Source organism: Staurois parvus, unplaced genomic scaffold (genome assembly GCF_062004578.1).
Source record: "Staurois parvus isolate SC_StPar_1 unplaced genomic scaffold, SC_StPar_1.0 ptg000129l, whole genome shotgun sequence".
Taxonomy (NCBI): domain Eukaryota; kingdom Metazoa; phylum Chordata; class Amphibia; order Anura; family Ranidae; genus Staurois; species Staurois parvus.
The window spans coordinates 3,305,139-3,427,034 of NW_028317925.1; the positions used below are offsets into that span (position 1 = coordinate 3,305,139).

Sequence of the window (121,896 nt, forward strand, 5' to 3'; positions counted from 1 at the left end):
GCAGTGGAACGCCTTTAGACTGATATTATAGGGCAAGTGATAGATATTCAGTAAGGGAGAATGTAGGAAGTTATAAGGTTAGAGGTTTAGAAATTTAGTTAAAGTTTTAGGAAGTTTGAAAGGATGGAAGAGTAGTTATTCAGCAGAGATCTTCTTCAGATGTCAGGGTCTTCTTTTGATGAGGTCTCTTCTTGAGCTTTTCTTGATGAGGTTCTTTTTGTTAAAGGTACAAAGGCTTTTATATCCACTAATCCATTGTTCTAAGATACCTTCCCACAAGGCTTCCTGATTGGCTAGTTGAGAAATGTGTGTACATAAGCTATTTCTCACCTGCCCGCCAGGTGGCGGTCATGTATCATAGAACAATTTGAGTATTTGAGATGACTCATACCTTGGGTGGAATCTTAAGGTAATTTCAGGAATCAAATATACGTCTTTTTCCAGATATAAGTGATCATACCTATGATATTCTAAATAGGGACCATGGAATATAGGTGTATATTCAGTTATTCCTTCTTGAAATACCATCCTGTTTGTTTCCTGATAAGACATGTAACTAATGCTAGTTTATAATACATCTTACTTCCCATCATCTCAATACTCAAGTTAGTGATATATAGTTCCCATTTCTGAATATTTAGTGGTGTATAAAATCCATAACATCTCATTTATAATATGTTTTTGTAATATATTTTTGTAATTATATACAGTCAACTTTTAGACTTTATATACAGTCAACTTTTAGACTTAAATGTCCTAAATTTCACCCCTTTGTTTTAGAATCAACATTTTCTCTGTGTAGAAAAAAAAAACTTTCTGTTTGCCTGGCCCTTGTGTTGGACTCATGGTAAACAACTGTTAATGCTTTCACCCTTGGTGAACAATAGTATATTTCAGAGGTCTGTTGGTTCATCACACTCTGCACGTTTTGGTTAAGCTTTCAACCAGTTGAGTTCCCGTCTCATTATTGTTAAAATGTTTGAAAGTCGAAGTCCTATCTGGCTATTTGTTTGACTTTCTGTATCTGCATTCTTCTCAACCTCAATATACAAATAGTCCTTGTTGACAGTTCAAACAGTCTTATTGTCTTGGGAAAAGTCTTGCTTCCCCCATTCTCCATTTCTTAGCTAGAATCCTTGAGGGTTCAACCAAGACAAAATTAACTCTTAGCATCCGGCTATACTGAGCTGTTTGCCATATAATATTATGTCTTGATAAAGTCATATTTTTGAGACATAATTCAAAAGGTCCACAACAAATCCCCCTTTTTTTTGGGGTACAGGCACGTGTAGAGGGGTGTCTGTATCGAAAAACATGAGTGGGACTTTTGGTTAGAGTGGTCGTTCGTCTTCTCCGGTGAAGTGAATGAAATTATAAAAAAAAAATTTTTTTTTTTTTTTTTTTTAATAATAAAATGGCAGCGGTGATGCTGGTTGGTCCTCAACTTGACTCGGCGTCTTTAGATGGACACTTCCGATGACGATCCTGGTCTTGTGATGAGGCCGGCCTGGCCTGGCACATCCACCTTGGGGTCCATGGGTCCTCCGCACGACAGGTCTCTTAGACGGTCTCCTAGGCGGGTCTTTCCCTCTGGACTGGCCCTTAGTGGCCTGGGACATCAGGTTATCGTCTCCGGATCGATCTCTGGCATCTGGTCTTTCCCACAGGACATTATAGCTTCCTTCTAGGGTCCGGTCATTGACACCTCCGATCGCCGGTCTGGTCATAGTCTGGGCCTTCCTTTCTAAATTATTAAAATGAACAGTTTAAGTATTGGATATACATAAAATTATATTACTGGATCCTGTAAGGCAAAAGATGAGTAATATGTTTAAAGGAAATTTAATAATGATCTCAATATCTCCAGATGGAAGACTAACCCACCAGTTCCTAACAACTGCAATTGAGACTTCGGATGGCAAGCACGTAATTGGTTGATGTGCACCCATCTATCACTGATTTCACCATACCGGGTAACCTGCAATTTATATGCGACCGGAGAGATTTTATCAATGATAGAGAACGGACCTTTCCAAGATGGAAGGAATTTCCGTTCCTTGATCTGGTCTCTTGCAAAGTTGTATAGATAGACCTTGTCACCAATCTCATATTCCTTCTTGGAGGTTTTGAGATCATAGTATGTCTTAGCACTAGTTGCAGCTCTTTCCAAATTTCGCTGGGCAAAGGCAAAAGCATATTGCAGATGTTTACGTAAATCCTCTATGTACTGGTGTGTGGTGGTGGCATTGATCAAATTTTGATCTGTAGTGCGATACAATAAGTGCTGGGGCAGTACCATCCGTCTACCTGTCATCAGTTCAAAAGATGACATTTTTGTAACTGTATTCGGAGTAGCCCTCAACGCCATCAGGACCAGTGGAAGTTTGACATCCCAATCTTTGCCTGTTTCCTTAACAAATTTCTTAAGGACATTAACGATGGTCTGATTGTATCGTTCTACACCACCACTAGAGGCTGGCCGATAGGCGATATGCAATTTCCTTTTAACCCCCAAAATTTTCCACAATTTGGCCATCACTTCGCTAGTGAAGTGCGATCCTCTATCAGACTCTATCCTCTGTGGGAGACCAAAACGAGAAAATACATGATTTATTAGCAATGCAGCACATGTCTCGGAGCTATTATTTGGTGCTGGTATACATTCGACATACTTGGTGAATAAACATGTAACTGTTAACATATACCGATTTCCTCGTGAAGATTTTGTTACGGGCCCAATAAAATCCATCTGAAGGTCTGACCAAGGCATACATATCCCCCTCTTCTGGAGAGGTGCTCTGTGAGTTGGCTTGGTAGGTTGAAATTGGGGACATATTAGGCAACCTTGGCAGTACTCCTTCACATCACGTAACATATGAGGCCAGTAGGCATAATCCCGCAGGATCTCATACGTGATCTTCTCTCCACGATGACCGGAAGTGGGAGCATCATGGGCATGCTGTAGCATCAAACCTCTAAATTTAAGTGGGACGACCCATTGTTGTACGCCACCCTTTGAGGTTCGTATCAACAATCCCTGGTATAAAGAGAATTGGGATTTGGATTTCATTAAGATACGTAAATCCTCCTTCCCACTACATACTTCCTTATTTATGGGATTTTGGTTGGGATCTTCTATATGACTATAAAATAGGCCAATTATTGGGTCTTCTTTTTGGGCAGTAATTAAATCCTCACTAGGAGAATCGTGACTCCACTGTAATGCATTCGGATCACCAGCTGTTCTGGCCTGTTGCCTGGTGACAGCTTCAACCTGTACGGTACCTAAAAATTGGTCAATGTCTAACAGTTCACCGGTGATTGCCCCTTCCTTGGCTAGAGAATCGGCCAGATCGTTCCCTTCTTTCTCGGCACCTAGAACCTTGGAGTGGCCTTTGGTCTTCTTGAAGTGCAGGGTGAGATCATTGGACCTTACCAGTTCATCGATGTGACAAAAGAGCTTACCATGTTTCACGGGTTTGTGATTACTCTTGTTCATGTTGTTTCGCTTCCACCTAGGGAAATACTCCACAAAACTATTCCTGACATAATTGGAATCGGTTATGATGGCACACTCTCTGATGTTGAACTCTATAGCCATCTCAACTGCTCTAAGGATTGCAGTAAGTTCAGCAACCTGACTGCTTTTTGGTCCAAGTTTGTATCCCACAGAAATTGGGGTGACACCTTGGGTCCAAACGATTCCAATACCTGCCACTAGTTGGAGCTGTTCCCCATCCTTGTGATGAAAAGCACAACCATCCACATATACACACGGCAGCTGTTTACAGTATTCTTCATCATAAACTTTGTAGGGAGAGAACAGTTGTTCTTCCAGAAAGTCAGTGTCTGGGCCCTCCATAGCAGGCGTAGTTGCGGAACAATCATGGAGCTCGGCTAGGCCCTGGGCTACTGGACTTTCCTTGTTCTGTTTGTACCGAATTTCAAGAGGCCACCCTTGCAAAGACAAAGTCCAAGCAGTGATGCGGCTATTAGACACATTTCCTCCCTTGATACGTTCACTCTTTAAATACTGTAAAGGCTGGTGTGCCGTTTCAACAATGATTCTCTCTCCCTGAATGTAACTGCGGAAATTCTGTAATGCCCACACGGTGGACAATAGAGCTTTTTCACAGTCACTGAACTTTACTTCAACCGGGGACAAAGTTTTACTGGCATAGGCAATCACCTTACTGACATCATCACGTTTCTGGTAAAGAACAGAACTCATACTTACCTGCGTAAACCCTGTCTCTAGATAGAAATTTTTACCCCCTTCGGGATATCCGAGACACGGGGCTTGTGTGAGACGTTCCTTTAATTCCTTCATGGCGTCCTCCTGTTTCTTACCCCACGACCATCCGACATCCTTCTTCAGTAGGTGAAGCAACGGCTTGCTTATCTCGGCGTAGTTATCAATAAATTTACGCGAGTAGTTTACCATACCTAGGAATGATCTCAATTCTTTAAGGTTAGTAGGGACTTTACAATTCAGAACCGCCTCAACTTTCTTCTTTTGTGGGTTCAAACCTTCAGCAGTAACTTCATGGCCTAGGAAGTTTACCTTCGTGCGACACCACTGGGCTTTTTGTAAGGACAGTTTAACTCCTGCTGCTTTTAATTGGCCCAGGACATGCCGAAGTTCTGTAATGTGTTTGGCCATATCAGTACTTTTGATCAGGATATCGTCCACATATGCCAACGTCCCCCTTTCGAAGGCGTCTGGCATGGCCTTGTGCATGAACACAGCAAATTCATGTCCGGAATTTATGAATCCGAAAGGCATTCTCACCCAACAATATTGTCGATTCCCAAAACTGAAGGCCAGTTTGTATTGGTCTTCCTCACTCACCTTTATGGTCCAATACCCCTGTGCACAATCCAAGGCTGTGAAAACTTGGGATCCTTGGAGCTGGGCGAGACATTGGTCTATGTATGGGACAGGCCATCCTGACATGTACACACGCTTGTTTAGCTGACGGAGATCAGCGCACAAACGCCATTGTCCATTGGGTTTTAAAATACCCAGGATCGGGTGGTTGTAGGAGCTGTGGATGGGCCTATTTATACCCCTTTCATGTAACTTCCTGATAATCTCAGCTAGAGATTCATAGGAAGCTAATGGTAACCTATACTGTCTTACAAATACTGGTGGGGCATCTGGATCTGTTTGGATCCTAGCGATGTGTAGGTCAGTAGTCCCACAATCGTAAGAATCCTTGGCAAAGATTTCTTGGAATTCAAGGAGAAGCTCTCGGAGCAATTGTCGGTCGAGATCATTGGAACGCGCATCGGCGAGGGCCACCATCTCTTCCACTAACTCCTTGAATCCAGGAAAGCTTTCCGGCTGACCTATCTCATATGCCTCTTCAAGTTTTGTGGTGAGGTCATTGGGTATGTGATGTGTGTGTGTGTTCTCCTGCCATCCAGGTTCTTTGGGGTACTCTTGTTCTTTGATTGGGTGATCAAAGACAATTGATGTCTCTTCGATTCGACAGGTGCCATCTTTAGAATCGAATGGATAAATGGACTCTATGGTGAAAATACCCTCTGGTAATGAATGGAATGTTTGTTCAATTAATTGTTCCTCCGACAAATATTCATCGGGGATGAGTCCAATCACCTGGTTAGTGACCCCAAAGGTGTAATATTCAGTCTCTACCGCTAGACCAATAAGGGTCTCTTTGGGTAAGACGATGTCCTGATTGGACAGATTATGTATGTAAATGTACATCGGGGATTGATGTGTGTTGACTAGGGGCGTGTGTGTAATGTTCAGTCCCTCCCCCTGCATTTTATGGGAGAGGCATACTAATGCATCTGACCCCTTCAGTCTATGTCCCTTTTTAACTTGGATGGGGAGTATGAAATTATTTATGCCCTTAGGAATTGTAATCTTTTGGGCTACCTGGACTTCAACAGCATAAGGCATCTGTTGCTGGGATTTTAAAGCTAAGTCCAGATTTTGGTATTTTTCGGGGTCCCCCGACTCCATAAACAGTCATTAATTAGGTCGACTTGCATTGCAAAGCGATGTAATATATCGTTGCCAAAATAAATTTTAGTTTGGGGATTATCCAAGACTAGGAACACATGGGTGGCTGTTTTGTTTCCTACAGTGACGTTTAAGAGACACCTAGCCATTGAATTGTGATCATCAGAGTCATCAAGGGAGTCTGAAATCCAATGACGCTGAGGTGTGGAGAAACGGATCATTTCTATTTCGGTCAGGTGTTTTATCAGCCCATGGCTTACAAAGCTGTGTTCCTGTCTCAAATCTAGTTTGGCATATTTTGACCTATTAAGACCATTTATCCGGATGGGGATAAACAAGTCGCTGTTAACCCTTTCAATACCTGTCAAGAATTGGGTATGATCTCCCCCTTTTCTTGGTTTATCCTCCTGATGAAAAGATATCGTAAGGATGTCATCTTGGAGGGAAATATCTTTTATTTTCTCTTGGGGAATTCTAAAAATGTGTTCCTCATCTCTTCTGATAGGGTTATGGTCATCAGGTTTGATAACCGTTACATCAGGAAGTTGGCTGTTCCTGAAATGGATTTCTAATGATCCAGGCCTTTCTTCCACCAGGTGGCAGTGTTGTCGGGAATGGGGAGTTTTAAGTTTCCCATATTTAATCGGGGTATTTACCTGTGACCACAGTACTTGGTTCACACAGTCAACTATCGTGTTCAGCCTTTTTAGGAAGTCCATCCCAATTATCATGTGGTGCCGGGAGATGCTGCCAATGATGATGGGGTGTCTCAGTTCCTTATTACCCAGTTTCAGTTTAAGCCAGGCGGTACCCATGACCTGTAAAGGGTCTCCACCTACACCAATCAATGAGCTGTCAAAGCTTTTAAGTCTCGGCTTGGTGGGCATGACATTCGCCACTTCATCAAAATGTTCTTGTGACATGATGGTTGCTTGGGATCCAGTGTCTATTAGGCCGACAATAGGAAGATCACTGGCATCCTGCACCTGTACTGTGGCATAATATCTCCCATCAGATTCAGTCAGCTCACACATGAAATTAGTGTGGTTGAAGATCTGTGGGCCCTTCAATAACCTATGACTAGCTCTTATCTCACCGCATGTGGTGGACACATCACCCTTATCCTCCCTGGTGGGATTCTTGGACTGTCTCAAGACAGAAGCACAACTAGAAGTTGGTGCTCCGTCTGGCTTGTCAATCCCGACGACTTCCGATGCCGCGACTATATTAGGGGCAATAGATGGACACTGAAAAACAGGAGAATCATTAATACCCAACAACTGGTCCCCCTTTGCCTGAGAACTAGATTCTCTATTAGTAGGCGTGTCAGGGACGGTACACACATCTCCTGTCATTCGACTCAGTGTTCTCCCCTGTTGGTTTAAGGCTTGGTTGCCTATTAATTCTGTGACCCTTGGTTGGTCACAGGAGCTGCTCCTAAAAAAGGATTGGATGGAAATTGAGTGACAAGCCTGTCCATTTGTTCAGCCATTTTGCTGACCTGTGCCTCTATTTGTCCAATACGCTCAGAGGAGTCATTCTGTTGATTCTCCCTTTTCCTATACTTGCGCTTGTATTTTGGACGAGACTGGTAATGAGACTCAGAGTCAGAACTACTGCTCTGATCCCGACACCATTGTTCTCTCTGAGGTTTTGGGGTCTCCCTGTTATTAAAGGGAGCCTGGGGTACTGTATCCCCCCTTTGAGCTTGAGGGTGTTCTTGGCGTGGAGGAAATCTTTGGAAGTCGGAGTTTTTATTAAAATTGGGATTCTTATTGTAATTATGGTTCCTGTTGAAATTGGGGTTCCCATAAAAATTCCCATGTTGGTTTTGGCGAGGATAATAGAACCTCTGAGGATACCACTGACTCCTTTGATTCTCATCACTGTACTGACCCTTACCATACTTTTTATTCTTCTCACTTCCACTACCGTAGTTTCCTGGCTTTTGCCTATCCTTTCTCACCCACTGGTTTTGGGGTGCAAAGTTATGGACCTCCTTCACTTGCTGGGTTTGAGGTACAAATCTAGGGGAACCATTGGTTTTACCCCCACGGACTACTTCCGCATATGATTTCTTCTCTGCCTGCAAATTTGGATTTGGAGGGGAAACGGTAGTGGCTGCTACTATCTTGGGGCTATTTTTAGGTTCTCTTTTTATCCCACCCTCACTGGACTGTTGGATCGAGAATAAATAGTCACTCTCTCTCACCAACCAATCAAGAGAGCATCCCTTTCTGTAATCCTTTGCAAGTCCCAATTTTATGTAAGCAGGTAATGCTTCATAGAATAGGGTCTTGAATTCTGGCTGGTTAGGATTGGGATCCTTTTCAGCCAGGAAATAGGCATTTCTGAGGACAGCCAGAAATTCTGCAGGGCTTTGGTGAGGACCACACTTTAAATTGTAGGCCGCAGCCTTGGCAGAGGTTACAGTTTTATAAGGCCCAAATTCCATGTGGCACTTATGTTTAACCTCTCTCCAGGACTGATTGGAATAGGCCCTCAAGGTCTCAAAGAATTGCCGGTATTTCTCTCCAAACACCCATGGCAGCAATTCTATTTTGGTGTGGTCATCTCTAATGCCCAGAATCTCTAACGTCTGTTCATATGTTTTCATGTGTTCGGTGATCTCAAGGGACCCTTTCTTAGAAAACATAGGAACAGTGTCCTTCAGGAACTTAATGACCTTTGGGGTGTCATATCTCCTGAATGACCCCTGGGATTTCCCTTCCTGCCTATATGAAACCTCATATTTTTCTTCAGAGCGCTCTGGAGTGTATCTTGAAAGCTTAGGAGGTGACCTATATTCTGACCCTGACTCACTATCAGATACTTCGCTGTGATGCGGGTATCTCCGCTCATCAGCCTCTGGCTTGACTGGGTTGGTCCGTCTTTGGACCCCAGAATTTATTTGGGCCGTCAACCTTATAATCTGCTCCTCCAGAGTTTTCTGCTCAGATTTTATCAAGGTAAGTTCTGACTGGTCATGCTTATCCCCTGGGTGAACTTTAATTTTGACAGGAGATAACCTCTCTGATCTGAAGTACTCCACCTCATCTTTTAAGTCCTGATACTTCTCTTGAAGTTGTTTTAATTCCTGAAAGTTTCTCTCATACAGGTCCTGAGCACTTCGAAAGTCTCCGACCAATTTATCATAATATTTCTCGGATTCGTCTAAACGAACACCGGCATGACCAAGCTTCCCTTTCAAAGACTCAATGTCCTGATTTTTGCTTTCTAACAAGAGGCGGGCCTCTGACAACTCTTCCCTTAGAGTCATGGTCCGCTGGGCAGCTCCAGCGGTCATGAACCATAACATGGGCCAAGCTTCTAGGAGAAGTCTGTCACGGCTTCTATCACTTTCTGCTCCAGCAAATGCTATTAAAAACCCAACAACCTGGCCCTTTTGGTTGAACAGGTCCTCAAAGGTGCTCATGGCCTGCTTTTTCTCTTCATCCACAAATTCATTATTGCTATCCCCCAGACCTAATCTCTTGCGGAGATAATCTATTACTTCACATTCAACATACTTCTGCCAAGCACCGGCAGCTTTCCGGGCTGGCTTCATAGCTTCCTGCTCAATGCCTTGAGCCGCCATATTTTCCTCGTTATGCTTGGAAGAGGTGGATCCGTGATTACTGGATGCCATTTTGATATAAAATATATGTTTGACCAAGTGTACAAATATACAATCACCAGTGCGTTTTGTGTTATGGTACGATTTCTATGGATCTCAGCAGTGCCTCCAAATTTATCCTGTGGTGGTTTATGTAAGGATATATATTATTTATAAAGGGCGTGTCCCTTTCCCTTAGATGAAATATTACAGTGCCTCCAGCCGTTAAAATACGGCAAATATTTAGTAAACCAATAATTTGGACACCTTGATAATTTGATCACCACTTATTATTATACCTTGAATTCTTTTAGCCAATATGATTTCGTACCATACACACAAAATTTGCCTTATAATAGATAAATATAAAAATTTATTTATGTACAAAAATTATATATATATTAACACAAAACGCAAAAGACTGGTGATAAATGAACATTGGTACACACAATCACAAATATATCCTACCAATGTAAGACACAATAATAAGGTTTCTAACTAATTACATCAATATCACAATTTTTAAATGATATGATTATTTATTAAATTTATTAATAATTAATAATTTCGAATATCTCAAAGGTCATATTCTCACAAGCCGTGGCCATAGGATTGCAAGAAGCAAGCCCTTGATATATGATACTCTGGTTATTAATATTCAATAAATTATGAAATATGAAAAAAATTATAATATGGCAATAAACAATTTTTAACAGTAAAACAGGATCTCTCTACATATATCTAACTACCCAATATTGTTGTGATACACTAAGGTAATTCTATGATTCCACACAACGGAGAAAATAGGTAATACAAAATCAAATAAACATCTCACCACACCCGGAATTCAGACTAGGCAACTCTCCCGTGGATTTAGCTGGCAGTGGAACGCCTTTAGACTGATATTATAGGGCAAGTGATAGATATTCAGTAAGGGAGAATGTAGGAAGTTATAAGGTTAGAGGTTTAGAAATTTAGTTAAAGTTTTAGGAAGTTTGAAAGGATGGAAGAGTAGTTATTCAGCAGAGATCTTCTTCAGATGTCAGGGTCTTCTTTTGATGAGGTCTCTTCTTGAGCTTTTTCTTGATGAGGTTCTTTTTGTTAAAGGTACAAAGGCTTTTATATCCACTAATCCATTGTTCTAAGATACCTTCCCACCAGGCTTCCTGATTGGCTAGTTGAGAAATGTGTGTACATAAGCTATTTCTCACCTGCCCGCCAGGTGGCGGTCATGTATCATAGAACAATTTGAGTATTTGAGATGACTCATACCTTGGGTGGAATCTTAAGGTAATTTCAGGAATCAAATATACGTCTTTTTCCAGATATAAGTGATCATACCTATGATATTCTAAATAGGGACCATGGAATATAGGTGTATATTCAGTTATTCCTTCTTGAAATACCATCCTGTTTGTTTCCTGATAAGACATGTAACTAATGCTAGTTTATAATACATCTTACTTCCCATCATCTCAATACTCAAGTTAGTGATATATAGTTCCCATTTCTGAATATTTAGTGGTGTGTAAAATCCATAACATCTCATTTATAATATGTTTTTGTAATATATTTTTGTAATTATATACAGTCAACTTTTAGACTTTATATACAGTCAACTTTTAGACTTAAATGTCCTAAATTTCACCCCTTTGTTTTAGAATCAACATTTTCTCTGTGTAGAAAAAAAAAACTTTCTGTTTGCCTGGCCCTTGTGTTGGACTCATGGTAAACAACTGTTAATGCTTTCACCCTTGGTGAACAATAGTATATTTCAGAGGTCTGTTGGTTCATCACACTCTGCACGTTTTGGTTAAGCTTTCAACCAGTTGAGTTCCCGTCTCATTATTGTTAAAATGTTTGAAAGTCGAAGTCCTATCTGGCTATTTGTTTGACTTTCTGTATCTGCATTCTTCTCAACCTCAATATACAAATAGTCCTTGTTGACAGTTCAAACAGTCTTATTGTCTTGGGAAAAGTCTTGCTTCCCCCATTCTCCATTTCTTAGCTAGAATCCTTGAGGGTTCAACCAAGACAAAATTAACTCTTAGCATCCGGCTATACTGAGCTGTTTGCCATATAATATTATGTCTTGATAAAGTCATATTTTTGAGACATAATTTAAAAGGTCCACAACAGCTCGAACACTGAGAGGGATTCTTTCCCTCTTTTTGAATGAGCACGAGTTGGGCTTGTAATGATTCTCTTCTTACTTCCATCTCTCCACCTAGTGCATTCATGTAGTTTTTAAGTTTTGGTACTAAGATTTCACTAATTTTTTTATAGTATCTCACTGTATAACCATCTGGTCCTGGGCTTTTCCCCAACACTGTCCCCTTCAATGCTAGTTTTATTTCTTCCTGTGAGATATCTGCATCTAGGGAGTTTAGTTGATCCTCACTTAATTTTAGTAACCCAGCCATTTCCAAATATTTCTTTCTTTTCTGGCTCTTCTCATTGTCTATAGTTTCTGAACCTTCCAAGGGGCTTATATTGTACAGTTTCCTGTAATATTCTATGAAGGCTTTGGTGATATCTTTATTTGAGTGTTTCATGTTTCCTTTAGCATCTTTTATTTTTTCTATATAATTTCTATTTTTCTTTTTCCTTAGGGCTCTCATCAGATACTTTCCAGGTCTTTCTCCCCATCTATATCTCTCACTTAAAACTCTATTATATACTTTTCTCCTCTCCTCTTCTATCATTTCTTTCAGTTCTTCTTTCTGTTTTTTTAACTTCAGCTCTATTTCTTTTGTTATTCTATTCTTATGTATTCGTTCTAATTTACCTATTTCTTCTAAGAGCTCATTCATTTTCTCCCTTCTTTCTTTTTTCTTTCTTGCCCCAATCGCCATTAATATTCCTCTTATATAAGCTTTGTGAGACTCCCACACTGTGGCCGTTGACACCTCCCCTGTCTCATTCTCCTTAAAAAAGCGTTCGATCTCCTCCCCTATTTGCTGAGCTATTTCCTTTTCCACTAAAAGTGTCTCATTCAATTTCCATCCCAGCCCTCCGATTTTCCTTCTCTGATAGTGATCTGATAGAGATATTGTCTCTATTTCTACCTGGGTCAGGTGGTCAATTAATTGATGTTCTATTAATATATAATCTAGTCTTGAATATCTCTTATGCATATTTGAGAAAAAAGTATAATTTCTATCTTGTGTGTGTGTAATTCTCCAGGCATCTACCAATTGACTTATGTGTAATTCTTTTTTCAATAATTTCAGGGCCTTACTTCCTTCTGTTTTTATATGGGAGGTGGCGTCCCTTTGTGGGTCCATACAAAAGTTAAAGTCCCCTGCCAGGATCAAACGTCCTTTTTTAAAGTCCATCAGCTTCCTCAACACCTTTTTCAGATACTCCTCCGGTTTTTTATTAGGACAGTAGATATTGGCCAGTGTACACTCGATCTCCTGTAACTTGCCCCTTAAAAACAAAAATCTCCCATCTGGATCTGTTTTTCTATCTTCCAACTCGAACCTAATGTTCTTTGCCAGACCTATTGCTACCCCTTTTGCTCTTTTAACCGGGGAATCTGCATAATACCATGTTGGGTGGTTTCTAGACCTCAGCCTAACATTTGAACTTATCTCAAGCTGTGTCTCCTGTAGAAATATCACTGAGGCATCTCTATGGTGTAATTCTTTAAATAATCTATATCTTTTCCCGGGGCAGTTCAACCCATTTATATTATATGTTATAAACTGAATCTCTTCCATCTTCCTTAAATTTCCTCTTTTCTCCTCCATCTATATTTTTCATTTCTCTCTCCTTCTCCCTTCTCACTTGCTTTTATATCGTCTTTTATTTTGCAGGAAAAACAACCTCCCTCTCCCATTTCCCACCCTTCCAACCTTCCAACCCCCTCCCTCCCCCCTCTTTTTAGGCCCAACATTTGCCTACTAATCATTTATGGATTAAAAAGTCCACCTTTGATTTGGTCCTTGGGCTAAGACTCCGTCCATGGACGACTTTCCCCTTATCTAACCTCCCCATAACCTCCCAGGCCCCACCTGGATTTATCACAGGCAGAAAAAAAAAATCAGAAACGAGGGCGATAGAGTGGGGATAGAAGGAGAGAAGAAGAGAAAAAAAAAAAAAACTATTTCTCTTCCTCCATCCCTCCCCCCCCCTCCCCTCCCCCTCCTCCCCCCCACATATTGCCAGTCCTCTTTTCTCTTCGCTCTATTTTCCCATTGTTCTTCTTCCCAGCCAGGGATTTCCATTCTTTGAATTTTTAAACTGTCACAAAAATTTTTCATATCTTCTGGAAACCTAAGGTATGCTGTAGTCCCATTTTTCCATCCTATTAAACATTCGGGAGTCCCCCATCTATATTGCACCTTTTGTTCTTTCAACCTTTCCAATAGGGGTCTCAAAGTTCTCCTTCTCCACAAAGTCTCTGGAGCCAGATCCGCATATATCTGTATGTCTCCTCCTTCATACTTAATTACTGATTTTCCCTTAGTCTTCTTCCAGATTTTTTCTTTATCCCGAAGTTCATAGAATTTAACAATTATATCTCTCGGCCTTTCTTTCCCCAGATTTCTCAGAATTTTTCCTTTTCTAAAGGTTCCTTCTATTTTAGACCTTTCCATTTCAGAGCTGTCTGTTATATTGTTAAATATTTTACAAACCACCTCTTGCAAACTTTCTCCCTTTAAGTTTTCTGAGACCCCACGTATCAAGATGTTTCTCTTCCTGTCTTTATTTTCTTGTATCTCGGCCTTATATAACAGTTTTTCTTGGGCTTTCCCTATATTAGTTAGTTCTTTTTCAAGTTCAGAGATAGCCTGGGTCTGACCTTTAACTTTCTCCTCCGTTTCCTCAACTCTCTCCAAGAGGTGTCCCAGATCACTGCGAATGTTTACCATTTCTTGTTTTATTGTTTTCTCCAGTTCTTTAAACATTTCTGCCATTTCCTTTTTATTAGGTATTTGTAGATCTTTTTCCATCTCTGTATTGCCTGATATTTGCTGATTACTAGTATCAGGGCCTATTGATACTCTAGGGCTTCTTTCCATACTAAGGTCTGCTTCTCCTTTTTCAGATCTGCTCTGTTGTCTTTCTGGGGTTACATTCCCTTGGGATGTGTATTTTTTAATTGTGCCAGTCTGGGACCCTTTAAGCCCACTTCCTTTTACATTTTTGTTTTTCATTTTTCTCTGTGGCACTTATCCTTCTTATAATCCTTTATAAGTTCGTAGGTGGGGTGGGAAAATATTTCTTTAAACTTTCAAGTCTCTGCCCTGTCCTCCTGCTGGTTTTTCTCTTTCTCTTTTCTTCCTCTTCTTCCTTCCCTCCTCTCCACCGCCTTCCCCCCGAGCCTCTCTTCTTCTCTCTGCGAGCCTCTTCCACCTTTTATACAGTCTCCAGGGGTCCCCCCTTTCACATACACTCTATTTCTTGGAGGTCAGCACAATAGGTCTTCAAATGCAAATCACATTTCATTCATAGTCACTCACCCTCCTCCTATGTCTTCTTCCAATGAGTGCCTTTTCACTCGATTCCTCTGAGGGTCTGTTCATGGGGGGGAACTCCCCAGGGTCTCTTCAGACTCCTTGTCCAGGTCTCGATGGTTCTCCTTCCACTTTCTATTAGGCTCCAGGGTTACTAGGGGGATAGGGAGAAAGTGTGTCGGCCACCGGCAAACAGGTCGGCGCTGCTCTCTCCCTGCAAATTGCCGGCCGGCCGGCTTCTCGATCTCCCAGAGGTGCCTTGCGGCCGGTCACGTGATCACGCCGGCCCCTCTCGTCTCCCAGCGTCCAGGGACTCTCTCTTCACCAGTCTCCAGCCGCTCCTCTCTCTTCCCTCACCCACATCAGCCTCTCCTCCGCCGGGAGCCGTCAGACCGGGTAAGTCCCCCACCGCAGGGCTCTAACATGCCCCAGGGGATAAGCTTGGAGGCCTGGGGAGGTCAGACAGCGGAGCTCCGTCCACGAGCTCCTACATTGAGCTCTCCCCTGCTGCCATGTTCAGGCTCCGCCCTCAAATATCACATGGTTTCATTAGTAAAATACCTCACATTTAGATTAAATAACTCATACTTTATTTTAGTAGCGTTTTTTTGTGAATTGCAAGATCAAGAGTTATTTTATCTTAAATTTTAAGAGTAAAATAACTCTTTGTGAATTGAGCCCTGGGTCTTCAGCTGTTTATACATCTTCAGCTGACCTTAGCCTTCTGGTCTGAATGCAACGCAGTGTTTTTTGGGATTCACCAATTTATATAGCCTGTTTATTCCTGGTTATTCCACTCTGGTGGCCCCAATTGCTTCTTTGACCCAGAAGGGTGCTGATGCCAGCACTTGGTGTCCTGAGGCAGTCAAGGTTTTCCACAAACTGAAAACAGCCCTTCTCTCAGCATCTATTCTCATACTGTACGTTCAAACATTCTACAGCTTTTCTTCTTAGAGGTAGATGCTTCATCCTTGGGTTTGGGGGCTGTTCTCCAAATGCATAATGGCAAGCTCTGACCTTGTGCCTTCTTAAGAAGTATTCAGATGCATTCACAGGGGAAAAGTTGAATAGAAGTGTGACGGTGTGCGGCATCAGACCAAAGCTCTTCTCACCAACTCGTGATCGAAGGACCAGCTGATCTCACACCGCGCTGTCACTTGCGTAACAATGCCACTCTCAGTTGTGGTCAAAATGGTGCAATTAAATTATTTACAGAAAAAAAAGTAACAAAGATATAAAGAGAACAATAAAACAAGAGAGAACTAAAAGAAAGCAGTTGAGAAGGCAGAATACTTGCAAAAGCCCTTGGTTTGAGCAAAGTCCAAGTGTCTGAACAAAAGGCTGCTTTGGCTCTCTAGTCTCTTAGATGGTTCCTGATCGATGTTAAAGGAGAGCTCATTTTTCTACAGGCTGTCAGTCTTTTCTATCATCTCAAAGGGGTGTCTCCTGAGAACAAAAGGCCAATCATCCTGTTTGGGGATGGGTGTTAGGCAGTAACCAAGGTTATGATCAAATCCCTTACGATTTCATACTATGGTCAATAACCTTCAGTAGGTACAGGTAGCATCCTAGCAACTGGCAGATTAATATGTAGAATTATATTCCAAACGCAAAGGTACCAAACATAGCATATCCTGCCACTCAGGATAAAATACATTGCTTTCTACTCTCTTGTAGGTGCTAACATAGGGATGTAAGGTCTCATGTGACTCATATTAAAATGACCTATTTGAATATATAGTTCATATTATGGTGCCCAGTTCCTGCTGATGTTTATGAATTTGTATGAAAAATTACTCATGTGGAATGTACGTTTTATGGCACATTCTAGCTCTAATGGCCTAACAGGTCATGACTGACTGAGTTATTGTTTTATGAACGGCAGAGGAAAGTGGTTTTCAAGCAGACCCCCTGGAACCAGACTAATTAGTGGTTTACAGCCATGGAGTTTATCTAGCTGTGTTTTATTTAGGATAAGAGGCCCTTTTGACCTCCGTTCACTTACAGCCTCAGATTGCATTCAAAAGGGAGGAGGGAAGACAGGAGAGAAAACATGGCTGTGAGCTAACAAGATGGCTTGTCATGTACAGCCTCTATGCCTCTATTGCGCACAATTGTCACAAGAAGGTAATTTAAGTAACACACGATTAGAGAAGACTATTTGGATACCACAAAAGTTTTGCGCTATGCAGGGCTTAAGAGCTGAGAGTTACTCACCACCAACAAACACACACAAACAGAGACACCTTTACACACACACAGACATGTACATACACACACGCACAGAGACACATGTACACACACATACAGACACATGTATACACACACAGGCACGTACAGACACGCATACACACAGATACATGTACATACACAGAAATACACATGCACAGACACGTGCATACACACAGACACATGTACATACATACACACGAACACACATGTACATACACACACACATACATGTACATACACACAGACACATGTACAGATACACACATGTACATACACACAGACATATGTACATGCATACACAGACACACACAAACACACACACATACGCTGTTAAGTGCTCTTTCCTCTCCCCTGAAGCCACCACTGGCTGACATAGAGGATCATGTGACCAGAGTGAGCTGAAATTAGGTAGGCGCGCACACAGACATATACACCTATAAAAAGTTGCAGTACTTCGTTCACTCACAGAGCTGGGTACTGCACTCTAGGGGGAGGCAGAGAGCACAGCACACACTCCTTCCTTTGCTTTCACTGCACTCAGCTATTGAGCAGTCTGACAGCTCCCAGTGCCAATGACAGATCCGGTCTGAGCTCCGAGCCTGCTCAGCAAGACGGCCCTGGGGGACACACTCACCCCCACCATAATTTCCACTTGCCGTTGGTGAGCAGGCGAGTGGAAATTTCAAGGCCTGGCGCTATGGATGAGATTAGTAGCACATTAATACAGGAGGTGTTAAAAGTATGGGACAGAATGCACAAACAAATGGGTTGGAAGTATAATTCACTGTTGATTCCCCTGGTGGGCACTGAGTTTTTCCCACCAGGGAAAGACAATATTTTGGGGAAGTGGTTTAAAGATGGAGATGCACATTTAAGGAATATAGTAGTTATGGGGAAGTTGCTCACTTTTCAAGATTTAAAGAGTAAAAAATAGTTATTTGTTGTATTTAGACGAATTGAGATACAATCAATTAAGAAATTTTGTTTCAAAGTTGCCTCAACCACTGAGGATGTCAGAGGACATGCTCCCATTTGAAAAAATGTTGATTTCTAGCATAGCTCCAAAACATGTCACTTCTAAGATATATAAGATTCTTATTGAATTGACGAGGGCAGGTCCTCCGTTATTCTTAGAGAAATGGGAAAAGGAACTGGGAACAAAAATGAGGGAACAACAGAAAAATAAAGTGTTTAAACTAACACATAGGGTGATGAACACAAACACAGTTGAAATTAATTATAAATGTTTAACGAGATGGTATTTTACACCGAGTGTTGCACATAGACAACGAGCAGAAGTCTCACCATTATGTTGGAGGGATGTGGATCTAAGGGAACAATGGCACATATATGGTGGGATTGCCCAAAATTACAGGGGTTTTGGCAAGATATAATCCAATTTATATAAGAGATACTGGGGACCACTGTACAGAAGGATCCGTGGGTGTGTTTATTTTATAGTTCAGAGATATCAGTGAAACAATATAAAAATAGTGTATTATACCACCTAATTAGTGCAGCAAAGGGACTTATTCCCAAATTTTGGCAGGTACAGGAGCCTCCAACAATGAGGGACTGGATAGATAGGGTCGAGTATATAAATAAGATGGAGGGGTTATACCATATAGATGAAGATAAAATGGAAACATTTAGAAAAGAATGGGATAGATGGTATGACTTCAAGACATTTAAAAAATATATGGAAGTAGTGGGAGTCCCAGGCGGCCTAAGGCAGGAGAACTGAATGGAACGTTTGGAGGGCCGTAGCAGAAATAGGAAAAGTGAAAAGAAAAGCTGGAGAGAAAGAAAGAATGGAAAGAAGGGGAAGTGTAGGAGGAAATGATCAAAGAAAAGGGATATATACAGTTGTGTTCAAAATAATAGCAGTGTGTTGAAAAAAGTGAATAAAGCTCAAAATCCTTCTAATAGCTTTTATTTCCATAAACACAAATGCATTGGGAACACTACACATTCTATTCCAAATCAAAACATGAAGAAAAATATAATAAATTTGTGTTGTTCCAATAAAAAAAGTGAAGAAAAGTGAATATTAGACTGTTCAAAAAAATAGCAGTGTTTGTATTCTTCTTTACAAACTCAAACATTCACTAGATAAACTGAAAAATGTTTGAAGATTTTGCTTTCCTTTGAATCACTTAATATTTAGTTGTATAAGCACTGTTTCTGAGAACTACTGTACATCTGTGTTGCATGGAGTCAACCAACTTCTGGCACCTGTGAACAGGTATTCCAGCCCAGGATGATTGGACTACATTCCACAGTTCTTCTCTATTTCTTAGTTTTGCCTCAGAAACTGCATTTTTTATGTCACCCCACAAGTTTTCTATTGGATTAAGATCTGGGGATTGGGCTGGCCACTCCATAACGTCAATCTTGTTGGTCTGGAACCAAGATGTTGCACGTTTACTTTGGGGTCGTTGTCTTGTTGGAACACCCATTTCAAGGGCATTTCCTCTTCAGCATAAGGCAGCATGACCTCTTCAAGTATTCTGATGTATTCAAACTGATCCATGATCCCTGGTATGCGATAAATAGGCCTAGTATGAGAAACATCCCCATATCATGATGCTTGCAACCATGCTTCACTGTCTTCACTGTCTTCACAGTGTACTGTGGCTTGAATTCAGTGTTTGGGGGTTGTCTGACAAACTGTCTCCGGCCACTAGACCCAAAAAGAACAATATTACTTTCATCAGTTCACAAAATGTTGCGTCATTTCTCTTTAGGCCAGTCAATGTGCTCTTTGGCAAATTGTAACCTCTTCAGCACGTCTTTTTTTCAACAGTGGGACTTTGCGGGGGCTTCTTGCAAATAGCTTGGCTTCACATAGGCGTCTTGTAATTGTAACAGTACTCACAGGTAACTTTAGACCTTCTTTGATCTTCCTGGAGCTGATTTTTGGCTGAGTCCTTGCCATTTTGGCTATTCTTCTATCCATTCGAATGGTAGTTTTTCGCTTTCTTCCACATCTTTCAGGTTTTGGTTGCCATTTTAAAGCATTTGCGATCATTTTAGCTGAGCAGCCTATCATTTTCTGTACTTCTTTATATGTTTTCCCCTCTCCAATCAACTTTTTCTGAACAATGTCTATAACAACCCATTTTCCTCAGAACTTCAGAGAGAAATGCACTGTAACCAGCATGTACAACATTTGCTGCCTTCCTTCCTTAAATAAGGGCAAAAATTGGCACCTGTTTTTCAAAGAATGAATGACCTCACTAATAGAACTCCACACTGCTATTATTTTGAACATGCCCCTTTCAATTAGTGATTCAATTACACAGAATCAGCAGCATGCATGTCATGACTGTTGGGTCTGTATTACTCTACTACACCTGCTAGTAAATTATTTGCCATGTAGAAATATAATTTCTACCAAAAACAGTGATTGATCAGGTTAGTGATGTCTGACTGCTATTATTTTGAACACAACTGTACATGGACTGGAATTATGGAAAGAGATGGGAAGAACTATAGGGACTGAAGTAAGTTGATGGGGGAGGGATGGATAATTGAGGTGAAATGTTTGTATTTTGGATGAATATGATATATTGTTGAGTTTTGTAATGAAAAATTTTAATAAAAGATATAATAATAATAATAGTAAAAAAAAAAAAAAAAGAACACCTGGGTTTACTCCTCCTCCAAGCCTTCAGCACCACCTTCCCTAGCAGAAATAAAAGAGAGATCATCCCCTCTTTATAGGTTTCCCCATCTGCTGGGATTCCAATAAACCTCCAGCTCTGCTGCCACCCTGAGTACCGGCTGCCTTACTGTATGCCATGAGCTCGCCACAGTCACTAATGGCACAAAGGTCTTCGGAAAGGTAGGAGGGGGCTGAGGGGGACTAAGGAAGACAAAAGAGTACCGGACACTAGACTAACGGGGTGTCTAAACTTTAATTTTGGGAGCAGAAGCCCTAAAAAGAGACATTCACAGAAAGAAAAGTCCCTCCAACGGTCAATCTCTCTGCATATATCTGATCCGTGTTCAAAACATATGCCGCATTTACCTGACAGCCCAGGCTGCAGAAAAATGTATAGCCACAGAAGCAAAAAAAAGCAGAATGACGGCCTGCTGAGGGCCTGTTTGGCTCCATCTATTCCCAGAAAGCTTTTATGTACTGAATACATGAAGGATGTAACCACAGACAGGAAGCGGAAGCCGCCATAATCAAGAATTATATCCATGAGGCGGTGACTGACAGTATACAACTGGTCGCAGGCGCAAGTACCTCTAAGAGCAGACCAAAATCCAGAAGCACTCCGGTACACAAAGTCCACTATTGGTGTTGGAAATATCCTCTGAGGCTTGTTCAATTTCCAGCTGATGGAACCATATATTATGGCAATTAAGGAAGCAATAGAATGGGAACATGACTCTCAGCCCCTGGAAAAAATAAAGAGATATTTCCCAAACCTAAAGAGGCAGGAACCAGTGTTTCCATTTATAACGGAGATCCACGAACTAGTCAATGGGAGAGGCCAGGAAAGAAAGCAAATACGCAAAATTAGTTCACAAATCTGTATCCTTTTAAAACCTCGGATGCCGATTTTTGGGAGACTCCGCCGGGAGTAGACGTGGCATTACAGCGTCAGGCAATGTCCCTTCCATTAGAGGACTCCACTCCACTGACTGACCACTGTGATAACCTCCATTTTAACAGCATTAAAGGTTTGGGTCACTAACGTAGAAACAACTCTGAAATCAGGAGTGGAGGCAACCAGAATTGTTACAGCGTTAGAAGAATTCAATCTAACAGTGGCATTCCTAACCAAGGCATCCAAAGATCTAGTAAAACTGCTGCTAAGGTTTATGGCACACTCAATGATGGGAAGAGGGCCCTATGGCTACGTCATTGGGTTCCAGATGGCGCATCAAAACAGGCCCTTTGTAATATACTATATAATGGCAGGATGTTTTGGTAAGACCCTAGAGGAAGTCATTAAGAGGTTACAGGAGGAAGATCAGGTCTTCTACCGCAAAGAAATAAGAAAAGACAGCAGACCTTTTATTTGGGACAGGCCGACTTCAGAAGAGAAGCCAGATAATATAGACCAGGCTGGGAATAAATCAGGGGTCAATGGTGAGGAACGCAAAGCTCCTTTTTAAGGGGTGTAAAGTTGAGAGCAGCTCAGACAGTGAAGAAAAACAAGGAGTAATTTTGACAGTATAAGGAGTATTGTAGACCGATGGGTCCAGAAGACGGTAAAGAATAGTTACAAGATAATTATTCCAGAAAAGCCGCCATACATCTTTGTCAAAACAGAATGGCCTTGGGATCGGAAGAAGAGAGAGTGCTTAATCAAATATGTAGTCGAATTACAGCAGAAAGATGCAATTGCGCTGATGTCACCAGAATAAAGGAAGGGCGTATATTCACCAATCTTCCTGGTGCCAAAAGCCTCGTGGGAACCTCAGGCCAGTCCTGGACCTGAAATCTCTGAACATTTTCATCAATCCCAAATGGTTCAAGATGGAGTCAATATATACAATTATAACTGTAATACAACCAGAAGATTGGCTAATATCAATCGATTTGACGGACACATATCTACATGTTCCAATCAACATGCAACACCAAAATTATTCACATTAGAAGACCATTATCAATGCAGATGCTTGCCCTTCTGGATCATTATAACTCCCCGAATCTTTTCCAAAATTCTACTAGCCACCATTGCGGTAATTCATTTAAAGAAAATAAGGATCTTCCACTATTTGGACGATATCTTAGTAGTGGCTCGATCAAGCAAAGAACTGGCGCATCAGCGCAAACTGGTGTTGAGAATCCTGTCCAACTTCGGATGGTTTATAAACACTCAGAAGAGCCAGCTAATTCCAACCCAGAAGATGGAATACCTGTGTATAATATTCGACACATATGAAGTCCAAATCTTCCTGCCCAACCGCAAGGTAGCTTGTGTCAACAGCGTGATGAGTTCAGCTGCACTTTCAGCAAGAGACTGCATGACGCTCTTGGGGATGTTCACGGCAGCAACACCCACAGTGCCCTGGGCAAGATTTAACACAAGGGCTTTTCAAATGTCTTTTCTAAGCCAGTGGGAGGGCATATCGCTGGCCCAGAGAATTTGTTTACTGGCATGGATTCGTGAAAACTTAGCATGGTGGATGTCACCAGCTATCCTGTCACTGGGCATGCTCCTCAGCCCAGAAGACTGGATTTTGATCACTTTGGACACCACTCTCCGGGGCTGGGTGCTCACTGACTCGGCAGGCAGATGCAGGGAAGATGGCGCACAACAGAATCCAGAAACTCAAATCTTTTGGCGTTGCAAGCAGCCTTCCTAACACTATTGGCTGTCTTGATGAAGCTGCAGAAATATGCCCATCGGAGAAATGCTTTGACATCATGACGTCAGTGATGTCACATGTGACCACTCAATACCTATAGGAGTAAAAATCGAGTACAGTATGCAGAAGCCAGGCTTTAAAGCATGCTTATGTTGAGATTGTGAGATCGTTGTATCTTCATACCTGGCACGTACACTGTGCACAACATCATCACATGAGGAAATCCCATTCTAGCGGTAAGTCCAGCATATGCGATCTGGTCAACTGGAAGACACTAACAGGTGATCTGCGGGCAGAGTGACACTTGAAGACGTGGACAGGTCACACTATCTCTATATATCACCAGTGTCTCCATCCCGTTATGTCCAGGCTATACATTCCAGGGCTCTTTCTTTAAACATCTAATATATATCTTGTGGTATGCAATCAGTATACCTAGGAACTCGGAGTGGATGGATGGTCAATAACTGATCTCGATGACATGCTTGAGCGCAACGGCCCTAATACCTAACCACACGGTTTCAGCCTCATGTTCATATAGCATAATCATCATGCAAGATCTTTACTAGACCGTTTACCATACTTTATCATCTGGAACTGTGCACTTTGTGTCCAGACCGCAACAGTAACCGGCAGTCTGCAAATTGTAGCCCAATAACTGGAGGCAGGGGCGGACTGACCATTTGGAAACTCGGGCACTGCCCAAGGGCCCGGGATCAGTAGGGGGCCCCATGAGATGCCCCTGGTACCTTTTTCATAGGCTTTTTTGAGTTTGGGCAAGGACACAGGGGCCCCATGATCCCCTATTGCCTGGGGGCCCCATGAGTTGTCAGTCCGCCCCTGACTGGAGGACAGCATTTTGATTCCATAGGCTGTTTACATCCTATACCACATGCTATCCCTGTTGATATAGTGATAACTTTAAATGAATGAGGAATTGTAGACTATCCCTACATTTATTAATTACTATATCTATGTCGCCAGCCACGGGATGGCATGTACTTTATTACATCAGTTCTATATTTAATCTCCCCATAGGCATGTATAGAGGGACCGCCAAGGTTAGTGTTTCAACACATTCTTGTCTGTCCTCTCTAATTTTGGCCAATTGTGTGTATGTTTTGTGGTAAGACAACATTGTCTAAGGGCTTGTGTGTTCATAATTGTGTAATTATAGGTGACATCTTGTTGTTGGTCAAGTATTTTTAGCAATTGTATTCCAATAAATATTACATATTTTTTAAATAATTTGGGTACACGCCTATTAGTTCATTAAGTAACTTCTTTCTCTTGGTGGGCACACCTGTTGCTGCCCTAATTAATTTTTTAGTGGTGTTTTTGGTTACAGTGAACTACACTTTAGTGGAGTTATGGCAACATTATGTTATGCCTCTTTTTTCTAAAGAGGAATACTTTCGGCCTAATTCAGAGAGCCCGAGTCAAGTTAATGATGGACATCCAGACAGTTGTCCCCTATAAAGGAGGGACCAAGAGTCTGCTGTTATTACAGCTAACAACCCAGATTTTTTTCCTGGGCCGAGACACTCGTGGTGGCCTTAAGAGTGGACTGTATTCCAGGCGAACAGAACCGCATTGCGGATCAGCTAAGTCAGAGATTCCCTACCAACAGCGAATGGGCAATCAACAGGCACTACCTGGAGCCAATCTTTTCCAACTGGAGGATGCCATTTGTAGACCTGATGGCAACCCCAAAGAATGCATACGATGAAAATCGTCACAAGATACAGGGACAACAGAGCAATAGCGCAGGATGCATTTTCGATTCTGTGGAGCTTTCCCTTAATATACCCTCTTCCCTTCTGCCCACTGATCATGAGGACCTTGTTAAAAATCTGTGAAGGAAGGGGTCCATGCCATCCTGATTCTGCCTTTTTGGCCTCATGGTTTCCACTGCTCCTACAGGTGGCGTCAGCGCCACCAGTACCTCTACCCCTGAAGAGAGATTTACTGAAGCAAAGTTGGTGGAGTCATCCCAATCCGGAGATTGCAACTTGCGACATGGCTCTTGAATAGGCCAGACTACGGTTGCAGGGCCTTTTGGAAGTGGTCATTTCTACATTGTTAGAGGCAAGAAGACCCTCTACAAACACTACATACTCCAGGATCTGGGAGAAACATCCTTTGCGGCACAATGGAAATTTCCCCCACCTACTCCAGAGGTCGCAAACATGCTAGATTTTTTACAGTCAGCAATTGATAAGGGCTTAGCCTACAACACAATCAAGGTACAGATTTCAGTAATATCATCGTTTACAGGTCACAAATGGGCAAATGAGCCCTTGGTAAAACAATAATATGAATAAAAGCAATAATATGACCACCTAGAAAGAACTTCTTCCCAGCCTGGGACTTAGGCATAGTGCTAAGGGTTCTGCTCCAGTCCCCTTTTGCTCCAACAGATTCATGCCCATTGTGGTTTCTACAAATCAAGTTAACATTTCTCATGGCAATTACGTCAGTGAGAAGAGTGTTGGAGCTAGCAGCCCTATCTTGCAGAGACCCATTTTGCATTGTGTTAGCAGATAAGGTTATTTTGCGGCCTTCACCAGACTTAACCTCCAAGGTGGCCTCAAAATTCCATGTAAACTGTGAGTCTGTCTTGCCAAGTTTCACACATCTATCTTCTTTGCTCCCAAAGGATACGTAAATCTGATAACATATTAATTCTTCTAGAGGGACCTAGGAAGGGAGGAGTGGCTGTGGCAAGAATCATAGCCACCTGGATCACCAAGACAATTAGCCTAGCACAGTGGTGGGAAACCTTTTTTTTCAACTGAGCGAAATCTCGCCAAAACCACGATTGAAATTTATTTTGAGAGCCACATTTTTAAAACTGAAAATACATAGGATGGTACACTGTTTTTAGTTTCAATAAGTTTTTATAGTAATTCATCCCCCATAGTAATTCATCCCCCATATAGTAATTCATCCCCCATATAGTAATTCATCCCCCATATAGTAATTCATCCCCCATATAGTAATTCATCCCCCATATAGTAATTCATCCCCCATAGTAATTCATCCCCCATATAGTAATTCATCCCCCATAGTAATTCATCCCCCATAGTAATTCATCCCCCCTATAGTAATTCATCCCCCATAGTAATTCATCCCCCATATAGTAATTCATCCCCCATAGTAATTCATCCCTCATATAGTAATTCATCCCCCATATAGTAATTCATCCCCCATAGTAATTCATCCCTCATATAGTAATTCATCCCCCATAGTAATTAATCCCCCATATAGTAATTCATCCCCCATAGTAACTCATCCCCCCTATAGTAATTCATCCCCCATAGTAATTCATCCCCCCTATAGTAATTCATCCCTCATATAGTAGTAGTAAGTAAGTAGCAAGTAGTAAGCCAAGTCCCCCCTGTGTCAATTTACTTACCTTTGCTCCGCGCGTTCCTCTCGCCGTGTTCCCGCGCCGTTCCGGTGTTCAGGGCGGACTGTGAGAGGAGCCTAGCTCCTCTCACATTCGTCACGCTGCCCCGCCTACACACATCCTGACAGCCAATCACTGGCTATCAGGATGTGAGTGGCAGCGAGACTGGCCAATCATTGCATTTGAGCGCGCTGCCCTGGCTGTTTTTTTTTTGGATCACGCTGCAGAGTCCCTGCCGCCCGAGAGGAGGGAGGGGAGTGGGCGCCCGGCACACAAGAGCCGCATTAAAGCGTGTAAAGAGCCACATGTGGCTCGCGAGCCGCGGCTTGCCGACCACTGGCCTAGCATATAGACAACAGGGCCTTGCTCCTCCAAAGATGGTAAGAGCTCACTCAACAAGAAGGGTGGTAACCTCATGGGCTGTGCTCACCAGCATGTCAGAAGGAGAGATATGCAGGACGGCCAGCCAGAGTTCCTGCGAAACCTTTGCCTAACACTATAAATTGGACGTAAGGCCCACTAGTTTGGTTAAGTTTGGAGCGGCAGTTATGTCAGCACATTTTTCAGACTAAATAAAATAACCTTCATGAAGCAGCTAGACATTGTTTTTTTGTCGTGTTCCACCCTAGATTAGCTATGGAATATCCCAGGTGTGCTGACGTGAGGCTGGCTAGAAAAAAGGAAAATTGTTACCAATAATTACCATCATTTTTCTTTCCACTTAAGTCCTCACATCAGCACAACTTTTTCTTCCCTCTCTAGTGACGTGTCGTCACTACACACAGAAGAAAACAGGAGGGGAGGGGAGGATCTCTCTTTTATTTCTGGCAGGTGGTCCTGAGGGTTCGGAAGAGGAGTAAACTCAGGTGTGCTGACATGAGGACTGGCCAGGAAAGGGAAATTACGGTAAGTATTGGTAACAATTTTCCATTTTCCTAAGAATAGAAAGACCAGTAAGGGGAAGCTGTGCCTTTGATCTCACAATGCATATATACAGCTATGAGGCTGAATGCACAGGAATGCCTAGGCACGTATACCAGGAAGTGCACTGCTGTTTGTCAAGGAGTTCAAGACAAAAGGTATATTTTTCAGGCACAACACATTTCTAAATGATCCCTATAATGCCAAATCTTTGAGATCAGGCCCCCATTAAAGTGGACCTTGCACTAAAGCACAAGGTCCACTTATGTATTAGTATCCAAATGCTAATTGGAAAGTAGAACAGCAGACCCCCACTCCCAAAAAAACTCAGCCTACTCTCAGGGTTTAGGCCATTTCCCGTCGCTGTCACAGGGCTTTGAGAAAGTTTGGGATCCCATATCTCTCAAGATGTTCCCTCACTGTGCAGGAGCACATTCACCCAGGATTTGAGATACTTGGCGTTCCATTGATCTTATGAGAAGATCCAGTGATCTCTCACCTTGACAAGCCCTTCAGGAAGCAGGAAAGTAAGGCAAGTGTTTTTTCTTTTACTTCTCAGATATGTCCTCCTTCGCACTTAGCAACACTGAAATGCAACAAAGAATAGGGTGTAGGGGATTGGTGGGGGCAGTTTATGATTCACAGTGCTTTAGCAGATTAAGTGTCATTCTATTTTTGAGCCATTTAAAATGTATCCAGTCTGTTTCACACCATTAACGTGTTGCCAGGTGGCATTGTTCATTAATGCAGCCCAATCATTATAAATAGGCTTAAATGCACCACAATTGACCATTTTTTTCTGGTGTAACACACTGTACGATATGCATTGCTGTGTTGGAAGCTACTGTACTCACTATGAATGGCACTGCGTATAGACCTGTGTGTTGTGGGAGTGTGTTTTACAGGACCTAAAGGCATCAGGAGAGAATGCAACATTTTGAAGGTCTGCACTTTCTCCTCATGACTTTATGTAGCTGAATAAAGCCAGCTTGATACCTTGATGTAGGAGCCCAGCATGGCTCTGAAGTGTCGCAATGCCTGCTGATGAAACTAACTGATTTCAAAGGCAGTGTGCATATTTATTCTTTATTGATGGCACTATCTGTTCAATTGTTACAGAACCCTGTTACACTGGTCAGATACTGAATGGTGCAGGACTAGATCTAGAATATCCTGGGATCTAATAGAACTGGTCCTATTGAAATGCAAAGCATGAACATTAAATCCTTTCACTCTCCAGAAGGACAAAACCTGTAAGTGTAACTTAAAGATCCTCCAAGAACAAAGAAATTACTTTTGATCTGTCAGAAATGCAATCCACTCTTAAATCCTGTCGTCGGTTAAAAGCAGTTTTTTCTGGGCTTAAAGGATAAGTTCACTTTTTTAAAAAATGCGCATTTTTTGCAGGTAAAAAAATGTGCATGTATTGATTTTTTTCCTAAGAAGCCTGCAGAGCATTGCCCACTCAATTAGCAGATTGTGGGTGCAATCTTAGTCTCCTGCAGACTCTCAGAACAGGTGTCTACCCATACCTTATACAGGCAGGCAGTTACTCGAGAAGAACAATGGACAAGAGCACTCACCAGCGCCCTCACAGTTCTTTGAGATCTACAAGCTGTCAGCCGCACTGGCTGACGGTACTTGTAGACATTAATTCACAGAACACTGTGAATGAATGATGGGGCTGTGTGGGTGGAGCCCCACACTGCTGCGCTGTATTCAGATTGTGACAGCAGGTGCAGGGAGAGGATCCCCTGCCTACTGTCACAGGGATGGGGGATGAGAGGCTGCAATGTAGAGAAGTTCACCGTGACACAGAAATACAACCGCAATTCCAATGTGATACTGTGTAAAATCTACGTAAAAACAGAATGCAATGATTTGCAAATCTCATAAACCCATACTTTATTCACAATAGAAAACATTTCAAAAGTTCAAAACAGAAAATGTAATATTTGAAGAAAAAATTAAGGTAATTTTGGAATTTATGCCAGCAACAAGTCTCAAAAATGTTGGAATATGGCAACAAAAAGCTGGAAGAGCTGTAAGAACATTTTGCCACTAATTAGGTTAATTAGATGTAAAAAGGCTTTCTTAAGAGAGTCACGGTGTCTATGCAGTAACAATAGGCAGAGGTTCACCAATCTGTGAAAAGCTACATCAACAATCTTGTGTAGGAGACTCTGGCTAAACCATTGTCCATGCTCTATCTAGCATTACTTAATGTGGAGTCTCCTATGAAGGACAGGCTGTGGGAGCAGTGGTGGGTGGATATTTTAGCCCTGTATAGGAAGTCTTGGGAGGAAAACTTTGAGGATAGATCTAGGATAGCCATATCTTCTAGAAATAAATTAATCCAAAATTTTTTACACACAGTGCACTACATGCCACAGAGATTGCACAGAATCTATCCGGAGAGGTCCTCTACCTGTACTAGGTGCCACACAGCAATGGGAACATACGTTCAAATGTTTTGGTCATGTGCTAGAGTGACACAGTTCTGGACAGAGGTCTACAACCTTGTAAATACTCGTCTGCAACTTTCCCTCCTGTGCATTTCTGAGTTAGCACTTCTAAAATTGCAAGAACTTTAATATATTATCATCTACAGTACATAATATCATCAAAAGATTCAGAGAATCTGGAGAAATCTCTGTGTGCAAAGAACAAGGCCGAAACGCAATACTGGATGCCTGTATTCTTTGGGCCCTCAAACTGTACTGCATTAAAAACAAACATGACTCTATGATGGATTAATATTACTGCATGAGTTCAGGAATACTTCCAAAAATCACTCTGTGAACACAGTTTTCCGTGCCATCCAAAAATGCAAGTTAAAGCTCTATCATGCATAGAAGAAACCATATCTGAATATAATCAAGAAATACTGCCATCTTCCCAGAACCACAGCTCATTTAAAATGGTCTGTTGCAAAACTGCATATTGTTCTGTGGTCAGACGATTTGAAATTTGACATACATTTGGCAACCATCTGACTAAAGAGGAGAGGGATCTTTCAGGTTATCTGTGCTCTGTACAAAAGCCTGCATGTCAGATGGTATGGGAGTGGACTAGTACATATGGAGTGAACAGCTTGCATGTCTAGAAAAGCATCATCATTGGTGGAAGATATATCTAAATATAAGCATTGGGCTATACCAAAGCCTCGGGACCTCACATCCTGTCTGGCGTGATGACGTTAGCAAATTCAACCCAATGCGTTTCGTCACAGTTCACAACTTCCTCAAGGATTAGGCAACACCAACTCTTTGAGGAAGTCACATGGCCTGTAATGCAATGCATCTGTGACAACATCACGCTGGACAGGAAGTGAGGTCCCGAGGCTTTGGTATAATCCAATGCTTATATTTAGATGGTCTTAAAGGAACAATGAACCTGTTCTACATAAAATCTGTTATCCATGTGCACAGATGTTAGTGTACTGCATAAAGCAAGTGAATAGTATCTTCAAGTAAAGGCATAGTTTTTATAGTTAAGCACTATGATGGCCTTTTAATCCTATTTTGAGCACATCTGCAAATGCTGAAGACCACTCAGACCATAGCAAAATTCCCTCATGTGTGAGGAGTGTTGGGGATCCTTAGAAAGAAGCTTGCCACTGGATCTATACCGTAGAGGTGAAAGTGCATTCAGACCTGTGGATAGGTCTAAATTAAAGGTTAGTGCATATTTTGGCTGGTCGTGGGATAGGTGTTAAACACACACGAGTAATCAAGAAGGCTGGATGTATATTGACTATATGGACTAACACGGAAGGCTCACATCATGAAAACATGTAGACTGGTTTGTTTGGGGGATTTCACTACTATTGCACTATTTAGTTTATTGCATATTATTTGTGCATCTGCCACTTCTGTATTTAGGTGAGGGGTTCTCACCATTTTTCATTCAGGGGATTTTCATTTATTCTCTGTATATGTGGATGATTTACAGGTGAAACTCGAAAAATTAGAATATCGTGCAAAAGTTAATTTATTTCAGTAATGCAACTTAAAAGGTGAAACTAATATATGAGATAGACTCATTACATGCAAAGCAAGATAGTTCAAGCTGTGATTTGTCATAATTGTGATTATTATGGCTTACAGCTCATGAAAACCCCAAATCCACAATCTCAGAACAATATCGGACCTCTGAAAAATATAAGCATGCATATGTACTCAGTACTTGGTTTGGGCCCCTTTTGCAGCAATTACTGCCTCAATGCGGCGTGGCATGGAAGCTATCAGCCTGTGGCACTTCTGAGATGTTACAGGCCCATGTAGTGCTGATACAAAAGGAAGGGAAGGATGTCTCTCAGTGCTCTAGCTATAGACCAATATCACTCTTGAACATAGACACTAAGTTATACGCAAAGGTCCTAGCAAATAGGATAAAGAATTTTATGCCAGAATGGATCCAGGGGGACCAGGTGGGATTTGTCCCAGGGAGGGAGGGTAGAGATAATGGGCTGAGAACTCTGTTGCTTATTCAAATAGCTAGGAAGGGGAAAACCCCGGTAGTAGTGCTTTCTATCGATGCTGAAAAGGCATTCGATAGAGTAGATTGGGGCTTTATGATGGATACCCTGGAAACTCTAGGAATGGGAGTAAGAATGAGAGAGTGGATAGGAAAGTTGTATAGAGAGCCCTCAGCGGTTGTCATGGTTAATGGAGAGAGGTCGGAACCTATTGGGATGTCAAATCGAACTAGACAGGAATGTCCATTATCCCCATTGCTGTATGTTTTGACACTGGAACCTTTATTGGCAAATATTAAAAAGAATATAGATATAAAAGGAGTGCAGATAGGAGAAGTAGAACATAAGGTAGCTGCCTTTGCGGATGACCTGTTGTTTTATGTGGGAAATCCTAGGATAACACTCCCAAATCTAATGAAGAGCTTAAAGGATTATGGGGAGCTATCAAACTTGAAAATCAATCCAACAAAAACTGAGATCTTAAATGTAAACCTTCCAAATAGTGAAAAAGAAAAAATACAAAAAGAATTCCCCTTTATATGGAAAAATAGAGAGATAAAGTATTTGGGGGTTAAACTTTCCGCTTCATATACGAACCTGTATAAATTAAACTATATCCCACTCTTAAATGAGATCAAGGAGGAATTAAGGAGATTGGGAGGGGGTAATCCGTCTTGGATAGGCCGTATAAACTTGATAAAAATGATAATTGTACCAAAAATCCTCTATAAATTCCAGATGATTCCAGTCAAAATCCCGGAGGTCTTTTTTAAAGTAATAAAAATGATGTTAACAAAACACATATGGAAAAATAAAAAACCTAGAATATCATATGACTTGTTAAGTAGAAAAAAGGAGAAGGGAGGTTTGGGAATGAATTAAGTGGAGTTACCTTGAGTAGAATTATATGGGCACCAGCACAATATAGAGGGTTAAAAGATACCACGAGTGTTTTTACATTACCGAATTTGCCGGCGTAGAAGACGACTTTTTACCCCTTAAAAATCTTCTCAAAAGTCGGGGGTCGTCTTATACGCCGGTATACGGCATACCGCCACCCCCCCCTTCCCCCAATGGAAGGGACACTAAGTACAGGGGTGGGCAGCGGCTGTTTCTTACCTGGTTCCGGTCCAACGACGATCCGGTCCAGGAAGCGTGGCTGCGCCTTCAGTTCAGTCACTGGATGTTCGTGCGGCTGCTCGGCTCCGCCTCCTCACCAGTGATTGGCCGCCAGAACTGTAGCTCAGGAAAGGCACACAGGCGGCCAATCACCGGCGAGGGGGTGGAGCCGAGCGGCCCCGCAAAAATCGACTGCAGGACCAGCAGGTAAGTGGTCAGTGTAGAGGTGCTGCTGCAACCACATATGCTGGCTGCAGCAGCACCATACGAGAACAGGGTCAGCAAGTGTCAGTGGGAGGAATAGTGCCCCATCATTGGTGTCACTGATACCAATGATGGAGCACTATTCCTCCCACTGATACCAATGATGGGGCACTATTCCTCCCACTGACACCAACGATGGGGCACTATTCCTCCCACTGACACCAACGATGGGGCACTATTCCTCCCCCCCACTGACACCAATGATGGGGCACTATTCCACCCCCCCACTGACACCAATGATGGGGCACTATTCCTCCCCCCACTGACACCAACGATGGGGCACTATTCCTCCCCCCACTGACATCAACGATGGGGCACTATTCCCCCCCCCCACTGACACCAATGATGGGGCACTATTCCACCCCCCACTGACACCAATGATGGGACACCATTCCTCCCACTGACACCAATGTTGGGACACCATTCCTCCCACTGACACCAATGATGGGGCACTATTCCCCCCACTGATACCAATGATGGGGCACTATTCCCCCCACTGATACTAATGATGGGGCACTATTCCTGCCACTGATACCAATGATGGGGCACTATTCCCCCCACTGATACTAATGATGGGGCACTATTCCTGCCACTAATGCCAATGATGGGGCACTATTCCTGCCACTGATACCAATGATGGGGCACTATTCCTGCCACTGATACCAATGATGGGGCACTATTCCTGCCACTGGTGTGCATTGGAAGAGGGGTAGTCTTATACGGCGAGTATAGCTCAAACACTAAATTTTAGCAGGAAAAGTAGGGGGGTCGTCTTATACGCCCAGTCGTCTTATACGCCGGCAAATACGGTAAATGTTTTTAAGGTTTGGGATAAGTTGCATAAACTTATGAAATGGGATTTTAATTCACAATTAATATCACTGAGGAACACGGATTATTTTCCCCCAGGTAAGGAGGAGAGCACAGGAAAATGGTTTAAAAAAGAAGATATCCAATTGAGAGATATAATGGAAGGACAGGAATTGAGAACACTTAAGGATTTGAAAAAAGATAGAAGGGAACTTTTCATTAAAATAGATGAATGGAAATATCACCAATTAAAACACTTTGTCAGAAACCTTCAAAAACCGTTGAGATCGAGAAAGGATTGGAATCTGTTTGAGAGGTTGTTAGAAACACGAGGTGATGGGAGGCGAGGCACGGCAAAAATTTATAAGACCCTCACTGAGTTAGACACTTACACAAAGCCAATTTATATAATAAAATGGGAAAGAGATTTGGGAATAGAGATAGATGAAGACAAACAAAGGAAAATATATAGATTAATACACGAGAATATAAGTATGAGAGAGGTGGAGGTAAATTATAAGTGTTTAACGAGATGGCACATTACACCGAAGGTTGAATATAAGATATGTGGGGAAAATTCACAAGAGTGCTGGAGGGGTTGTGGAAAAATAGGCACGTTATATCATATATGGTGGGAGTGCCCGAAGATCCAAGGTTTCTGGGAAAAAATTGTCCAACTAATTGAGAATATCTCTGGGATAAAGTTAGGACTGGACCCAGATGTATGTCTACTACATAGTACAGAGTTATCAGTAAATAAATATAAGGACTCGGGTATGTGGTGCTACCTGAATGCGGCAAAGGGTTTGATACCTAAGTTTTGGTATAGACCAGAGGTGCCGAAGATAGAGGACTGGGTGGAAAGAACAAATCAAATTTGAAAGATGGAGAGATTGTGTTATATGCAGGAAGACAGGATGGGGTTGTTCTCTAGGAGGTGGAGAAAATGGGAAGAATTTATGGTGAAATATATGAAGTAGTAATGTGAGAAAGATGAAAGGATTTACATACCCCATATTCTAGTTGGGAAAAGAAATAATAGAATAATGCAGAGTGGGTGGGTTCATGGGGGGGGGGGGAGGGAGGTTTTTACTTAAGGGAGGAGGGGAAATTAGATAGAGGGGGGGGAGGTAAATGGGAATAAAGATAGTAAGAAAGGTTATTAATGATATGGAAATGTTTTTTTTTGTATGAGAATAACGATGAAAAATGTATTATATATGGAAAATGAATAAAAATTTAAATAAAAAAAAAAAATGAAAACTCCAAATCCACAATCTCAGAAAATTAGAATATTGTGAAAAGGTGCAATATTCTAGGCTCAAAGTGTCCCACTCTAATCAGCTAATTAAGCCATAACACCTGCAAAGGGTTCCTGAGCCTTTAAATGGTCTCTCAGTCTGGTTCAGTAGGAATCACAATCATGGGAAAGACTGCTGACCTGACAGTTGTGCAGAAAACCATCATTGACACCCTCCATAAAGAGGGAAAGCCTCAAAAGGTAATTGCAAAAGATGTTGGATGTTCCCAAAGTGCTGTATCAAAGAAAGTTATGTGGAAGGGAAAAGTGTGGAAGAAAAAGGTGCACAAGCAGCAGGGATGACTGCAGCCTGGAGAGGATTGTCAGGAAAAGGCCATTCAAAAGTGTTGGGGACTTTCACAAGGAGTGGACTGAGGCTGGAGTCAGTGCATCAAGAGCCACCACACATAGATGGATCCTGGACATGGGCTTCAAATGTCATATTCCTCTTGTCAAGCCGCTCCTGAACAACAAACGACGTCAGAAGTGTCTTACCTGGGCTAAAGAAAAACAGACCTGGTCTGTTGCTCAGTGGTCCAAACTCCTCTCTTCTAATGAGAGCAACTTTTGCATCTTATTTGGAAACCAAGGACCCAGAGTATGGAGGAAGAATGGAGAGGCACACACTGCAAGATGCTTGAAGTCCAGTGTGAAGTTTCCACAGTCTGTGTTGATTTGGGGAGCCATGTCATCTGATGGTGTTGGTCCACTGTGCTTCATTAAGTCCAGGGTCAACGCAGCAGTCTACCAGGAGATTTTGGAGCACTTCATGCTTCCTTCCGCAGACGAGCTTTATGGGGATGCTGACCTCATTTTCCAGCAGGACTTGGCACCTACCCACACTGCCAAAAGCACCAAAACCTGGTTCAATGACCGTGGGATTACTGTGCTTGATTGGCCAGCAAACTCGCCTGACCTGAACCCCATAGAGAATCTATGGGGCATTGCCAAGAGAAAGATGAGAGACATGAGACCGAACAATGCAGAAGAGCTGAAGGCCGCTATTGAAGTATCCTGGTCTTCCATAACATCTCAGAAGTGCCACAGGCTGATAGCTTCCATGCCACGCCGCATTGAGGCAGTAATTGCTGCAAAAGCGCCCAAACCAAGTACTGAGTACATATGCATGCTTATATTTTTTCAGAGGTCCAATATTGTTCTGAGATTGTGGATTTGGGGTTTTCATGAGCTGTAAGCCATAATCATCACAATTATGACAAATCACGGCTTGAACTATCTTGCTTTGCATGTCACTGTTCAACAAATTTTTATTTTTTGCCAGTTTTGGAAACAAAAGGATCCATTTCTTAATGAATTTCACATTCTGAGTTCAAATATAACAATGAAATTTGTCAATTGGCTCTAGTTTTTCTGTAAACGGAAAGTTTTCTACTATAGGCGTAATGACTACATAATGCACAATAATTATATAGATAAATGTCTTTCCACAAATATAAAGCAAGTGATATTGACTACATAACAAAGCCTAAATGGCATAATATATTGCATAGGATTACCAAGAAAAATTATAGCCATAAGCTAAGTTGAATCATTTTAATACTTAGGATTCTCACTAGTTTTGTCTTCAGTTTGTGTCGGTTTTGCTTCTCTTGTAAGTCTGGGTCATGTGAGGTTGACGGTTGATGACTACACGCTTCAGGTTCTTCCTCACTTGACTCAACCACGAAGGATTCTGGTGCTTTAGGAATTGGTAGCCCCTCTCCATGAGGAACTGGACGTATTGCCGATGGAATATTTGGATAGTGCACAGATAACTTTTTCTTCTTATTTAGCCCTTTTACAATTGGAGGCACCATACAAAAGTAACAATTACTAACATGATCTGTTGGCTCTCTCCAAATCATTGGCACAGCGAAAGGCATAGATGCCTTTTTTCCCATTCAACCATTGCTCCAGTGCCGTCCTACAAGAATTGCAGCATATATGTGGTGCCCAGCTCTTGTCCTGGTCTCCTATCTTGCAGCCAAAATACAAGTTGTAGGCTTTCTTAATCATTCCTGTTATCCTCCTTTTTTGTGAGATAAAAGTTATTTCACCGCAGATATAGCAGAAATTATCTGCTTTATTCACACAAGTTCAAGGCATTACTGAGTAGCCTATATAAGCATAAAACGAAATGTAAAGACGCTGTCGAACTACAATCAGCTACAGATACTGCAGCTTTTATGCAGTGAAGTGATGCAATTAAAGGCTAATATTGCATCATCTCAGTATACATGCAATTTTCTATTGGTCACCAGTATCAATTGCGCAATATGCAGCTGAAGTTGCATCATAATTTTGAATGGCTTACATCAGTGGTCGGCAAGCCGCGGCTCGCGAGCCACATGCGGCTCTTTACCCACTCTAATGCGGCTCTTCTGTGTGCCGGGCGCCTGCTCCCCTCCCTCCTCTCGGTCGGCCGCTCCCCTGCCTCCTCTCGGTTGGCAGCCCCAAAAGTCCGCGCGGACCTTTTAATCCGGCCCGCGGATGTGGCTGTCAGGATGTGTGTAGGCGGGGCAGCGTGCCGAACGTGAGGGGAGGGGAGCTAGGCTCCTCTCACAGTCCGCCCTGAAGACCCGAACGGCGCGGGAAGACAGCGAGAGGAACGCAAAAGGTAAGTGAATTGACACGGGGGACTTGGCTTACTAGAAGGGGGGGGGGAATAGTACTGTGGGGGATGAAATACTATATGAGGGATGAATTACTATACGAGGGATGAAATACTTTATGGGGGATGAAATACTATATGGGGGATGAAATACTATATGGGGGGATGAAATACTATATGGGGGGATGAAATACTATATGAGGGATGAAATACTATATGAGGGATGAAATACTATATGGGGGGATGAAATACTATATGAGGGATGAAATACTATACGGGGGATGAAATACTATACGAGGGATGAAATACTATACGGGGGATGAATTGCTATGGGGGATGAATTACTATATGGGAGATGTATTTTCAGTTTTAAAAATGTGGCTCTCAAAATAAATTTCAATCATGATTTTGGCGAGATTTGGCTCAGTTGAAAAAAAAGGTTGCCCACCACTGGCTTACATCATTAGATGGGTGAATATATCATGGAAACTAGAGCCAATCAACATTTTTTAGGGTCATTTTCGTTTTCAGCACCCCAAAATTATGTAAGATTAGCTAATTTTATGCCCAAAACTTTTTACCTGTTGAACAGTGAGTCTATCTCATCTATTAGTTTCACCTTTGAAGTTCCATTACTGAAATAAATGAACTTTTGCATGATATTCTAATTTTTCTAGTTTCACCTGTATATTGCATGCTTATTACTTGTATGGTTTGAGTCTTGCATTGGCACTGATATTATTTAATGGTTATTTTGAAGTATGTGTATAGCTTCATAGAGATCATTTGTAGTTAAGACACTTTATTCACATAAATTTCAGGCTTGAGGTATTAGCCGGTCACACCATTGTGCTACAAAGATAGCGCTTCACTTTTTCTAAATTTTCTTGTTTGTGTGAACAGGAAGCCTTTGCATACTCATCAAAAGTATTTGGACGCCAGCCCTTACACGCACATGAACTTTAATGGCCTCTCAGTCCGTAGGGTTCAATATTGAGTTGGCCCACCCTTTGCAGCTATAACAACTTCAACTCTTCAGGGAAGGCTATCCACAAGGTTAAGGTTTTAGGAGTGCATCTATGGGAATGTTTGATCATTCTTCTTCCAGAAGCTCATTTGTGAGGTCAGGCACCAATGTCAGACAAGAAGGCCTGGCTCACAGTCTCCACTCTAATTCATCCCAAAAGGTGTTCTATCAAGTTGAAGTCAGTACTCTGTGCAGGCCAGTTAAGCTCCTCCACCCCAAACTTGCTCATTCATGTCTTTATGGACCTTGCTTTGTGCACTGGTGCAGTCATGTTGGAACAGGAAGGGGCCATCCCCAAACTGATCCCACAAAGTTGGGAGCATGAAATTGTCCAAAATGTCTTGGTATACTTATACCTTAACCACTTGCCTACCAGGCACTTATACCCCGTTATTTACCAGGCCAAGTTTCAGCTTTCAGCGCTGCCGCACTTTGATTGACAATTGCGTGGTCATGCAACATTGTATCCATATGAAATTTTGATCATTTTTTTTCTCACAAATAGAGCTTTCTTTTGGTGGTATTTAATCGCCACTGGGCGCTTTACTTTTTGCGCTATAAATTAAAAAATTGCAAAAAATTTGAAGAAAAAAAAAAGTTTCTTTGTTTCTATTATAAAATTTTTCAAACAGGTAATTTTTCTCCTTCACTGATGTGCATTGATGAGGCAGCACTGATGGGCACTGATAGGCGGCACTAAAGAGGTGGCACGGATAGGCAGCACTAATGAGGTGTCACGGATAGGCGGCACTAATATGCAGCACTGATAGGTGACACTGATGATGGGTACTGATAGACGGCACTGACTGGCATCACTGCTGGGCACTGACTGGTGGCACTGACTGGCAGCACTGGTGGGTGGGCACAGGTGTGTGACACTGCAGAGTGGCACAGGTGGGTGCACTGCTGGGCACAGGTGGGTGATCTGCTGGGCACAGGTGGGCAGAGCTAGTGGGCGCACTGTTGGGCACAGGTGGGCAGAACTTGTGGGTGGCACTGCTGGGCACCGATCATCAGTGCCCTGATGATCGGTGCCGATCCTCGCTCTGACAACTGCCGGTTCTCGGCAGTACTTTCCTCACGATCTGACAGCGTGAGGAAAGTGCAGCCGAGAACCGGCACTTGCATTTCCCTGTGATCAGCGTGCCATTGGACACCGCTGATCACGTGGTAAAAGGCCGGTATGATTGGCCTTTTACCACAGCTCGTGATCAGCTGTGTCCATAGGACACAGCGATCACGGAGATCGCTGGGTGAGGAGAGCGTGTTCTGGGGGGACGTCATATGACGTCCACCCAGAACTGGCCGGCCGCAGTGCAGCCGTCATTCGGCTATCTGCGGTCGGCAACTAGTTAAGAGTTCCCTTCACTGGAACTAAGGGGCCAACCCCAACCCCTGAAAAACAACCCCACACCATAATCCCCCCTTCACCAAACTTTACGCTTGACACAATGCAGTCAGGCAAGTACTGTTCTCCTGGTACCTGCCAAACCCATACATGTACATCGGATTGCCAGACAGAGAAGAGTGATTTGTCCCTCCAGAGAACAAGTCTACACTGCTCTAGAGTCCAGGGCTTTACACCACTGCATCCAATGTTTAGCATTGCACTTGGTTATGTAAGGCATGGAAGCGGCTGAAACTCATTCCATGAGGTTCTCTATGCATGTTGTTGTTCTAATCTGAAGGCCACAAGAAGTTTGGAGGTCTTTAGTTATTGAATCTGCAGACAGTTGGCAACTTCTGTGCACCGTAACATGCACTGACCATGCTGTCATTTTACATGGCCGAGTTGTTCCCAGTTGCTTCATTGTAATACCGCTAACAGTTGACTGTGGAATATTTAGTAACAAGGAAATTTCACTGATGGACTTATTGCACAGGTGGAAACCTACCACAGTACCACGCTTGCATTCACTGAGCTCCTGAGAATGACCCATCCTTTTACAAATGTTTGCAGAAGCAGTCTGCCTGCCTAGGTGCTCACTTTTATACATCTGTGGCCATGGAGGTGATTGGAACACCTAAATCCAATAATTTAGAGAGATGCCCCAAAAATTTTGGCAATATAGTGTACATATGTCAAACAGGTTTTTTGCCTGCATTTTCACAAATGCACAAAATGCTTGTGGTGCCATTTCTTAACGGCACACCAAGGGCGGGAAGCAGTTGCATCTTTTCCATGCAGAAACAAACATCACCAAATGCACTTGGCTCAGAATTTGGATCTTGAGCTTCTTTGGTCCTTTTTTTCACACAACAGGCAAACCATTCAATTCCATGGACTGTTGCACAAATATGCACTAAAACACAACTTGTCACTATGCAGAGATGTGGTCATAACCTAAGACATGCTGCTCACCAGCTGTGTGCTACATTTACAATTCAACAAAATGTAGCAGGCAGAACAGCAAATCTAAGAGCACCTAAAGCAGATAGAACTCAGATTTTAGTGCAGATAAGCTCTTTATTGAAAAGCAAAGCTACTATCACATGCAAGCATTTGAAATGGTTCTAAAAGCTGTGATGAACATGGAATACGTATTTTAAACACACATGATATGCCAGTTAAAGTTAACGGAACACAAAAGATTACCTTCATAGGAGTAACCAAATTACAAATACTGCATCAAAAATCAACAGACTAAGCTGAAGTACTGGAAACACGCGATGATAATCTCACCAAACCTATGTATTAGTCGATTTAAAGTTAGGATTGTGAAATAGTGTTAAAATTTACAAATCTTTTGTACCTGACCTCTGGCGGTATGGTCATCCACGTGTATTTCAGTTTTTAGGGCTAGATTCACACTTCTGCAATACAATTTTGATCGGACTTTCAGTGCAATTATTTAGTGCTACTTGAATGCAACATTAACGACATCTGTATATTATATGGGGCCAAAATCTCACTCTAATCACACCATAGTACAAGAACCTTTTCCAAAATCGCACTGAGTCACATTGATGTGAATGGACACCATTATAAACAATGCGACTTCCCTTGTCATGCAAATCAAGTCACAACTGAAATGGCACTAGCGTGAATCAGGCCTAACTGGGCAGGGACTTACATGACAGGTTCTGAACAGATATCTATGGAAGGCAGAGTGTCATTAACTCATCAAAAAGTGAATTATGTCACACCCAAGGTACTGTGAGTGATCTAGTCAAGTATGATCTAGGCATCAACCACCGTTCAGATCTCCAAACCCTATCCTAGGACAGTTTAAACTAAATTTGCTTTTGCTTGAACTACCTTTAATAGCCAGTTTAGGATACTGGAAAACAAGGCACATTTTGTTAACATGCATCTACAAAAATGCATTGATTTTTGACACCTATAAAACAGAGAACAGTTCTAAACTGTACCATTTTTATATCAAAATCTACTTTAGTGGAATGGAGTGATCGATTGACCCTTAAAGTGTACCTATACACAAAACATTTTTGTTCAAAAAAACGTACGGAAGGATTAGAACCTAGTCAAATTTTACTGTAGCTGAAGAGATTTCTTAAAAAAAAACAACAAAAAAAAAAACAAAAAAAAGCAAAAACATGCATGTCCCATTGAGAGGACACAATGGGAACTCTAAGGCCCCTTTCACACAGGGCAAACTCATTTTGCACAGGAGTTGGATCTGTCCACTGATCCCCTGCTGAACAGGAGGATGACAGGTCTGGCTCCAGCCCTACGATTTTCTGTTTACACCCAACTGCCCTCCTATCTAAGAAGAAAAAAAAAAAAAAAAAGACAGCAGGAAATTTCCATCTGAATGTAAACTAATCTCATGCTAGAAGTTTTTCCACTTGTGATGTCCATATGTTTAATGTTTAAGATCGCATTAGTGCAACCAAAAAGTAGAAATCTAGTCTAGTTTCTTGCACCAGCTGCCATTTTTTAAAAATACAATTTTATACTTGTTATAATATCCTTTTCATGGAATCTGAGGGTTACAGGAAGCTTTTAACATTTGGGTTATGCTGCCACCTGCAGGAGGTTAGTACACTGGCAAAAGGAAAGAAAGGGAGAAGGCCAGCCCCCTCATACCTTTAGCATGCCTCATCTCTGTAGCAAAGCAAAACCTGTGTCCTTCAGTGGAATCCAAGTAATAGATTTGATGGTAAATACAAAAATCCTATATTCTCTATCATTCATTGAAGAACACAGGAAGTTTAAAGCTGAACCCCAGGAATTCAGCCACTGCTAAACATACAGGCATAATACCATTTGGTTTTGGATCTCGATGCTGGACCTTCTTGACTCTGCTCTTTCAGCTGTCAAGTCACATGCAATTGCTGTGCCTTACCCTCCCCACAGCTTCCCCTTCATAGAAGCCTTGGTATTTTGTGATCTCAGTCAGGCAACAAGAAAAATCTTATTGGTGAGAATGAGAGTAGAATCTCTCCAATAGGATCAAATAGTATTTTTTTTTTTTTAAGGCGAGGGAACCGGATTCTGATTCCAAGAAGTTACAGGGGAACAAACAGGTGGAGCTACATAAGAAACCCCCTGCACAATGGTATTAAAAGAGTGAGGCCCATGGTTTCTGAACTGGATTAAAAAGGGCAGATACATGGCCCTTGAGAGTGCTGATAACCAAACACTGGTCCAGACCCAACACCAGGCCAGAAAGAACTGTCCAATGGAGGATCTTCTATCATTGAATACCCACCGACTCACCAAGCAAAGTATGCCTTCCACGTCTGATGACAGATCTTACAGAAGTAGCTTTCCTAGCATCATAGAAATCAGACTGAAAGATGCTGCCATCTTAAAATTCTGGGCTTCAATAGCCATGCCTTTAAAGACAGCGACCATGAAACAGGATAGTTACTCGATCCTTGAGAGAGGGAAGATCTTCCCACACCCCATGGAGCATTTCCAGGGGTTCTTACCATATGACACCCACCTTGTCCAGTCAAGAACAATGAGAATCACTGGAATGTGCTCCACTGATCCTACAAAGCAGGACGAGGAAGAACTTTCAGGGGAGGAAAAAAACTGATCATGATGATCCCAAACAGCTACCACGGCATCTACTACTTCAGAATCCCTGTACCTGGAGACAAACCTGTCATGTAAGAGGTTTAACCTGGAGGCTGGGAGGTCCACATCCAACTTTCCAACCCATGACATAGGTCCTGTAAAACCTCTGGGTGTAGGTACCACTCCCCCAGGTCCAGGCACTGCCAAGGCTGTAAAACAGACAAGGCTGGAAAGTAGAGTTTTGCTCAAGATAGGATCTGATCTACCTCTTTTTCTGCAGCACAACTTCTGGGACCTCATTGATGGATGACCTAAGCCACTTCTAGGAGATTGTCTGACTGAATCCAGGTCAGGCGATCTTCCAAGAGGGTCCAAATGCTGAAAAAACAGCCAGAATTTCCTAAAGCTCAGGATATGGAGACTACTACACAACCAAGTCTCCGGCACCAACAGGATGCCCATAACTCATCCCCAGCTCAACATTAATCATGAAAACCATACAGAAGACCAAAAGGAAAAACACTTCCCTGATTCCTGAAACACTAAGCCTGGGGCAACCTGGTTCTCTGTGCCAAATGAAACAGATGGTCCAGGGACCTGAATTAATTGCCCTACAATAATCACATGTTGCTTGTTAAAAGCCTGGAGTAAAACTGGGCAAATTGGACTGCCTAGTATACCATCAGGTCCAATACTTCTAAGCTAAAGGAGTTTCACAATTCCTGGACAGAAGAGCTTAAATCTGACTAAACCCAGATACTTCAAAACACAATCATGATGCTACAAGAGGGCCAATACTGCACCCTGGTGAACACCCAAGGTGCAGAAGATAGTCAAAAGGGCAGGTCCACAAACTGGTAGTTTAGTAGACCAACATCAAAACATGGAAAAATGTTGAAGCGATGTAAAATGGGGACACAGGTATACAATCATGTCTGCAAAACCCTGAAGTCTCTGCAAATTTCTGTAATGACGATATTCTGAACTTTGAGATTCAGTATGGAGCACCCCTCAGGCTTAGGAACAGCAAACCCTTAAGACTATCGTGCAACTCAGCCCAGCCTGGTAAGGTTCTGCCAAACTATGTGGTTACCTAGGAAAGCTGGAGCTAACAGAGAAAGTAGCAGGGAACAAAAGGGCACGTATGCGCAGATGAAAATTGTCCAAGCATCCACAAAGGTCAACTTAATTTAACAAAGGTCATCCAACTCTGGAAACTGGAGGCACACATGCAAAGGAAAGCTTGTTATGAGGATATGGGAGGGAGGGTCTGGGTAAGGAAGTGGAATTTTTTTTTTTTTTAATCTAAGAGGGGAAAGCTATTTCAGGGGAAGAATCCTAAGCAGCAAACGAAGGATGGTTACTCTCCACCAATAAAGTCCTTGAAAGTATCAGACTTCACATTTGAAAGCCATGAGGATCAAATGCTTCTTATAAAAGGGCTCTGCAGCCCTGTAAATCAAACAAAATGCCCTACACATGGGAAAGATGATACAGGAGAGCTCCAGCAGTTCATCAATACTGAAATGTCACCACTCTCCACCCACCCACAGAAGTTTTACTGCAGGTGGCAGGCCAAGCGACTTACCTGTATGTCACCTGACACAAGCTCTGGCATGCCTCTTTTGGGACCACTGTGTTCAACTGTCAAACACGATACCCGGACAATTTGAGCTGCCGTGATTGCTAAGTGATCACATGATTTGTGTCAACACAACTGTTATGACTGGGATCTCACACACAATTAGGGAAGCGAGTCTTTTGATCAAATAATCATTTTTATAGCTATTGTCCAACTCCAAGCTGTATAAACTTAAATGCTTATTGGATTTAAGCATATCAGGTGACGTGTATTTGTGTAATGAGGGGTGTGGCCTAAGGAGATCAACACCCTATATCAAGGTGTGCATACTTTTCTTCAGGCACAATGGGTAAAAAAATAATAAAATTTACCAGACACTGAAAAGTCAAAAGTGGTAAAAAGTCTTTCAGAGAGATGCAGAACTCTTGAAATTGCTAAGATATTGGTGAGTGATCACAAAACCAAAAGGTTTTATTGCAAATAGTCAACAGGGTCACAAGAAACGTGTAGAAGATGACGCAAATTAATTGCCATAGATTTAAGAATCAAAGTTGGCATTCACGTTTATACAGCTTGGAGGTGGACAATATGCATAAAATTGTGATTTGGTAAAACAATCTAAAATAAAGATGTAAAAGTGAGCACTCTAAAAACAGCAGCTAATGCACCAAAGGTGACCAATATAAAACCTTCATCAATCAAATAAATATAGTGCAGTGCTAAAATGTCAATGATAAATGAAAGATACGAATAATCTCAAAGTGAGAGTATGTGCAAGTTAAAGTGGAGGTAGTAACAATCACGCTCCTGTGTCGTTACTCCAACAGTGATATGGTAAGAATGTGCACTCACCAGATATGCAATGTTAATGCGCATTAACAGTAGTAATGGTCCCCTCTAGGTAATGGATGTGGTCCTGGACAGGGGAAATCCTGTCTCTGCATATAGGTGGTGCTGAAGGAGCTCTCAGGAGATGGGATCAGGCAGCCAGGGGCCCATTTAAGGGGTGGAAGGAGGCGGCCGCTTATATACCAGGATCTCCTCTAAGGACAGCTGTACAACTCTGGATCAGAGTGGCTCTAGAAATTAGTAGCTCCACGTGGGAAGCCAAAGAATAGTGCCCATAGTGTAGTAATTTCAAAATAGCATAAATTTATTTAAGTATATATAAAAAAATGTTTACATCAGGGTAAGGGCAAGTATAAAGTGAGCAATGTGAAGTGGACTAACCGTCCCAATACTAACATGGCCGCCAGGCCTGCACGTCACTGGTATCCCATCTCTGAAGAAGCGCGTGCGCACAAAATGCATTAGCCAAAACGTCATGCCGCCGAAGCCACGGCGGCCATCTTAGTATTGGGACAGTTAGTCCACTTCACATTGCCCTTACCCTGGTTTAATAAATATATATACATACATATATATATACACACACACACACACATATATATATATACATATACATACACACACACACACTTTAGTAATTTCAAAGTAGCATAAATTTATTACACTATGGGAACTATTCTTTGGCTTCCCATGTGGAGCTACTAATTTCTAGGGTCACTCAGATCCAGAGTTGTACAGCTGTCCTTAGAGGAGATCCTGGTATATAAGCAGCCTCATCCATCCACCCCTTAAAGGGGCCCCTGGCTGCCTGATCCCATCTTCTCCTGAGAGCTCCTACAGCACCACCTATACGCAGAGACAGGATTTCCCCTGTCCAGGACCACATCCATTAATTAGTGGCGACCATTACTACTGTTAATGCGCATTAACAGTGTGTATCTGGTGAGTGCGCATTCTTATATCACTGTTGGAGCACCGACACAGGATCGTGATTGTTACTACCTCCACTTCAACTTGCACGGCCTGTCACTTTGAGATTCACATCTTTCATTTATCATTGACATTTTAGCGCTGCACTAATTTGGTAAAACATACTCACTTGCCTAATAATTGTGCACAGTGTGTGTATATATGTATATATATATATATTAAAAAACCAAAAAAAAACAAACTTTCACACAAACCAATTCACGTACTTATTTGGATTTTTTTTTAACCAAAGACATGTTGCAGAATACATTTTAGCCTACATTTATGAAGAAATTTAACTTTATTGGCTGTTTTATAACAAAGTAGAAAATTTACAAAATTTTTGGCCTTTCGTATATTCAATTAAAAAAAACAAAAAAAAACACCCCAGTGGTGATCAAACACAACCAAAAGAAAAGATATTTGTGTGTGTGTTTGGGGAAATAGAATTTAATTTGCATACAGTATTGCATGACAATGCAATTGACAGTTAAAGCACAGTACTGAACAAAAAATGGTCTGATCATGAATGGGGTAAAACCTTCTGGAGGTCAAATGGTGAAAGCAATTCTAAAAGTTTTTTTTTTTTAACAGACATGTCTATACTTACCTGCTGTGTGCAGTGGTTTTGCACAAAGCAGCCCAGATCCTCAAATCCCCCGTCAGTGCTCCTGGCCCCTCCTTCCTGTCAAGTGCCCCCACAGCAAACAGTTTGCTATGGGAGCACACGCTGCTCCGTGTCCATTTACACAGAAAGCCGCGGCTCGGTCCTGCCACCCTCTCTTCTCATTGGGTGTGATTGACAGCAGTGGGAGCCAATGACTCCTGCTTCTGTCTCAGCCAATGAGAGGGAGTCTTGGGATAGCAGAGACTCCAGCACACATCGCTGGATCCAGGAGGGGGCTTGAGTATTGGGGTGGGGGGAGGGAATGCTGCACAGAGGTATTTTACCTTCGTGCATAGAATGCATGAAGGTAAGAAAACCTTGAGCCTTAATAACCACTTTAAAAGTGTTTTCCCACTTTTGCAGCCATATAATCTTTTCTTGCTATATGTTTATAAGTGGGCAGGAGAGTTGTGTTTGCCATACTTAATCCTGCTTATACGGTGCTGGCTTATTAAATTAACAATTAACTAGATGTTCAGGACTAATTGTCCTAACAAAGGATTAATGATTGTGAAATTGAATGTTACTATACTACCCCGAGTCTTGTCCCTTACTGCCATCTTTTCAAAGCTATAGAAGCTGCCCAAAAGTATCCTGCTCCAAATGAATAAAAAGAAATTAAAATATTTTGAAGTATGTTGTGTGAATGGGAACAGTTTTTTGGGGTTTTTTTTTTGTAATTGACTGCAAAGGTGAAAATACACTTAAAAGTTACAGTTATTAAACTCCACGTGTTCAATAATCAAGTATCGCATGCAGTAGTGGTGAGATCTCTTAAGGAATTTTGACCAGACAGATATGGTTTCAACAATATAATGTCACAAAGTAGGAGTTAAGGGTGGGATTTTTTTTTCTTATTAGGTGTGCGACGTACAATTTCTAACTGGTTTCTGACTTTTACCCCTTATCCTGCACACTAACCCCCCCCCCCCATCCTACCACTGTATGTGACCCTCACATTAAACCAACTCCTGCATGACCTGCACTTTAAATGATGTGCTGTATCTAGTGCATTATTACCAAGCTCTGTGGTGTGTAACCACCTCATTGCCAGCAGGTTTCTTCATTTTCATAAAACTGGTCATTTTGGTGTGTACTTGGGGGTGGCCAGTGGAGTGTTCCTAAATATCCTGCAATTTTATGTGTTTAGGGCACATTTTTCAAAAAGGTGTGGCCTTTCCTTTATACATAGTTAAAAACACCAAATTAAATTAGTTGATCCAGGGAATATCAGGGGATCAGGAAGGATTTTTTTTCTCTGCAGAAGCAAATTGGACCATGCTTTGCTAGGTTTAATTTTGCCTTCCTCTGGATCAACTGCGGGTATAGGATAACTTTTTTTTTTCTTTTAATGGTTGAACTGGATGGACTTTTGCTTTTTTTCAGTCAGACTATAACTATGTAAAGCACACTAACAAAAAAATATAAAATTCATCTGGGTAGTGTTGAATGACCAGACGATTGTTAAACGATCACAGCTCTGAAAATGACCTGGTAATAAAAAACGGAATGTACAGGTTAACACTCAACTGATTAATTTGAGAATAGCTGTAGACGTCAACACCAGAGGCAAGCTATTCAGCCAGGGAATGTAGAGTGTCAGAATTAGACGCTGTGGTCCAAGGCACAGAGACTGCGGGTGAATCATATATAATCTACGAGAGAAGGTGTGGGAGCAAGCGTGTGGCTTTTGCACTCAGCCAATAACTGTGTGATTAGGTCTATAAAAGACTTGAATGACCAGAGAAGAAGAAAAAAAAAAAAAAAAAAAAAAAAAAAAAAAAAAAAAGCACATCTGGTGCTAAAGAGGACACAGTTGGTGGACTCTAGGAGCAGAGGCCAAAATAATTCAAGGTTGCAGAAACTTGCACAGTCAAAGGCACATTGCAAGCTACCCATAGTCATTAGTAGAAAGAGCTCAACTGCTCATAGTAGGGGAGCATCAGATAGCTAGAGGTGACCCAAGTCTTTGTAGATGGGTAGCAAGAACAGATCAAAATTCCACATGGCTCTTTTCAAGCAGCAGCAATGAGGAGGTGCTTTGATGCTGCATTGTGGGAAAGAGCACACATTGACTGACTCATGGGATGTCAGTGCTCAATTCCATAGTGTTAACCCCTTCTCCAGCAAAAATGGGCAGGAATATTGAAGCAGCCACTGACACTAGATAGCTGCAATCTGACAGGCTAACCCAATCCAGTAGAGAAGAATCATAACTGAAGTATAAGGTGTTCACAAAAAAAAAAAAAAAGTAAGTCTTAACACAGTAGAGCGGGCAAAAAGACATCCATCCTAAGACATTCGCAAGAAACAAAGGCATGCTGGTAGTATGGGATGTTAACCTAGGCTGGCCTACAGCTGTCAAGTGTCTAATCCCCATCCAGACAGCAGAACCTAAAAAGACTTCCGTGTTTCTCAATGTACAAGACAGACTACTGCTCTATGGCATCACACAGCAACAGGGCATCAAGAAAATGATATATTTCTCTGTAACAATATACCCAGATGACCTACTGGATTTAAAGCATCCATATTAGAGAAAAAAAGAAATTGCTATGAAACAGATGTGTCAATTCTCAGCTCAAAATTTATTTCATTAAACAGCTGCATCCTAACTGGGTCACAACAAAAAGAAAAATAAACCCCATTCACGCCAACTGAAATGTGATGCTCAAGTCCATTATCTCTCATTAAAGGCAACACCCATACATTTCCCTGGCTGAGATGCATTATTTCTCTGTAACCATTATAGATTCCAGTCCCAACTTTATTACATTTTTTTCAAACTGGTTTATTTGTTACTTTGGATGACTATAAATAAGTGTTTCCACTATGGAAAAAGAAAGTGAACACAGTACATTTGCATGACTGGGGAATGGATTTTTGTTTCTCAAGAAAACTTCTGAAGGGCAAAAGCTTAGAAAAAACAACCTGAATGTTTGAACTCAGTTCTTTTTTCTTAGTTACAAAGTCCCTTGTAAAAATAAAAGTACAAGGCTCTAGAGGACTTATTGCTTCTCTTCTTCCGTTTTTTCTGGTTTGGCCTCCTCTTCTTGGTCTTTCACCTTGTCCTCTTTTACCGACAGTTCTTCTAGTTTTTCTGCAACTTTATCAGTACTATCGTTTTTGGTCGAGTCTGCTGAAAACAAATGAGGTTACTAAGTGATTATGTGAAGAACGCTTATACTAAGAGCAGCTTTACACTGCGCTGCTGTGCCTAGGGCAAAGCACAGATAACCCACAGTTTTCGTGCAGGTTAGCTGTGCTTTCACAAAGATGTCAATTATATCCCAGTGTTTTGGTGCGCTTTCAGTAAAAGCAGCAACTCCTCCATGCAGCAGCACAGTGGGGCAGAGTGAAACCACCCTAATTTAGCACACAGCCTCTCATACAGTGGCACATATAACCCAAAAGGTTTGTCTAGTAGGTCCAGCAGACACGCTCTTAATGCTCCCTTATAGTAGCAAAAACACAGATTTAAAACCGTTATTGTCTGGAAAATATTTTCATGCTTCAGGAGTAGTGATCAAATCTTCAGTTGAGACAAAGTAATTCATATAGAACTAAACCTTCCTATCCTTTTCAGCCAAGGAAGCTACCATCTGATCTGCAACTGCCATGGAGATGCACATATGATCAGTTAGGACACCAGCCATTTGATGGTTTGAAAGTTTGGTTGAGACTTTTTTACATTAAAATATAGATAGGTGCATCCAACCCCTGGGATGTTTTGGCCATTCATATAAATGAATATTGTGACCCAAACACTATATGCACCTTGCAGATGTGAACACTGCAAAGTAATATAAGGTGAACACAGCTGTCGACTACACCCTAACCTACCTGGCATTTTGGTTTCTATTAAATAAATCTGTGCAGTGTAAAACTGTCCCCAGAAGCAGACAACAGTCACCTGAATATACCTTTAGATAGTGGTTGTAGCAGCTTCAAAGCTGTGAAACCTAGAGTGCCCCATTCTACTAAAGAAAGGCCTATAGCTAGAAGTTGGTGCTTTGTTCTGCCCCTCTTGCTTCCCACACCTCATGATTGTCAGCAAGGCTGGATACATTGCAACACTAGACTGAGAAGTAGAAAAGAAACAAAGCCCCTAAATTCCTAAAATTGAAGGTAAACAGCTTTACCTCTACTTATACTTCTATTATTTAAAATCAACTTTATTATGCCCCCCCATAAAAAACCACCAAAAAAAACAAAACACTAGTTCCTTGTAAATGGTTTCACATGGTCTGAAAGCCACTGATGGAATAACAAAAATTGGTACAAAACATTTCTTTTAGAGGAATATGTGCTCAAAAATCTAACACAAGCATCTCTTTAACACGGATACTTTAATATAACTGAAAATTACTTAAAGTGGTTGTAAAGGCTCTATATATATATATATATATATATATATATATATATATATATATATATATATATATATATATATATATATTTTTTTTTTTTTTAAATGCATGAAGGTAAAAAATCCTCTGTGTGCAGCATCCCCCCAAACTAAGCACCTTCTCGATCCAGCAATGTGCACTGTAGTCTCCACTGTCCCGAGACTCCCTCTCCTCATTGGCTGAGAAAGCAACAGGAGTCATTGGCTCAATTGGGGTCAATCACTGCCAGTTAGCCAATGAGAAGAGAGCGCGGAACCGAACCACAGCTCCGTGTGTGAATAGACACACGGAGCAGCGGCTGGGGAGTGCACATGCTCAGGTGCCCCCATACGAAGCTGCTTGCTGTGAGGGCACCTGACAGGAGGGAGGGGCCAGGAATGCTGGCAGGGGACCCAAGAGGAGGAGGATCTGGGCTGCTCTGTGCAAACTCACTGCACACAGCAGGTAAGCATAGACGTTCTTTAAATTTAAGCCTTTAGAATCACTTTAACGTAGGGCTGCCAAAAAACAAACAACATTCTAAAACCAAAGAATATCCCAAGATCATAGAAAACTTTCCTGAAAAAGAAAGCAGTATAGATACAATCCTGGTTTTTCTATAGCAGACTGAAAAAGTGCCATTACTGGAGGTTTGCAGTTAGGCACAGAGTGAGTCTGCAATAAGAAAAGTAGTTTAATTTACCTTTTGTTTGTTTGTCCTTGACTTCATTTCTGCATTCATCAAACTTTGCCTTGAACTTCTGGGCATCTAACGAAAAAGAAAGCACTTACATTTTACACTAACAAACAAGTCTTTACGTAGTCTTTTTATATAGAAGCCAAAGCAAAAATAGACTTAAAACACCTATGTAAATGAAAGCAGAAGAAATGGAAGAACCATCTAGTACTAAATGATATCACTTGTCACTCTTACTAGGGAGAACCTTTAGTTTTACATCATATGATCACAGTTCACAAAAGGACATATATCCTTCAAATATATGCAGAAGCCTAGTATTTAAAACAAGGAGCTACTGAACATAGTTTAATGGAAAATGATCTAAAAAATAAAATGCACTACTTTTAGGTGCCACTGCACCTAAAAAGGACTGTTGCCACTGTCTGGCTCTAATAGTTAAATCATTATCCAAAACAAGAATGCAGCAAGGAAAAACCTCTGATCTGCTTACTTATTCCAGGGGAATGATCGAGAGCATTTACCCTTTTTGCTGTCAGAGCGGTTTGAGAGGCGCTCAAAACCAAAAACATTTTCTGAAAGCAAAGACCTTGGAGAATAAAATGATAGTTCCACATTAAAAACACAAAAAATATTAAGTTCTGTAAAACAAAAACCCCCCAAACACTTAAAGGAGAAGTTAACCTTTAGGAGCAGATTATATCCATATTTAGAGCAATTAAAGAGCAATATGGTCCTATATACCCATCTCCTGCTGCCAGTAATCCGCTCTGACAATAGGGGGATCTGCTCCCTGCATCCGCTGTCACAAATTGAAAACAGCATAGTTTCTGCGAATGAATAGACGAGTAACGTCAGCTATTGTGGCTGACGGCTTGTAGTGCTCTATGAACTGCAAAGGCAATGGTGAGCACTCTCGTAGTTCATGGATTCTTCATGCCATTCAGGAACTGCCTGCTCTATGGGAGGTACATGCAAATAGTTTACCAAGAGTCTGCAGAATTCTGACATAGCACCCATGATCTGCTTATCACAGATGCAATGCTCTGCAGACTCCATCGTAAAAAAACAAACATTTTTTACCTGCAAGAAGATGTGCATTATTTATTACAAAAGGAGAACTCAGCCTTTAAGTTAATGTTTTAGCACACAGATGGAATACTTTACCCAATTTTCTGTTAAAATATATAAACTGCTGTGCTGGGATACACGGCAAGTCTTTTGAAACAACTGTGAAACAATGAATGTCGCCAATAAAATGTTTCCATTGGAGACACCTTAAAAGCCTCCACAGGTCCTAAAAGTTGAAAATGAGAGCCGAACTAAGGGCTTGTTCATACCACACATGCATGAAAACTGATGGGAAAAAAAAAAAAACTGTGCAGATTTCATTTGCAGAGACATGATTTTACAACAGTTTCAGATCAGTTTTCATGTGCGTTTCAGTGAGGTTTTATGCACGTTAACATCAGTTTTCATGTGCATCAGTTACGTGCCCTATTTACACCACAGTGTTGATGTCACGTCAGTTTATATTTCCGTGCAAAAACAGCATACATGTTGAAGGTTCTTGTGTAGGAAGGAAAAAAAAATAAAAAATCTGCATGTGATACTAGTGTTGTGATGTCAACAGGGCACATGCAGAACAACCCCCCTTCCTGACCAGGCCATTTTTTGCACTACGGCACTGCGTTACTTTAACTGACAATTGCAAGGTCACAGCGACACTGTAAATAAATGAAAATGTATGTCCTTTTCCCCCCCATAAATAAAGCTCTCTTTTTGCGGTATTTGATCACCTCTGCGGGGTTTTTTTTTGCACTATAAAAAAATCCCAATACAGAAATTAATTGGTTAATGTAAAAGTTATAGCGCCTTCAAATGGAGGCAATTATACATATACTACACACACTGGAATTTTTATTATAAAATATAATATATAGTAATGGCGGCGATCAGCAACTTCTAGCGAGACTGTGGCGGTCATTCTGACACTGAGTGGGAACGGACATCCCCAGTGACACCAATACAGTGATCAGTGCTAATAAAAAGCACTGACTGTACTAATGACACTGGGCCGGAAGGAGTTAACATCTGGGGCGATCAAATGGTTAACAGTGTCCTGTGTGTGTTTTACATTGTGTGCCGTTTGCGGTTTTACTTGGGAGACATGCTGCTTTGTATTTCTCTGCTGTGCAAAGATACAAAGCAGCTGCTGACAGAAGAGACCTGTACTGTTTACACACAGGTCTTTCCCTTGTCATGTTAATGGTATGTTTCACATTGTGTGCTGGTTTACAATGTAGATATGCTGCTTAGTATTTCTCTGCTGTGCTGTCCTTGCTGACAGGAGAGATATCTGTGGTGTTTCTCCCCTGTCAGCGTCCCCGACTATCACCAAGTGCCAGCGGGGAATTGCTGGCCAGGTCCTGGTGATTTACATCTCTAGCCGACAAGGGAGGAGTGGGTAAGGCTGGCGCATGCACTGCATTTTGCGCAGCCCTGCAGCAGTACTTCTACTATAGGGTGGTGGGCAAGCAGTTGATCTACTGAAGTTGTTAAATCAGGTAAATCCAAAATATATGCATTATGTAGCCATTTCTTCAAGAAGCAAATGGAGGTGCAGAGCAGTGCCTTTATTTGTAAATACAGGCACAGGATCTAGCTTGTTCCTCTCTCCCTGGAACCATTTTGTTTCAGGGAGAAGAAACACATCACACTTGAGTAAAAGCAGCACACTGCACACACACGTTAGATACATTTTAACCCCTTGTTTGTCACATTTACCCCTTTGATTGCCCCCCTGCCAGTATCACAGTGTTAGTGTACAGTATTTTGCACCGATCAATGTATTTGTGCCACTAGCGACGTCAGATAGCATCAGGGTCAGTTAGCGTCCCTCCCAGATAGCGTTAGATTGCCCGCACACTATAGGTCGCTGATCACGGTCATTCCTAGTATAGTGTATGTACGGATCAATATATTAATCAAAAACTATACCAGTGCCCCCTTAGTATTCGTGTCCCCAAAAACAGTGTTAGCAAGATCATCCCCGTTCGCTGCCAGCACTAGTTTAGCCCCAATGCTCCCCCACCCCTAACAAGAAGTGCAGTTTCAGTATAATTTCTGATCACTGTCACCTGTAATACATTGCACACAAAACCGCAGTGTTCACAGAATTAGGCCTGATCTCTGTTAGCACTTGCCGGTAAATTTTATTGTAGCAGTTCAAGCAGTTCCTGACAGCCAGGTGTTCTTTTTCCCCGTGAGTCGCACTAGGTACCTGTAAATTTAGAGTCCAAAATGTCCAATGAAAGGTACACTAGTGAAGAGGCCTACAGGATTCTGAGCATGTCAGGTGAGAGCGAAGGGAAAGACACAATCCACCTCAGAATACGAACCTGTAGACAGCATCGGCACCCTGACAGGTAGCTCGGATGATGGAGAAGAGGTCCCTGTTAAGATCAGGCATACTCGACCCCATGAAGCTGAAGTGCTAGGATCACATGACTTGTCTAATATGCAGCAGAGTGCCAGTACTAGTGAACACTAACTTTTGGTGAACTGGCAAGCACCAGCAGCCTAGTATACCCTGGTCTCTTTCATACTAGCAGTGCAGTATCCCTTAGCGACATGACGAGTCCCAGAAGGGAAGAACAAGCTTTGGCGGTGGTGAGCACAAGTAGTGTCCCGCAGCCACCAAAAATTCACACACAGGCCCATAGAGCCCCTAGTGTCATTCCGAATGTGCTTGCAAATCCTAATTGTCAGCCCACAGATTCTGCAACATCCGTACTCCCCCCATTCACAGCCCAACCCGGAATTCAGGTGGAAAAAGCAAATTTAAACGCCCTTAATTTTATGGAGCCGTTTTTCACAGAAGATTTCCACAATTTGATTGTGAGCCAAAGCAATTTATATGCTCACCAATATATCGCCGCAAACCTTGCCAGGCAACTCGCATGGAAACCCAAATACAGTTTCCAAATGTAAGGCTTTTTCAGGCCTAACCCTCAACACGGTCATTACAAAAAATAATGAATTGTGGTCATACTGGTCCACAGACCCGATTCATCATATGACCAGGCATAGATATGAGACGATAATGCGCTTCATGCATTTCAGTGATAACACATTGTCATCCTCAGGTGACCCTGAACATGACAGGCTCTACAAAATTCAGCTCCTCAAACCACCTCACTGAGAAATTTGCAGAGGTGTATACGCCCCAGCAAAACATCTGCATGGATGAGTCCCTCATTCACTTTACTGGCAGACTGTATAAGCTCTGTGAGAGGGCCACAGGCTATACGTACAAATTTAGGGTTTATGAGGGAAGAAACAGCGAAGTAGAGCTCCCTGACTGCCCAGACTACATGGGGAAGAGTGGCAAGATAGTTTGGGACCTGGGTGTTGTATTTGTTCCGTAAGGGGTACCAATTTGTATACAAGCGTACCACCATACACTTGTATAATCCTGGAATTGGATCATGTGGCACCGTGCGACCTAATCGCCGGGGCTTCCTCCACCGACTTAGGGGGAGAAAGCCTGCTTGAGGAATGATGAATTGCTCGCAGTGAAGTGGAAGGACAAACGGGATGTTTTCGTCCTGTCTTCAAATCACGCAGACGCAACAGTCCAAATTAACACGGTATCTGGCGTTGAGAAACTCCTCTGTGTCCATGACTATAACCTTAACATGGGAGGAATGGACTTCAAAAGACCAAATAAAAAAAATCCATGCCTAGTTTCCCGGAAAGCTCAACACTGGTACAAAAAGGTGTCTGTAAATTACAAAAGCATTATATATAGCCAATTGAAATAGATAAAGCAACTGGACGAAGGCGTTGAGGCCGAATCCTCAAATCCACACACTTTCTGGCAGAGATTTCTTTTTTCTCATTTAGCCCACAGGCTGCATGAAAAAAAAACCAAAAACCCCCAAACATAGCATATACACCCAACAAGGACCAGCGACAAACTGGTATATCACTGGATTTTAAGTGGTTATACCAGGATGATGCCTGCAGCTGCAGGCATCATCCTGGTATCGTTTTTTTCAGCCGGCAATTGGCTTTCAAGTAAAAGCAATCCTAGTGGCTAATTAGGTGCTGAATTGCTTTTACAAGCAGCGGGAGATGTTCTCCCTCCCCCCGCTGCCTTCTCAGGCAGTCCCTAGCCATCAGGGGAACCTGAGAATGCAGCCAGTGTTTCTGCCAGCTAACCATAGAGCTGATTGGAGACATGATTGGCACCATTCCACTCTATAGTCTAAGAAATGGGAAGCTACGAGCACTTCATCACTTTAGTTTCACAGGACACCGATCTTTGTAAGATTAGATAATGTAAGGCAGAGTAAATTTTTCAAAAAAAAAAAAATAAAAAAAAATAGCGTCCATTGAAGTTATAGGGATATTGTGATGGCATTAAAAGTGACAAACATAAAAAAAAAAAACCTAATTAAAAAGCACCCTGGCACGTGGCATAAACTTCACCCCCAAAAACGATCTCCTTTTTGGAAAGTAGACACCCCAAACTATTTGCTGAGAGGTATGTTGAGTCAATAGAATAATTTATTTTTTAGCACAAGTTTTTAGAAAATGACAAAAAACTTTTTTTTAAAAACACAAAAAACTGTCACTTATGATTTATTGCTCACACATTCCATGGGTATATGTGGAATTACTCCCCAAAATACATTCTGCTACTTATTCTGAGTATGGGGATACCACCTGTGCCAAGTACAGGACCCCAAAATCCAATAAGCACCTTCAGGCTTTTAAAAAGTGCTTTATTTCCTCATTACACTTCCTGACTACCTATCAGTTTCGGAGGCCCTGAAACATTAGGATCGCACCAAATTCCCCCAAATAACCCCCATTTTGAAAAGTAGACACCCCAAGGAATCTGATAAGCATGGTGAGTATTTTGCAGATCTAGTTTTTTTGCCACAAGATTTTGGAAAAACATTTTTTTTTTTTTAAATTACAAAACCTTGTGAGAAAAAATAAATAAATAATGATCTGCAAAACACTCACCATGTCTTTTTAAATTCTTTGGGTGTCTACTTTCAGAAAGTAAAAGCTGTGTAAATTCCATTATCTATGCCACAGTTTGTAGATGCTATAACTTTCAAACAAAGCAATCAATATACACTTACTGGGAATTTTTTTTATACCAAAAACATGTAGCAGAATACATTTTGGCCTAAATTTATGATGAAATTTGATTTTGTTTGGCTATTTTTTATGACAGAAATGAGTAACTCGTTTTTCTCAACATTTTCGGTCTTTTGTTTATACCGTGAAAAATAAAAGCGCACAGGTGATCAAATACCACCAAAAGAAAGCTTTGTGTGGGAAAAAAAAAAAAAAAAAAGGACATAAATTTCATTTATGTACAGTATTGCATGACCGTGCAATTGTCAGTTAAACTAGTGCAGTGCTGTATAGCAAAAAATGGTGTAAATTGCAGTATCTATACCATAGTTTGTAGATGCTATAACTTTCACACAAAGACAGAGTTTACTATATATTTTTTTTTTTTAACCGAAAGTAAAAAAAATTCAGTCTTGTTTATAGCATGAAAAATAAAGCGCACAGGTGATAAAATACCACCGAAAGAAAGCTTTGTTTGAAAATAGGGACATACATTTTATTTGGATACAGCATTGCATGGCCGCGCAATTACTAGTTGAAATAGTGCAGCTCTGTATAGCAAAAAAGAGGCATGGAGACATCTCACATTTGACTGCAAACGTGGAAACATACCAAGCTGAACTGTACATACAACTGAATGACCCATTCTAGCAGTTTAACAGCTCAGCCCCACTCTGCCTGAAAAACCTCAACTACTGCCATGCTGTATCTTTAGCTTACCAATATTTCTTTTTTATAAGTATTTGCAAATCAAAGTATGTGTGTATATTAGTGGGAATTTAAAATAGTGGGCTTAGAAAGATGAACATTCAGAGTACTGCTTTAACTAGTATTCAAAATGGATAATGGCTTTTAGCACTTTAGTCTTAGCTTCTGTTTTCTCTTCCTTCTTTTGATATATGAATCTTCACTCAAGCTATATCCTGAGGATAAGGGTCAGTGTGACCCAAAGATAGTTTTGAGTAGTAACATGTTTTATGTAATGTTGGTTTCACAATCTAATAGCATAACCTTAAAACACCTAAAATGTATTATTGATTATGGAACTAAATATATCACTTGTTAAAAATAAAAAACTCACGGGTTTTTCAAGTTTTGTGTCAGTTTCAGGTGGGCATTATCGTCAACCACCACTTATCTATTTCTACCCAAAAGGGCAAAGTTCTTAACCAAAATCATAAGGCAAAGTGAAAGTTACAATCATGTTTAAAACTCAAAATACTCACTTTCTGCATTTAAAAATCGAATGGCAAGCAGCTCAGGCTTCGGTGACTCATCCGCATAATCTGCATATGTATTCCAAACCCAGGCTCGGTCACTTCCTGCATTGGGTTTTAGCTCCATTGCAGGTGTAACTGTAAAGACGAGAAAGCAATCATTATTCACTATATGGGTTCAAGACAAATATCCATGACAACTTTCTAATCAAAGTTTCTATAAAACAGGCTTCATCAACAGAGGTAAGAGGCAAAAAAAAAAAAAAGTGGTATAAGTTTAAAAGTCACAAGGGAATTGAGCACTGCTGATGTGTATTCAGTGATCATCCTTATTGAGGCCAGATTTATTTAAATTCTTACAAAACCTTTAATGCCCAAATAGAATGAAGTGTAGACTCACACAATACAAGTAAGGGCTCGTTCACACTAGGCTGTTTTGCCAACGCTTGCCAAACGCCCCTATAGCGTTTGGCAAGCGTTGGTCCGGCGTTTGCGGAGCGTTTTTTAACGCTCGGCAAACGCCGCATGCGCGGTTTAGCGGCGGTTGCTAGGCGTTTGCCGAGCGTTAATAACGCCCCACAAACGCCTATAATGCAGTTTGAGTGGTGTTACCGCTCCGCAAACACCCCGCAACCGCGTCGCAAACGCCAGCCGGGCGTTTGCGGAGCGGCACCATAGACGAGAATAGGAGGCTTCAAAGCCTCCTGACTCTTCCAGAGGCGTCCGTTTTGCCTCGACGCAACGCGACGTGACGCAAACGCTCCCGTTAGAACAGCACCATGTGCTGTAATGTGCAGAATTGGCAGAGGCGTTTGGGAAGCGGTAAAAACGCTTCCCAAACGCCTCTCTGCCGCCTGCACACAAGGCTAGTGTGAACGTAGCCTAAGGCAATGCAAAATATCCACTGAAATGCTGGAAGGCTCTGGGTGTGGTTAGGGGAAGAATCTGGAGCAGACATACCGTACCAGTAGGGCACTGCTGGAGGCACTAGGAAACTACTTTGCTCCCTGGTCATGTGACGTATCACATGACTTGGGAGAAGTACGTGACTTTACTCCCTAGTGGGCACCTGTATTGATGGCAGGTCTGCTGCTGCATTATAGAGGCAGTGATCTACAATGCCTCAATTTGATGCCTAATGAACAATGCCCAGCTCTGCTGCCCTGGCTACAGGAAGACTAAACTGCAGCTGCCCAAAAGCCCACACTTTAATCATTGCTTGGATCAATGTAACTATGCAATAAAAATCATACCTGGAGTTCAGCTTTATATCAGTATTTAGTGCAAAATGTAAACTTAGCCTATTCTCCCTCTACCCTAATAAAAATGAATAGGCAAGCTGCATATTGCATACACTATATTGCCACAAGTATTGGGACACCAGGAATGTTCAATTTATATCGCCCAACAGCCGGGACACCTGTCAGGTGGAAGCATTCGGGTGGCAGCGCTGCCACCCGATTGCTCAACACAGCCAACTATCGTGCTAGCCTCAACCCCCCTTCCCCACATCTGCTATGTCTCCTGGGCTCTGCTTGTCCATCAGTGGGCCCGGGACCAGTTCAGTGGCTGCCGGCGGGTATAGGGCAGGGGGAAGAGTGGACACATCCGCTCTCCTCCCCTTCTTGTCCTGACCCAGAAGTGATGCCGATGACAGATTCCCAGCCATGGGAAAGAATGTAATGCAGTGTGATGTGCACTGCATTACATTCAGTGGAGCACAGGGGAGACATTTGGGGTCCCTGGATGTCTCAAAAGGGAGGAGAGAACCTGTCACCAAAAATAATCACATAGGGGACCTTTTTTTTTTAAATTAAAGTTACACCCATGCACATAACCCCCCCCCCCCCCAAAATGTTTCAAGCCCCCCCCCCACATATGTAAGCACGCAGAAACGTAAAAGCACACGCTGGGGCACCTACACATGAAAATGATTGTAATACACGTTACATATCACCACGCATGCCAGAATGAAAGCAATAATTCTAGCACCAGACCTCCTCCGTAATGCTAAACTGATGACATATAGAGGGGGCTTTTATAAAAAAAAAAAAAAAAAAAAAAAAAAAAAAAAAGTCACCTAAAAGAAAATATAGGGTTACTAAGGTTTGCTGCTATTTCATGAGCGTACACAAATTTAAGGTTTGACATGTCGGATATCCATTTATTCGATGCAGCCTCGTCTTTTATATTTTACAAAAAAAAATTGGATAATTTATTGCTTTTTGTGCCCTACAAATTAAGTGTTTTTTTTACTGACATTTTGAGTTTTCTAGACCTTTGTGATGTGACAAAAAATTGGAACTACTGCTATTTTATTTTCTAGGGTCTCCGATTTCAGAAAATATATCTTTTGGAGTTGTGTAATCTTCTGGCATTAAATGATTTTTTAAACGTGTGCAAAAACAGCTCTGGAAGTGAAAGGGATAAAGGATAAGCCCTGACCCACCCTTTCCTGGAGGAGCACCCAATCGCTGCTCATTACACTGCAAGGTCTCTCCCCTCCCTGCTAGTCCCCAGGTGCGGTGCTGGAGACAGGCAGGGAGGGGAGGTAAACAGCACAATGTTAAAAATATTAAACATTTAAGTCACCATAAAGTCTCTTTAGTGTTTTGTTTTTTTTTTTATTTAAAGCCCCAGACATTACTGGGCGGTTTTAAATATGGCTTTCATTAAAATGTATTTTTTTTTTTAAATCAGGAAACGTTTTGACTGTTTTTCAGGGGTTGGGCTTTGCCCCTTAGTTTCAATGTGCAAAACCATTGCACAGAGCAGGCAAGTATGAATTTCTTTTTAATTAAAATAAACACCTGAAGCTTTTAAAGAATAAGCTTCACTTTTGGGAATATGTTACATATTTCACCCATGTTTAGGGGGGGGGGGCGGGGGGGGAGACATGTACTTAATGCTGCAACCACTGTCCAACCCCCCCCCCCCCCCCCACAGCATTCTGTGAATGAACTACAAGTCCCGACAGCCTTAATGGATGTTGGCTTGCAGTTCTCAATTAACTACCGCAGTGCTGTGGAAGTTCATTGAATCTTCCTGTCAGTATACCTGCTTGCCAGTACGGTCAAGCAGATATACTGATAGGTCTGCAGGACACCTACATGGCAGCAGTGATCTTCTTATCGCTGGTGCAATGCTTTACAGGTTCCTGCAACTAAAAATAATAAGTGCACTTTTTTTTACCTGCAAAAACATGTGCATTTATTGTTTTTGGTCAAAAGGTGAACTTTTTTTCTGTCAATTGATTCTAATTGCATTTTTTTTTTTTAAATCAACATGTCATACTTACCAGCTCTATAATGCTTTTGCACAGAGCAGCCCTGATCCTCCTTTTTGTGTGTCCCCAGGTGGTGCTTCTGGCCCCTCCCCACCCACAGTGCCCCCATAGCAAGCTGCTTGCTATGGGGGCATTTATGCGGGCTTGCTACTGAGCCGGCTTTGTGCGTCCAATGAAAGAGTGCAGTGTCGCCTCGACCTGATGCCCCCCCCCTCATTCTCTTCTCACTGGCAGAAGCCAAAGGCTCCATTGGGGCAAGAGCTTCTGCTCATGTACATCGCAGGATTGAGATCAGGTTCAAGTATAAGGGGGTGCACAAACCTAACTTTGCAAAAGAATTCAGATATTTAAAATAAGGAAATTAAAGCTTCTATGAACAGGTCTGTAAAACCTGCATGATACTGTACATCACCATGTTGTATAAATCTTTATACAAGGTCAGCAGCATGTTAAACTGGCTCAGCATTAGTTGTTAAAACAAAGGTAAAAATGTAAAATATGCAAGTCCGTGGTAATTATTTTCCAACACACAATATTGAACTGTGCATTTCTCTGCCTGTACGTAGAAAAACGTCATGCCTCAGGTCAGCCACTGTATTGTTTGCAACATGTCCCTGTCCTTACATGTTCAAAGGTAGGAACCAGTACAGAAGAAAAATAAGCTGTTACTTACTGTAATGGTTTGCACATATTTTTAGAGTCTTATCTCTTCTCATCAAAAGACGGATAGTTCCCTTCTCCTTGTGTTTGAGGAGTTTTACATCACCAGTGCCCCTCTCTTTCCACTCAGGTGGGTCATTTTCAGATGCAAATCTGAAAAGCTTTGCTCTCCTGTTCAAAGCAATATACAAAAGACTTCTAAGAAATGACAATAAGGGAATACGGCAAAAGGCATACGAAAACAATCTTTCCTGTGATAAACAGAGCTGTTATTGTCTGGGTCTCCATTTGTGCAGGGAAGGAGACAAAATCTTAAAACTATTTGAATTCTTTATAGATAACATTTGGTCTGCCTAGATTATCGAACTTGTCCATCATACCCCCCCCCCCCCCCAAAAAAACCCCAAACATTTACAAAAAATATACACAACAACTGAAAACGAAAACTCACATCTTAAACTTTTCTAATTCATTTTCTTCTAGAGTTTTAATTTCCTGCTCAGGCAATGAAACAATAGGTTCGAAATGAGGATCGTGGTTGGCATCTTCTGGGGTGTCTACAGAGGTTTCATGCTCCTCCCGTGTAACCTAAAAAAGAATGCACACATTTCAAACACACTGGGATATTTATCAATTTTGTCACACAGAAAGACAGTGCTAATCAGTGGTGAGACAAATTTACTATCCTGCTTTAGTGGGTTTTTGGTAGGTGGATACAATTTTAAGAGCTGGACAAAAAAAAGTTTAGATCTTAGGCCACTTTCACACAAAGGGTCCGATCAGGTCCGGAAGGTCCATTCACCCCTATGGACCAGCGGGTGTAAACAGACTTGTGTCAGTTTACAGTAGCTGTACACAGAAACGTTGGTGGCCGAAATGATTCAACCGAAAACACCCCTATCGGCCATTGGCCAATATGAAAAGCACCGATATAGGTGCCGAAATAACCCCACCCCCTCGCTGCCACTGCCATTACTGGCTGCAGCTCGGTAGTTCTCAGCCTTACCTGAGAAACCACCGAACTATCCCAGAGCTGGGCAAAGAGATTAGTGAAGGAAAGATGGCCTCCACTCATCTCTATGCCCTTGGAGGACCGAAGCAATGTCACTCCCGGTTCCATTGCCTTGTAAACAAGGCCATTTTTTTTCTTCATTAAAGCACTAGATCAATGCTTTTTTTTGATCTAATACTTTACATTGTAGGAGAAATGTGGGGTCTTACTGACCCCATCTCTCCATAAAGAGGACCTGGCACTAATTATTTATATCACAAGGGATGCATGCATTCCTTGTGATAGGAATAAAACGGATTTTTTTTTTTTTCTTTTAAAGGGACAGCGTGAAAAAAAAAAAAAAAAAAAAAGTTTAACCTTTTGGCACCGGCTGCACACAAATGTGTGGCCTCCCGGCGCCTGGGCCTTGATGCTGAGCGGTCGCACATTTGTGCGCAATTAAGAAAAACATGTGCTGACAGCGCGCTCCCAGCACACATGTCCAGTACTCATGGAAAGGTCCCGATCTCTTGCGATAAGGACCTTTCCCGATCATGTGACAGCGAATCACGTCGGTCACATGACCCAAAAACCCCGCCCCTGGCTTTTGAATCCCTTAAAGGGCTGGGAGGAACCGGCGCCAAGAGGTTAAAGTGCCCCCCATCCCCTCGTGCTCGCACATAGTGATGAACACACACATAGGTCACACCCACATATGTAAACCGTGTTCAAAACACACGTGAAGTATCGACACAAACGTCAGAGCAAGAGCAATAATTCCAGCACTAGAACTCCTCTAACGTTACACTGCTAACCTGTAGAAATTTTTAAAGTGTCACCCAAGGAGATTTTTAAGTAACATAGTTTGACGCCACTCCATGAGCATGCGCAATTTTAAAGGATGACATGTTGGGTATCTATTTACGCGCCGTAACATCCTCTTTCATATTTTACAAAAAACAAATTGGGGTATATATTGTGTTTTTTTTGTCAATCATTAAAGTGTATTTTTTTCCCAAAAATATATATTAATTTTTAAAAACTGCCCATTTCAGTTCTCAGCTAAGTGCATCCTGAATTTTCAGTTTCAGCACCAGAATTTCCATTTCAATGCACTGCTAGTTTACACCCAGCTACCTCTGACACAAAAAAGGGAAAGGGATCCATCCCCTAGAGTTTAAGCAAATTGAACTCTACTGTACGTTTACATCTGGCTGCTCAGAGCAGAGTAGGCTGTGTCTGATCAACAGAAACTAAGTGGACACAGAACTGTCACCCATAATAAGTCATTGCTATGCCTGTTCCCATTTGGGAGATGCCTCCCTCGATTCCTTACATGATGTTAAAACAGGACAAAGGACATTTACCCTTCGAAAAAGGTAATTTTAATCTTGCCAACGTCCATCTGCTCTGGAGAGAAATTCTGCTCATTCAAGTCTTGGTGACCACACAAGTAGAGAAATGAAGGGCTAGCTCACACTAGATGCAGTCCAGCGTGGTTTTTTCTGCATAAAAAAATGCATGCACAGTGTTTTCCATGTATTCCAATTGACCTAGTTCACACCAGTGCTGTCAGCTCCAGAAAAAAGTAGAACACGATGCATTTTTTCTGCACAGAGCCATATTGGAACATAGCAAACTGCATCAAAACTGCACCAGAACGTAGTGTGGTGTGAACTGAAAGCAATAACATATCCAGAATGCATCCAGAGTGCATTTTTGTGGTGTGAACTGGCTCTTAAACTCTTCATTGGTGATGCAGAAATATATCAAAACTAGTTCTAACCATTTCCATTAGCAAACAGAGAACATGGGGAATAGGTTTGAAAAACTAAAGAAACATTCTACCTTTTGATAAGATCTGCAAACCAGTAGATTAGAACACCCAAGCTCAAAATATCCCATTCATGTTCAAGAATGAAAAAAAAAAACTAAAATTGTGCTGAATCAGCACTGTCAGAGTAAGCCACGTACAATGCAGTGAAATTCAGCAATACTTTTTTTTTTCTAAGCATTTGAATTTAGCAGAACATTAACCACCTCCCATCTGGCCCATGTATATAAACGGCCGGACGGTGGCAGTGCAGGGTCGGTGGCCATTTATAAATGGCCTCCCTGTACCCTGCTTGTGCGCGCTCCCTGGGAGCGCGCAGCACCGCGATCCGGTGCCCGCTGTGTCCTCCGAACACAGTGGAATACCAATCGGACAGGACCTCTGTGCAAAGTCTCGATCATTTGATCACTGATTGGTCAATCAGTGATCACATGCAGAGTAGTAAGCAAGATGTCACTTCTGACATCATAGCTTACCAGGGTGGATAAAAATCAATGATAAAAAAAAAAACAAAAAACTGATTTTTTTTATTTAAATCGGATTTTTTTAAATAAAATGCTTTTTGAGGAAAATATATTACCATCCAAAGGTTATTCCATCATGAAATAAAGATTTTTTTAATTTTGTAGAATAAGGCTGTATATGTTTAATTTTTTTGGTAAATAAATTCCATGAATCCATTCACAATGTCATGCTCTTCCAGAGGTTTTTGTAAGGTTATTGGGCACTTTCTCTGCCTACAAGATATTATCACAGATGCTTCGTTTACTTTTGCAGTTCTTAAAACTGAATTTGACTCAGCGGAGATCACATGCCTCTTCTTCACAGCAAAAATGTTATAACATGAACAGAGTTAAGAAAAAGACCTTAATCCTAACTTCTACAAACCTATGAATACAGAATCAACCCCTTCAGTGCTAAGTTTCAAGAAGTTCAGTGAATAGAAACAATATTTTTCTGATTGCTTGGAGTGGAATAGATCTGCACAAGAAGAAAGTGAAACTAAGTGTGAGGAGGAAGGGGCTGACAGTCTATGTTTCTTAAAATATATATATTTTGTTTAGCCAAATTAGGTAACAAACATGGATGTTTGTTTAAGCAAATAACATATGCTGTAGTGTTATTGTTTCAGTTGAATAAATCTATTTAAATTATTATTAAGGTAATGATTATTTTTCTCCTTCCTAAGTACAACAGAAAAGTTGTCTAAATATGAATGATTAACCTATTAAACTGGGGATAAAAAAAACTAATATGAAAAGTTGTTATTCTAAAAATCTTCATCTACTTGCATATTAAAGTTATACCAGCAAGAATTAGTCTTTATGTAGAAAACTAGGATTTAAATCAAGCCTTACTGACTAGTGATTTAAATCAGTTTGATTTAAATCAAATCCACCCTGTTTACTACATGAAAAATCTGTGAATGATGACAGAGGTCACATGGTACAAGGCTATTTACAACAGCCTTGTACCATGTGACAAGCTGCGACCAATCACAGCTCACACAGTAGTTCTCAATGGCTGCAAGAATGCAGGTAGAGAAAATGAGAAATGATTGCTTTTACAGCCTTTATGGTTGTAAAAGCAATCAGTGTAAAAAAAAAAAAAAAAAAAAAAAAAAATCTTCATCACCCCCCACAAGTAGTACAGTGTCACCATGGTTACACTGTATTGCTAGGGTGACAGTATGTGTAAAAAAAATTTAAAAAAAGTTTAAAAATTAAAATTTTTGGTTATAAACTTATTTGGGTTTTTTTTTTTTTGTACTAAAAAGATAAACGGAACACATTTTGGCCAGGATTTATGATGAAATACTATTTGCAAAATTTTATAAGAAAAACACTTCAAAATTTTTGGACTTTTTCATTTACATAACAAAAAAAAAATAAAAATCCCAGTGGTGAATAAATACCACTAAAAAAAGCTTTATCTGTCTCAAAAAAATGCTAAACAATTTATATGGGTACAGTGTTGCATGACCACGCAATTGTCATTCAAAGTGTGATAGCACTGAAAGCTGAAAATTGACCTGGACAGGAAGGGGGTAAAAGTGTCCGGACTGCAAGTGGTTAAAGAATGATGCACTTTAAGAGACATTAATTGAAGAAAAGTATCAAGTACCAACGTTACTCTTAAAGACACCAGTTTCATACTCTTTTCTTAAAACAAAATTAATTTTAGCTCAGACAATGTGTATTCGTGATACAAACTGCCTTTTATATTCCGATGTTTTTTTATTAATTTTTAAACATTATAAAACAGAGGCAATAAAACTCGCCCACACAAGGGCTATTGCACAGAGGAAAAAAAAAAAAAAAAAAAAAGGGAAAAACAGTGCTCTAACGCCAACAGGGCAAAAGGTACGCCCATGCAGGGGCTATCAATGGCACATAAGGTACAAAACATTAATGCAACTGACTAACAACTAAAGGCAGCTGTCCAGTCACACCAAAAACAGAGAGAGAAAGAAAGGGGAAGGGGGGGGGGGGTAGCAGGGGTCAAAGAGCGCCAGTATCGAACGCCATTACTTCCCCAGGCTAGCCGGGGGGAGTGTGGGAAAAGCATATTGCAACCACGGCTCCCATATTTTCAAAAATTTACGGTGTCGTTGCGGATGCTCAACATCAGCTCGTTGAACATCATAGTAGTCATACGATCCCGCACACCCTGAAGAGGGACAAACGGACTCTTCCAGGCCTGGGCAATTGTTCTAGTGGCTGATAAAAACAAATAAGAAGCCAACTTCTGCTGGTGAGCCAAGAGGCTCGGTATGGGGCAATGAACCAAGACATACTGGGCATCCCGGCGGATGGAGAGATGGAACAAGGTGAAAAGGAGGCCAAACACACGAGACCAAAAACTAAACAGTCTCGGGCATGACCACCAGATGTGCAAGACATCTCCACGATGGCCACAACCCCGAAAACATTGATCACTACAGGCAGGGTTAGCCCGGGCCAACCGAGCCGGAACCCAGTACCAACGAAACAATACCTTATAGGCTGCCTCCAGCGTGGTCGTATTAAATGAGCATTTGGCTATGAGTGACCAGGCCTTATTCCAGTCTTCCAGATCCACAGCCACTCCCAGGTCGCACTGCCACTGAACAACAAATGAAAGAAGTATGCGACGAGCGTCTGTTCAGAGCTGCATAAAGACGGGATATAAGGCCCGGAGCACCGGACGCTGTTGGCAAAGCTGTTCAAAGGCAGATTTCTGGTACGGGAAAGCAGAAGTGCTGCGCAACGAAAGCAGCCAGTGTCGCAATTGAAGGTATCGAAAGAATTCCGCCGGGGGGACATTCCGCGACTCCTGAAGAGAGTTCCAGGTGGGAAAGGACAGAGAAATCAGAAAATGTCGCACCTGCGAACCACCATTAGTCGGCCACCACAAACTGCCTTTTAAAGGATGAGCCATTCAAATAGATCACATCCATCTTTAGGAGGGACCCATGACAAAATCTTTAAAAAGTTCAAACAAGACATCAAGTAGATGCTTTCACTTAAGAGAAAATAAAAAAAGCCAATATGTTCTTACAATACATGCTAAATAGTGACCACCACATCAGAAGCAACCGACACGCTGGGGTTCTACTTCCACGAGTTCACATCTCTTCCTCTACAACAATCCACAAATGTAGTCTGGAGAAACCCACAATTACCACGGACCTTTGCTGAATAACGGACACATTGCCCATTAGTTAGCTTCAGCGCTCAACATGTGCCTATATATGTACAGAATCAACCTTTTGTTTAAAGCTGTGCTATAGTGTCTGAGCACTACAAGGTAAAAACACTATTAGTTTCACTTTTAATATACTAAGCAAACTCACATATTCAAACATCTATAGGTGCTTCAAATCACTCAGAAAGACCCCCCCCCCCCCCGGCATTTCTTGCCATGACCATCAGTAAAGGCAGATAATTATCAGAACATTTACTTCCTGGAATGATCCATCTGCTCTTAGCTCAGGCATGCATGCAGGAAGGTGTGCTTAGCTTAAAAATACCCTCCTCCCCTTGAAGACTCCGAGAAAGTATGACAGTTACCTAGGCCTAAAAACTAGGAAGTAATGAAGAAACTTAAGCAAGTAAATAGGATATTGACATGGTGATTGAGAGAGAGAGTTCTACTTTGTGCACTATATACATACCTCATACCAGTCAAAGGACAAACATCCTCAGACCTGCCACTACATATGATTTACATAAACTGGAACACAAAAAAGCCATTTCTCAAAGCAGAAAGGACACATAGGACACTCTTGGACTGAAGAAATACACTTTATAGTTTAATGACAACCAGATATACCTCTTAAAATCCCACCAACTGCTCAGCAATCTCCACCACTCCACTGTATTCTGTTCATCCACCGAGTAAAATTCTAAATCCTAACTACTACATACAAAACCTTCTCAAAAATCCATCTAGACCATCCGATTCGCTCTTCCCAAGACCCTCTGCTCTCTAGCTGTCTCCCCCTCCCATACTCACCTCCAGGACTTCTCCAGTCTCTTCCATCCTCTGGAAAGCCCTTCCCTATTCTGTCCGGCTATCTTACACTGCCTGCCTTTGGACAATCTTTGAAAAACTCATCATCAGGAAAGCCTATCCCACCTCTACCTAATGACTGAACATTGATCATCAGCCTTATCCCTCAGTTACTAACTTTTCTATTACTTGCCCATCACTTGCAAATTGGAAGCTCTCATGACTCATCTTGCATTGTAACTGAACTGTCTTTACTGCAAAAGGCTTTGAAAACTGTAGGCACTCTATTACAGATAAACAGTCAGATTTGTCAAAAAACTACAAACTCCCAAGTATTAAAGGGGAATTTACCAAGACTAAGGGCTTGTTCACATCATGGTGTCAGCAATCATGGCGGCGCACGGGTCTGCGCAGAACACCAATGCACTCTAATCAGCAGACACTAGGACCTAGGCAGCTGCAGCGGCCGTGCATGTGCATTCATGCACCTGGCACCAATGACAGCACAGGGCGCACTATTTAAACCTGCACTGCACAGACACTAGTTTCCGTATGGTCTTATTACCCTGTTCCTGCTCCTGTGTACCTGTTGATGGATTTGTTGCTGACCGGCTTGATCCTGACCATCTCCTGCTCTGATCCCTGGCTCGTTTGACTACTCTCCTGGATATCCCTGTTGATCTGAACTCCTGTAACCGAACCTGGCCAGTGACCGGACTACTCTTTGCCTGCTGCTTTGTACCGTGCTGTCCCCACTATAACCGACCCGGCCTGTCTGACCACGTTTGCTACCCTGCCATCCATCCTGCGCGGATCCGTTCACCACTGCTCAGGCCTATCCGCCTCTTCACCAGTGTATACCTCTGGCGGATCCCTCTACCACGGGCGGGTGTACTCAGGGGCCGCGACCTGGTCACGGTCTGCTCCAAGTCCATCCCCACCATCAGGGGCCCATCAAGCAGACTGAGACTTAGACTCCGCACTCTGGGGAATTCTGCCCTGTGGATTGCTAGAGGTACCGCCAGGCGGTGTCTGACACATGGTGCAGAGGTCAGTTTGTATGCATGTGTTCTGCAAGGGCACAACAAAATGAATTGTTCTCTATGTGCCCTGTTCACACCACAGGCAGATTGTTCTGTGCAGGAATCTGCAACATGTATAAAACTCATTAAAGCACGCATGAAAACTGATGTAAACCAGTATTATTTTGGAGTACTTAATATTAAAGTGGCTTTAAAGGCTCAAAGGTTTTCTTTTTTACCTTCTGTGTGCAGCAGCCTCCCCAGCCCCATCACGATCCAGCAATGTGCACAAGAGCCTACACTCTCTGGGGACTTTCCCTCCTCAATGGCTGTCAATCACAGCCAATGAAGAGAAAAGGGGTGGGGCCGAACCATGGCTCTGTGTGTAAATGGACACAGCGCAGCGACTCAGGAGTGCCCCCATAGCAAACTGCTAGCTCTGGGGGCACTTGGTAGAAGGGAAAGGCCAGGAGCACTGGCAGAGGACCCTAAAAGAGAAAGATCAGAACTGTTTTTTTCGCAAAATTGTCTTTTTATAGCGCAAAAAATAAAACCCGCACAGGAGATCAAATACCACCAAAAGAAAGCTCAATTAGTGGGAAAAAGGAATTATATTTTATTTGGGTGCAGCGTTGCATGACCACACAATTGTCAGTTAAAGTAACGCAGCGCCGTAATGCAAAAAATGGCCTGTTCATGAAGGGGGGGGGGGAATACTCTGGAGGGAAGGTGGTGAATATAATTTCAAACTAAAGATTTTATTTTTAAAAACAAACATGTTAAACTTACCTGCTCTGTGCAATGGCTTTGTACAGAGCTGTCTGATCCCCAAATTATGGTATTAGGTTTCAAACTAATAGCTATGGACTCTGCACTAACAATTCTGATTATAGTATACCTCGGTTTATGAATTTTATTCGCTCTGCAGGACTTTTCGTATAGCGAAAAATTTGTAAACCGAAATGCCGTTTCCCATAGGAATGCATTGAAACCAGGGTGGATAAAAAATTATTATTTAAATCAGATTTTTTTTAAATAAAATGCTTTTTGAGGAAAATATATTACCATCCAAAGGTTATTCCATCATGAAATAAAGATTTGTTTTTTAATTATGTAAAATAAGGCTGTATATGTTTAATTTTTTTGGTAAATAAATTCCATGAATCCATTCACAATGTCATGCTCTTCCAGAGGTTTTTGTAAGGTTATTGGGCACTTTCTCTGCCTACAAGATATTATCACAGATGCTTCGTTTACTTTTGCAGTTCTTAAAACTGAATTTGACTCAGCGGAGATCACATGCCTCTTCTTCACAGCAAAAATGTTATAACATGAACAGAGTTAAGAAAAAGACCTTAATCCTAACTTCTACAAACCTATGAATACAGAATCAACCCCTTCAGTGCTAACTTTCAAGAAGTTCAGTGAATAGAAACAATATTTTTCTGATTGTTTGGAGTGGAATAGATCTGCACAAGAAGAAAGTGAAGCTAAGTGTGAGGAGGAAGGGGCTGACAATCTATGTTTCTTAAAATATATATATTTTGTTTAGCCAAATTAGTTAACAAACATGGATGTTTGTTTAAGCAGATAACATATGTTGTAATGTTATTGTTTCAGTTGAATAAATCTATTTAAATTGTTATTATTAAAGGTAATGATTATTTTTCTCCTTCCTAAGTACAACAGAAAAGTTGTCCAAATATGAATGATTAACCTATTAAACTGGGGATAAAAAAACTAATATGAAAAGTTGTTATTCTAAAAATCTTCATCTACTTGCATATTAAAGTTATACCAGCAAGAATTAGTCTTTATGTAGAAAACTAGGATTTAAATCAAGCCTTACTGACTAGTGATTTAAATCGGTTTGATCTAAATCAAATCCACCCTGATTGAAACCAATTAACTCCTTTTCGGAGGTCAGCAAAAAAAGTAAACGCTACTAAGCTACCGCATGAGGTATTTTATCTAGTCATGCGGTATTTTAGTAGTGACAACCATGTGTTAATGTTTCAGCTGTCAGCGGGGTTTCTCACTGACAGCTGAATGTAAAAGAATTGCTGCAATTAAAAATATATAAAAACCAGCGTGGGGTCCCCCCTCCCATCCATACCAAGCCCTTCAGGTCTGGTAGGGATTTTGAGGGAAACTCCCACACCAAAATTTAAAGGGGAAAATAAAAAAAAAAGGCATGGGGTGTCCCTCCAAAATTCTTACCAGACCCTTATCCGAGCAGTCAAGCCAGCAGGACAGGAAGGGGGGGGGGGGGGGAGGTGTGAACGAGCCCCCCCCCCCCGGAACCATACCAGGCCACATGCCCTCAACATATGGGGGTGGGTGCTTTGGGGCAGGGCTCCCCCCCCCCAAAGGACCTTGTCCCCATGTTTATAGGGACAAGGGCCTCTTCCCCAAAACCCTGGCCGGTGGACATGGGAGTGTGCGGGCAGATGGCTTATTGGAATCTGGAAGCCCCCTTTAACAAGGAAGCCCACAGATCCTGCCCCCCAATTAAATGAGTACACATTCGCAAAAAAAAAAAAAAAAAAAAAGTGTAGTGTGAAAAGAGACAGGACACGGTCTTTGACAAGTCCTTTATTAAAAGAAAGAACTAAACGAATGTCCCCCACTGTAGATCCAACGTCAATCACGATGCCCGCCATCATCGCTGCTGTTGACCCGCACAAAGAAAAAAAAAAAGGCTCTGCTCCCGACGATGGCTTCCAGTCATCTGCTTCTGAGGTGGCTTGACAGTTCTTAAATATGTAAGGAGCATCACCCGAGTGACATCATTGATGTCACGTGGGGTCACATGCGTGATGTCCCCATCCCTTACATATTTAAGAACTTTGAAACCACTGGAGCAGGCAGACGGCTAGAAGCCAAACGGAAGTGGAGCCTTTTTTTTGGGGTCAGTAGCGGGCATCGTGATTGACGTTGGATCCAGTGTGGCGGACATTCTTTTAGTTTGTCCTTTTAATAAAATACAGTGTCTTGTCTTTTTTCACACTACACTGTCTTTTTGGGAATGAGTAGTACCCCACTCATTCACACAGGGGTAAGGGGGGCAGGATCGGGGGGGGGGGGGGGGAGACAAAGCACCCCCCCCCACGTTGAGGGCATGTGGCCTGGTATGGTTCAGGAGGGGGGCGCTTGCTCGTCCCCCCCCCCTTTACCTTTTTTTAATTTTGGCATGGGAGTTCCGCTCAAAATCCATATCAGACCCGAAGGGCTTGGTATGGATGGGAGGGAGGACCCCACGCGGTTTTTTTTTTTTTTAAATTTATTATGGTGCCAATTTTTAAATGTAATTACCGCTTTTTTTCCCTTCACTATAGCTCAGATTCAGCTGTCACTTTCCCTCCCAACTAAAAGAGAACATTTTCTTTTGAGTTTATTTCCTGGGGTAAGAGAAAATGTTTCGTTTTAGTTTCTAAAAAACAGTTTGCGTTAACGCTGTGACAGCTAATTCTATGAGCTATAGTGAAGGAAAAAAAGCTGGCAATTGCATTTAAATATCGGCATTAACATACACTTCGTATTACAAAACAAATTTGGAAACCGGGGCATTATTTAATGGAATTTCATTTGTAAACTGAGGTGTTTGTAAACCTAGATATTACTGTATAGGGAAACCAATGAGGTCCAATTACAGGAGCCATGATCCAATCAGGACACCAGATAACTCAGGGAACACGTGCTGCGACTGGCCAGAATGGAAAGGCTCCAAAAGGATGGTCTTCTTCCAAGAGGCCAACTGCCTTCCCCAGCCTTGTTCGTCCCGTGCATACAGCAATACACACAATCTTCCAGCCCGCCCCTAATTTCAGCCGGTAGTTACTCCCCACAAAGCCTCGCCTGGGATGCACAGCAATAGAAAGCTGATGGTCTCAGAAGCGCGGTCCCCCCATTGCTCGCATGGTTTATCCCGGAAAGCAGATAGACTTACCCCACGAAGGCCTATACCAAAGAAGGAACGTGGGGGGCTACATGAGGGGGGGGTCAGCACACTGCATACCCCTCTCCTGCCGCCTTCAGCTTAGTAACGGGCTGTAGGGTAAGCCGGCATAGCTCTCACCTACCAGGAACAGGGCCGGCCCTACATCTCGGGCCCCCGCCCCACTACTCGCCGCCAGCGCGGCATCCTCACCCAGCTACTCATCCATAGCGAGCTCTGAAGGAGCGGAGAGCGGGAGAGAAGAGCGTGTGGGGATGTCTACCTTTGTGTCGGCCATCAGGCGGAGGATGGAGGCAGATTACGCGGCAATGCTCCGGATTCTCAGCTATACAGCTCGGTCCGCGGTTTCGCGCTGTTTTTCCTCCCTCCCACTTGCCGCAACTGTCGTACGTACTATATCCTGCGTAACGTCCCACCGTCAGTCTTTACAAAGATGGTCTCCCTTAGGCTTCATCGATGCTGCAGGATGACGTAACATCCGCCCTCTTCTTTACTCCGCCCTGCAACTTCGTAGAGGCCAGCCTCCGTACCTAACATATGTCCTATTAAAAACATAGCATTAACGCCTCGTGTGCCGAATATCAGGGAAGACGCGGGATTTAGAAAACAGGTTTACAACAGTCTTGAAGTAACTTCCGGGCTTGGGAGGTTACGTACGTCGACGTCCCGGTGGCTGAGGTCATTAACATGGCTGCTCGCATGTGAGGTTTCCATGCTGCTCAGAGTGTGGGCGCGAGCAGGTAAATGGAACGAAACGAGCTTCTGTTTAGTTTGTTGTGTGTTTTCTGCTGTTATGCTGTGTGTGCGCAATCATGGCGTTCCTTCAGCCGTACAATATTCATCGTTGTCAATGAAGCCCATACTAAGGGAAGTACACAGGCTGCTGGTGCTGAGGGCTTTCTAGAAATCATGGTTATCATACTGGCCTTCTGGATTCAATCCTTTCAGAGTCCCATTGTACAAACACGCACACCAGTGGAGTCAGGGGAAATCACATTTTTCTGGTCAATAAGCCTTAGAGCTGCTGTTAAGACAAGGTAGCCCGACAACTGGCATTTTGTGAAAGAAAGGTTCAGCAATGGCAGTTGCCTTCCCCTAAGCCCTGGTTCACACTGGATCCAACTTTGAATTGTGCAAATTGGCAGACATCTGTGTGGCTTCATGCACAGATGTCTATGCAAGTCGCACCTGAAATTGTAATAAATAGTGCAGAACTTTAACCGCTTGTCCGCTACCCTATAGTAGCAGGGCTGTGCAAGATCATGTATTCATATGTGATTTGCACTTCTGGGTAGGGAGAGCGCCGCCATTGGCGGCTAGGCATGGCAATCACCGATTCCTGGTTGGAGATTCCCCACTGGCACCTGGCGATTGCCATGCAAAGCTGACAGGGGAGAGGTCTTTGTGTAAACAACATAGGTCTCTCGCCTGCCAGAAAGGACATGCTGCTGTGTATTTCTCTGAGAAATACACAACAGCATGTCTTCCATGTAAAACCGCACACATAATAAAACTCACACACAGTTAAAGCGGAGCTCCACCCAAAAGGGGAAGTTCCGCTTTAAGCCCTTGTCCCCCCCCCCGCTCCCCATTAAGGATTGGGTACACAAAATTGACAGGTACCCACTTCCACTGCGATCGTAAGCGAGAGTTGTTCTCCTACCCTCCCTCCCCGTTGTTTTCTGGGACATGTGACAGGTCCCAGAAGACTACAGGGCCATTCAGGAAGTGCAGCGCTATTCATGCATGCGCAGTGGGCACCTGGGTGGGAAGCCGCAAGCTGTTATAGCCAGGGGTGCCCACACTAAAGTTGCCGGCACCTGGAACACCAGACAGCTGGTCAAATGGGCTGTGGGGAGGACACGGCGGGATCGTGGGACAGGTGAGTGGCTGTTTTTTTTTTTAAAAGTCAGCAGCTACAGTTTTTGTTGTGGCTGACTTTTATTTTTTTATATTGTGAGTGGAACTTTATTCTTTGATCACCCAAAAGTTAACCCCTTCCTGCCCAGTGTCATTAGTACAGTGTCAGTGCTTTTTATTAGCACTGATCACTGTATTCGTGTCACTGGGGATGTCAGTGGCAGTTAGTTCCCACTCAGTGTCAGACTGCCCGCCGCACACCCGCTATAAGTTGCTGATTGCTGCAATTACTAGTATAAAAAAAATAATAATTCTAGTATATATACTGCCATTTCTAGATGCTATAACTTTCACGCAAACCAATTAATTTTACACGTATTGGAATTTCTTTTAGCAAAGACGTAGAAGAATACATTTTATTGGACATGTTTAGTAGCAAAAAGTCTAAATTATTGTTTTGGGTTTTTTTTTTCAAAATTGTCGGTTTTTTTTTGTTTTATAGCACATAAAATAAAAAATGCAGAGGGGATCAATTACTACTGGAAGAAAGCTCTATTTGTGGGGGGGAAGGACATAAATTTAATTTGTGTAGAGCATTGCATGACCATGCAATTGTCAGTTAAAGTAACGCAGCGCCGTATTGCAAAAATTGGCCTGGTCAAGAAGGGGGGTATATCCTCTGGAGGGCAAGTGGTTAAAGAAGGTAATTTTTTTTCAAGGGGTACATTGCTGACAATAGGGTGCGGCTTGCCATGCGATTTGAAACTGTCAAATGACATGGGAAGTTGCACCGGTGTGAACCAGGGCTGATAAACCTTTTCTTTAGTCTTCGGTCACGACCTCACTTGAACTCGCACGATTTCAAAGTCGGATGTCAGTCTGACTTCAGGTGCGACTTGGAAAACATCTGTGCGACTTCATACACAGATGTCACTGCTGAACTTGCAAAAAGTAGTGCATGAAGTACTTTCAAGATTGGTGCAACTCTTGACTGAGTTGGAATCGCACCAATATAACCGCTGCCATTGCAGATAATAGGGTACGATTTGTCATGCGATTTGAAATTATAATCGCATGACAAGTTGCACTGGTATGACCGGGGACTTAATGTTAATAAAACATACCTTTTGAGTAGTTATGGGTAGTGGTGAGGGGTTAAGGCCTCTGTAAAGTTGCAGCTGCTGTTTGTGACTCCCCTGGAGATGCTCTCCTTTTTTTTTCATCTTTTATTGAATTTTCCAATACAAAAAGAGAACAACCTAGTACACAAACACTTCACATATACATAATTTCATTTTACATCGCCTTATCCCCTCCCTCATCCTCCCTCCCCCCATCCAATTACCCCTGTCCACATCCTATTACCTAGTTTCTATCCTGTCCCATGGTTATCTATCTGTATCTATATCCCTTCCCTCCCACCTCCACTCTCTTTCAGGTACTCCATTAGGCTAAGTTCACACTAGCTTTGTCAGCAGGCGTCAGACAGGCGTTTGGGAAGTGTTTTTAACACTTCTCAAATGGCTATGAAAATTCTGCACATGGCAGCACACAGTGCTGTTCACACTGAAGTGTTAGCATCGCAGCAAAACTGGCGCCTCATGTCGAGTCAGGAGGAGTCCTCCCATTCAAGTCTATGGTGCCGCTCCTCAAACGCCTGGCAAATTTTGGGCAATCCCACCGTATATGTGCCATTGTTCCCTTTTCCCCACAGTCTCTCCAACATAAAGGTGAAACATGCACTTGTTTATGTGCCACACTCAGTGTAACATACCATCTTGTCAAACATTTATAGTTAATGTCAACTGTGCTCATATTCATCACCTCATGTGTTAGTTTAAATATTTTATTCCTTTGTTGCTCATTCAATTCTGTTCCAAGGTCGTTTTCCCATTTTTCCAAGAACTGGGGAGGATCAGCTCCTTCCATATCCATAAGGGTCTTATAAATCCTGGCGGTAACTTGTTTTGAAACTGTAACTACGTTCAACAGTTTTTCAAATGGATACAGATCCTCCGACGTCCTCAGTGGCTGTGGGAGCATTGAAACAAAATGACCTAATTGACAATACCGCCACTCCTCTAATGTGAAAAATACATTTTTTTTTCTTCTTGAAAAGTGTGCAATTTCCCTTTATTTAATATATCTTTCAAACATCCATTTTTATCTTTAATCCATTTCCCTGAAATATTGTCCTTCCATTGGTTTCTTATTTGCCCATATAAACCTGAGTATCAGCTTCTTTATTATCCCAAAGAAAGACCCTGGTAGGTGTACTGTGTACTGGGAGCATGTGAAACTTATACAGAATTTTTGGTACTATCACCATCTTTACCAGGTTTATACCACCTATCCAGGAGGCTCCTCCCTTTTGGAAGTCTCCCCAACTCATCCTTCATTTAATTTATTAATGGAATATAATTTGCCTGGTCTAGGCCTTTTATTGAAGGAGTTCATTTTATTCCCAGGTAGACTATTTTCTTTTCCCTCCAAGTAAATGGAAAATCTGTTTGTAAACTCAGCTTCTCTAGCTTTCGAATATTAATGTTTAAAATCTCTGACTTTTCAGATTTGATAGCTTGCTATACTGTTTTAATAGTCTCATTAAATTCAGTCAGGAGATAGGTACAGGGATGTTCAATACCTAGCGCAGAGCTCCTTTAGCATTACTTATAACTGTCTCCTCCTCTCCACTTCCTCTTTCTGTAAGGGTCCCTCAAGGTTTTGTCCTTGGACTCTTTCTCTTCTCCATTTACACCTTCTCCCTTGGTCACCTGATAAACTCCCATGGGTTTAAGAACCATCTCTATGCTGATGACACACAAATCTATCTTTCTACTCCTTACCTCACCCATTCAGTCTCCTCTCGCATTACTAACTTACTAGGTGACATATCGGCATGGATGTCACTCCACTTCTTTCTAAAATGGACCTCATACTATTCCCTCCAGCCCATACCCCCTGCCCTGACTTCTATCAAGATCAATAATACAACCATCAGTCTCTCCCCTCATGCCAGGGTACTAGGTGTAACCCTGGGCTCCTGTCTATCTTTTCAGCCCCAAATCCAATCGCTTTCCAAATCTTGTAGACATCACCTCCACAACATCTCCAAGATACGTCTGTTTTTAATCACTGAAACCACTAAGCAGCTTATTCACTCCTTTGTTATCTCTTGCCTTGACTATTGTAACTCCCTTGTTATTGGCCTACCTAATCGCAGGCTATCCCCTCTTCAGTCTATCATGAATGCTGCTGCCAGACTCATCCACCTTGCCAACCGTTCCATATCTGCCATCCCTCTCTGCCAATCCCTTCACTGGCTTCCCATTGCCCAACGAATAAAATTTAAAACATTAACAATGACATATAAAGCCATTTATAACTCTGCCCCAAATTACATCACCAATCTTGTCTCCAAATATCACCCAAACTGTCCTCTCCGCTCATCCCCTGACCTCACTGCTATCTAGCTCCCTTGTCTCCTTCTCCCATGCTTGTCTCCAGGACTTCTCCAGAGTCTCCCCCATCCTCTGGAACTCTCTACCCCAATCTATCCGACTATCGCCTACTCTGCCCACTTTTAGGCAATCTCTGAAAACCTATCTCTTCAGGGAAGCCTATCCTGCCTTCAGCTAATAAACAAATCTTCTATTTCTCCTGTCCGTTCATCCCCCACAGTTACTACCTTTTTTTGTACCACCAACCTCTCCCTCTATTGTTGTTGCATTGTCTCCCTTTTTATATTGTGAAGCACTGAGAAAACTGTTGGCACTATATAAATCCTGTATAATAATTGGTGCATATCGAATGGACACTTTGTACATCCGAAAAGGCACCATGCCACAAATTGGCCTGAAAGACCTTGTTTCATTCTCCTGATGTGGTTGTCAACCTGTAAGTCACAGTTTATGACCTGATTTTCAGCACATTAGTCCAGAGACTCTGAATTTGAGGACATGGAAACTGAGTGGGAAATAGCTGCCCTTCTGGCAGGATGTTTGTGCCTTCAATCAGTACCTTACAGATCTCACTCTGGAATATGGCCATGCAGCTTGGTTGCTTCACCTCAGCTCCCTCTCTAAATGTAGATACAGTTGTTTCTGGTTATCCATCTTCTAAACCCGGCTAGGGCTTGCATCCCACTTTAGTGGAAGTCAACCCCACGGTGAGTCATTGGATTAGTTCTCTTAGTAACATCATGAGGATAGAGGAGCTTACATTGTCCCTTCAGAAACTAGAAGCCCATTTCAAAAAGACGTGATTGTAGTGGTCATGATTCACCTCCAATTAATGGCCTCTATCCCAGAATAGGCAACAAGGTTGCATTGCAGGGTACTCTTGTCTATATGTCATGATTGTTACTGTTATTTTTCTGGCTCATATACTTGGTTGTATACAATGTTTCCTAAAATGAAAAGTTAAAAAAACACGGTCCATCTGGAAGTACGATACAGTTTATCATACCAGTTGGTGTATAAGGTTAACCAGTGTCATCCTCACACATCGCAATTTGGATTGTGCATGTAATTCAGAGAGCTTACTGAGCTAGTGGCAAGGTGCTTCTCCAAGCCGTGACAGCTCCTCATTCTACTAGGAATATATATATATATATATATATATATATATATATATATATATTTTTTTTTTTTTTCCTTTCTTGGTGCTAATTCATAGGAACATATTTTCCTTCCTCTTCTTATTGTAGTTAAAAGAATGGGATATCTTTCTACTTATTAAATATGGCATAGCACCAACCAAGTGCATGCTGCCATAGACAGGTTCCTGGAAAGGAAAACTACGGGAGGTAAGTATTTTCTGATTTCCATAGTGTGGTGAAATTCTGCTTCAGTTAATATCTGGCAGCACAGTGGCTAAATGGTTAGCACTTCCACCTGGAAGTTCTAGGGTCGTTGGTTCGATTCCCAGCCATGGCACCACCTGCCTGGAGTTTGCATGTTCTCCCTGTGCCTGTGTGGGTTACCTCCGGGTACTCAGGTTTCCTCCCACACTCCAAAGACATGCTGGTAGGTTAATTGGATCCTGCCTAAATTGGCCCAAATCTGTGTGTATGTATGAATGTAGGTTAGGGACCTTAGATTGTACACCCCTTGAGGGTTAGGGACTGATGTGAATGTACAATATATATGTGTAAAGCGCTGTGTAAATTGACGGCGCTATATAAGTACCTGAAATAAATACTTTCCTGTAAAAGTTAGAGACCCTGTCAGCACAGGGTCACTTCTATACAATTAACATACCAATATACAGTATTTACCGCTCTTTTGATTTGAAAGGCTGCCACACTAGGTGTATAGAATGCCTGCTGTGCCCCTGCAAGCTGTGATTGCTCTTGCTTATACGTCCAATGACATACAAGCTGATGGGAGGTATTCCATATACCCAGAATTGTGGAATACTTGCAACGGCCAAGGAGCACCAAAGAACCAGCATTTGAAGAAATGGGTTGCTGGAAAAGTAAGATGATTTATTTTTTTTTTTTCTGTCTTCTTGCATATATCAGGTATGTTATCTTACAGAAGTGACTCTATGCTAACGGTCACTAACCTTACAGAAGACAGATTTGCATGTAAATTAAGCTTTCCTAAACCTCAGGATATACTGGTCATTTTGGCATGTGGTTTTCATTGGAGATGATCTCTGCTTATGCATACTTTTTTTTTTTTTTCTTTTTTTTTTTCTTTTTTTTTTCTCTCCATGTTCTGAGTTTGAATTGTGCAGATATGCTACAGGTAAATTGTAATAGCAACCCAATTTCCTTAGTGTTAACCAGTCCTTGTGTTTTCACAAACTGTCACTCTCCTTGTTCAATAAAGTTGATACAAAATCCAATCTTTCATTCCTCACTTGCATACTTGTATACTTATGCATCAGGAATTGGAACAACAGTTCAAATTAGATCTAAATAATATCTGTTTATTTGCACTTACTGTTTGTTGGTTTATTGTAAATTGCAGGCATTCCTGCACTAAAAGTTTCTGTGAATGTGAGAGAGGCTATTTTAGGAGCGACACAGAAGAGCACGGTATCACAGGCAAACTTCCATTTCTGCTGCAGTCCTAAAAGTTTGTGGAGAGGTTCTCTCTTTCTTAAACCGTGCACAGAGAAAACAAAGAATAGACACAGGTGAATTTTTGCTTAAGATATATTTTTGTATGTTGAGGTTTCTTTTTAAAGTGTATGTCCAGGCATTGCCGAAATTCACCACAAGCCTCTCTCCCATTTTTTTAAAACTTTTAACCTGTTACTGTAATGAGAAACTATGTATTTTAATTGTATGGGATACTTCAGTTTAGGACACTGGCAAAGTTGTTAGGACTCCTCCTCCCCTTTTTTTTTTTATTTTTGCTAGTGTCCTTAGGTGATGGATGATCTCGCTCTACTGAGAACAGGTTCTCTTATAATGAAAAATTAAGGCTCCACACTGTTTTGCCTATGGAGGAGACCTCTCTCCAACTAGCTGCATCTACAGCCACTGCAGCAGCTTTCACATGGGTGACCCATTGGCAAAGCCTATGTGGGGCTAGCCTCTGGCACTGGGCTCTCCATTGGAGACATTTTTCCATTACGAAGTAACAAAAAAAAAAAAAACTTGGTTTTGGACTTTTCAGGCATTACAACTACTAAACCTTATAAAAATACAAATTCCCGCCGGCTATAAAAGCAATCCAGTTACTATCTACAATATACACAAATACCTGGATGATGCCTGTACTTGCAGGCAACATCCCAGTATAACCACTTCAACCCTGCGACATACTGGTACATCGCTGAGGCTGAAGTGTTAAAGATTTTTATGATATGTGACAAATAAAATTTGTATTTTTAATGCCTGAAAAGTCCCAATCCAGTTTTTGTGTGTACTATAATTCAGGAATTATTCCATTCACTGTGTGGGGTGGAAACACTTAATGATTTTTGTACTTACATTAAGAAAGTCTCTGGGGGAAAGAGCACTGTCTTACTGAGTAAGAAAAGAACTAAAGTGCCAGAGGTGAAAAGATTCTCTTCCAGATTACGAAGAGTTTTTTGCTCCTCCCACACCTTTTAAGGCTTCTAAGGCCAAGTCATCCACTAAGTTCCATTGCAAATACTTGGTGCAAATTTTTGCACCAAGTCTTCCTCGCAAAAAAGAAGCACTCCCACTTCTTGACAACCTGAATTCAGGGCATTTTGGATCCAGGACACAGTGTCCAAGGGATACAGAATAGAATTTCAGCCCCTGCCTCCTCCCCATTTTATATCCTCAAACCTTCTGCTTCTCCCAACAAGGTTTTTGCCCTTCATACTGCCTTGCAGCCACTTCATTCTTTAGAAGTGATTTGTCACAGTTCACCCTGAGGAACTATTTCAGGGCTTTTATTCAAAGCTGGTTACAGCCCTGAAGCTGAGTGTTTTAGGTCCATCCTGGATATTACATTTCTCAACACCTTTTGAGATTCCAGAAGTTCCATTTTTGGAATCAGCTTGGTCTCTGATTGCGTCATTGCAACTAGGGGAATTTCTAGCAGCAAAAAACATCAAAGAGGTTTATTTTCATGTTTCTATTTTTCCCCCGCATCAGTGGTCCTGTGATTTGCAAGGGGCGAACAGAATTTCCAGTTTGTGGCTTTTCCTCTTTGGCCTATCCACGGTATACTGGATCTCTACCAAAGTGTTTGTTCTGATCTTTGCGCTGCTGCTCTCACAGGGAATCTCATTATCGGATATCTGGACGATCTCCTGTTGGAGCGCACTGCCCAGACCCTTGCAGCCACTTTTTGGCACTTCTTGCATGGTGCACCAGACCTAGGTAGACTGACAGTTGTTTTGTGTTTCTTCCATTTGCGAATGATTGCACCAGCTGTTGTCACCTTCTTACCAAGCTGCTTGGCGATAGTTTAGTAGCCCAGTCCAGCTTTGTGTAGGTCTACAATTTTGTCCCTGAAATCCTTGGACAGCTCTTTGGTCTTTGATGTGGTGGAGAGTTTGGAATCTGATTGTTTGATTGCTCTTGTGGACAGGTGTCTTTTATACAGGTAACAAAATGAGATTAGCAGCACTCCCTTTAAGAGACTGCTTCTAATCTCAGCTTGTTACCTGTATGAAAGACTCCTGGTAGCCAGAAATTCTGCTGAATGATAGGGGATCAAATATTTCCTTCATGAACATGCAAATCAGTGCATAACTTGTTAGACATGCATTTCTTTTGAAATTTTTGTTGCTATTCTGTCTCTGTGTTACAATACACCTACCATTCGATTTTTAGACTGATCATTTCTTTGTGAGTGGGCAAACATTCAAAATCAGCAGGGGATCAAATACTTATTTCCTTCACTGTATTTTTATTTTTTGGCATGAGACTACTCTGCCTCATGGCAGAAAGACATCACACCTTGAAAGAGACCATTTTCACTCCAGGCCTCTGCAGCTCTGAGTGGGACAACCAATCTCAGGCACATGGCCCATGAGCAGAGACCATCTCCCAAGGACAGGAAATTCTGGTCTACTAGCCCTGTGCTGGAATTGTGGAAGTCCTTTTTTTTTTTTTTTTTCTCCCATCAACGTGGACAGTTCTCATGTTCCAGTCTTTTGGGTTTGGGCAGAGTCCTAGGGACAGAAACTGTGCAAAGGACAGGCCCTTGAGGGGCTTCCCCATGGGACTTTCCATCAACATTCTCAAGCTAAGGGCTATTAGCCCTTTCCTGCTGTAGTGGACTGACCAGCTTCAGGGGCGACCAACAAGAGTTCAGTCAGACATGGCTGTGGCTTACATCAGTCAGCAGGGCAGCACAAGAAGCTGCATGACCCTTCCAAGCAGACCTAATTTTGGCTTGGGCCAAAAGGCATATTCAAGTCTTGTTCATGGTCCATGTTCCCAGAGGAGACAATCCGCTGGCAGCCTTTCTCAGTTATCTCCTGGATGTGAGGGAATGGTCTCTTTTGTCTTAAACTGTTTCTGGACATCTGTCAATGTTGGGGGACACCGGACAAGGATCTGATGGCAACACACTTCAACAAGGTGGAAAGGATTGTGGCCAGGATTAGGGATACAAGGGCTCTATAGTGGATGCAGTGGTGACCCCCTGGGAGCAGTTCTGAGATAATCCTTCCCTCTGTTTTGTATTTTTCCCCTCGTCTGCTTTGCAGGATCGAGATGGAGGGCATCTGATCTTGGAGTAACCAAACTACCCCAGAAGGACTTGGTACTCTGACATTCTCTGACTCATGGGTGACACTCTGTGGGCACTTTCCACCCGTTTCAAGGCCAGGCTTATCCTGCTTCAGTCGCTGTTTTTTATGGCTGAAGCCTTAAGTCCTGAGTGATTGGGGTTTTTCAAACAATCACCACGCTTGGACACGATACACGGAAGTGTCAGAGCTTTTACTAATACTGATGACACAGTTAAAGAGTTGAGTCTCATGTACAAGTTAAAAAATTACAAATCGGGGGCTCCTAATGGGGAGTAATATTGTAAGGCTGACCGTCAGTGGCAGCTGCAGTTTAGCACTCAATAATTTCAACACCTGATTAAAGGTATCTATATATTATGCTGAAGATTGGGCTTCAAGGTGCACAGACTATTTGCTTCTCATTTGGCTTGACCATTGTGGCACCTCTCCTCCCTGCTAGTCCATGTACTGTAAATTGCCAGTGTGTTTTGTTTGTCTGTTGTGTTTTTTTTTTTTTTTTGTAGTATAATTTAAAAAGTATTTTACACTATATTATTGCTAAATTCAGGCAGAAAAGACATTATTAACCACTTGCCGCCCAGCCACTGTAGAAATACGGCGGCAGGGCGGCACGGCTTGGCAAAAGCACGTTTTAAAACGCGCTTTTGCAAAACAGGTAGGGGGCGTGCACAAGGCACACCGCCGCCCTACCTGCACCGCCAATCCTGGCTGCAGGTGTCAGACACCGGGTCACGGCCGGTCATTACCGGCTGTGTCCCACCGATTAGCGGCAATCCCTGACAGAGAGCAGGGCTGTAGTAGCTCTGCTTTCTGTCAGTTCCCTGACAGCTCCTGACACGCTGATCGGGAGAGAAGAGTTTTTCTCTCCCGATCAGCATGTCCCCATGCAGTACACACCCCCGCCCCCTAGTAAAACACTCCCCTCACAGTTAACACTTTCAGTGAATAAAAAAGTTAACCCCTTCCTTCCCAGTGCCATTAGTACAGTGTCAGTGGGTTTTTTTTTTTTTTTTGCACTGATCACTGTATTGGTGTCACTGGGAATGTCAGTGACCCCAAGTCCGTTCCCCCCCAGTGTCAGAATGTCCACCGCAGTCCTGCCATAAGTCACTGATCGCCGCCATAAGTCACTGATCGCCGCCATTATTAGTATTAAAAAAAATTTAAAATCCGAGTATCTTTCCTGACATTTGTAAACGCTATAACTTTCACGTAAACCAATGAATTTACACGTATTGGGTTGTTTTTTTTAGCAAAGACATATCGCAGAATGCATTTTGGCCAAAATTTATGACGTAATTTGATTTTTAAATTTTTTTTACTGCACATTTTTATAGCAAAAAGTCCAAAATATTGTTTTTCTCAAAATTGTCAGCCTTTTTTTTTTTTTTTTTATAGCGCAAAAAATAAAAACCACACAGGCGATCAAATACCACTGAAAGAAAGCTCTATTTGTGTGAAAAAAAGGACTTAAATTTCATTTATGTACTGTATTGCATGACCACGGAATTGTCTGTTAAACTAGCGCAGCGCTGTATAGCAATAAAACGGCGTAAATTGCAGTATCTATACCATAGTTTGTAGACTCTATAACTTTCACACAAAGCAATCAATATACACTTACTGGGATTTTGTTTACCAAAAACATGTAGCAAAATACATTTTGGCCTAAATTTATAAGCAACTTTGAGTTTACTATATATTTTTTATAGCTGAAAGTAAAAAATATCGTTTTGGTCTTTTTTTGTTTATAGCGTGAAAAATAAAAAGTGCACAGGTGATCAAATACCACCAAAGGAAAGCTCTATTTGTGTGAAAAAAAGGACGTAAATTTTGTTTGGGTGCAGCATTGCATAACCGCGCAATTATCAGTTGAATTAGTGCAGTGCCGAGTAGCAAAAAGGCCTGGTCATTAAGGGGGGTAAATCCTCAGGAGGGCAAGTGGTTAATAATAATAATGTTACATTACCTACAAATTCTGATTTCTCGTAAATGTTTGTTTTCCAGAACTGAAAAAAGAATGGATGGTTTTGAGGCAGATGTGAGGTGTCCTGAACAAGCTAGCAATATTGAAAATAACAAGGGAGAGGAAAAAGTGAAAGCTGACCAGGTGTTGAGCACAGATGATACAAGACCAGTTAAAGATGGTGCTGATGATGGGGAATATGCTGCAACAGCTGCTGACAGTGCAGCTACTGTAAATAACAGTACCATGGATGCTGATGACACTGGAATTTACAGATATATCAAAGACGATCTGTTCACCTCAGAGATTTACAAAGTAGAGATACAGAACTTGCCAAAGTATATAGGCTTTAACGATATTAAGAAGTTTCTTGCCAAATATGGATTAAACCCTCATAAAATAAAGCTCATTAAGAAACAAACTTTTGCATTTGTGACTTTTAAAAGTGAAGAGGAAAGGGATAAAGCTATGAAGGTTATACATGGAGCAATGTGGAAAAATCGAGCTCTAAGTGTCCGGCTTGCGAAACCAAAGGCAGATCCCATAATGAAGAAGAGAAAACAGGAAGAAGATGACAAGGAACAACCTGATCCAAAGCGTCCTGCTGCACAAGATAGTGCTGAGGAGGAGCCTCTCAGTAAGCAGATTGCAGATGTGGTGACGCCTTTGTGGCAGGTTCCATATGAAGAGCAACTTAAAATGAAGGAACAAGAATGTGAACATGTTCTCCAAAGGCTAACAAAGTAATTGTTTCCCACTGCCTTGTTACTGTGAATTCTATTACAAACAGCATGGCCAGGCATGTGTTCTGACATGGTGTTAAAAACCTGGTCTGTGTGAGCACAATTTTAGATGTGCAGGAGTGCGCATGTGTTTACAAGTGAGGCAAGGCATGACTCTTCAGTGTGCTGTTGCTTCTTCACTGTTCCATCACCAGGATGAGATCTGTCCTGGACTAAACAGTGTTTTCTTTATGAGAATATTCTTTTGCTTTTGAAGGAAATGCTGTCTTGTGACTCTAGAATTAAAAACAGGGCAAGGGGTGGTCCCCCCCGTCCCCCCCCAAGTAGAAATTTGAGTAGATATGGGAAATGTTACCTGAAGAATGTTTGTAATTCTGTTTTAGCTCACCTTGTAATCCAAGTAACATTACCAGACAGTGCAACCAGGTTCTTGACCACCACTGCAGCAACAGGGCTTGGTCCAGAACACACCTTCATCCTGCAGATTGGACAGAGATTGAGCGGCTGCACACTGATGTGGTTATTCCTCTGCTCACCTTCCATCTCCTAGTGCTACTGTACAGGGGATTACAGAAGAATAATATGTCAAATTTAGGTCATGCTAGTTGGATTTAAACACAAGCTTTAGCATATAGCTAGCGCTATTAACTGTTGTTTTAATTATCTGCCTAAAGTTCACGTTTAACCATTGAATGTGTTTTTCTTCCTCCAGGGAGATAGGAAATACTAACAAGGCATTATTGCCATGGCTGTTTGCGCAGAAACAGAAGTATAACAAAGTTTGCTGTCCTTTGGAAGGAGTGAAGCCTTCTCCAGCCCAGGTACAGATACCAATTGGATAGCTTAAGTGTTACATGTTTGAGACAGTATGGTATTGTGTAATGTCTGGTACACACGATAAGTGAGTTTTTGTTCAACCCAGCGGGCTGAACAAAAATGAGAGGCCACCGTACTAACTATGCAATGTTAGTACAGTGATCTCTTCCACTGAGCTGTTGTGTTCTGACAGGGGGACTGACCCCCCAGAAACCAACCAGAAAACACTGATCAGTGCTCACAGCCATTGGCTGCCAGCGCTGATCTGATGCTGGTTTTCCAGCTTACCTATTTGACAGAAGCTGGACATTGGACTGGCTTTTGTCAGACATACTGCTGTACACACTGGCCGAATGTTGGTCTGTTGCTGTAGATTTGGCTGATATTCGTCCCGTGTGTACCAGCCTTATGTGCCTCATGTCAACTTTAAAGCTGAAGTTTAGCTTTTTTTTTTTCTTTTCTTTTTTTTTTGCTCGTCGGGTTGTGTAGCTGTGTTTTCCCCACATCACTGATCTTGAACCACTCGTCCACCCCTTCCGCATGCCTCTTCCATGGAACGTATTCTATTCTTTCACAGGGTGCAAAAAGGAAGTAGATCTTGTAATTCATCTGCCTGTCTTCCATTCACAGCATTATGTGAAGGAATAGTATGAGTTATATGGTTAAAAGAGGCGGGCGAACAGTTCAACTCGCTCACTCTTGCAGAGGCTGATGTTAACCCCCACAGCACTGGAAGATCAGTGATGTAGGGAAGGACCTGACGGAAGTTGGGGGGGGGGGGAGGGATAAGATTTATACACTATGTAGCAGCAAGCTGGACATGGGACACACTTTATTACAGGTAAGTTTTATGACCCTGCTGTTCTCTAGCACCAAACAAAAAACGTCAGCTTTAATTCACACAGGTAAACTAAATCAGTGAAAAAGCAGCTTACATTGAACACATACAGTGGATATAAAAAGTCTACACATTCCTGTTAAAATGTCAGGTTTCTGTGATGTAAAAAATGAGATAAAGATAAATAATTTCAGAACTTTTTCCACCTTTTTAATGTGACCTATAAACTGTACAACTCAATGGAAAAACAAACTGAAATCTTTTAGGGGGGAGTAAACATAAAATAAAATAATGTGGTTGCATAAGAATGCACACCCTCTGATAACTGGGGATGCAGCTGTGTTCAGAATTAAGCAATCACATTCAAAATCATATTAACTAGGAGTCAGTACACACCTGCCATCAATTAAAGTGCCTCCGATTAACCAAAAATAATTCAGCTGTTCTAGTAGGTCTTTCCAGACATTTTCTTAGTTGCATCCTACAGCAAAAGCCATGGTCCGCAGAGAGCTTGCAAAGCATCAGAGGGATCTCATTGTTGAAAGGTATCAATCAGAAGGGTACAAAAGAATTTCCAAGGCATTAGATATACCATGGAACACAGTGAAGATGGTCATCAAGTGGAGAAAATATGGTGCAAGAGTGACATTAGCAAGAACTGGACGTCCCTCCAAAATTGATGAAAAGACTTGATGAAAACTGGTCTGGGAGGCTGCCAAGAGACCTACAGCAACATTAAAGGAGCTGCAGGAATATCTGGCAAGTACTGGCTGTGTGGTACATGTGACAACAATCTCCTGTATTCATATGTCTGGGCTATGGGGTAGAGTGGCAAGATGGAAGCCTTTTCTTACGAAGAAAAATATCCAAGCCCTGCTAAATTTTGCAAAAAATACATCTGAAGTCTCCCAAAAGCATGTGGGAAAATGTGTTCTGTTCTGATGAAACCAAAGTTGAACTTTTTGGCCATAATTCCAAAAGATATGTTTGGTGAAAAACAACACTGCACATCACCAAAAGAACACCATACCCACAGTGAAGCATGGGGGTGGCAGCATCATACTTTGGGGCTGTTTTTCTTCAGCTGGAACTGGGGCCTTAGTCGAGGTAGAGGGAATTATGCACAGTTCCAAATAGCAGTCAATATTGGCACAAAACCTTCAGGCTTCTGCTAGAAAGCTAAACATGAAGAGGAACTTCATCTTTCAGCATGACAACAACCTAAATCAATAAAAGGAATGGCTACACCAGAAGAAGATTAAAATTTTGGAATGGCCTGGACCTGAATCCCATTGAAAATCTGTGGGCTGATCTGAAGAGGGCTGTGCAAATGCCCTCGCAATCTGACAGATTTGGAGTATTTTTGCAAGAGTGGGCAAATATTGCCAAGTCCAGATGTGCCATGCTGATACTCATACCCAAAAAGACTGAGTGCTGGAATAAAATCAAAAGGTGCTTCAACAAAGTATTAGTTTAAGGGTGTACACACTTATGCAACCATATTATTTTAGTTTTTTATTTTTACTTCCCTCCACCTAAAAGATTTCAGTTTATTATTCAACTGAGTAGTACAGTTTATAGGTTGCATTAAAGGTGGAAAAAGTTCTGAAATGATTTCTTTGTCTAATTTTTTTACATCACAGAAACCTGACCTTTTTGACCTGTATGTATATAATTTTGCCCTGATAATAGAATATAAACCGCGGTTACTGAAGGCATAAAAGCACTTTTATAATAGACTATCAAAAAAGATGTAGAAATTGAGCTTTTGCAGTAGGTGCCAGTACTGCCGACCACCCAAACCACTTCAGAAACCCATCAAGAGCTGGTGCTTTCAAGCAGGAGCAAATGTGCACAATTCAGCAGATTGGAAAGAGCAGGGACCTTGTTATGCCTGCTGTATACCCTTTAAACTAGCTGAGATCACTGTGTAGGATGTGTTTCAGACCACTGGAGATAGGCTGTTGCACAATAAGCAGTGGTTTTTCTCGTCAGCTTGATCCTGGGATTCTGAATTTTGCACTGATTCTGGAGCATGCATAAATATCACAGAAAAGTGAGACATTTAACAACTTCTATTTTAATACTCCCTCAGTTTGCCTAATTTGTTTACAGTGGAACTACAATTGGGCTTTTCATTTTAAAGTTCTAAATCTATATTACCTCAAATGTTATAGAACACAATGCAAATCCATTACAAACTTGTAGTAGTAAATAGTTTGAATTGTTACTTCATTTAAATGGTATGCAACCCTTTTTTTTCTTGTAATTCTTTTTCCTCTCATTGTTTATTATGTCCGCAGACGGACTACCGAAACAAAAGTGAATTTCTGATTGGAGTTGGTGCAAATCAGGAAGATAAAACAGTGGGCTTCCGTCTTGGAAAATATAAGGGTGGAACATGTGCCGTTGTGGAGCCATGTGATACAATTCACATTCCTTTGTCTGTGAAGAAAGTTGTAAAGGCTTTTCAAGAATATATCAGGTACTGTCACTTTCTGAAGCTCTGCCATGTATTCGCAAAATCCAGATACTTAAAGTGTCTTTAAGGTACTTTGTGCTATATTCTCCTGTGTTTGTAAATCTGGTTCAATTATTTTTATTGGCAATTTCATGTATAAAAATGGTAACTGTTAAGCCCACGCAGGGGCAATGGCTTCAAATTAAGCTGGTCATAAACATAGAACTCAGTCAGCAAATTAGTGAAAGCCTTCAAGTGGCAAGCAAAGCAGGTGTACATTGAAAGTTAGAAATAGAATGAGATGCTTCGAGTGGATTGGACAGTCAGAATCAGGTTGGGAAGGGAACTAGGCAGAAGGGAAGAAAAGGAGGAAAAGAAGGTAAGCAAGGGGTAGTGGGAAGGGAAGGATGGAGGAGGTCCCCATGAACTTGGGTCCCAATCGAAATAGGGAGCTAAAGATAAGATGGGTTTGCTAGATTTAAAGGACGGACAAAAGTAAGCCACAGTTCCCAGGTGCATAAGAAGTTTGGTCTAGAATCATTGTGGATACTGGATAGTTTCTCGTTGAGTACCATCTGATTCATACAGTCTTTGACTTCCTGTAAATCGAGATTGAGAGCTATTTCCAAGCCTTAACTATTGTTTATGTGGCAGAAAGGAAAATGTACATGGCTAGTTTCTGTTGATGGGCAGACCTTGTGTTGTAATTCTTCTCTTCATAAAGGAAAGCCTTTTGTATACAGAGTCCAGTAGGTAAAACTGAAAGAGAGCAGCGGCTCATCACTTATTAGGGCTCTTGCCCATGCCTGATATCATGGTGTCTAGGAGCTGCAGTGTAAGTTTGCCCATTTAAATTCATTACAAAATCCACTGTGCGCGACGTTGTTGGCGCCTGTGTTTGCATGTGTATAGGTGTGTTTTTCAAAGACTGCCATTTCTGAAAAATATGCCTGTATGCATGGAAATGCAAATGCCAAACTTGCATGCATATAGCAGCAGAATGCATAGTCTGCATTTCAGTGGGCAAAATTACACTGCCACTGTGGCTACTTGGTTCCACAACAACAGATGTATTCTGCACGGCTGTAAACCATAATGTACTGCTGTGTTCAAAAGCTCTTAGACTTCTCAGTCTGAAGCTTCCGCCATAGTGAAAAATTGTACCTCCAAGCAGGCATCACGTTACAGTTCTCAAAAGTTTGCATACCCTGGCAGAAATCGTGACATTTTGGCAATCATATGGAAAATGACTGGTCATGCCAAAAAACTGTCTTTTTTTTAATTTAAGGATAGTGACAATATAAAGCTGTTTATTAATATAGTTGTTCGGCTCCTTTTTAAATCCTAATAACAGAAATCAGCCTTTTTTTTTTTTCAAACTCTATTTTTTCAAATAAATGAACATGTCAATTTACAATATACATATGATGCCATAGATGGAAATGTATTGGCAAGAGACGTATCTACTTAGTAGTTGACATTATATTGCAGGAGTACATAAAGATAAATAAGCCTTGGTACAAACACAAAAGGTGACACATGCAGGTTAAAGTGACAATTAAAGGTTAATTTCCCACATCTGTGGCTTTCTAAATTGCAATTATTGCAAATAGTCAATGAGTTAGCTCTCATGTGGATGCACTGAGCAGGCTAGATACTGAGCCATGGGGAAAAGAACTGTCAAAAGACCTGTGTAACAAGGTAATGGAACTATGTAAAATGATAAAGGTTATTAAAAGATATCCAGAGTCTTGAATATGCCACTCTGTACTGTTCAGACACTTAAGAAGTAGAAAATTTGGGGATCTCTTGATGCCAAGGTCAAGTAGACCAAGGATTGACAGCCACAACTGCCAGAATTGTTCGGGATACAAAGTAAAAACCAAATGTAACCTCAAATACAGGCTGCTCTGGAAAAATATGGTGTGGTTGTTTCAAGGAGCACAATATGACTATAGTTGAACAAAAATGAGCTGCATGGTCAAGTTGCCAGAAAGAAGCCTTTACTGCACTAATGCCTCAAAAAAGCCTGGTTACAATATGCCCAAAAACACCTTGACAGGCCTCACAATTTATTGCACACTGTGTGAAAAAAAGCTCTGTTTTGGTCTTGTCACTCCAGATTACAAATAGATCTTTCTTTCTGTGATCTTTAATCACCACTGTTTTTTTTTAGCTTTTACTAAAACGAAAAAAGACTGAAAATTTTGAAAAAGAAAACATATTTTCTTTTCTGTTAAAATTTGCAAATAAATAATTGTTCATAATTTTAGGCCAAATGTATCCTGCCATATTTCTTTGGTGAAAATAACCCAAATCAGTGTTTATTATTTAGTCTATAGGAAAGTTAGAGTCCACAAACTATGTTTTTTAGATATCTGAAAATCAATCTTGATGTACTGACAGCCTGTCTCATTTCCTGAGGCCCAAAAATGTCAGGACTGTACAGATATTCCCCAAAGGACCCCTTTTTGGAAAGTAGACAGTCCAAGGTATTTAGTAAGATGCATGGTGGATTTTTTTAAAGTTTATTTTACTTTCACCAGTGCAGTACAGTGCCATTTTGTTTTTTTAACACACTGTGACGAGAGCAATATAATGTTACCATAGTAACATTGTACTACTCTGGGGAAGTCGTCAGGATTTGTTTTTTGTTTTGTTTTTTTTTTACTCATTAGGATTGTTTATAGCTGTGAATTTCAATTTTGTTAACTAGACTGTTCCGGTAGGATTAGGTCAGTACCCTAGGTTGTTTCTAGTGAAGAATAATAGCCTTACGGCATAAAACAAGAGGATACTCAAATAGGTTTATTGTGCCCTAGTCTGCGCCACCCCCTCCACCAGGCCCAGCAGACACACCAGTACTGCCATTGGAATGGAAAGGGCCAGCATTCATGTCAAACGCAAGTACCTCTGTCAAATACTTGAACCACATGGCAGTACCAGAAAAAATTACCAAAGGCAGCTGGAGAGTGCGAGCAGCACCAACACTCTGCGGAGACCGATGGGGTAAATAGATAATTTGGCGAGAGTATAATAAATCCCATGTAAAAATGTTAAATGTATGAGCCTATCCCTAGCTGACACCAGATGGATAAAGGGTAGGTGCCACATATCATCCCAATCCTCTTGAAGATATTCCACCCACTTAGCCCAACATTTAGCAACTGATGGAGGGGGTACCAGAAATAGCTCTTTATAAATCACTCATTACAAGACTATAGTTTAATTTTATTTTTACTTTCTATTTAAGGAACATAAGTTCTTTGTAGGCATACAGTAAAGCCTAGTGCTTGGTTGAATTAAAGTGATATTAAAGGCAATATATTTAAAAAAAAAAAACCCTCATGCCTCCTACGTGCAGTGGTTTTGCACAGAGCAGCCCCAATCCTCCTATTCTCATGTCCCCCGCTGGCACCCCTGGCTCCTCTCTTCTGTTAAGTACCCCCACAGCAAGTTGCTTTCTATAGGGTCACCCAAGCAGACTCGCTCTCGCCCCCTCTCTCTCTTCATTAGCTCACTGGCTGTGATTGGGCTTGGGGGGCTGTTGCACACAGGTTTTTCGCCTTCATGCATAGAATGCAGGAAAGTAAAAAAAAAAAAAATACCTTGAGCCTTCACAACCACTTTAAGCACTTGCCTACCAGGCACTCTCACCCCCTTCCTGCCCAGGCCAATTTTCAGCTTTCAGCGCTGTTGCACTTTGACATTTGCGCAGTCATGCAACACTGTAGCCATATGAAATTTTTATCTTTTTTTTTTTTTTTTTTTTTTTGAGACCACTTTCTTTTGGTGGTATTTAATCACTACTGTTGTTTTTGGTTTGTTTATCAAAAAATAAAAATTTTGGGAAAAAAATTTTTTTCTTAGTTTTTGTTATAAAATTTTGTAAATTACTAATTTTTCTCCTTCACTGATGTGCACTAATAAGGCTGCACTGATGGGCATTGACAGGCATCACTGGTGGGCATTCAGACATCACTGATGGGCACTGAAAGGCAGTACTCATGGCACTGATAGGCGGCACTGGCGGACACTGATAGGTGGTACTGATAGTTGGCACTGAAAGGCAGCTCAGATGGGCACTGATATGTGGCATTGATGTGTACTTGTAGGTACTGATAAGTGGCATTGATGTGCACTGATGGGCACTGAAATGTAGCATTGATGGGCAATGGCAGGTGGCATTGATGGACACTGACAGGTGGCACGATGGGGCGACAGTGATCATCAGGGCACTGATGATCAGTGTAGATGTCCCCTACTGAGGAATGCCGATTACCGGCTCTCCTCACGAACTGTCAGTGTGAAAGCTCGTGAGGAGAGAAATGCCGATAACCAGCATTTCCTTATTTACATGCGATCAGCTGTGATTGGACACAGCTGATCACATGACAGAGCCGAAGTCATCGGCTCTTTCCGCTGATCGGTGATCCGCTGTGTCCCAGGGACACAGAGCACCACCATTCGGCGCGCACACACGGTTAGAGTGGGAGGACGTCAGTCATATGACGTCCTCCCAGAAGGAGAGAACCGCCGTGCTCCCGTCGTTTCCTTTTATGGGAGGCGGTTAAGCAAATAAAAACCGGTTGCAGCAGAGAAGGTAAAATCCTGCAACACATGGCATGACTCCCACAGAGCCCTTATTTCAGCATCATTGAGCCAGTCTGGGATTATTTGTAGAGTCATGAGTTAGGACAGCCAAAGTCTGTGCAAATGGAGCAAATTCTCCAAGGGGCTTGGAACAACCTACCACTTAAGTGCTTTCCGAAACGGTGAGCAAGTGCAACTTAGAGAATTGCTGTTATTTTTAAGGCGAAGGGTGGACACACCAAATATTTTAATTTGTTTACTGGTTACTGTACTGTTTTGAAAGTTAATTAACCACTTAAGTCATCCAGTGCCATCTTAAAACACCGGGAGAGTGGCTATTTGTCCCAGCATCATTTTACGATGGCACCAGGAATCTGCAGTTCCAATGTTTAGGTGGTGCTTGAGGTTGGAGCTGTCAGTGATATACGGCATCCAGCACAAAGCCTAGAATGTGGAACAATTGGTTCATATGCTTCTGAAGTTTCCACAGGTCAATCCATAGGAGCGTCTTGTACAAATGAATGAAACACAATGATTGTACACAGTGTTACATGCAGTGACATCAGAGGCTTGGGCAGAGCTGCTGCAGCTCTGTCTAGCCCCTCACTACAGCAGTGGATTACTGCTGTAGTGACCTGCTACTATCTGTCCGCAGCCAGCTAGGTACCAAAAGTGCTATACTTAACTGTGTGTGTGTTGATCTGATTGTAGTGAAAGTTAGTTCTGATTGATCTACTGTAAAATTATTTTTATTCTTCAAAGAACTAGATCCGTCTTTGAATTAGTTTAGTATAGATGGACTCTGGTCCAAGACTTCTATCTTACTGATAGCAACAAGGGAAGCACTTACAAGACCAGAAATTCTTTTAGGTGTACTGAGGAGCTCTTGGTACAAAATTCATCTCACTGGGAGGACTGTTTGAAACATTTAATGGTTAAGAGCAGCAAATGGAGGGGGGAAAAATAACCGTCCCCCTTCAGGGCTTTGAGTTGATGTTAATGAAATAACAAAATGCACTATGGGACCTCTTTTAAAGCTTGATGAATACGAACTGCTCCTGACAGCATTAACCTCCCTAGCAGTCTGATTATGTCCATATTTCTGTGCTCAAAGCTGTACATTTTTTGCATGGAAATATGTATTTTTTTTTATTGTAGACCTGTAATTCTTAGAAATAACTCACTGAAATCTGTCCGAACAAGAGTCTATGATGAAACTTGAAACACGAAATCATAAATTATAATTTAATAATCATTAATAATAAATGTTATTCCATAATGTAATCAAACCAAAAAAACTGAAATTTGAAATATAGCGCCAAGTTCGCACATCACTGAGCAAAGTTACAAAATCGTTTTCAGTGTCTGATGACGAATTTCCCCACGAATCATTATCGCTCAATTCTGCAAGTGGTTCTGATTTACTATCGCTGTTCTCTAGCTAGTCTAAAACCGCTTTTGACCTAAAGGGACGCTGTTTGGACGCCATGGACGTTTCTCAGTTTCCAGGCAGAAAGAACAGTAAAAATGCAGGCAGGGCACAGGACAAAGCACTTGGGGAAAAAATGTATGTGACATGGTTTGATACAGTAATGTTTTACTATGTGATTTTAGTGAATGTCACTTTTTGTCATTTTCAAATTTCCCGCCGTTCCGTCCCCCGTACGTCCCGACGCTCGCAGTCGACGGAACCCAGATGACAGATGCTGGCATCCGCCGGATTACATTGCCAGGGACATCGCGGGAGCGCAGGACAAGGTAAGTGGTCGAGGGATCCTGGAGCAGCGCAGCATGGTAAGCCCGAGTGTAGCTCGGGGTTACCACTTGTACTGAAACTTTACCCCGAGCTACACTCGGGAATACCTCCAGGGAGGTTAAAGGTACCCCACTAGGTGCTAAGAGACCTGGAAAGTTTTAAAGATGTTCCCCATTCATGAACAAGACAATTGGGGTACTCCTGAAGAGATTTTCATTTCTCTGAGCTATCTTCAGTGGAAAACGAATTCACAAAAAAGTGCACTGTAATGCTGGGTACACACTGGCCTAAAGTCAGAATACAAAAACACGGGAGTGGTTGCTGCATTAACATTTGCTTTTTGTTAATGCAGTTTTTTATTTTTCGTTGAACCTGCTGGTTGAATGAAAAAAGCCAGTGTGTACCCAGCTTTATAGTAGTACACCCAACTGTATTGATCTTAAATAAACATCTTGCTCTCTCTATAGAAGATGTTCCTTCAGTTAAAGATTCTGCAGACGAAATTAAAGAACTCATTTTTATTGCCCGAGACTCTCCTGCTAAATTTGCTTCTAAATGGGCTTGTTGGACACATTTCCAAAAAACCGAAGAGTTCGCTCTATTGATTGACAAACCTTCGCCCCAATAAAGACATCACAGCCCACTTATAAGAGCACCCATATATACCTGGTTCTCTCCAGGCTACTGTTCTCTGAGGAAGGAATTGAACATTGGGATCCTATCCGGTTGCGTTCCTTCCCCTTCGCCTCACGGCCTTCTATGGTGGGGTGGGAAGGGGGGTGTGATGCTTCGGCGTCCGGCGGAGGTAGCTAGGGACCCATGCTACCCCCCTCTGTCATCCTACATTTCTTAGCACATATCCCCCCGCCTTCCCTTCTTCCCCACCCCTCCCTCCTCTCTTTAACCCACCCTGTGCCTGTTTAAGGGGTACAGGGTGTGTATGTGAATGTCTGAGTCTTGTGTATAGTGTGTGTTTCTTTGTCTAGACCACATGGCTGTCCATTGTCTGTTTGCCATGTGCTACCCCCCATTGTGCTGTGTCTTCCTGTCCAGCCAACTATTATGGGATGTACTGTTTGTGTATTGGTGTGGGGGTTGGTCAATGTCCTTTGCCATGTGTTTCATCCCATTGTTCTGTGTCTTGGTGGGATGGGGAGGGGTGATGATGTATTTCCTGTTCCTGGTTGTGTTTTCCCGCCCTCTGTATATATTCTGTGTTTTGTGTTAAAATAAAGAGTTGGCTTCGTGTGTTAAGAAGAGCTGGGTGCTGTCTATTTCCTGAGGGATTTCAAGGGTGTGGTCCGTGGATGGTGTTCGGACAGGGGAAGCTGTGGTATAACGGAAAAACTCAGTGCGGTCTGGGTTCCGGTTCCGTTACAGTGAACTTAACATTTTCATACCTGACCTAGAATCACAATATCGATTAACGTACCTCAGTGTAATTTCTCCACATCCACCGTTCTCAAAAATTTTCTCTAATGTCAATGATTCCATGTTCTGGGCTATCATGAATCTACGCACGATATTGACAATAGGTTCTTATGACCATAGTTACCCAAAACCTCTTTATTTTTTGTCCTTTCTAGGTGCACATCCTCCTCTTAGTTCTCTAAGTTGTTGTTTGGGGTCTGCCCCCTCATTCTTCTGTATTCAACTTCCATCCCAAGTTTTTTTTTTTTTTTTTTTCTTTCTTTCTTTTTGTCTGACTTGCTCTCATTACAAGGCTAGATGCTTCTAGCAAACTGTTGTATCGATACAACCCATACTTTTGTCTGTTTATTTTTCGATGCTTAATAAATCTTTATTGAAAAAAAAGATTCTGCATACAAAAAATTAGAGATCCTCTTAAAGGCTTACCTGTAGGTACAGTAAATATCTCCTAAATGTGCACTGGAGTAGGCGATGTCACTGTGCTCTCAATGGATGACAAGCCACCGGTTGAGAGAGCTGTGCTGCGGTTGTGACTCCCACGCACATGTGCAGAAGTGACGGTATTACGGCATGGCCAATCAACCAGCCGGAGACAGTGAACCTAGAAGGAAAACTGGGAGCAGATACAAGCCCTGTTAGTGGTGATAGCGTGCTGCTGGATGGCTTCATTTTAAGGTATGTCTGTGATACAATACATGCAAGCACATTATGACATGATCCTGCAAGGGCCATGTACAGTGCTCAGCATAAATGAGTGTACCCAAACAGACTTGTCAGAAAACCTTTACTTTCCTTTCAGAATCAACATTTTCCATGGGAATAAAAAATATTCCGACAAATGCAGGCTTTTGATTGCAAACAAGATTTAATTTACACACAAAAAAGTATTTTTTCTAACAAATTCATTCAAGATTATGTTGCAAAAATGAATACACCCCAATGAGAGTCTTAGGAGAAAAGCTAAATTTTAGAAAACAAAATCCTAGTTAACAAGAATTCAACTACAGGTGAGTCCAGCAGACTGATTATAAAAGGCTGTTACTTAAAGAACACCCCTTCCCATTTCATGCTGTCAGCAATGGCGTCACATGGAAGAGAAATGTCACAATACCTGAGAGAGAGAAAATAATTTCTTTACATAAGAAAGGTGAAGGCTACTAGAAGATCAGCAAAGCTTTACTTATCAGACAAAATACTGTAGCAAAAGTGATACAAAACATTAACAAAGATGGAACTGCAACCATCTCAGAGATGTTCAGGACATCCACGGAAATGAACAACTCAACAGGAGCTTTTTATGATGAGAAGGGTTGAGGAAAATCGCCATGCTTGTTTCCTGCAGTTAGCTAAAGAAGTAGCCAAATTGGAGTGATTTGTTTCCCGTGACATCAATATGGCGTACACTGCAGAGTAATGGCATGCATGGATGTGGTCCACAAAGGAACCTTTCCTAAAGTTCATGCACAAAAAAGCCCACCTAGAACTTGCCAGAGCCCATGTTGCAAAAGAAGACTACTGGGACTCTACTCTGGAGTGATGAGACTAAAATAAATGTTTTTGGAACTAATAGCTTCAAAACTGTATGGCGTTGCAGGTGAGGAGTACAAAAAAAAATGCATGGTGCCTACAGTGAAACATGATGGCAGGGTCCTTCTTTGGGGCTACTTGAGCGCTGCTACTGTCGGGGAGCTGCATTTTATTGATGGTATCATGATTTACAGATGTACTGCTCTATATTGAAAGAGAAGATGCTACCATCACTCTGTGCCCTTGGTTGTTGTGCACTTTTCCAACATGACAATGATCCAAAACGCACATCTAAGGCCACTGTTGCCTTTCTGAAGAACCGGGTGAAAGTGATTCAGTGGCCAAGTATGTCTCCTAATCTGAACCCAATCCAAACCTATGGGGAATTCTGAAGAGACCAGTTGAACATCACTCTCCATCCAGTATGCAGGCACTAAAAGAGGTCGTTCTTGAAGAATGGAAAAAGATTTTTCAACAGCTCTCCAACTTGTTCATTCCGTGCCTAGAAGACTTGGTGCTGTCCTTACAAATCATGGAGGTCATACAAAATACTAGATGTAGTAGTTTTTTGTTGTGAGGTGTATTCATTTTTGCATCAACTAATTTTGAGTAAAACTGAAGATTTTGTAATCTAAGTAATAACCTTGCTTTCATGTAATGAGCTAAACAAATGTTCTATAAAATAAAATTTTGGAAATTGTTCTTGTGTTCATTGAAATATTGATTAAAATCTTACTTTTGAAAAAGGGGTGTACTCATTTTATGCTGAGAACTGTGTATGTGTGCGTATGTATACATACATATACACGCACTGCTCAAAAAAATTAAAGGAACACTTTTTTAATCAGAGTATAGCATCACGTCATTAGAACTCCTGGGATATTGAGCTGGTCAGTTAAGTAGAAAAGGGGGTTGTTAATCAGTTTCAAATGCTTTGGTGTTAATGAAATTAACAGGTGCACTAGACGGACAGCAATGAGAGGACCCTCAAAACAGGAATGGTTTTGCAGGTGGAGGTCACTGACCTTTTTTTCCCTACTCCTCTTTTCTGACTGGTTTGCATTTGGCTAGGGTCAGTGTCACTACTGGTAGCAAGAAGCGATACCTGGACCCTACAGACGTTGCACAGGCAGTCCAACTCCTCCAGGATGGCACATCAATACGTGCCATTGCCAGATGGTTTGCTGTGTCTCCCAGCACAGTCTCAAGAGCATGAAGAAGATTCCAGGAGACAGGCAGTTATTCCATGAGAGCTGGACAGGGCTGTAGAAGGTCCTTAACCCATCAGCAGGACCGGTATGTACTTCGTACAAGTTTGTGTAAGGAGGAACAGGATGAGCGCTGCCAGTGCCCTACAAAATAAGCTCCAGCAGGCCACTGGTGTGAATGTCTCTGACCAAACAATCATAAGCAGACTTCACGAGGGTGTTCTGAGGGCCCGACGTCCTCTAGTGGGCCCTGTGCTCACTGCCCGAGACCATAGAGCTTGGTTTGGCATTTGCCATTTGAACACCAGCATTGGCAGGTCCAACACTGGCACCTTGTGCTTTTTCACAGATGTGAGCACGTTCACCCTGAGCACATGTGACACGTGAAAGGGTCTGGAGAAGCTGTGGAGAATGTTATGCTGCCTGTAACATCATTCAGCATGACCGTTGTGGTGGTGGGTCAGTGATGGTCTGGGGAGGCATATCCAAGGAGGGACACACAGACCTCTACAGGCTAGACAATGGCACTCTGCCATTATGTATCGGGATGAAATCCTTGGAGCCGTTGTCAGACCCTACCTGGGTTCTTCCTGGTGCACGACAATGCCTAGCCTCATGTGGCGAGAGCATGGAGGCAGTTCCTGGAGGATGAAGAAATTGATACCATTCAATGGCCCCCACGCTCGCCTGACTTAAATCCAATAGAACGCATCCAGGATATCATGTTTCAGTCCATCCAATGCTGCCAGGTTGCACCTCTGACTGTCCAGGAGCTCAGTGATGCCCTGGTCCACCAGTGATGTCCAGGACACCATCCATCGTCTCATTAGGAGCATGCCCCGGCATTGTCAGGCATGCATACAAGCACGTGGGGGCCATACAAACCACCATTTTGAGTTGCTGCAATGACATTTCAGCAAAATGGACTAGCCTTCTGCATCATTTTTTCACTTTGATGTTCAGGGTGTCTTTGAATTCAGTCCTGTAGGTTGATAATTTTCATTCCCATAAAACGATGGGGCATCCTTATGTTCCTACCACATTACCTAGTCCATATCCGTATAGATATCCAGCATGATATTTTTCCCCATTGAGACCTGATGTCTTTTCAAAGTATTTCTTTAATTTTTTAAAACCGGGCCTGTTTCATTGCCTGGTGACAATCCAGGGTCTACGAATATCCAGCCTGTATTTTGTACTGTAGAATTAACGCAGAGTTCCACCCAAAATTTGAAACTCCGTTTATCTGCCTCTTCTCTCTTCACCCCCCCTTTGGATGTAGAGAAGAGAATACTGCAGATGAACAGGTACAGCTTATGTAGGAGAATTTGTTTAATCTGCATCACCTGAGGCCATCCCACTTCACTTCATTTTGTAACAGCCTGCACATAAACTGTATCAATTGGCCATGTCCTATGGTGTCTCCATTTATATATAGATTCTTCCATCGTAAATTATTGTGGTTTCAATCCCGTCTTGGGCGAACTATACTCTTTGCCTGATCCACAAATATGGGCATCTCGAAGGGGTTAAATATCTGTCATATTTTTGCTCCACAGGGCCTTAAGTTCTTTTCTTCCCTATGGGATGAATTCGACCTACCTTCATATTTATGTTTTTTACTACTATCAGCTGCGACATGCTATTCGAACACAATTTGGATCATTCGATAACCCTGTTCAAATATCTCCCTTGGGAAAACAATTATGTCACCCACAAACTACTAAAGTTATCACGGAGTATCACTCTACGCTTATGACTGATTCCATCCCTAGATTCGCCACTATTCAAGCTAGATGGATCTCCCTAGATATAGAATTTACTGACTCGGACTGGTCTGAGTTTAGTGGTACTTTTTAAAACACCTGTTATCTCCTCCAAAGATAGAATTGTACACCTGAAACTCTTTCATCACTCACATCTTACACCTGCTAGATTATATAAAATGGGGCTACGCCCTGTGGCAACCGGTTTTAGGGGCTGTGGCCAGGATGTGGACTTCTTGCACTGCTTCTGGTCATGTCCTTTTTCGTCCAACGGTTTTGGAAGGATGTGGGAACATTTTATTTCTTCTGTGTTAGGCCTCCCTAATGTTTTAGATCCGATTTACTTTTCTTTTGGGAATTTTGGGGGGATTTAAGTATTTCTAAATATGATAAGCAGCTGATGCGTATACTGTATTTCTATGCTAAAAAGGTGATCTTCTTACTTGAAAGGGGCCCGCATTGCCAACTATATCACAATGGCTTACACTTATTAATGATGTCCTTCTTTTTTTTATACTGGCTTACCTTTGAACTGAGGAAAAAGAGAACAATGTTTGATAAACTTTGGGGCAGGTAGATTGCAAGTCCCCTTACCTTGACCTCTCTAGATCCAGATATTTTGAATATTGCTTCCATGATCTTAGTGTGTATTGTGTGTTTATTCCAGAGTGCATAACCCTGTTCTTGGAGGTACTTGTTATAGTTTCTATAGCACTGTTCCTTGTTTCACGTGATCTGTGAGACCCTACGCGGTCGCTTGTTTGTTTTTTGTTTTTTTTTTGGTTTATTTTTTTGCTTTTTGGGACCTTGTGAGTCTTCTGCTGTTGTTGTATGATATGGAAAATTGATAAAACTTTAATAAACATATCTTTTAAAAAAATGATCGTCTTTTTCATATTCTGATCCAGTCACAATTGTTCAGAGAGAAGAGGGGAAAATTTTACGTTCATACAAATGTAGTCAGCAGTCAACAGATATATCCAACAATTGTTTCAACTTTCAAAAGACTCACAACATATATCCGATAAATGTGTGAAATTAAACTTTTTCCATTCCAGTCCCTGAATCTTTCATGTTTTTTTTTTTTTTTTCTGCAAAGAGAATTTGGCTGATATCTTTACGTCTGTACAGAAAATTTCTATTCAGTGAAGAGGGAAAAATACGCTCCCCACATTTGAAGAATTCTGGTTGTATCATAATAAGACTGTTTTTGACAGATATCAAATATTTACTTTTTTTTTTTTAGTAACTACATGGTAATGTTACGGTAGAAGTATCTATATAGATAGAGACACTGTATAGGTGGTCCATTCTAAACATTTACTTCAAAGCATAACTCAATCAGAAATGTTTTTTTTTTAAATCGTTTCCCCAACAGTTTTTTATTTTTCTTATCTTTTGGAAAAAAGTTTTAAGCCATATGATTGAAAGTTGAGCATTCCTGCTAGTATAATATGGTTTGTCCCATTTGTCCAAATGCCACTTTTGTGGGACAGCTTGACCTGTTACTGAAAATGGCAAAATACCATCTACTGGCAGGATCAACAGGTATTACGTTTTGTTATAGGGAAACTCAAACCTAAAACTGCTGTTAATGCTAGCAACATACTGATTCGTATGCTGTTGATTTTTGCTTGTAATTACACTTTAAACTTTTGTTGTCTACCTACTGTATGCTAGCAGATATGTCTTTTATTTTGTGTTTTACATACAGGTCTACATCATTTGCAGTCTACAGCCCAGAGACATATGAAGGCCACTGGAAACAGCTGACTGTCCGTAGCAGTAGGAAGGGCCATGTCATGGTCATTGTATACTTTCATCCTCAGGTATACAATCCATTGTCTGTGTTCTGTGAGTTGTTACTATACGAGACTTTCTGTGAATGTATGCATGTTTTCACCAAACACATATCAAGTGCAATGCACATGAGCTCCTTTCCATCAGCAGGGAGCAATCGAGAATCGCCTCTTTTATTTATTTTTTTTTAAATGTTTCCCCCCTGAAGATTTGACCTCCATACATGGAGAGATTATCACAAATTTGAATTGCTGTTTTTGCTCTGTCATTTAAACAATATATAATACATAGTTTATTTTCCACAGAAAATGACCAAGGAAACCCTGGCTGATTTAAAATCCTCTCTGGCAGCTTTTTTTTCAGAGGGACCTGGAAAAGATAGTGGTATCACCTCTATTTATTTTGTTGAAGAAGGGCAAAGGTTAGTTTTTCAGTAAATGTTTTTTTTTCTTTAAGTGTAATAGATTATGAAAAGCCCAACAAAGATGGTGCTTATATGTACCAGTGCATTCTGTGCAATGATATACACAGTGTGTGCATGTGTGTCTAATACAGTATATGAATGTGTATATTTTAACATGTATTTTATATACAGTGTGTGTGTGTGTATAATATATGTATAACATTTGTGTTTGTGCGTGTGCATAGCTGTCTTAAAGCAGAACCTCAGGAAAAAAAAAGTTACCTCCTACTGATGCCTATCCCAATTCCAGATTGCTGCTGTATGCCAGATGAATTGGTCTGTCTTAGGAATGGACTAACTTGTTCACCTGGAATATTTTGTCAGGATGTTTCCAGTTTTCATAAAGGACAGAGGACCGCAGTCTAGGTAGAAGTGACAGGCAGATTCAAAGGTACATTTGGCATGAACAGAAACTGAAACAGTCTCTCTTATTCTGGGCGCAAGGTTTGTCCATTAAGGACTGTATAGATATGGCGTCAGACAGTTCCTCCGTGGCTGAAGGCAGATCAAAATAAAGAATCTCTTGGTGCAGACGCAGGAGCATGCTTGTGACCTCTGCAGTTAATTGTAAACATTGTTCTTTGCCCCATAAAATCCTACATCACTACAGTAAAATCTCTCAGACAAGAAGGTGCTCACATACAATGTAAGGAAGACTTCAAAGATGGCCTAGACTTTAGAAGTGGGCAAAATTCCAGGCTGAAATCTTCAGCCATATCAATAAGCTGTCAGAACTTTAGCTCTAAAAAAAAAAATAATTAGTATATAATTTATGAAAACAGGCGGGGATCTGAAATTAAGGAGAATCCCTACTAATTTTCATAAATCAACTGATAATCCGAGTTCTTTATTTGCACTAATTGTGAAGACGAAATAAAAGGCAATAATGTTCAAAAATATATATTAATGATAAAACCAGTGCAAAATGATAATTACAGTACAATAGGTAATTATGAATAATCAAATCAAAATAGCAGTTCAGTCATCTAGTAAAAAATATTGGTTACAAATTCAAACCAGCAAATTTTTTTCAAATATTTAACAAATTAGGACCAACTGTCTAAAAATGCAGCGTAGGAAACTATCAGTAATTTAGCAGATTATGACAAAGGATATGCATATTGAGCGTTGAATATCTGGTTGTAGAGAGATCATGTGGTCAAAATGTACCTTGGCATGAACTGATTTAGAATACCATACACAGGACAATCCAATAAGCTTAGAATCTATCTGAGGTCAAGAACAAATGTTCACCAAGTTGTCTCTACTTTGACTAGAAGCTGAAATCAGCTTCAGGGATATTCCAAAGAGAATCTCCCCCCAGAGAATTGAAATGAAGATAATTTATACTGCAGTTTAAATTATTTCAAATCAACTCCAGTGCTAACCATAGCCAATATCGTACTAAACGGTTTAGCTGGAGATATAAGGCGAGCACAAATTGCCTACAGAAAAATGAACACGTTACCAATATAGACTTTATGGTGTCAGTGATGTAGCATATGGTCAGCTCTCTCCTGTGTGTGAATGTCCGTTTCTGATCTCTAACCCCCCCCCTCCCCTTTTTGTCTCCTAACGTTTATCACCAAAAAAACCTAGGCGAGCAAAGGTTATCTTGCTTAATTATGATGTCACTCATGGTGTCATGTTCATTACTGAATGATTCGAATAACCTCCTGTGCCATGTTAAGAGTTGGCCTAATAATAACCTCCATTTTGTTGGAGTGCAATAAATTTAAAAGGTAGTCTTTTTTTGACAGACTTGGTTAGACAAACTGGGACCAATGTCTATTAACCATTAGCCGCCCGGCCAATAGCCGTTTGGCGGCTTGAAAAGCGCTGCAGCTTTCCGGGTCCACGCCATTTGGCGTGCTCCCGCACATGCGCCGTTTGCGCTATTGCAGAGCGGCGCAGCAGCGGGATCTGTCACCGCCCGTGCACCTCGGACACGGCCGATGACAGATCCGAGTACCGGCTCCCGTTGCCGGTACCATGTGACCTGCCGCGACCAATCACAGCAGGTCACATGACAGTTGTATACAATGGATGGCTTCATTCATGATGCCATCCATTGTATACTAGTGCCTAGCTGTGAATGGTCACAGCTAATCACATGCACATGTCATGTGATTAGCTGTGACCAAATCACAGCTAAGCACAAAAAAAAAAAAAAAAAAAAAAAGCTGAATGAATCGATTTCATTCAGCTAAATGCTTGCTTATAGCAAAGTAATTCTTTGCTATAAGCAAATTGTGTAAAAAAAAAAAAAAAATACTGATCACTTCCCCAAAGTAGTACAATGTTACTATGGTAACATTGTACTATTTTGGTCATAGTAAAATATGAAAAAAAATCTTAAAAAAAATAAAAAAAAAATGTAATAAAAAATTAAATATAATAAAAAAATAAAAAAAAATTAAAAAAAAATATAATTTTTTTTTTTTTTCATACTGTCACCAGTCAGTGTCCCTGTTCACCGCCATGCCAGTTATATGATGACGCTGTACTGCACTGGTGACAGTATGTAAAAAAAAAAATAGTGAAAATAATATTTTTCATTTTTTCATTTTCGGAAAAATTATGACAAAAAAATACAACTTCAAAAAACTCGCCATGCCTCTTATGAAGTACGTCCGACTGTCTACTCAGCAAAAAGGGGTCATTTGGGGATATCTGTACTATTCTGACATTCTTGGACCTCAAGAAATTAGATTGGCTGTCAGTACTTCAGGATTGATCAATATTCAGATCTATACCATAGTTTGTGAACTCTATAACTTTCCTACAAACTAAATAATACATCCTAATTTGGGTTATTTTCACCAAAGACATGTAGCAGAATACATCTCGGCCTAAATTTATGAAGAACAATTATTTATTTGTAAACTTTTATAACAGAAACAAAGAAAAATGTGTTTTTTTTTCAAAATTTTTGGTCTTTTTTTGTTAATTTAGCAAAAAATAAAAACCCCAGCGGTGATTAAATACCACCAAAAGAAAGCTCTAGTTGTGTGAAGAAAATGATAAAATTTTAGTTTGGGTACAATGTTGTATGACTGCGCAATTGTCATTCAAAGTGTGAGAGCGCTGAAACCTGAAAAATGGCCTGGGCAGGAAGGTGTAAAATTGCACGGTATTGAAACGGTTAAAATAATGTATTACTTAGCGAATGTCTCTAAGCTGTATAGATAAACATTCTTCATAATCGCCTGAGGTCATTTGTATTGAGACTTCTTAATTATCTAAATTCTTCGATAGCATACAGATATTGTAATATAATAAAGTCAAAATAGTTATTTATAATGTTGAAAACATAATATCCATATTATTTACAAATATGTATTAATTGCTAAAACCAATAAATATAGATAAGATGTATATAAAATTGGAGATTGAATATAGTAATATAAAACCCAAATTACTTAATTAGGCAGTATTCACTTCATGCAATAATAATAATAATACAATCAACATTTTTGATTAAAGGCTCTAGACCTGGAAAGCACTCCATGGCTAACTTTTACTGGTAGTTGATGTCTGTGAGGTTCACAGGCATAATCCAGTTTCCGCAGTTAACTGGACAGCTCCATAGTTTTCAGCCCATCAGGGTCTGGGCATAGCACACCAAAGAAAGGCTGATCTGAAAGGTTGTCCCGTAAAGACCAGCTCAAGCAATGATGTAGGAGCAATCTTGATTAAAGAAAAATTAAGGAAGAAAAAGGTATCAAAAAAAGGTTAAATTGGAGAAAAGACGCTATCTTCCTGGGAGACTAGCAAACAACATGCTGGTAGTGGGAGAGGTTATCAGGGGCTGTCATACAAACTTTGTTTGCCAGTGTCAAATCCTCCTGTAGGAGGCAGTATAACCCAACATTTTATGACTTCTGTTGAAATCCCCAAAGCGATTCCAGTGTAAGTGGCATCAGGTACCTGACAATTCTAGGTACTCCCCAAAATAAAAAAAAATAAAAAAATAAAAAAAATTCCAAAAAGTGGAGGGAGGATATAAAGTAGAACTTCTCTTTTTTGCCTTTTTTAATTTCCCTTTGATTCTGCCACTAGCACACTTATTTCCTAGGGTGACAACGCTCACATGCCCTACTACAAAAGCTACGACCAAGGTAACTCAAGCGTGCTGCACAGGAATATGTCAGCTGAAAAAGTTTGAAAACATTAAGTTGTGTTTGGGGTTGTGCCTTTTTATAGCATTTAACAGGACATTTCAAATTGTTTATTTTAACAGACCAAAAAAATTCTGTCTTCTAGAAAATCCCCAAACCTGGAGGATTTACCTGTGGAGCATGTGAGTGGGGAGCAGCACATCCACGAGGAACTGCTGGGCCTCACTTTCCGTATTTCACCCCATGCTTTCTTTCAGGTAAATAGTTTTGAGCAGATACATAGCAGAAATATTAACATATATGTAGGTGAAGATATTTATTTATATTTGTGCAGCAAATGAGATCTAATGCAGCCTACTCTTGTGTTTTTTGAGGGGTTTTTTTCTTTGAATTTCTACGTGATTTTTTTTTTTACATAACCATGTTAGCTTTCACACTTGGACGAACTACATTCCAAAACATTTTATTCTTTAATTTGTCATGTTCATCACAGCAGTAAACTGATATTATGGTCACATTGCATGGTGAGCAAGGGTTTTTTTTGTATGTGTTTGCATTAGAAAAGGCCTTGTTTCTTTCTGCTTATCAGGCACATAGTTAACACTGATGCAATTTGACCTCACTCATTATTTGTCTCAAACTATACTATACTTTGTTTTATATTCCTATGATAGGTTTTCACATGTTTAAAGTGGTTATAAAGACTAAATTTTGTTTACCTAAAATAGTTATACTTACCTGCTTTGTGTCGTGGTATTGCACAGAGCGGTCTCTTACATCAGCTTCTAAGGTCATCCTCAGGTGCTCTCCTCTCCCCCCTCTTCTGCATGTGCTCCTACGGCATGCTGACTGCTATGGGGTACTTGTGCAGGCTTTCTATTTCCTTAGTCGGGCTGTTTGTATCCATAGACACACACACAGCACTGCTCAACCCAACCCCTTACTCCCTTCTCATAACATTTCATTGACAGCAGCAGAGTAGCCAATGGTTCCAGCTGCTGCCTGTGTCCTGTGAAAAGAGGAAGAGGGGATAAGGCATCTGCAGACAGGGACTGTGCTGGATTGAGAGAGGACTGGGCTAAGTGTTTAGGGAGGTGGTGGTGGTGAGGGGGGTGTAATACAACTACTGAGACATTTCTAGGCCTAAAGCACATCTTGCACATGTAATAAACAATATAGTTGACCCATATACACAAAGAATGAAAACCTGTAACCTTGTTTACAAAATGCCAATCACATTTATGTTATGCAGTAAGTAAAGTTCTGATTCTCTTAAGAGCTATTAACATTGCCTAAGTTACCAGATGGATCTGTTTTCATGATTCGCTTTGAAAGTAGGACCATTATATCTTATAGGTTAACACACCTGCAGCAGAGGTGTTGTATTCAACAATTGCAGACTGGGCTCAGTTGGACCAGAACAGCACTGTGTTAGATGTTTGCTGTGGGACGGGAACCATTGGCCTCTCCCTGGCCAAGGTAAAACCTTTCTTTCCTCTAGTAGCATATTCTTACAGGTCTGGCAGTACAACCTGCTGCCTCTGTTGGCTGTTTAATTTTCCTGTCGGCTAACTTTCAAAATTTTTTTTCTTGGATAAAGAGAGTGAAGAAAGTTATAGGGATCGAGCTGTGTCAGGAAGCTATTGCGGATGCAAAGGCTAATGCCCAGTTAAATAGTAAGTTCCATTTCTGTGCTTATTTTGCTTTCACAGAACTTTATTAACAAACACCAGTACTTGGAAAGCTCACCAGCTATTGTCAGCTGGTAATATGAATTGATGTTGTATTATCCTTATAGAATATAGGTGTGTATTAAAGGTGCTACCTTTTATCATTGTTGGGGTGGGGAAGGGGGGGGAGTGTGAGGGGAGGTCCAGTTGTAAGGTATAAATTTGATACTTTAGGTAAGAATTTGCTTAGTTACATTGGTCCAGCTTGGTCAAATGTTAGAATGGATATCCCATACCTGAGTGATTCTAGTGAAAGCTGCTAATCACTGTAGTAGTCACCACTACTACAGTGATCGCAGCAGTCTTCCAGGTCCAGTGCTAAGCAGCAGTCCTTCTGAGTAGTAACTACAGGCTGTTGCTTCCTGCCATTAAAAAAATCACCTTGTATTTTTTCAGTGTGTACAAGCTGTACTGTGATTGGATGAAGTGGGGATCATGACATCCCCAGCATGCCTTTCCACATCATTCTATCAAATGTACTTTGTATTCATTAAGAAAAAAAAGGTGTTCTGTGAATGGTGACAGAGTGCTGCTATCGCTGTATTAGTGTTGGCTACAATTAATTGCAACTTCCACAGGGACCGCTCAGGTATGAGATATACACACTTGCATTGGTTGAAGCTGGACCAATTTAAGTGTGCAATTTAATTCATACATGGCTTCAGTTTTAAAAGAAGTTTTTAGTAAAAAATAAATAAAAAATCAGCACAAGGGACAATATTTGCTATTGGTGTGATGTGACCCTTGGCTGCTGGGTCCTGCTTTCCTTGAAATCGTCATCCTCTGCCCGCTGCTGTAATCTTGCAGGGGTTAATAGAGCTGAGGGATCTGTGACAGGAGTGCACCAAGGGTTATTGGAACCGAGGCATCTGTGACAGGGGTTAATAAAACCCAGGAATCTGTGACAGGCACTAATCAACCATGCTCACCCTTTCTGCAATGCTCCTTCCTTCATTGAAGACAGCTTCTATGAATGAAAGTTAATCTGTGAATGGAGGACAGGCGAATGGATTGAATTGTCTGCCCCCAAGCATGTTTTATGATAATTAAGGCTATATTATTGCTATTTGGCATGGAAAAGCTGATAATGGCAATACTGTATATTATTTACAAGTGTATTGCTTATTTGCAATGACACTTATTTGTACATTCTTCTCCTCTGGCTAGTGGAAATGATGCACTGCATCTTTCTCCATTCAGAGGAGAAAGAAAGAACATGGATGGGTTTTACAGAGTGATCACTGTGATAGCCAATCACAGGCCTCCACAGCAATAATGGTTGGGAGCCAATCCTCCCGGGTCCCTGATTGGTCATACGGGAACCTGAACTTTCGACTTGGGCGCCGTGCTGGAAGTGCGCCTCCAACGCAACGCAGGTGCGCACATATGTTGCCCCATGGAAGAAGGCCTACTTTAGTGAGGCCACATGTGTGCATAATGCATTGGCAAGGGGATAAGCTGAAGTTTACTAAAGCCTGATAGTAGCTTTTTTTTTTTTTGTGACAATCAGCAGTCCTATTAAGATCTGTATTTAACCTTTCCAAACTGGAGTTGTATATTACTTTGGCTTTAACAAAGTTTGCTAAATATTCTATGAATGCTTTGTAAAAGCTTGCTGTTCTTTTGGTAGTATTTGAGAACCAATGGGCTTTTTATGTTTTACTTTTAAGAAAAAAACATTTTGAAAAAAGCTTCTCTTAGTTTCTGTTATAAGCGTAGCAAAAATGCCAGAACATTTTCGTAACCTCCCAAAATGACCTTTTCTTGGAACATAGACACCCCAATTAGATGAAACATGGAATGTAGGATGTTGATGGATGGAGATAGAAGGTTATGTCCAGGATAAGGGAGTTGAGGGGTTATAATACAAATTACAGTTGTGCTCAAACGTTTGCATACCCTGGCAGAAATTGTGACATTTTACCATTGATATTGCAAATATGACTGATCATGCCAAAAAATGCTCTTTTATTGAAGGACGATGATCATATGAAGCCATTTATTATGAAATAGTTGTTTGGCTCCTTTTTAAATCCTAATGATAACAGAAATCACCCAAATGGCCATAATCAAAAGTTTACATAACCTGGAATGTTTGGCCTTGGTACAGACACACAAGGTGTCACATGGGTTAAAATGCCAATTAGAGGTTAATGTCCCACATCTGTGGCTTTTTAAATTGCAATTAGTGTCAGTGTATAAATGGACAATGAGTTTATTAGCTCTTATGGGAAAGCACTGACTAGGCTAGATACTGAGCCATGGGGATCAGAAAAGAACTGTCAAAAGTCCTGCGTAACAAGGTAATGGAATTTTATAAAAATGGAAAAGGACATATAAAGATGTCCAAAGCCTTGAATATGCCAATCAGCACTGTTAAATCACTTAAGAAGTGGAAAGTTCAGGGATCTCTTGATACCAAGCCAAGGTCAGGTAGACCAAGAAAGATTGCAGCCATAACTGACAGAATTGTCTGGGATTCAAAGAACAACCCACAGGCAACCTCAAAAGAAAAACAGGCTGCTCTGGAAAAAGATGGTGTGGTTGTTTTTAAGGAGTACAATACGGTGATACTTGAACAAAAATGAGCTGTTTGGTCGAGGTGCCAGAAAGAAGCTTTTACTGCACCAATGCCACAAACAGCCTGGTTACAATATGCCTGAGAACACCTTGACATGCCTAACCAGGCCTTTTTTTATAAATATAGCTGTTATGTTTGCTTACAGACTTGAGCAATGTTGAATTCCGATGTGGCAAAGCAGAGGACATCTTCCCTACTTTGATTAACACCCTCGTATCTCGCAACCCTGTTGCTATAGTTGATCCTCCAAGAGCAGGGCTTCGTAAGTAATTGCTTGTTCTCTTAATGTAGCACTGCAATCTCTTTGTTACCTTCTCTTTTTTCATCTTTACGCGATGAATACTGCTTTAGAAACAGAACGGATTACAAAGCCAGTTTCATTGTGTGTTTTTAATGTAGTTGTCTGATTAGTAAAGGGAACACTTGATTATTTAAAAATAAATAATTGTTACACTATGGTAAGGTAATGAAATCTGACACAACAATGCATCTAGTGTTTTCACTAGTCAAAACTGTCTCTGTACTTCCATGACAGTCAGTTTGTTTACAGTTTGTTTGCTGGTTTCATACTTTTTTTTTTTTCCCTCTAGTATTAGTGGGGACTTCTACTCCGACTATTGTATTGCCACTTGTACTTCCTTGTATTAAGATAAATCATAGTGTATCACGCCTGTCATTTTATCTGTATGTGTGTAAATCTACCCTTCTGTTTATGTTACTGCCTTGTAGATTCTAAGGTGGTAATTGCAATTAGAAGAGCAGAACATCTTAAACAACTGATCTACGTGTCTTGCAATCCAAAGGCTGCTTTTAACAACTTTATAGAGTAAGTATAATGCGGTTGATGCCTTTTGCAGTGAATTTTCGAAACATTAAAATCCAAAAAGCTTGTGGTGATAGGTACTTTGAGCGCAGTTTGTATCAATTACCTTCCTTCCATTATCCTCTGATTACAGCTGTTCTGACTCTCATTCACATCATAGCTCTGGGGCTGTAGTATTAGTTGAAATGGAGCTGATTAGGTACATCTGCACTGTCCTTGACCTAATATGGATATTGGGAGTGAGAGGATGAAAGTGGTTTTAGTTCAGGTGTTTTCAATCATGATGGTTATGTCTAGAATATTTTTTTCCTTAACGTGACACTAAACGATATCCTTGTGCTCCAAAAATAATCATCCAAATCCACTACTTAATGACCCTGTAACCTATTTTTCATGAAATAATTTCTTACTGCATTATTCTGCCTCCATGTAATGTCCTCTGTGAGCTTGTGAATCTCTCCTTTTCCCCCTTGTTTCTGTTTGGAACAAGCTGAGCACACTATTTTGTGGTCCTGTGTACTGCTCTATGCACATCTTATAGTCCCTAGTCCACCATGGGAGTGAGCAAGAGTGAGTGGCTACGTTCTTACATAAAGTGGGAACATGGAGCCACCGTCCAGGTTGGATCACTGCAGCCAAGAAAAGGGATTTAGAGGAGGCTGAGAGCAATAGTAGGTACTTTAAGTTAATACATACTTGATTTTTTTTTTTTTTTTTTAAACAAGAGTTTAGTGTCACTTTAAAGTAATTGTAAAGGCATAACTGTGCCCTCTGTGTGTGTCCATAAAACACAGTGCGCCAGTGGCTCCTGCTGCTGTGTCTGAGCCAATGAGAAAGGAGAGAGCCTCTGTTCTCCGTGCACATCTCTGGATCGAGATCAAGCTCAGGTAAGCATAGGGGCGGTCTGGGGGTGGATGGCGCTGCACAGAGAAGAGATATAGATAGATAGATATATATAGATAGATATATATATATATATATATAGATATATATAATTTTTTTTTTCTCTAATATTAAAACACCTTCAGCCTTCTTTACAGTCACTTTAATTATGCACTATAAGGGTAGAATAGTAAATACTAAATACAACATGATCATAAGGGTTGAGCCATTTTAGTTTCTGTATCTTTCATGAATGATTGAGTCAGCCTGTGTTTATTTGTTTCCAGTCTCTGCCGAGCTCCTTCAAACCGCGTAAAGGGTCGTCCCTTCCGGCCAGTCAGAGCTGTTGCTGTGGACCTCTTTCCTCAAACACCCCATTGTGAACTTCTCATTTTGTTTGAAAGAGTGGAGTATACAGAGATAAATTCCACCTCAGAACCACCTTGTGAAGACATGGAGCAACAGAAAAACAACAGTATGGAAGCAGAAAACAAGACTGAGGCAAAGTCAGTAGTTTAACTGGATGTTTTATATCTGCAGAAATGTAATAAACATTTAATTTGTTTTTTTTTTTAAGTTTTATACAAATAAAGTAGATGATCAGTTACAATGCAATTTTGTTCCTAGAAAAAGGATCACCCGCCATTTGTATGGGTGATGGCTCGGTTATCTTGGTACATTCCATCCTATACAGCAAATGTTAGTTGACCACAACGTGGATAATTGTATAGTGCCACATTAGCTATCTTACCTAAGCTGTTAAATATAGGTGGTGAGCCTTTAGCAGATTTATTAATTTTGTTGGGCATACTGCATTAAAGATTGTATTCGTCTCTAATCTAATCCTCACTAATGTATTTTATGTTTTTCTTCGTTTTGAGAGCTGCACAAAGCCGGTAAATGCGGATGGCTCAGACTTTCTGCATTTGTATATTGCGTGCAGTTTGTCAAAACTTTCCATCAAGTAAACTATTATGCATGTATTTGCATAAATGACGATTAGCTTTTTAACAAAATACTGCAAAAATATACAGCAGATAAATAGCTTCATGTAAACTGTATTAAAAGCATTGTTTATGTTGTCAGCTCATCTATTTTGTCCTTACATACTACATGGCACTCTGAAACAAATAATTGGCTATATTGTAATTGTTTGCTGAACTAGTATTACTTGTACTTTTTTCTTCAATACCTGTATGTAGTCACAAATGTGATAATTGTGCAATGCTCATGCTGAAAAATAGTGTACGTTTCTATTTATTCTTGAGTTATATGGCATGGTTACATAAGAAATTATCGCTCCAGTGTTCTGTTAATCTCTTCAAATTAAAACAAGATACTCTTGTTTAATTAAAATGACACGCTGTTAAAATAAAACTAAATATTTTACCTACTTCATTTGTAATTGGATATTTGTGAGAGAGCTCTGGTTTTGTCAATGAACACCAGAGTTAGACGGGTGATGTATTTTGAGAATCTGGGAGCTTAGTTTATTCTTCTAGTAGAAGACTATACACAGCACTGTAATATTTGGTATGTAATGTGTAGGCAAACCCCATCAAACATTTTGGCCCTATATGCATACTGGATCAAATGACTGCTGCCATCTTTAGATTTCCCAGCCAAAATCATTCTGGCCTCACCTGTGCATTAGAGCCCCTTGAAATTCCAAGGAAGAACTGAATCAATAATTAATACTTGTTCTACTGAACAGTGCATGGCCAGAAGAAAGGATTGCAGCCAGATAATCTAATGATTCCTGCAGGCTTTCCATCACAGTACAGTTACCATTTTTTTGTTGGACTTTTTTTGGTGTCTTTCTTCACTGTGCCAAGGGTGTTACTGCTGTCTGCTCAAAAAATACTCCCTTTTATGTTGTTATACACCATAATAACTGATCTGTTTTTGTCTTCTGGCAGTGGTAGGCACAAGGCTGGAGCCCTACCCAGCATATACTGTTTTACCCCCTCATAGTTTGTACAGCT

General features: G+C 41.4%; 2 protein-coding genes and 1 non-coding gene across 5 annotated transcripts; 1 reads left to right on the plus strand and 2 right to left on the minus strand.

Annotated features, from left to right (window-relative positions):
* Nucleotides 1-51,214: 51,214 nt before the first annotated feature.
* Nucleotides 51,215-77,768, minus strand: RANBP1 (RAN binding protein 1). 2 transcript variants are annotated; one of them, XM_089672459.1, is made up of 6 exons: nt 77,614-77,768; nt 65,504-65,640; nt 65,066-65,223; nt 61,116-61,244; nt 53,737-53,802; nt 51,215-51,781 (listed from the first exon to the last, which is right to left on the minus strand). In XM_089672459.1, the coding sequence occupies exons 1-6, from the start codon at nt 77,626-77,628 to the stop codon at nt 51,654-51,656; spliced, it is 633 nt and encodes a 210-aa protein (XP_089528585.1). In that variant the 5' UTR covers nt 77,629-77,768; the 3' UTR covers nt 51,215-51,653. The 2 variants fall into 2 exon arrangements, with proteins under 2 accessions (XP_089528585.1, XP_089528584.1); XM_089672458.1 differs by having other exon boundaries at nt 51,215-51,784.
* LOC149466452 (small nucleolar RNA SNORA77) lies at nt 53,583-53,712 on the minus strand. Its single transcript, XR_016312065.1, has one exon. It is a non-coding gene; the product is annotated as a small nucleolar RNA SNORA77 (small nucleolar RNA).
* A 57-nt stretch (nt 77,769-77,825) lies between the features above and the next one.
* TRMT2A (tRNA methyltransferase 2A) lies at nt 77,826-121,304 on the plus strand. 2 transcript variants are annotated; one of them, XM_089672455.1, is made up of 13 exons: nt 77,826-78,091; nt 85,190-85,358; nt 90,414-91,115; nt 91,828-91,936; nt 95,073-95,254; nt 109,226-109,340; nt 109,617-109,732; nt 114,041-114,152; nt 115,252-115,374; nt 115,496-115,571; nt 118,352-118,468; nt 118,936-119,032; nt 120,199-121,304. In XM_089672455.1, the coding sequence occupies exons 1-13, from the start codon at nt 78,064-78,066 to the stop codon at nt 120,428-120,430; spliced, it is 2,178 nt and encodes a 725-aa protein (XP_089528581.1). In that variant the 5' UTR covers nt 77,826-78,063; the 3' UTR covers nt 120,431-121,304. The 2 variants fall into 2 exon arrangements, with proteins under 2 accessions (XP_089528581.1, XP_089528582.1); XM_089672456.1 differs by lacking the exon at nt 85,190-85,358 and having other exon boundaries at nt 77,828-78,091.
* The last annotated feature ends 592 nt before the right edge of the window (nt 121,305-121,896 follow it).

What these genes read in the sequence shown, in the direction of transcription:
- TRMT2A (XM_089672455.1), top strand. Translation starts at nt 78,064, where the DNA reads ATGCTGCTCAGAGTGTGGGCGCGAGCAG. An exon ending in CACCCCATGCTTTCTTTCAG is followed by an intron (nt 114,153 to 115,251) that starts GTAAATAGTTTT and finishes TATATCTTATAG; the next exon opens with GTTAACACACCTGCAGCAGA. An exon ending in TTGGCCTCTCCCTGGCCAAG is followed by an intron (nt 115,375 to 115,495) that starts GTAAAACCTTTC and finishes TCTTGGATAAAG; the next exon opens with AGAGTGAAGAAAGTTATAGG.
- RANBP1 (XM_089672458.1), bottom strand. An exon ending in TCGATTTTTAAATGCAGAAA is followed by an intron (nt 53,803 to 61,115) that starts GTGAGTATTTTG and finishes CTTTTTCGTTAG; the next exon opens with ATGCCCAGAAGTTCAAGGCA. An exon ending in CAAGGACAAACAAACAAAAG is followed by an intron (nt 51,785 to 53,736) that starts GTAAATTAAACT and finishes ATTTGTTTTCAG; the next exon opens with CAGACTCGACCAAAAACGAT.